The sequence below is a fragment of the Anser cygnoides genome, chromosome 2, assembly GCF_040182565.1.
Source record: "Anser cygnoides isolate HZ-2024a breed goose chromosome 2, Taihu_goose_T2T_genome, whole genome shotgun sequence".
NCBI lineage: Eukaryota > Metazoa > Chordata > Aves > Anseriformes > Anatidae > Anser > Anser cygnoides.
Window position 1 is genome coordinate 117,865,730 of NC_089874.1, and position 144,179 is coordinate 118,009,908.

The window sequence follows — 144,179 nt, forward strand, 5'->3', positions numbered from 1 at the left end:
GGATTCATTCTTAAACTGGAGCATAATTGGAGTATAATGTTTAAGATTTCGTCAGAGAACAGTGCATCTCAGTCAGAATGACTCAAACGTGGGGTTACTGATGAAAACTGCTGAAAAAGTTATTACAATGGGATACACATTTTCTATAGCTTATGTCCTGTTTTGGAGTTGTAGGGTCTTTTCATTTTATTTTCTTTAATAATAGAAGTCATCGTTACTTGTTGGGTTAGCTTACTACACTCAGTTAGCCTATCTCTTGATACCTCCTGATTCAAAGTCACAGTTCTGACCTAGTGATCAGGACAGATATTAGCAGAACAAAATAAAATAATGCAAGGCTTACACCAGGGGTCCTGACCTCTTCAAAAACTCAGAATTTAGACCAAAAAAAAATGTTGCCCTCAGTCTTGTCTCAACACCATTGCTCTTGGGCCCACAAAAGTTGTTACTTACAGATATTTAGGGAATTGCTAATAGCAGCTTCAAGAACGGCTTTTATAGTTTCCATATTAGAAAAAAAGTAGTCTTTCTTCTGCAGCTCCTCTTGCAATGTATGATTTTTTAAAAATCTGGAGCAGCAGAAGGAATAGCTGCTTTAGGAGAGCATAATGACTGCCAGTTAATAAAAACCTGATTATACCTGAGGTTCACGCAGAAAAAAATCACAACATTATGATAGGTAAGGGCACAAATGTTATTTTTTTCCTTAGCTTGAGCCTGCCTCACCTGTAATATTGAAATATCAGGACGTGGTAAGTGAAAACTGAAACTTCTGACCAGTTCTGGTCTCTCAGTGATGGACAGCTGTCAGTCACTCACTCACTGTCAGCCTTGCTCACTGAACAGCCTGAGAAGTGCGAGCTTTAAACGAACACACTTCTTCCAGAGTCGCTTGGACTTCCCTGTTGCTCTAAACCGTGCTCTCTGTGGGTCATTGGTTAGTTATCTGTCAAAAGATTTTCAAAATCATTGTTTAGTGTTACATTTCTAAATTAATTTATAGGAACCTCAGAAGTTATCTAGCTGCACAAATGCTAAATGGAAGCTGCTGGATCCTCAGAAATTCTGTAATTAATTTTGCTGCCTACATACAGCTTTAGAAAATAACCTATTAGAAACTAATTCTTTAAAAAATGTATTTACCAGAGATTGCTAGACTTTTATTGGATAGAAACGTTTGAAATTTTCCATACGGTAGGTTACCAATAATTATCTCTGCGCAGGTGCTTCCTTGAGCAGCAAGAGCAGCGTCTCGGAGCAGCCAGTTGCCCATCGTCAGGAGTGAGCTGCTCCAGCAGCCGCTGCGCAGCCCTGGTGAGCACTTCCAATTACACACTCGGGAGTTCCCACACCACACCGCACCGCTGATAAGTCTTTCGGGTGTCTCAAGCAATATATGTACCTCTCATATATATTATATCATATTTGCTTTTTTTTTTTTTTTTTTTTTTTTTGCCACTAGGAATATCATCAGAGCGCATGTAAAACCACACAAAAATACAAGGAGTATTGACTGGGGTGCCTTCCTATTCAAGTGGCCAGTTACCATATTGGAAAAGGAAGTAGGGTTTCATAGGACTTGTCCTTGGCAAAACTAGGTTTTCACCCCTAAAAAAATATTTATCCCGGTCTCTTGGGTGTTGAAAGTGGGCCAGTTGTCTATAATTTTGCATTTTCACTCTTAGCCTTTTTTTAGATATATACTTTGCCCATCTCTGGGATGTGATTTAGCAACTTCTGTTTTATCCAAGTTTCTAGGGAAGTTACTTAGGTTGTTCCTCCTAAGGCCTGCACTCTGTTCTCTGTATTTAATAAAATTTAAGTGTTTTGTTACACATTACCAAATAAGCATTTTGTGACTCTTTGAAACAAAACTTGAAACGTATTGCAGTAACAACAGGGTTCATTTGGAACAACCAGACCTTAAACATTTGGTGAGTGCTAGTTTTGTGGGAGAAAATATCTTTTCAGAGAGAAATGCTAACATGATTATTTGATGCAGGTCTTCTTTGGGTATTTCCAGGATCATATTCATCTTGAAAATGATTGATAAGGAAACTACTACAAGAGAAAACTCAAATACAACTATTTAACTAATACTGGTGAAACTGTGTGTTATCATGATAAATTGATAGAAAAGTGGTTGAGGTTTCCACAGAACATTTATGGGAGTATCACAGGCCCGATTCTTTACTCTGTAATTCCAACTTTATTAGATGGTTAAATAAATTATATTGGCTCCAAAGTAATGGAAGACACTTTCTAGGAGAAGTACTGCTGCAAAACTTTACAAAATACAGTTTATTTGTAAGGCAAATGAATCTGAGTAGTTAAAAGAGTTAAATGCAAGGAATTCAGCCTTGTTCTGTAATAGGCATGCAGTGCACATTAATATTGTCTCCTCGGTGTTTAGAACGTGCTCAGGTCTACAAGAAGAAATGAACACTTCTCGTGATTATACAGTTTACGGGCTGAAACCCAGAGACAAGGGGCTGTGGTACCTTCGAGACAAAGCTGCGTGTGTGTAAGAGCGGAGCAGGTCAGAGCCAAGCGAAGCACGCTGGCCACATCCAGACATGCGGCTGCAGGAAGGATGCAGGGGAGATGAGAGCTCAGCGGAGCAGAAAGCCATAAGGGCTATTTGCCCTTGATTATTTCAGAGGGACCGGGAAGTGTTATTAAAATATACATGTGTTATTAACGCGTTCCTCTGGCCATAGTGAAAGCAGTGATTATTTTAGGAGAGATTTGGTAGGTGAGTGGCTTAATGAACTGGAGAAAGGAGAATATTTTGCATAGAAAGTACTGTTAGCAGTAGAATGGAAAGGGTTGTGAGAACAGGGCAGGTTAGAGGCACTGACCAGTTCGGTGGAGGCAAAGTCAAGAAATCAAAGCTGATAAACCAGGGAGAGTTCCTCAGTGTGTTCAAAACAAGCACTGCAGTGATCACAGTGACAGGCAATTTCAGCTGATTGAAGAGAAGTAATATGAATAAATGAAAGATAGGAGGATTTCTGTAGCCAAAGTGAAAGACAACTGAGACAGAGAGAAATACTTTAGTTACAAACAGGAAGGATTGATTCTGATACTTCATAGGGAAAGAAATAATGCTTGCTAATTTCTCAGCTATATGGATAGAATTAGAAGACTGATGTACAGAAGGGGGAGGCATTCAATAGTCTCACAACCCAGCATTTTCAGTGACTTCCTGATCTTTTTCCCTCTTCACACCCTCTCCTCTTTCCTTCTTTGCCTACCTTGTCTTTTCCATCCCCACTAAAGGTACTACCTCATAGGAGTTTAAAGCATATTAAGTTCATAGTATAAGAGATGCAGAAATAAAAAAGGAAAAAAGCTAACAGTTTTATACATTTCTTGCACTCATCAAGAAGTTTATGGCAATACTGAGATTTTTACGACCTCAAGTTGCCCTAGTTGGGCTTTATGGACATTTCAAAAAGCAAAGTTAATTTAAGGTACAGTATGAGTAATCTATAGCCACATGAATCCCTTTGACTCAGACAACTACAGCAATTTATTTATTTCAGCAATTCAGTTTATTTTGAGCTTATGCTGATGTGTGTGTATTATAAAAGATAGCTTAGGGCTAAAATTATGCTTTATTTTGGTTGGCACATTGAAAGTTACCTCCCATATTTATCTCCCATTATCTCCTTAAATGAAAGTATCCTGGTAAACAGCATCACTGCCTGTCTTCGTGCCTGCTCTCAGTTTTTTTTCAGCTAATTGTCCTATGTCTGACTTCCAGGTAAAGCTGGCCATGAGAAGCAAAATCTGAAAGTGCTCTTACTTATGCACCTGAAAACATCAGCCTAACAATCACCTATCCTGGTCTTTTCTTGTAGAAAACAGGTCTGCTGACGACTTTGCCACTGGAATATTTATTATTTGGGGGGGGTCGGGGGGAAGGAGGGGGGAGGGAGGGACGGAGGGACAACAATCAGCCAAAGAAAAAAATAGTGGAATAGTTTTTATTTGATTTTTAGATGACTGTTTTCTGATTTAATGGATGCTGCTAGTTTTACACTTGTTTTCACCAGTTTGACTGTATTTTGCTGTATATCAAAAGCACACAGGGTTATGGCTAGACCTTTGTTATGTATCATATAAATCTATTTAAGTGAATAAATAAATAAACACTGCCACAATGGAGTAAGAGTGAAAGATTGCATTGATGCTATTAGGAATAAAAACGTTTTGGAAGTACCACTATCAAATCATCTGTGAAAATGCAATATAGGCACATGCACACACAGCACCTGCAGATTTTTTTCCTTCAGATAAATGTCAAAAATGCAGAAGTCCACTTTCATTTGAATAACTGACATGTTCTTCAAACCCACAGACTGCTTGGCAGATAGCAGTGCATCTTCCATTAATCCTTAAAAATTTAAATATCAGCTTATTTAGCATTCTGAAAGCACAGTAAAGAACAATATGAGTATTCAATGCCTAGATCGTATAAGGTTCTTCCTAGAAAAGACTGCTGTAAGAATAAGGCTAAATCAGTATCAGCTAAATCTGTGGTAGATAATGTAATTTATGTTGCTATGTATCATGTTAACGACTCCAAAACAATGTGCACATTATATTTTTTTCATTTGCAATTTAGGATTCTCAGCATAAGAGATGCAGAGACAAGGATAACCCATGTTTTCCATGAGAGATTCATGGAAACTGAAAAATAAGGTCTTTTAATAGTTCATGATAACTGTTTTTCTTGGCTTAAGTGTAGGTTTTAAAAAATGGTGCTCATTGTTTTGCTTGTAGTTCTTTCATGCATGGACAATCGTGCTGATGATGCATTTACTTCAAGTGAATTTTCCAATTGAAAAAGTGCTCTTGAGTAGTTTAAGTACTATGAATCACCAAAAACTCATCTAAGTCCCATAAAAGCGCTGGCTGCAAAAACCAGCCCTGAAAAGAAGACATATTGGGATTGTTCTGCATGATTCAGCTAAACAGAAATATATTTTGTCGACACAGAAGAATTTGAAGAATTTGACAGTTCTGTAAAAATGAAATTATAATCTGCTAGAAAGACAGAAATTAACTCTTCTGGAACCCCCTGGTTATATCCCTTGGTCATTCCTCACTGGTCTGAAGCAGAGATTCTGGATGTGAGAACTTCAGCCCTTGAAATGCAGCATTTGTGTGGGATATATTTCATTCCTCATGTCTTTCTCTACTTTTTAATTTGGTATGGTCTCTCTTCTTTTTTATTTTTCTTTGGCTTAGTCCGATTGTTGGAAGTCTTTTTTTTTTTTTTTTCTGTGATCATTGCCTGCACCATTTGGGCAACTAATATTTCTGAGACACTGTCTGGTTAGTATGAATGCAATTTATTTATTTCATATATGATAGTATTTCCACTGAAACAACTTGGAGTCATAGGTAGTTGTCAGGGAGACATTACCGATTTTCAAGTTATTATTCAATTCTTTTGTAATTTTTACTTAAGACTACCTTTGGAAGCGGATAACATTAGTTAGTAAATTATAGCACTCGAGCCTTTCAAAAACGTAAAATATTTATTAATAATTTCAAAATGTTAAGCTCTTGGCTTAGATTTTTTTTTAAAACTTATGTTTGAACTTATGTTTAAACTTATGCTTGAATGTTTAAACTTATGCTTAAAGTTGCAACTTTAAAAAAGCAATTTAAATATACCGAGAATTTTTTAGAACTTGGTGAAGCTTTCTGTCCCTTGGATAACACTGTGTTACCTCAGGTAAGCCACGCAAGTGCAGGGGCTTCCTCGTGTTTGGAGTTTCTGTCAGGGAAAGGCCCTGGGGCCTGCATCCAGTCACAGACTGCTGGGCCCATGAGGTGATCCTGTCAGGGCTGAGATGGTCGCGGTGGTCGCAGCACGTTTTCTGCTTGCCATCACTTATCCAGCTGTAGGCCCTTTAGTGCCAGTGCCTGGGATGGTGAATAAGTTTATATACATATATATAAACCCGTCCCTGGGGGTGTTCAAGGAAATGTTGGGCCTGGTGCTTAGGGACATGGTTTAGTGGGTGACATTGGTGGTAGGGTGATGGTTGGACCAGATAACCTTGAAGGTCTTTTCCAGCCTTAATGTTTCTATGATCACCTCCAACTTGCCATGGTGAGAGACAATGATTTTGCCCGCATGCATCCACAGCAACCACGTTCGTTTTAATTCTGTTTCCGAGGTAATTTGGATACCACATTAAGATGTCAGTGGAATTTGCATGAGGGGTGCCACAGGAGCTGCCTGGGCACCAGCCACCAGCCCCTTCCCTGAGCCACCTCTGTGACAAGACTGGTTGTGCTGATGCTTATGAAAATGAAGTGAAACAAAACAAAACAAAACAACTAGAAATTATGCACCTACAGCATGAGGTTTTGCCCTTTCTAACTCATCACCTCTGACACCCAGTAATGATGCGGCCAGAGCTAAGAGCAAGACTGTGGCAGTGACTGCAGGGTTTTGTCAGTGAGGGGAAAAGAGTTGTCTCAACCCAGTTCTGCAGGCTTGGTGTTCCTCAGGTCCTGAAGTGCAGTCCCACAGAAAGGAAGTGCTCAGTCCTGAAGCACTGGTGCCACTGCAGGGACTGGGAAAGTCCTCTTGTGCAGACATAGCCTCAGGCAATCACGAAGCCTCTGATAGCTGCCATCAGCTCCACTCCTGTTGCACTAAGCAGGGCAGGTGGCAGGAGCATCCCTGTACAACACAGTGCTCTGAGGGTTTTGATCCATGCTGTGCCATCACAGGGAGCCCAGGTGGGCCACAAAACCCACATGAGACAAGGAGCCTGAGCTCACCAACCATGCTGAGCCAGTGGCCACCCCAGCCTTGAAGAGAGGTTGAGTACCAGATGGTTCAGTGCAGAACTTTTCCACAGGAGTATTTTCAAGCCAGTGTTTGTTGTATCCAGGAAAGGCCTAGAGGAGGCTTTGGAACTGAAGAATGTGGAAATTTGGCTGGGTAGTTACAGTCCCAAATTCTGGGAGTTTGGTTACAATTCCTTGGGAATCTGGAGTAAGAGTGTCTGAAATGTCCTTCAAGGGTGAAAGAAACTTGAGAAAATTTAAACATTTATCCCATATTTTATTATTTGGTAAATAAGTCAGTTAGCCTTACTTTGAGTATTAACATTCTCATGCTGTTCTTTGAAATAAAACACTCTATGAAGGTGAAATGTAATTAAGTAGCTCACACCCTCTGATGAGCTATTAGAACAGTAACTGTAGAATAAGCAGGAATAAATAAATAGTCTTTTGGCCTCTGCAGCTTCTTGAGGAACATAGAAGATGTCTTCCTCTTCCCCACTAAAAAAAGTAAAAAAAAAAAAAAAAGTGTTGGGGGAAGATATGGAGGGGAGGAAAGCTATATGAACATGAATGTTTAGTACTCATTGAAGAGACACATAACAGAGGATGCATTTATATTACAAAGTGAAAATGATCAATGCTCAGTTCTAACTCAGCTTCATCATCTTGAAGACATGCCTCTGTTAAGTACAAGTTCTGTTTTAAATCAAGAACATTTGCTTTGATTTACAGTTAAAACAAATCAAGCTTCCATCCAGGTCTACAACCTGCCTCCCCCTTCCTCCTCTCCTCCTGCAAAGGCAAAAGAGTGATTTGGCACAACATTTGAAATATTGATCAAACAATTAAATGTTATTTTGGGAGAAAAAAAAAAAAAAGGTGAGAAAGGCCCATATGGATTGTTCTGCAAAACTCCTACAGTGGGGCGCACAGATTGTGCAACTTTGTGACAAGCTCACTTCCCTTTTCAACATAAAACAAAGAACTAAGTTTGCATTTCTAAAACGTTTCTCTTTGCAGTTTGCCTGTTAAGTTTGAATATTGGCACAGAATATTCAAACAGTATCAAACTAATGTTTTTGGAGAGATTTTTTGTTTGTTTGTTTGTTTGTTTTGTTATCCTTTGGTGGTTATTTGCACATCAAGAATTTTGAGGTCACTGTTAGGACTTTCTGAAAGTAGAATGGCCAAGAACTATTTTTTGTGCTGTCCAGTCACGTGCATATTCCCTCTTTCCTACTCTGCACAACTCTGATTACACTGTTTTCACAGCTGCCTCATCTGTCATCTCCCAACACCCTTCCTGAGGTTTCCACCCTGCTTATCATGACAGCATTGTGCTTCACAGGGCCAAAGAGGTGGGAGAAGCCAGGATGGGCGACATGAGGGCTGGAAGGAAGGGGAGGATGCCATGCAGCTGAGCCTCAGCACTGATACCTGACGTGCTCCTCTGGATGAGCAGGGGCTTCACGGTAAGCGTATGATGGACTGACATCTACATACAGGACTGTAGTTTTGTATTCCCAGTCTTCCTGCCTGAGACTTGGTTTGTCACCTGTTCACTGTCCTGCTTCACTGCTTTTCTTCTCCACTACACAGGCCTGTTCCCCAGCACCAAGTATGGGGAACAACTGGTCAGTTAGAGGGAGAACTGAAGCAGACTGTGAAACCCGACTCTGTGGTTGTTTGCAATCTGCAATTGTTTGTACTATGTTAGGGGCATGACTTTTCTTAAATTAAATCAAGATCTGAGAAGTGACGTACCCCAGAGATGACTTTGTAATTTCGAGTTTGTGGCTGTTTAAGTTGAGGAACAAAATTACCCCAGACTGCTTCAGGTTGTGGCTAACCAAAGCAGTGCTGACAAGTCAATGGTGGTGCTGTGGTTGTGGAGGCTGAGGCAAGTATGGCTGTAGTTTATCCAGAAGTGTTTGTCCACAATATTTTCTCTGAAATAAGAGCAGTCAGCACTGAAGGAGTGCTTCAAAGCTCTTCGGGAGCCACATGTAACACACATTACACAGGCCGTAAGAGTATGTCAGCTCAAAAGAGTACTGCAGAGAGGCTGACCACATCTCACCTTCCAAATAACCTAGAGGTGAAAACAAATAATGAAGCATGTAGCAGGTAAGTTACATGGGATAAGCCTGGAAATGATAAATACAAGATTTATCTTTAGAAAGCAGGGAAAGGAAGAGCCAGAGACTTATAGAACAAATAATCAAACTAGCTGCAAAGACAAATTGGGTTATTCAAGTATACAAATTGTACTAAACCAGCCTAATTTCCTGCTATGACGGGATAACAAGACTTGTGTATTAGGGAAGAAGGAATAGAGTCCATAAATCACAACTTTGGCGAAGCTTTTGTAATAGCTACATATGGAATCCCCTTGAGTATGTAAGGGAGATATGGTCTAGATAAGTCAGTTCTAAACCATTCTGAAACCTAAAGGGTATGGTTATTAATGGTTCACTGCCAAACTGGAGCCTGGTTCACAGGGGAATATCCCAGAGGTCTGCCACGGACCTGGCAATACTGAGTTGAATACTCATTCAGAATAAATTTCAGTAACAGCATTGCTGGTGAAATAAAGAGCATGCTTGCTAAATTTGCAGCAGACAGCATGCTGAGGGAGCTGCAAACACTTTGAAGGGCAGAATTAGGATCCAGACTGTACCTGACATCTTGGGGAAGGTGATAAGAAAAAAACTGCATAAGTTCATAAGGAAAAACCCTACTCTTATCAAGGAAAATTTGCACTCCGAAACCATAAAAATGGGAATGACTGACAAGGCATAAAAGCCACAGAGAAAATCTTGAATTTAAAGATGCATGTTGTGGGAAAAAGTTATATATTGTACTGGCCTGTATAAAATAAGGCACGTCGTCTACAACATAAATGAAGTTTTCTTCCTCTGCTCAGTACAGGTGTGGTGTCAGCAGGAGAATGGTGTCAAAGTGTTTTAAATACCCTTACAGAAAGATGCAGGTGAAGTGAGCTGGATCCAGCCATTTTCTTTTTCTCTCCTCTAGATTCAATGACAAAATTAAAGGAACTGGGCTTGTTCAATCTAAAGAGTAGAGAAATGAAAGCAGACAAATTAACCATCTTCAGAAACATAAATGGCAAAGAGGGCAGGAATAACTTCAAAGAGGACAAACAACCTGTCAACAAGTAGTAAAGAGTCTACAATGCATCATGAGACATTTACTTTCAGTATTGGGAAATGTCTGAGAGCTACAGCAATGAGACAATATTATACATTATCTAGGCAGATGCTGGCATCATCATTTTTAGGATCTGTTTAGAAAACATTGCTCAGGAAAGATATAATAGTAATAAGAATATAATAATAGATATAGCTGATGAGTGGATAGATGGCCTTTCCAAATCCCTTCCTGTTTGTGATGACTCTATAAACGTGTTGGATTAAATATCAGTGTAATAAAAGCAACTCAAAATAATCTTCAGCCAACAGATGTGATAATAAGATTTCAGTATCCCAATTTCAATGTTGTTCTTTCCTGCCCTCAGGAAAGCAGGGCGGGACTGGCCCTTGGCATAAGGGCCTGTCTAAACCATCAGATCGCTGAGACCAGCAAAACAGCACCGTCCTGCTCTGTGTCTTGCTTACTCCTCAAAAGTCAGGCTGGAGAGAGTGAGGTAGCTAGACTAAGTTCATGTTGGGGTGAAGGACCCTTTCCAGGAGCATCATCTCTATCCTCTGGAAGAAGAAGGATTGGCAACACCTTGGCTCCAATCCAGCACTACCCTGTTCTTTCCCCTTACTTTTTCTGAGGCAGGAGTAGAAATGTGCTTGTATTTTGCTCACCCTGTTGAGGAGCCTGTGCCATCCTTGCAGAAGAGAGATACCAATCCCAATAAACTTTCTGTGACTATCTCAACAGCACAAATTTTAGTAATTCTTTAGCTAAAGTCACCTTTGTCTGGGGAATACAGACATCTCAAGAGAGAATTTGAGGATGTATAATGAAGTCCTTGTGATCATCTGTTATAAGCCAACTGGATTGTGAATTGTAGATAATTGGATGCACTGATATAATGAGCTGAAGACCCATGTGACAATTAATAATTCTATCTAAATAAAGTTCTAATTCAATATTTTTGGTAATATAACACTAAATGTAATAGAAGAAAATAATATCTTCCCTCTCAGTTTTTCATAGATGAGTTAGAGTGCAAACTCCTGCCTGCATGCTTAACCTGACTTCTGCAGAACTGTTGGCAAGTATGTGATCGAAAGTGGATGGACAGGCACGGACTTACAAGGGACACTGACAGGTGTCAGTACAATAAGGTAAGCACATTCTTGTGCCCTGTAATATGTCAAGAGTCATATAACCATATAGCCCCTTTGCATTTCCCCTTTTGATCGGAGGTGCAAGTCTTCATACGTACAGTAAACTTACTTAAAGCCTAGCATCACTAAACAGTGATCCTAGCACCTCTCATCGCTAAATAAAGTGAAGGCTTTTCAATAGAGTTCTCTCCTCTCTTCTGTAGCCACAAACATGGTTCATGTTTGTAGTGCAGTAATATGGGACTCCTTGGGTCAGAGTATTGCAAAGAGGGATAAAAAAGGAATCCGAAGCTTGTGGTTCTAGTGGTTCCCTGGTGGAATCACAAGAAAAAGAGTTTGAAGCCTGAATAAATTTTAAGTTTTTGAAGTACCTACTTGGTGATTAAAGATTTCAGGTCTTCACTAAAGCTTTGGATAATATTTCTAACATCAAAACTCTCTGAGAAAGATGGATATGTAATGGATCAATAAGAGGAATGACTTTTGCATTGCCAACCTGTGCTTTACAGTCACATGTTAAAGATGAAGTGGAGATATTTTCTATCAATCCATTGCTTTTGAGAAATTGCTTGGCCTCCACTGAGTCACTTATCTTTGCAGCTGTCCTATCATTAATAATTATATGTAAATAATATAGATGCTTCTCTCATGCAAAAAGAACCCCAAGAGCACGTTAAGCCTCTCCAGTACTCAGTTCCCATCTTCTGTCATTTTATGTGCTGTATAAATAAATTCTGTTCCACATAAAGACAAGGTTGAACACATACAGTCCACGATTCAAAGATGATCTGAAGTGAATCCTTCGCACCCACGAGTCCAGCTCTTGAACAGTATTCCTTCCAGCAGACTCAGGTCACTTGCTGAATTACTAATAGCATGATATTATTTCTCCTGGCAGATCTGCACCTGGGCATGCTGGAAGGCAGGACACATCAGTGCTTGCTGCTGGTGCTTTCTGAATGGCCACAAGGAGCCCGTGGTAGCTGCGGTCCCACCAGACAGCATGGGAGGGGGACAGGGCAAGGAGGCAGCAGCAGGAGGTGAGTGGAGAGAGGAAGGGAAAAGGCTCACTGCTCCCCCACCTGCAATCCCTGCTGGGCTTTAATTTGCCCTCAGCCCTCAGGCACCCCAGATTTGCTCCTAGTTTGTAGAACCTCCTTGCTGCCTCTATCTGCAGGAGCCTTCAACCCCATTGCTCTTCTTCCATCCATCACCACCCCTCCTGCATCAGGCAGGCAGCAGGCACCCTGCGACTGCCTGCTCTGTGGGTGCCAATTAGCAGCCATCACTTTCCACCTATGCAAAAGGTAAGAGAAGGAGCAACACCACAGCTCTTCGCTGAGCACAAGTTCAAAGCTGTTCTTTCCAGGGAAACACTTAATGAATCAAAATCTCAAGCAGGAGAGACAAATTATAGCAGAATGAATCATATTGCTGTGAAATTGGTTCAAAATTGCAAAGAAAAACAACACAAAATACGAACACTCCTTCTTAATTCTAAAATAAGGGATTCATATTATGAAGGAAGTTTAAGGAGCTATTTAAAATAGGGCAAGGTTTTAAGTCACCTGTTACCATTGAGAGTTTGGTGACTCCACCTTCTGAACAGTTAACTCAAGTCCAGGAGAAGCGCGTCAGCGCCTGCATTAACAAGACCTTATTTAGATAAAACACAGTCTAACCACCACTACTTTGATCTCTTTTATATGTTTATTTAGACTTGAACTTGTGCTAAATGCAGAACTGGGAAAATTTTAAGTGCTGAGTCAAGTTCATAATGAGGAAACTAACAAAAGTTGTAAAGAGGAAGAGTTCTCTCTATTGTTCCTTTGCAGTAAAACTTTTCGTTGACTTACAGTAAAGACTAAATGATGTAAACGATAAAGAGTATGTAGCACTGCTGTTTTGTGGCATGGCTGGGTGGGGACAATGCAGCTGGTGCACAGAGACTTCTTCATCCTGCGGCTGCTTCCACCTCTGTCTTTCCTTGTGCACCGTTCTGGGGTGATGGTCCCTAAACAAAAGTGTCGGTTTCCACAGCAAGCTGGTGTCTGAGGAGCAAGGCATTTCACAAGGCGGTGGTGGTGCTCCAACTCTCTACTCTACACCCTGGGGACTGTTTTTTGTGGAGCAAAAGGAGTTGCCCTGTGCCCAGAGTAAGGGCTTTGCCCTGTGCACAGCAGCTCACCGTCCTAGCTGATATCTGGGTCCTCCTATTCTAGGAAGCCAAAGCAATATTGCTCTCCACTGGTCCTGAAACTAGTTTAGCTGCTAATGTAAGTAAGTTGGACAAGATCATTGTCTGTCCCATCAGGGACACTTTGGAAAGCCAGGCTGGGGTTCCTGAGCCGTGCTGGTGTTGTTCTGTCTCTGCTAGGAGCTCTCACTTTTCAGCACCAGCTGCAGCAGGGGCTGTGGCATGGTAGCGTCGCCGGAGTGGGCATCCACGCTCTGCAGGAGGCTTTTGGTCAGGGGATTTGTTGCTCAGCTTCTGCTCAGAGCAGGTGGGAGCTTTGTTCAGAGTGAGCTCCGCAATTGTCCACCATGAGCATCCCTAGATAATGGATTTGCTGTCATCAAACAACAGTGACCCTATCTCAGGAAAAACCTGCAGATCCCCCTAACACTTCAGGTCACTAAAGCCTGCAGTATTAAGTACGCCTTCATTTTCATGTATTACGTCTGCTGATCCTCACTGGTGGCAAGGAGGAGGTGAGAGCTTACTTACAAAACCTCTGGCCACACCCCGCTGGCACCGGCTCTGAGGCACAGAGCAAGGCCATCATCAGCTTCGGCTCTGTGCAATTCCCGAGTAACACAAAGGAGAATCCATCCATCCACCCACCAGCATCCAACAGCTGCATGCTAAGAGCAAGGGAGGTGAAATATTTCCCATGTTGTACCGGCGTCTTTCACTTGCCTGCTGGTGACACTGGGGAAGCAGCTAGATAGGTATTTCTGGGATGGTGATCCACAGTGAAATGATTAGCTGTCCGGGCATTTAAGTGGTCACAATTAGGCTTAGGCGTCCTGAGAACAACCCTTGGAGATAAATAATAGAAATTCACACCTACTACAGTTGGTCCTACAGTTTTTCAGCCTATTTGGAGGCAGGCTCAACGGGAGAGTGGGAAATTAGTGTGTAAATCTTCTTGAGAGCCTTGGGCAGTCAGCACTTGTCCTAAGGAGCTCTGGCAGTCGCTGTCTTGGCCTCACTCATTCAGTCTTTTAACCTGCTGTTCCCAGCATCACCTCCTTGAATAAAAATGTTCCTGCCTTGCAGTGCATGCTTCCCTGAGGGCTGCTCTTCTAAAGACCAGCAAATCTTACTTCCATCCTAACATGGATGCCTGTGAGTATGGCTTGGTACACCTAGAATATCAGTGGGAAATAAGTTCAAGACCGCAGTGGCTGGTTGAAGCACAAAAGATTTTAATCTCAATACCCTTACTGGAAATTACCATACGTAAGAATAACTTCTTTAATTCCCTCCATCATTTTTTTTTTTTCAGTGGAGTTTGAAGAGATGCATGAGAGCAGCTTGGACTCCAGAGAGGTTTCTTGCAGAGTTGAGGACTTAATTTGAGAATAATTTCCAGTAAGTCACCAGGAAAGATTATGAGCTGTGAGGTCTTGCAGGATATTAAGAATTATATCACTCCTTCCAAAGTTATAAGCAAATCCTATGTTGGTGTGATAAATAACCCCATGGTTAACAAAAGACAGGGAGCAACAAATGTCCTTGCAAACTAGAAGAGGTCTGTTTTCCAGACACTGAGGTAGTGAGAGCTACAGTTGTTGTTCTAATGCTGCTAATGGGCGACAGTATGCTAATTAGTCAGATTAACTAAGCGGGTGAGTCATGCACTAACCCTTCTTGAAAGAAAGTGCCCATTTTGAGATGCTAAATGAGAACATAAATGCAATCAGGCATACAATTCTTGAAAGATAAGACGAGTGCAGACCTGCTTGTTAATGTAGCCAGTGAAATTAATTCTGTTTTGAAGAGGGGTGCACTTTTTCATATTCAGGGTTCATTTTAATGGGAAAGGGTACAAAACCTTCAGATACATACAATGCATTTCACTCAGGTCTAAGTGTCTTTAATGACTTAACATTACAAAGATATTTCTGATATTCTTTGCTGTGTTTGCACCTTCAGAAAGTTTTTTTTTTTTTTAATTAGAGGCATTCAAATGTTTCAAATGAAGACAAAACTATAATATCTGAAAAAACACAAAGCCCTCTCAGCCATAATTGAGGCAAAAATCTTAAAAATGTTTATTGTGAATGCTCAAGACCTTATGCCGCATAAGTGCTGTCTCCCCACATTTGAAGAAGTGGCACTGATGTGTGCAGAGACTGAAGCCATGGTATGGTCACGGTGCTGGGGGCGAAAGGTGGTGACTGCCACCCCACAGGGAGGACTGGGTTGTCCTTCTGTGGAGGAGGTTGGTGCTGTTTTTTGGTGTGTGAGATCCATCCTTTCTTGGTGGCCACCGACTTCATGCATGTTAGCCTATTGTAAACTTTATCTTCATCACTCACAGAATCTCAGAATGGCTGAGGCTGGAAGGGACCCCTGGAGGTCACCTGGTCCACCCCCCTGCTCAGTCATGGCCACCCAGCGCAGGGTGCCCAGGCCCATGTCCAGAGTGGCTTTGGAAGATCTCCAAGGAGGGAGATCCACAGCCTCTCTGGGCAACCTGTGCCAGTGCTCCATCACCCTCACATAAAGCAGTGCTGACTGGTGTTCAGGGGGAGCCTCCTGTGGGCCAGTTTGTGCCCATGGCCTCTTGTCCTGGCACTGGGCACCACTGAACAGAGCCTGGCTCTGTCCTCTTGGCACCTCCCTTCAGGTATTTACAGACAGTGAAGAGATCCCCCTGAGCCTCCTCTTCTCCAGGCTGAGCAGTCCCAGCTCTCCCAGCCTCTCGTCATAGGAGAGGTGCTACCATCCCTTCATCATCTTCACGGCCATTCTCTGGACTCCCTCCAGTAGCCTAATGTCTTTCCTGTACTGGGGAACCCATAACTGGACACAATACTTCAGTGCTGAGTAGAGGTGAAGGGTCACCCCTCATGACCAGCTGGTGGAATTGTGCCTAATGCAGCCAAGAATACACTCATAATGGTGTAGGGATTAAGAAAACATAAATGCATGGTGGTTTTACTCGGGTGGGCAGCTGAGCTCTACCACAGCTGCTCTCTCACTCCCCCTCCTCAAAGGGAAAGGGGGAGAAAATACGATGAAGAGGGCTCAAGGGTTGAAATAAGGACGGGGAGACCACTCACCAATCATTGTGACTGGCAAAACAGACTCAGAGTAGGGAGACAGTAAGATTTATTGCCTATTACTAACAAGCTAGAGAAGTGAGAAACAAAGGAAAAAAACCAAACAAAAAAACACCTTCCCCACATCTGCCCTCTTGCATCTCCTCCACCCAAGCAGTGCAAGGGAACAGGGAATGGGGGCTGCGGTCAGTCCCTAACGGTTCGTCTCTGCCACTCCTTCATGGTCACTCCCTGCCCCTGCTCCACGCGGGATCCCTCCCACGGGATGCCGTCCTTCCCGAACTGAGCCTGCGGGGGCTGCCCACAGGCAGCAGCTCTTCAAGAACTGCTCCCACACGGCTCCGTGCCACGGGGTCCATCCCCCAGGAGCAAACTGCTCCAGCACGGGTCCCCCACGGGCGGCAGCTCCCCCCAGACCCCCTGCTCCTGCGTGGGCTCCTCTCCACGGGCTGCAGCTCCGGCCGGGGGCCTGCTCCTGCGGGGGCTCTCCATGGGCCGCAGCCTCCTCCAGGCCACATCCACCTGCTCCACCGGGGGCTCCTCCACGGGCTGCAGCGTGGAGATCTGCTCCATGTGGGACCCATGGGCTGTAGGGGAACAGCCTGCTCCACCAGGGGCCTCTTCACAGGCTGCAGGGGAACTGCTGCTGTGTGCTTGGAGCACCTCCTGCCCTCCTTCTGCACTGACCTTGGGGTCTGCAGGGCTGCTTCTCACTCGCCTCTCCCACCTGCTGTTGCACAGCAGTTTTTTTTTCCCCCTTTCTTAAATCTGCTCTCACAGAGGTGCAAACAACATTGCTTATTGGCTCGGCTCTGGCCAGCAGCAGGGCCCTTATCTAACATGGGGCAGCTTCTGGCTTCTTCTTGCAGAAGCCACCCCCACGGCCCCCCACTACCAAAACCTTGCCACGTAAACCCACTACAAAATGGTGCTAGCAGCCATCACACATTGTCGATGCTTGAACTAAACGTGGTATCCGGACAGAAATCTGTGTCAGTTTTCCAATCTTCTGACATGGAGACAGGAGGAAGCACCTGCATGCAAGCGCATGGGCCCAATTCTTAGCAGCTCTTCAGCCGTCACACCTGCAGTAGTCCTGGTTCCTGGTGGGGTTGGCAGATGGACACCTCTCAGGGTGAAAGCTGTGTCTCTGCATGGGCTGGGCAGTCAGACAGTGCTGTGAGCAATATTAACACTGCGCAGAAGCTCAGTGGGAGCAATGCCTGTGAGGTTTCTCTGGTCATCAGGACCCAAGAAGAAAATGCAGGCCTCACCACAGCTCCAATGTGCACTGAATTCACCAGCAAAATATTCTGTCTCATGGTTGTTTTTGATTGTGTTCTGTCACTCGTCATTTGCCAGAACCGGTCATTTTTCTTAAATATTTCCTGCACTTCTAGTCTGATTTCAAGACAGCTACTGGGCAGCAGGATTGCAGAAATGCTGGCTCCATCAGTCTTCTTTCTCTCCTAACCCCAAATATTCCCAGCGCCGTTGTAATGGCTACTGTTCCCATCCTAAAGGTGGCTGCACTTAGGTGACTGGTGAAGTGATCCCCATATATTTTTGCAATTCTCTGAAGTGCCTTGAGGCTTGCAAAAGGCACTATATAAATCAATTAATAACAATATCAGAGGTCAGTCAGCCAATAAGAATACAATTTAGTTTAATGAGAGATAAATAAGACAGACAGAGTGAGAGGGGAAAGGAGCTACAATGTTCTGTGCTCGGTGCCAGGCTCTAAATATGCTAGCTCCTCGCTTTATCACAGTGATCATCAGAAACACGAAAGATAATTGTGTCATTGCCATTTCTTAGTCCAGTGTAATATCTATTACTGGTTTTGATGTCTTACTCAGCTCTGTGCCAGTATGATTTTAGGAAGAGTGTACATTATTTTCATGAAAACAAATATGAGCATGAGGAAGCATTTTTCCCTTGCGTGCAATTCCTACTAAAGAATTTACATTCTTCTAATTTACTGGTTTACTGCACCACTTAGTGCACTCCTGAGATGTGCAGAATGTCCTCGCAGTTAAGAATGTGCAGATGAAATTTACCCTTTTTGCACTGAATCACTCACTCTTCCCTTGGAAGTCACCATGCTCTTTCCTCCCTCTAAATCTCCTTTAACCGTTCTAGTAAAAGACTAGATTATTCTGCACAGTCACAAAATGGATCCAAAACACTGGCTGACGGTTTATCTGGAATTTAAGACAGATATTTTTGCGACAAATCTGGTTTTAAGCAGGTGAGTGGAAAGACATCGCTTTACATTTGATTCTTCCTATTATATGGGACTGCAGATGTAGAAATAAAAATTCTCCACTGTAGCCCCAAACAAAAAGCTGGGCTGCACCATCCTCATCAAAAGTAGTGTTTGGTTGGACCAGATGATCTTGGAGGTCTTTTCCAACCTTAACGATGCTATGGTTCTGTGATTCTGTGCTTTGACAAGTTGTCAGAAGATGCAGAGGATGTGGGGAGATATTGCCTAATGGGCTAGGGGACGGGATAGAGGAGGCCTGTGTGGCAAGAAGTGGAGGTGTTTTATGTTCGTGCCCCACCAGGACACAAGCTGCAAAGCCTCTCGATGTATCCGTGTCCACATGGACCTGGTGGGACGTGCTGGATGATGCTGAAGAGCTGCTGGGGAGGTGGCAGCTCCTGCCCAGCCCCTGCACGTGCCCTTCTTGGGGGCACCCTGGGGCCGTGATGGGGCGGGAGCTGAGAAATGTTCCAAGGCTCGGTATTACAGAAACAGCCATTAGGAGCAGAGCATGAAAGGTGTGTCTAAAGCAGAATGAAGCAGAGAGTGAGCCCATAGCCGTAGGGCAAGGCTGACTTGGGCTAAAATTTGACACAGCTTCATGTGGTGTCATTACGTGCAGCCCTGCTCACCTGCCTGTTCGCAGAAACCTCTGCCTGTCGCTGCAGCTGCGCTCACTGCAGGTCTCTGGCAGCTATCACTACATCCCGCAGTAACGGGGGTCTTGTTCACACCTCAGGCCCCGTGGCCATGGTTAACGGAGGCAGAGAGCGGAAGAGATGTTCCTAAAGCTCTTTGGCAAAAGCCAAAGCCAAATGGAGCTGACCACATACATTAACACTTCCAAGGTTGCATGCCCAAAAATGCGACGTACGTTTTTAGTGTCTTTTCATGTGCCTCAAAATAACTGCCCATGCAAACATGGGGGGGGCCCGCTTCACACTTAATTAACCCTTACGCAAGCAGCTCAGATTTGGGTATAAAAGCATTGCTTCTGCAAGAGAAGCTGCTTTTTGTTATCTCTCCTCTATGCCCCCCTCCAAAAAAACAGCCCCTGGAAACTCTAACAAAAGATTAGCTCAAGCTGAGGCCAGGCTGTAATGTAAATAGCCAGACAGTGAACAGAATGGCTTCTTTTATCAGACTTAACATCCCAAAGCTCTACTGATTTCACTGTCATTATGGTAGTGATTAATTTGACCCAGAGTACTGCCACCCACTGCTAAAGCCTTCACTGCATCCCTGTTGATAGCTCTCATGACAGAGATTACAGTCTGCCACTGCGCTGTCCATAATTAGTACTTGTCAAAATGAGATTTGCCTATGGTAGCCCACTGCCCATGAGAAACCCATTCAAAATTAGAACACGCTTTGGAAAATAGAAGACAGTTCATCCTCTAATTGGAACCAATGAGTAGAGAATGAAGACTCTTTTTCTCATCTCTCAAGTGTTCTTCCAGATCTAAAACATGATTTTCTGAGTCCTCTCTGTAGCTGTCAGTACCTGTCCCCTGGCCCAGGGAACACCTCGAGCAGGGGTCACACCACGTGGGGCACTGGGATGAGCCACATTTTTCCAGGGAGTGGAGGAGGGAGGGGAGAGGGAAGCTGGGCGGTACCTGCCTGCCTTACATGCTAGCACAGGAACGTAAGGGTCACAGCGACTGGGATGTACACATCTGAGACTTCAACATTTCGGGCTGGACTAGACATGGAGTCTGATACACGATTCGCTACAACCTTTTGTTGTTATTATCCACTGTAAGAGGATGGGAAGTGCTGCAACCCTGAATGCAAAGAGTCTGTAACCACAGCCAGTATCGCTAAGGGCTGTGATAAAAGTCTTTTGTTATACTCTGAACTACAGGGATGGTGCATGGTATTTGCCAACACGAAACATGCACTGAGGCAGATGTATCTGGTCTTGCTACTGGCAGGTTGAGAAGTTCACACACGGTACAACAAGGGATGAACATAGAAAGGAAAACAGGAAAAAAAAAAAAGAGATGCAATTAAGAATAAATATGGTTTAGCATTTTGGTTAGATATAACTCCTTTTTTTCTCTAGTACAGTAACTCAGCAACTACAAGTACATGTAGGTGTACATGTACAAATGCACCCAGCTTGTATTGAGCTCTGTAGCTGACTGCAAGAAGGAAGGGCAGGGCCGGGCTTTGCTTTATCTGAAATAAAGCCATCCCTTGGAGAAGGACAGCTGCCTTTTCCTGCTGGACCGTGGGAAGGGAAAGGAGAGCAATGCAAGCATTGGCAGGGATATGTGAGAGGCTCTGCTGGCACCAGACACTGTTTCCTTCAAACAGCAATAGTTTACATTTGATGAGATTAATTTGGGATGGACACAGAAATGGTAAATGCTATCAGAATAAACAACCATATGTTGATCAACTGAGGTTGATGCCCAGTGATGTTTTTCACAGAACAAGCAGAACAACTGGTATTTTTGTGATCAGAAGCATAAATCCATACAGCTACAAGACTTGTTCTCACTCAAGACCCAACCTAAAAATAAAAAGAAGGAACCCAGAGAATGGCAGCTTTGTGCTTGCCAAAGTAGACCGCTGTTGGGAAAACTTTCTGTCTTTTCATTTCAGCATTGACAGTGCTCAGAAGCTCTTGAAACAGATGAGGAATATATCATGGCAAAAGTGAATCCTTGGAGAGTATTTCACAAGAGGTGGTGGTGTGCCAGACATACTTCTTCACAAATGTTTTTCATATTTTTTTCCACTAAAAGAAGCAGAAGAGCTCAAAAGACAGCAGTATTTTTTGCTAAGTGCTGGTATTTTTTGCTAAGTGCCCAGCCAGTGATGGAAGTGCCACACTTCCCTGCAGCAGGTGAATTAATCTTTGTGCAGCCCTGTACGTAAACACCATACATTAACCTTATCATGCTGGACTCTGTTCCTGAATCCTGCACAGCCAGATGATGGCTTTCACCCTCATCTCCAGCAGAGGTGCTGTTAAGAAGGGGATGTTCTTCAGTGCCACGATAACCATCTGATCAGCCCTGACCTGGGCGAGTTACAGGGAGGCTCACTGCTGAAGGCAAGAAAGACCTCACTGCAAGGCTGCAACCCATCGCAGCTCTGCACTGGCGGTTAGACAGAAACCTTCTGGCCAAAGCGGAGCTGAAGGTGTGGGCCAGCTGGAGATCATCTAAAAAGGGAAAAATCAGACTACTTGCAGATGTAAAATTCATAATCGGGGAGCAGAGACTGAATCGCAGAGAAAAGGAAAGTCTAGAGAAAAGCAAGGTCTGGTAGTCCTCAGGTTTGCAAAAAAAGCTGCTGCAAAGAGTTGGAATGTCTTTCCTCATCCACTGAGATAAAGTAGCTTTGAAAGTTGTGCCATTTGTGCAAGTTTTAGATGATTTAATTGTGAGCTTGATTTTTTTTGAAAATACTTGTCTTCTCTTTTAGTGTTTTCCTGGAATCATCTCTTTAAACTAATGAGACATTAAAGCCAGACATTAGGAAGCATTTTCTAACGATGACGCTGCCTGCATCCTGTCACACATCGCTACAGAGGCTGGCGAGTCAGCAAACGTCTGCCGGGGCTGCTCTGGGTGTCGCCGACCCCGCCGTGGCATGGGGAGACCTCGGTGAGCCCCAGCCGCTCCTTTCCCCATTGCTCCGGCAAGTCCGAAGATTTACTTCCAGCCTGAAGGTAATCACTCAGTCGTGATTCTGACCTACAGCTTAATGTGCCCCCTCGCTATAGTTACAGCCGTCCTCCTTCTGGTTATGCTCCCTGCTGTGACTAATGGGATCTCTGCAGTTAAGGAGGTGATTTTTAAAGAAAAAGATCCAAGTTGCAGTGCTGCTACCAAGTTTACAGCTTTAGCAAAAGCAGTGGCACAGTACTAACGACAGCAGTCCTGACTACGGCCTATGAATTTGACATTTGTAGGTGTACATTTATACACCTCTCTCCAGACCTACAGACCCCTAAATGCACAGGAAGCAAATGATCTTTTGTTACTGTTTATGCCATGGACAGTGAGTACCAGTTTAGGTATTTCCTATTCACAGTGAAATGTGCTTAAACTAGACATACTCCATTCAATATTCTTAATCAGCCAAAGTTTTTTTTTTTTTTTCTTTTTTTTTTTTCTTTTTTCTTTTTTCTTTTTTCTTTTTTTTTTTTTTTCTTTTTTTAAACTGAGTTGTTTTGCACAAATGCACACAAAAATGGAAAGCAGCTTGCAAAGAATCGTAAAATACCACAGGAGAGCCTGAGATACAAAGCCAGCTTTACAAACATGATTCTTCCAGTGCAGTTTTCTCAAAGACGTTTAAGGGTGCTATGAGGGACCATTTGTTAAAGACGAAACCATAAGGATTTTGAAGGTATTTTACAAAGTACATCTTACCTCAACCATTAATAAATATTCCTTTTGAAAACACGGCAATGATTGAAGAGTTTTCCAAACGGAAGAATATTTTTTTGGATTAAGTGATGATGCCACTTTAAATAAATCCAACTGATTTTCTCTGTGTGTATGTGTGTATGGATGCTATAGGAAAATAAAAATTTGGGAAAATTCTACCTTTGTTTAAATCTCCTTCCATTGTTTTTACTTTCTAAATGGGTTCCCTGTATCTGTTCACTTGTAAGGACAATTAAATTCAAATGCAACAGATCACAGAAGCAAATGCTACCTGACCAAGACTCTGACCAGAGCGACCACACTCCGGCAAGAAATTCAGTAGAAAATAGCTCAAGTTTTGCTTTTCTTTGCTCAGTAAAACTGCAGATGTCAGTTGGATGCTAATTGGAGTCATTGTAGAATCATGTTAGATGCCCTGTTCTCGTTCAATATCGTAGCAGGTAACGCAGTACCTGTGTTCTTCAGGAAGGGATCAATGACACAAAGGTACTTCTCTGCTGCAGGGAGAAAACAGACAATTAGAAAATCACTATTTGTATTCAATTTCTGTTTACACTGGTTGACCACATCCCTTGTAACTGCACATTTCTCTCTAGCTTCAGAAATACACAAATATATCAGCACCAGAAGTCTCCTCTCGTTTTACTTTGCAATTCAGGGATGCTTTATTAATCAGCGCAAGATGCATTCATTGAACTGGATTAATCCTGCATAAGTAATTTTGAAATTTCCTGCTGAAGTTATTTTTCATTTCTGGGAACAAATCATTTATTTGGATTTTCATATATCAGGATCACAGAGATTTGCCACAGTCAGATTTTAATTTTAGTTACATCTGAGCTGGCTTATATATTAGGGCATATAGTTTTGCATGAGAGCATCTTCTAAAATCTGTAATTGGTGTGGAACAGTGACATGCACAGAATACATCTGACAAGGTTCAGAGAGTTAGGTTCAGTTTCGCTGATCAACATCTATGCTGCAGATTAACTGAATCTTTTATGGCATTACAACCCCTCCAGAATTCATTAGTGTACTTTCCCTTCCCGCTAACCACTCTGACCTCCAGTGCTGCCATCGCTCCTTCCCCAGTCTGAATGTGTGGGACTGGAACGCTGACGCTTTCCTGCTGCTGCACTGCCGACAGAAATGAGGACGAGTGTCTCACACTGCTCAGGAGTTCATGAAAATTACCATCTTGCTGTCTTCAGCAGTCACCTCTTTGTGATTTCTGCCTCCTTTGTCTGTACCTGGAAAGCTCAGTGTAAATAGGAAGCTGAAACACTGTCTGTGCCTTAGAAACAAGGCAACTGTGGTATTCTATTGGTGAGTGATTACAATATAATATAAAGAGGTACATATAATGAGGTTTGGCATGGATTTTTCTCATTATTGCCTCCCAAATGCAGTTTAACATAATATATCATTGTATTAAAAGCATGAAGGAGGACAAACGTGAAGGAAAGCAATGCCAGCTTTTGGGAGGTGGGGGGCACAGTGCCTTTGAAGACAATGCTATCAGCACTGAAAGGCATATTTCTGAATCTCTGCCCTCCTTAAGGGTAGGTGCATGGATTTCGAGTCAGCAGCAACCTGACCTTCTGACGCTTCTTGGGCTGTGGATGGGAGCAGCGCTCAGAGCCGGGCACAGGGAGACAGCTCCATTCACTAGTTTATGGTTTAGAAAAACCCAGCTCCACAAAAGTACTTAGGCAAGTTTGCTGTGCTGAGGAGGAAGAGGAGAAGATTAACGCTTGGCAAAAGTAGCGACAGAGCAGGAGGAGCACAAGAGGAGCAACCCAGGTGTTTAACTCCCAGAGAAGACTCTCAGCTATGAACCAGAAATAGAAAAGATGTTCCTCTCCAGCCCGGCTGAGACCCGGACTTGAGACACATCTGCTCTTCTTGTGTCTTACTGCCAGAGGGAGCTCTCCTGCCTTGCCACAGATGCTGGCTTTAGCTGGGTGCTCATCTCACCCTGGGCACCACAGACTCAGGGCACTCCACAAGAACTTCCCACTTCTCCTCTTCCACACTCATTTTCTAACTTTCATTCTGACCTCTTCTTTCTCACCTCATTCCCTCCCTTTCTAAATTATATCTCTGCCTGGTGGTTCTACCTTCTTCCTTTCATTTTTTTCCCACATTACTTTAAAACATAAGCATTGATCTTTTTTCCTTCTTAAATTAATTAAAGAAAGGCCCATTCGCTGTGCTGCCTTACTGTAGCTGCTGCTGGCTTGCCCCTCCCTTCCCTGTAAGAGATCCGAACAGGACTGATCCCCTCTCTTCCGTGCAGACACTTCAAACTCCTTTGTTATGCCCCCAGCCATGCCCCAGCACATCTTACCTGCTACAAGCAAGGGGGTCAGGACTGCCTTTGTGTTTGCTCAGTGTACCTGCTTGGTTTGCACAGGAAGGCCACAGTCCATGGCAAAGATACATGCATACAGCACAGCTGATAATGTTCCACTTGCTGCTAAATGCCTTTACCTTTGCCTTCTCCACCATGACTAGCATTATCCCCCCCAAAAGTATGACTGCGTTCGACCAGGCAGCGTCCTTTCCGCGGGCAGAGCAGTGCAAGTGGCGCTTTCCACAGGTGCACAGCAACACCTGCAGCCCCGAGGTCCGCCCCTGCCCGCGCTCAGGGGAGGATGCTGCTCCACTACATCGTCAGTGCGCCCCTGCATCGACAAGCACGGAGTAGTGACACCTGGAGCACAACGAGGCTGTTATGTACGGCCACAGAACAAAGGAAGTTTACACGTCTACATGATAAAAAAAGTTCCAAAGAATTTAATGTAGATATTATTTATACATACACTTTATAAGTAGGAATATGGCAGACAGTTGAATTAGTACATAAAGTTTTATTTAAAGTTTTCCCCCTACGAGCAAGCTTCATTTACACAGCCTAATACTGTACAAAATTTACATTCTTTGTGTGACTTATTCAGTTTGCACTTTCCTTGGTCATGCCTTCCTGAAAGATAGAAAGATTTACATACAGTTCTCATAAATCTTTAAATTATCTTGGTAAAAAAAAGAACCACTTAAAAGGACAACAAATATCCTTTAAAAATGGTACGTTTTAGTAGAGACGAGTGACAGTCAGTGTTCAATGGCAGACCTTATCCTGATCTTAAATGTCAGTCGAAGTTTCCTCATTTAGTATCTTAACAGTTTCCTTTTTATATATATTTATATTTATATACTTTCAACAGGAAAAAAAAAGTCATGATTGCACCAAATATATTTTACAAGGGATCCCTTGGATCTGAACAATATAAATAAATACAAAACCAACTAAGATTGCACTATATAGTAGAAATGGATTGAGATTTCAGGATATACACTCCACCTTTATGAGTTCCTTAGTGATGCTCACTGGAAAACTCCCCAACGACACATTCAAATATTAGCATCTTCAGATGATTATTTTTTTTTAAAACAATTTTTTTCCACGCGTGCAGCTACCCCATCAATTGGTTTATTGCATTTGTATGGTATCAGTCTTTACTGCATTACTCCGATTTTATAACTGTGTAATTCTGCTGCAAGCACAGGAGTTGTACTGCAATAAAATTGGACTGATGCCAGGGAGAAACAGTCCCATGGTATTTGCTCTCCATTATTTATATTGCTCTCAAGCTTCAATATATAGTGTAATTTTGAGTACATTCGTCCTCTTTCTATTTTGCAAAGCAAATAATGAATTCTTCCTCCCATCTATTGCCTCTGCAGTAGAAACCAACCTCCAGCAGTCTTCTGCTCCTTGCTTAATGCACTAGCATTAAGTCCTATCATAAAAGATATGCGCAAGCTTGAAAATGCAGGATCTGATTCTGCTGTGCCTTTTATCTGGTGCAGCCAGTTACAACTAAGCAAATTAAAGGCCTGACTCTTAGCTGACATAAGCCAGAAGTACACTGAAGCTCATTGGCTTCAATGGAGCAATGACTCCAGCAAAAAAGATGATCCTGAGGGTAATGAATGCAGCACAAGTAAACCACAATAGAAGAATTCTGCATATACTTTGCTGGAGTGTAGATGACTATGTTAAATACAAGGTGGTGATGAATCAGGCTTCAGATTTTGTCACTGCTTCTGCAGTGCCAGCACAGAAAGACGTAAGCTTAAAACATGGACAGCCTGATTTGTGCAAGCAACTACGAGTTCATAAAGCGAATCCTAAACGCAACCGGACCCACGTGGTAGCATTCTGAACTCACTTTGCATTGTGTAAATAATTACACAAGCTGTAAGGCAGTGGAAAGTCTAGCCTCATATTACTTTGGATCAGTATTAAAAATCTTTCACACTACTTTTTAAGATCAATCACACAGGAGTACTTTAACTACTTAACAGTGTCTCTCCAAAATTGTGTGCAATCATTTAAGAGTCCAAAGTAATAGATTTACAGTTAAGTGCAGCCTTCTTGTCTTTGGAAGCAACTAGCACATATGCCTCTACCTAACAGGTGAGTGAAAAGTAAGGAAGGGTTCTGGTGCTTCATTAAGTCGTCATAGAAACAACTTACTGTAGGAACCCAGAATTTACGGTGTAGGACCAAATTTTGGTGAAACTACTCTGACGTTACACAAGTGTGACTAGAAGAATTTGATCCTAATCCCTAAACTGCTATTGCAAGAAGTGCTCTGTAAAACACGGATTTCTTTGTAGTCCACTCTTTGCTACACTTACATGTGGGGGACTTTGAAGGCAGAGTGTATTAGATGCCAAGCTGTGCAAAAACTGAACGGTATTTCTTTACCTTTTATAATCTTCTGATCCTGGGTTGCTTGCAGAGCATGTGAAGTAGCTGTAGGTTAGGATTACAGAGGAGGAGACAATTCTGCAACGCAGAGTGAGCTTTTCACTATCTGAATTCTGAAGCATTCATGACAACAACATCCTCATGACTTCAACACAGATCACATGCAGGTAGATACAATGCACAATACTGATCTTGTCTCTTCAGGCTGTGTTTGAACAGGTAGCCTTCATTTTTCTGAAGTTAAATTTGATGTGAGGAATCTTTCTGCAGCAGGAAAAAGTTAAAATCAGTCTGAAATGGCAGTCTGTCAGCATGTAATATTCGGTGTGTTTTAGCTACTTGCTTCATAAGACACCGGCATCTATCTGAGATGGGACAACACTTCGTTTTTGTTCTCTTTTACTTTGCTCCTAAAGCATAAGTATGGGATAAGGGGTCAATTATGGTAGCTTTGTGTTAACAGGAATCCTGTTCTAATAAAATATTTACGTCACCCGTCATTATTTTCCCAAATGCAATCAGTGTTCATGTCAGTGCTACTTGACTATCACTTGTTGTACGGTACGCAGGCTGGCAGTATGACAGTTGAACAAGCAGGACCTGCAAGTGGCTCAGCAACATCTCCTTCTAGTTCTGTCCAAGTCCCTTTCTCAGGACTATAGCAAATAGTGGAAGATTTGTAGGCCCCCTGTAACAAAAATAAAATAAGTCATGTTAAAATTGGCCAAAGTGAAGCCCAAGTCACCCATCAGCACTGAAGATGAAAAGCCACTTCTTTTCACAAGTAACCCCTGGCTTTGGGCCCTGATTTAACAGCCCTTAAAGAGGTTTGATTTTTGTATGGGTAGAGCACCCAGCCTCTGCAAATCAGGCTCCTTTACAAAGCGCCTGATAAGCAAAGCTATGGGCATACAGTACCATCAATCACTTCTGCCAAATTGCATCTAATTTATATATTACCCCTTAACGGTGAGTACAATCTGATAATAATTCATCTAAATAGAAAAGCACAAAGGTAAAAAAAATACTACGTGTTCTCCACAAGTTGAAAACCAAACCAAAGCCTGCCCCTACATCTACTTCATCCCTTACTACTTCATCCTCTGTCCCATCTGAGTAATGTACACAGTGGCTGCAAGAGCTCAGAAGGAATGGAAGGGTCACTGCAGAGAGCAGGTACGCACCATACTCCAGCTGTAGCCTCCTACAAGGTAAATACTGTCATCAAGGACTGCGCAGCCAGGGCCACTGCGACCCTCCAAAATAGGAGTCTGGAGGATATTCCACTGGTCGCCTTTTGGATCGTAGCATTCCACCAGCATTACGTCGAGATGAGAGAAACCTGGTTAATGGCATTGAGAAAGGAGAACGTGCATTATGGCATACCATTTCATGATATTTCATGATTTGTTTTACAGTTAAATTTATTAACTTACAGTAAAAATTACATTATTACAATTATAACACCATTGTTAAAGTTTCTTCTAGAAAATATTACTGTATACGCCATCTTCTGTAATGTTAATATCCCATTATTTCAGTTCAAATAAATCTATTAAAAGTTTTTACCATTAGTTCTACAGTCCTCTACGAATCACAAATACAAGTCCATATAAAAGTTGAACAGATCAGACAGTAACAGTCAGTAATACCCTAACAATGAAGAAAGCAGGTTCAAGCTACATTCCTCATATATCAGTGCTCATACGAGTTTGAACATTTAGGAACAGGCTGTCCTGGCAGTCTTTCTCAAAGGTCAGCAGATCTCATCTATTCAAAAATCAACAGATTAAATCTCATTCAGAAATCAATGTCTCCCAAGTCGAGGTGGAGTTTAGACAGCTGGTGCCACTTGGTTCCAGAGGGACACGGTGCTTAGCATGACGTATGTGATGTTCAAGACCAATCTCAGTTTTCAAGCTGTTTTAAGGTGTACCCTAAGCACGCAACTGTGATGTGACAACATCCTTATGGCAACAGAAATGTAATCAAAAGAACAGTGGTGACAATATTCCCCATCTGAGAGAGAAAATGGCTCCAAGCAACAGCTGCTTTGTAATTGCCAACGGGCAGATACGTCTCGAGTCCCTCAAATTGTGACACTCAGTAACAAATAAGTGAGCTCGATACAGACACAGAACTGCGAGTCCTAGTTCCTGCTCAAGTATTTAGACATTTCTGTATCTCAAACTACCTTCATTATCAGAGCACTGCAAGAAGATTATGGCTTTCTTAATCTGCTCAGATGCTTTACTTGACATTAGTGTCTTCTTCGTTAAGGTCAAAATGGAAAAGAGAAGTTTGATTTTCTGCAAAAGGGCATTTGGTGATATTGGTACTTTGAAATGAAGCTGCTTGTAAGAGTATTATTTATGATGGGAATGAATAGCTGTGATGAAATAATTTTTCGTTGCTGGAAAGTTTTCAAGGGGCCATAGAGAGGCCACTGCTGCACGCCCAGAATCTGTCAACGAGCTCTGTAATAAACTGCAGTGTACACATGACTAGTTGTGTTGCAGCAAATGCACTGCTGACACTGGCATACAGATCCAGCTTCACAAACGAGTGTTTGGCCATGGAGCTATCAGAAAGGCCTGCTATTCCCACCTGGTGGAGAATTTACTACTTCATCTGCACTTGAGTCCCCCTCTCTGCTCACTTAACTTGCATTTCCTGTCCTTGCTTCACGTTACAGAAGGAACTAGCTTCCCAAACAGCCCTTCTTCCAGAGAACAGAAGACTTTCCAGAAGTCTAGATGTCAAATACCTCTCACAACAGCACGCACTTCAAAGGCATGTAGGGCAGCAGTTACAGAGGAAACAATGCAATGCTTATTAGAAGTCCCTTCTTTCCCAGAGGATGTTAGGTGAAACTGGGTGAAGAAAGGAGAATGCAGGATGGAAGCAATTCAAGCCTACACAAACCGAGGCATGTGCTTTACCTATCAGAGAGCTGTGATGTGTTAAATTTGTTACTTTAGTAGGAGAAGAAGCCAACACCATGGTGCTCTGCAACCTCTACAAAATTTGCAGATGTGCTGTCAGCAGCTTTTACCCTCTTCTCTGTTTGAAGTCCAGTCCAGAACACCCATCACAACTGGGTGTGGGGAATGGAGGCACAGCAGCCCAGCTGAGAGGGTTTATGCCCCAGTACTATTTAACAGGGCAACTTGACATCTGAGATGTTGTCCTTTATAAGCACCGTGGACACTCAGATCTTCAAAGGCAGAACAAGATTTCAGAGTTTCATTAGGATTTGGGTGCCAGATTCATTCAGACACATGGCATGATATCACTGGCAGTTAACATCGCTCTTCCTTTTGCATTACAATTTTCTCTTTTGTTGTTGTGAGTGTGAGGCTCTTTTGCCTTTCTTTTTTTTTTTTTTTTTTAAAAAAAAAGAATATAATGAATATAAAGAAAAAAAAAGAATATAACCTGTCAAATATTGTCAGAGGACAAAGAAGCAGGAGCTGTGCTTGTTGCCTAACTGGCTGGATTAAACAGAATCTCTTTACTTTAGCAGGAATAGCAACAGCACGTAAGTATTAAGACAAAAATACCAGGTGCCTAAGCAGTAGTTATTTTAATATGAGACCTTTTCAGAAGATGAAAATAAGAGACCTTTAAAAAGAATTATAATTAACAAGTTATACTTAATACTAAAAAGGGATCTAAAAGGCCTAGTCCTAATATTTAATGGCTGTTTTTTTTTTTTTTTTTAATATATTTCATTAAATAGGGAGCTTGTTTTTGTGCATTGCTCTGAATAAAGCTCTCTCTAACTGCACATTTTGGAAAATGATTTACAGAGGAAAATATTGCTGGTACTTTCGGGTCAAAGAATAATCTGTTTGTTTCATTGAATTCTTGGTAATGACAAATTGTCCATGCCTTTGAGTAATGGAAGCTCCCATTTTTATTATCTAAAGCATTCATTACTCATATATTTAATGTACTGTTATAATTTTAAAATAATTTGCATAAAATGTTTTTAAAATTGCTGGCTCAAGTGTCCTGTTAAATTGTGTTGCCTGGTTTTTAATGTATTTAACAATGACTGTCTAACAAAAATATTCTTTATCAGGAGACGGGGGACACTAAAATGCTTTTTTGCTATTAAAAATGTGACCTTTCAAATGGTTTCCTCCAATTGCATACAGTCGATCATTCATTACAGCCAAAGTGTGGATTGCTCGCTTTGTGTTCATGTCCTGTTTTCGGGCCCAGACGTCCATCACAGGGTCATAGCAGTACAGCCAGGGAACATACTCTCCATTATGAACACCTCCTGCAAAGTAAATGTACCTCTGTTAATTAATGTAAATAAAGACACTGCCCTCCAGCAGGAATTTAGCTCCATGTTGTTTTTTTGTTTTAAATATATATTCAATGTATAGTAGGAATTATAAGGTACTGGCCTGAAATGTATATCTTGCCATTGTGAACGGCTCCTGCATGGGCTGCCAAAGGTTGTGGTAAGGAAGACACGTAACGCCATTCATTTGTCTCCAGGTTATAGCATTCCACACTGGACAAATAGCCAGTTTCATTTCTTCCACCAATTACATATAAGTTCTTGTCCAGGCGGCAGGCATAGAAACTTGCTCTCCTGAAGGACAGGGCGAAAGAAAACAAAACAAGCCAACAACAAACAATTAGCCACTTCAACCATTTTTTTTAATCCAGCTGACTCCCTAAACTAAGATGGCTGCTACTGCACATGCTACTTCAGACAGAAGTCTCCAGAAGCTTCACAAGCTTACATCTATCCTAAAGACTGTGTCTACTTTGCTAATCAAATACTTGTTCTACATCAAATGAATACTTCATTTTTGGTGTCAGAACAATTAAGCACACATAAGTTTGACAGAAAATATCTGTTTTCAAAGCTGTTTGTTGCTTTTTCACACCCGTGAAAGATAAAAAGGTGCTCATTAATGTTTGGGGTATTACCTTGTAAGGGATATAACAACTCAGTAAGACAAAGTGAAAAATGAGGTAGATAATGTAACAATAATAAATTATCTTGACATTCACTTTCTTTATGGTCCTTCAAGGGTCATTGTTCCCAATTTACTAAGAGAACCACATCATCAAAATTTTTCTTCAATTATCATTTTTTTCTTCTTTCTGCAGTACTGCAAATAGAACAACTTTCCTTAAGCTAGGCACAATATTACATTTCTGCCCTTTAACTCAAAAAAAAAAAAAAAGTCTAGCTGCATTCAGCTAACTGTGGAAAGTTTGAGCCACCTGTTTGTTTTCACATGCAACTCAGGTATGTGGGGAAATTATTACTTTTTCTGGTAAAGACTACTAGACACACAACAGCTTGTCTTCCTTGTGACTCCAAAATTACTGTGTCTGTTACTGAAGTAAAAGCAGAGCAGAAAATGATTTTGAGAGACACTACTTGGTGTAATCCATGGTTAGGGAGTGCTCCCATGATTATTCAGTGGTAGGAAGATTTCCTAGGGTAGAGGCCTTTAATATTAAGTTGCAATGTTATGAGAAGGAAGACTGAAAAAGAGCACAGCTAAATGAAGCTGTACAAAATGTTGAGTGACAAAAATTAGAATGGAATCATAGAATCATCTGTGTTGGAAAAGACCCTTAAGATCACCAAGTCCAACCCTCAACTAACATAACCAAGTCCACCACTAAACCATGTCCCTAAGCGTCACATCCACATGCCTCTTAAATACCTCCAGAGATGGCGTCTCCCACTTCCCTGGGCAGCCTGTTCCAGTGCCTAACCACCCTTTCTGTGAAGAAATTCTTCCTGATATCCAGTGTAACTCCCCACTCCCAGCACAACTTGAGGCTGTTTCTTCATGTCCTATCACTTGTCACCTGAGAAAATAGACCAAAGCCCACCTCACTGCAACCTCCTTGTAGAGAGTGATGGGGCCTTCCCTCAGCCTCCTCTCCAGACTAAACAACCCCAGTTCTCTCAGTCACTCCTCGTAAGTCTTGTTTTCCAGTCCCTTCACCAGCTTTGTTGCTCTTCTCTGAATGCCTTCCAGCAACTCAGTATCCGTCTTGTAGTGAGGGGCCCGAAACTGAACACAATATTCAAGGTGCAAAATGGTTGATCCCAAACCTAAAATACTTTCCTGGGCAAAACGTGATTTGTGTGTGAGCCCAGAGCCTAGCAGGCAGGTCAGGCATTACTAGGTCTGACACCTCACAAGCCCACCTCTGTAGCTAACACAGTGTTCTCTAGTTCCTGCTCAGACACCCAAATTTGAACTGGGGAACCACTGCGTATCGCACCAGCCATCTCCTGAATCACACTGGGTAAATCTCAGGGTCTTTATGGTCACCTGCACTGTCAAGGGCTTGAATGGGCAGAATGCTCAAGGCATTGAGGATGAGCAGTGGATGTACAGAGCACAACGCCCAGCAATGAACAACTCCTGCACGTCCCAACTCCTCCACAGGCTTCTCTACAGTTGTACCATGGCTGGGTCAGCTAATGAAGCCTGTATGCAGTACCTCCAATGTGCCACCTAGCAAGGCATGCATTCAGGAGCATTTCCATCAGTGAAAGCATGAATAGGATCTCTCTCCTTTACCCAGCTGACCATTTTTGCAAAATTTGTTTCATGTAAACACTTTTGATGGATTTCCCAGTTTGTTAAATGCGTCTGAGACTGGCTGATCGTTTATAAGTTGGAGGAGAGATCAGGCAGACAGGAATCATAGAATCAATTAGGTTGGAAAAGATCTGTAAGATCATCCAGCCCAACCGTTAACCTAGCACTGCCAAATCTACCAATAAACCATGCCCCTAAGCACCACACCTACACATCTTTTGAATACTTCCAGGGATGGTGACTCAATCTTTTCCCTGGACAGCCTATTCCAGTGCTTCACACCCCTTTATGCGGAGAAATTTTTCCTAATATCCAACCTAAACCTCCTCTGGTGCAACTTGAGGCTATTTCCTTTTGTCCTATCGCTTGTTGCTCAGGAGAAGAGACTGTCCCCCACCCCACTACACCCTCTTTTGTTGAAGTTGTAGAGAGCAATAAGGTCTTCCCTGAGCCTCCTTTTCTCCAGACTAAACAACCCCAGCTCCCTCAGCTGCTCCTCATGAGACTTGTTCTCTTAGACCCTTCACCAGCTTCACAGCCCTTCTTCAAACATGCTCCAGGGCCTTGATGTCCTTCTTGTACTGAGGGGCCCAAAACTGAACACAGTACTCAAGGTGAGGCCTCACCAGAGCAGAGTACAGGGGGACGATCACCTCCCTGGTCCTGCTGGCTACACTATTCCTGATACAAGCCAGGATGATGTTGGCTTTCTTGGCCACCTGGGCACACTGCTGGCTATCGACCAACATCCCCAGGTCCCTTTCCACCGGGCAGCTTTCCAGCCACTCTTCCCCCAGCCTGCAGCATTGCATGGGGTTGTTGTGCCCCAGGTGCAGGACCCAGTATTTAGCCTTGATGAACCTCATACAGTTGGCCTCAGCCCATCAGTCCAGCCTGTCCAGATCCCTCTGCAGAGCCCTCCTGCCCTCAAGCAGATCAACACTTGTGCCTAACTTGGTGTCATCAGTGAACATACCGATGGGGCACTCGATCCCTTAGTCCAGATCACTGCTGAAGATATTGAAGAGAACTGGCCCCAGTACTGAGCCCTGGGGGATACCACTGGTGACCAGCCTCCACCTGGATTTAACTCCATTCACCATGACTCTTTGGGCCTGGCTACCCAGCCAGTTTTTAGATCCAGCAAACCTGTCCAAGCAATGAGCAGCCAGTTTCTCCAGGAAAATGCTGTGGGAAACAGTGTCAAAAGCTTTACTAAAGTCTATGAATATACATCCATGGGAACAGCAAGCTGGCTGGGCGTTCAAGGAGCAGATCTGATGCGATGCTGCCTATTTCTGGCCTTATTTCTAGGTTCAGTGCATACCTGAAAGTGCCCTGGCTGGTGAGGAGCTGCATTACTGAGCACCTCCTGTATTTTTGCTTTCACCTTGGCTGCATAATGACAATGTGGATGGAACAGGATGGCAGACCTTATTGAGCAGGAATGGAAACACTGCCCCAGGAACAAGGCTACAGAAATAAAAGATGAAAACAGGAGGACAGGAACACTGCTAAATGCCTCCAACTAAACTGACAAATTAAATAAGATCATTTAATTTATCTGTCAATGGGTAGATAGAAGCTGATGACATATATTGCTCTGCATGGTCGGGCAGCAAATTGTGCATCTATGTTTTTAGCCCGATTTTCTATGGAAACAAAGCTTATTTGATTACACTGTATGTGCATCCATGTCTGTCTGAGTGTTGTTCCCTCAACAAAAACCTGCTGGCTGATTTCACTCTAATTTGACGGCGGGTAAATGTGTTAGAGGCAAACAAGTGCCTATATGCTTCCTGAGAGTACATGACAGGCAAAATAGCTTACATTTGCCCACAAAAGGAGGAAAAGCTGCAGAGGTCACATCAGAGAGCCTGCACATGCTGAGGAATGCTCAGACACAGCTCATATCTCCTTTGACCCTCCTATGCCCAGCACAAACCTGCAGGGTGCCTGGCAGTGATAGTTGGGCTGCTCATGTGTCCACTTGTCTGTCCTCACCCACCTCCTCTGGCAAACCCGTGAGCAAACTGCTCTCAGCACAACTATTCGGTCTTTCCTCAACGCTGCTGACCAGTGAACACCTCACTAGGAGCCCCTTCTTTTCCCAACCTGCAGCACAGCAGTTTAGCAGCTTTACTGAGCTGTGTGCAACATGGAATAGGAGATATTTGCTGCCAGTTTTGAGGGTTTCAAATTTTAACAGCTCTTGACGTATTTTAGTCAGATTTCCAGTAATAAACCTAACAAAATGTGCAAAAAAAAAAAAAAAAAGGAATTTTCAAAACCAAACTCTACTGTATTAAAAAGATATATATTATTCTGTATGAATAGCAATTTCTCTCTTTTAATTCATTTTTTAGTCAAGTTTAATAAACAGAGATAGGTACAATTGACAGGCATTGCTATTTTAACTATGACTTTGTTAACATCACTCTGTATGTGTACTCCTGGTTTCATCCACACAGTGTCACTATAAGGAGCAAAAATGAAAGCGTCAGCATGCTTCACTCTTCTGCTTGGACGTGACTCTTTACCCAGTAGCTCCTGCCACAAATATTTTAAGGTTTTTGGGTTTTAGCTTTTCAGTGATACAGAGTGTGAGGGATGTGCTGTTAAGTGAAAACCTTTTAAATTGCTGTAAAATATGATTCAGATTAAAATATAACAGTCCTCACATGGCAACTTTTCCCACAGAACTGGGAAGAGACTATCCATTCTAATTAGATAGCTGGAATGCACCTTAGGAAGTGAATATAGACAGTAAGACAATTACTTTGGGATTTTCTTCAGAGCATGTAAGTATTTGACATTTACTGGTCTCTGAAATACTTTTCCTTCACCACCCCTCACTCAATAATCAACCTAACTAACTCTCTCATAAGTAAACAAAAAGGGAATCATTTCTAACATTTCTTTCTAATTTCCACAGAAAATGATTTTTTGCCCTGAAACATGAAATACCAGTCTTAGTTTTAAAACTATGAATGCTATGAGTGATCATCATGGTGTCTGGACCTTATTACAGTGGTCACTGTTAGAGTGTTCATTTTGCTTTAAAAAATCCTAAAGTCATCTTAATAAACGTTAATGTTATTATTAAATAATAAAGGCTAAAATAAAATATGAAATTGTTTTATTTTTTTTTAATTTTTTTTTATTTTTTCCCCGTGGCTTCTTTTATCAGTTCAATCAGCTTCAATAAAGAAGGTGGCCTGCTCAGATCCACTTGTGTTTCCTCATGCCCTGATGCAATGCAGTATTTTTTGCAGGTCTTTAAATAAAACCCTTTAAATTGGAATGTAAGAAAAAACAGAAACTTAAAAATGTTCTGCACCCCTTGTCCAGCTGTGGGCTGACCCGTTGTGATGGGACAGTACTGGATGAAGGTGTCTAGCTACAGCTCAATCCAGAAGTTCAGGTATGTCTGCTACAGGGATCAATCATTTAGCAGAGATGTTAGTCTAACTGAGCTGCTTTCCAAAAACCATCCCACTGTTAACAGCAACAGCACTGTTGCATGGTTAGGCTGGTAAATATTTCAATAGCTGGTAAATCATTTGCTGCTTCTCTCAACAACACACACCTGAAAACAGTACAAACTTGTCAAAGGCGACTATTTTTGAGATGTGCTTCAAATCAAAAGAAACCAAATTTGGCTTTAAAGAAAAATACGCTGACGGCTCTGAATCCATAATGGGATTAGTCTTTTCTTTATAGCTCAAACAGTAAAATCAATCAGATATGGATTTTAGCCTATGAGATAAAAGTTTACTCATCAAATATTTCATACAGATTTTCAACTTGAGGATATACTGCCTGTGAATGAGACCCACATTTACCTGACAGTCATTTCAAAGGAGCTATTATAGTCTATCCAGCCAATTATTCTCAGACTAAAATTCCTAAGTGGGTTTTGACTTGATGGACCATAATGACTCAGAAGAACCCATTAAACAGTCTGTCTTGTCAATGGTGCCTGCATTATACCAGCAGATACAGGGCGTGACCCTGTACTCCTGGGGGGGGGAAGTAGCCTATTGACTTTAATGGAAACTTTGACTAAAGAGCTGGGAAAAGAGACTGCATAAAAGCTCCCTCTTGTTTGTATGATCTTCTTAAAACTGCCTGGGCCAAACCGTACCTCTAAAGGCTGCAACAATGCTAAGGAAGTCATTAGGGATGAGCAAATAAACCTTTAAAAACATTTCAGGATTTTGAAAATCCCTGTTTTCCAACAACAGCCTCTATGCTTAGGAAAAATATTTTATAGAAAAATAATGGGCAAGTCTATGAGCTATGTATCCTGAACAAAAAAAGAGGTGACAACTTATGTTGCCATAGTAGAGCCCCTAGCTGAAGGAACTATGTACGAGTGGACCATTATAATGAAATAAAACTGTAATGTGCCAAGATGTTAATACATTACAGTTTATTGTTGGGCAGCTGCTAAGCAATCATAAAGCTCAGCAGACTTTCTAACTCTCGGCTGAAGGTGGCAGCTTCCACCAGAAACAAGCTGTATTCAGCACCTGGGATTATAAACTGTATTTTCCAGTACAACACAACTGGCCACTGCAGAGGTGAAAAAAATCCTACCGTCTGCTTTCTCCAACCCTCAACCACCTACTTGTGCCTTCTGAGCTTTGTCAGCCAAACAAACCCAACTGTTCATCCAGCCACACGTGCCCCTTGAGAGTTTTGCTTGCAGATAATCATAGAGCCTAATCAAGACACAGATCAAGTTCCAGAAGAGCTTCAGCCTCCATAAAACCACTGGTCAGGTCCCCTGGTTCACTGGTAAAGACCTGCATAGCAATATGCAATCTTACCCGTACCTCCTGCTCTCCCTGTGCCAATGGCTGGGCTGGCAGTGACTCAGTTTGGGGAGCTGAACCAGAGGGGAAGGTCCTCTGTGTTGTAAGGTAAATGGCCTGGCTGTGGGGTCGCCCCACGGTGCTGGCAGTAGGGAGGGAATAGGCTGAGGGCTGCCAAAGCACAGCTACCTCAATAGCAAGAGCTTGCTGTTGGCCTAGCCCTGCTATCGACTAAAAAAGTAAGAAGTATTTTAATGCAGAATTTTTAAAGGATGATGCTATTAATAAAAGCAGACTATAATGAACTGTGATTGTCTTTTCTGTCTCAGTTTATATGGCTAATTTTATCAGTTCACTCAGCTCCAACAAGGCACTGACTCATATCTGTCCCACTTGGGCTTCTCCACGCACTGGTACAATGCAGCACTTGGTGATGAGCATTGTGCACGGGTCTGCACATGGACCTAGGTCAATCAAACTGGATCCTGGAAACAGGCCTTTCAAAAACTCTACAGACTGATATTTTACCTCTGAAAATTTGAAAAAACAGTCACATTTCCATGCACCTCCTAACACACATCTCATTCACAGGGTCGCACTGAGTTCAATACATTTATGACTGCCAGACACCCGAATACTGTAGGCAGATGACAAAAAAAAGGACAATGCTGGCAGAAAAGGGCATCAGGAGAGTGTCTCAGGGAAGCAGTGTCAGATCTCTTGTACGCTGGATCCATGAAAAGATGGATGCTGAACTGAAGGATGGACAGTCGTTTGAGCATTTTTTCATAAAAATAACATGACTTTGTATCTTCTGCCTGTGAGACTCTTCCTATGAATCAGATCATTCAGTTCAGGTCTGGGGGACTTTTTTCCTATCAGGGTAGGACTTGGGATCCTGAGTTAAGTTTATGCCATCTTTACAGGTCATTGCTCAAGTTCACATGCAGCTCTGCTCTTTGATACACAGCAGGATTAAAACGTGTGCTACTCTAATTCGCATTGGCTGACAGCAACTTCATTCAAAGACCACCTAGGATTATGAGTCCTCTGACAAGATAAGTCATGTTGAGGGGAGCTTTTCATGGCTGGTGTGGTGAAACAGGTTGGAGTCAACGCGTGGAGGTTTCAGTTCTCTGTAAGATACCTGACTATAATTACTGCCTGTTTACTGCAAACTCATCATGACGCTTCAGTGTAACATGACAGGATACTATGGAGACTTCAAAAAATCCTTCAAACCGCGCTCAGGCAACCAGTAATTGCACAAAGTCCATAGTTATTTTGCATGAGTTAGCACTGCAGGGTTTGGCATGTGGAGTTTTGAATTTGGAATGCTTAAAAAAATTAGGAGACAAACGGGAAGCAACTCCATGCTGCAGTTTTATCTCAGTATTTGCAATGCTTCTGTAGGCCTTCTTACTCCCAGAACTAAGCCAAACTTCTGTTGTTCCTAGGATGATAAAACATATATTGAAAAACATGTAGTAGGTTTTTACCTCTCTTGCATGGGTGGAAGTTGTATCCAGCTGTTAAACCTGGGATCGTATCGGCTAACAAAGTTTGTACTGTGTTTCCCTGTAAAGATAGATTATTTTGACACTCAGCTGTTTGTTTCATGTATTTAACATCATGATTGTAATATATATTGCATATATTTCACAAGTTGACAGCTTTTATGAAGGGTTCCCCCTTTTACAACAATGTATGTTTACGCTACGTGTACAGTAATAATTCAGCAAATGGGGCACTACAAGGTTTGAATTAGCAATTGTTAGCAGTAAAAACAGATAGAGATTATTCTTGCTCTCTGTAATAAGATCTTGAAAATGTGTATTTAAATTTACTTATAGATGCTGTGGAACTTTCACAGCCACAATAAATCACAGCACTAAACAAAATTACTGCCCCAAACAGGGCATCCCCACAGTATTTTTATGGCTAGAGCATTTTCTGTCACATAAAAAAAATCATAGGAGAACATGTGCATTTCTTTCTCTTCACTTCACCTCTAGATGAACACGGTAAAAAACATTGTGCAAATAATCAGAAGCTGCATAAGCCATCAGCATGGGGTATGCAGTGTTTGCACTAGATGGCTTATTCTACCATATACTTTCAGTGCAAGTTAGGAGGAGTTACAGATGTGCATCGAAGGGGGAATACACTCTTAGGAGTCTTATTCCAAGTGTGTTAGCTAAAATACGAAACATGAGCAACATACACCAGCTAACTAGCTTATCCATGCTGTCAAGCCCAGGAACTGTATTCATGTCTTCACGATATTAAGATTTCATCTTATTTTACATGCAGATTGACATCAAAGCAAGAAAACTGAAGCAAGAGAGTGTACGGCAATTTCCTGTAACACCTGAGACTTCAACAGATGAGGACCTCGGAAAAAGAAACCTTTGTTTATGTAAGTGTGACTAAAAAATTGAATTAGAGGCTTCAAAGGACAGCAGAATAACCCAACTGCATATGTCACAGTTCTACAGATGGTCACTGGGTATTCTACAAGGTGAATATTTTTGCATCGGAAAAGCCTCTGTTGGATTGGCTCGCTTTGCTTGTTTCATTCTACACTTACTTCAGCATGTATAAATAGACCATCAAGACTGGACAGAAGAAAAAAAAGGATACAACTAGAATTTGTATTCATAAAAATTTAAGATCATGCTCTACAAGAAAGCAGAGAAAGAAACTGTTGACCACTCTGTCTGGAAGCAAACTCATTCTCTTGCCATGTATAAGCATGTTCCAAATCCAGTGTGGTGCCTAATGAGGACCAAACTCTCTGCATGATCAGCACTGCTCAAACACATCTCAAGACACAGGGTGAGAGCCCCAAACGCTAAGAGCAACTGGGCATTTTGCACTGGGTTTAGAGAAGCTCGACTTTGCTCTTGGTCCCTGTCTGAATTCCTTTAATCTATAATGGCAATTTAGAAGAACTGGCATTGGTAGGTAGAAATTCAATACATAGTAAAACAGCAGGCAACTGACTGGCTCTGGGTATCACTGTTTAGAACATTTATTAATCTATTTCAGCTGTAAAAATCAGTTTACAAAACAATGTAAGTATTAATCAAAAGTTTGAACTTCTGTGAGATGGTTTTAATGCTGCTATATCTACTGCATCTTCAGAGTTACTCGGGGCTTCAGAGCTCATTGGTTACATGGCAGCTTGTTCACTGGTGTCTCACAAACTTCTAATTTGGGGACCATGGTGACCCAACACAGTATGTGTAATACACATCTTTGCTACAAATATGTATATAGAAGACCGTACAGCATGGGGTAGAAGGTGAAGATGTTAGTGGGAAGAGAGTGGGAATACAGGATACAGATCTGGTGACTTCACAGGAAGGGAGATGAAATCAAACTAGAACAGGCACAAAGAAGAGCTGCTAGGATGATGGGAAGAACAAAAAGTTTGTCTTATTGCAGGAGACAAAGAACTTGGGTTGTTGCACCCAGCAAAACAAAAGCTGAAAGGGGACAGAAATTGTGCGTATAATACATGAAAGGAAGAAATATCCAGGAGGGAAAAAACTATTAAGCTAAAGGCCAGCTTTGGCATGAGAACAAGGTGATTTAGACAGTCAAAGAATACATTTTACTGGAAATTAGAATAAGGCTCCTAGTCACTGGGAGCAATTGGATTCTGTAACAGCTTTCCAACAGGAGTAGAGGGGGCTAAAAATCCAACTGCTTTTCAAATGGAGCTTAGAAAATTTACAAAATGGGACTATATGATGCCTGTGATGGCAGGGAAAGGACCTGATTACCTCCTTAAGCTGCCTGGTATAACTGGTTTTATTCCAATCTCATTTTGGAATTCAGTTTAAAAGACAACTGTATCTATTATTTTGCCTTGCTCATCAGTCAGGAAGGTTGCACATGTTATAAAGCACTTGTCAGAATGTAGGAAATGTGAGAAGCAAACAAAAATCAGGATTAGCAAATCAAGATAATGGGAGAAAAGGAAGCAGATGTTGCTCTGCTCTCTACAAGAAGGTCTCTGCACCCATGCCAAAAAGGTGAAGGGCTCTGAAGGTTATGAAAGTTTGTCCTAAATCCATGCCAGTGTTCTGCGACATGCTCTCATCAATATTTACTCATTCAGAGATCCCTTGTGACTGGAAAGGAAAAGTCATATGAGGATGTTAAAAATGAGAAAAAATGTCTCCCATGCTCTCTAGGTTGTCAGGAAGTCAAAGGAGCAGCACGGAGTGTGCCTGGGCACACCTTGTGGTCGACTCGGCTTCTTGAGAATCAGCACAATCCCTAAAGAAATGCGTAATGCACTTTCCATTGCCCCCACCTCAAAGATAATCCTTTTCACTGAAAAAAAAAAAAAACCAAACCAAAACACTTGGCACATTCTCATTCAAGTTGAAATCTTTGAAATGTGTTTGCAAAACAGCTCCAGTTAGGTCCATCTGAAGCCTCTTCTCTACTACAAGGACAGCAGGCAAGGGCCTTTACAGAAATATAAGTGTGTATGTGTGAGTTGCTTCCATGTAGCTGCAGATTTAGAGCAAATCAGTTTCAAGAGAGAACTATTCCAGCACAGAATGTAGTTTGTGATTTTCAGGTCCACTTTTTATGACAAGTAGGATCCATTTCACCTGGGGTAAATCTCTGAAGTGATCGGTATCAGTAATGCTCCTACCTCTTTCATTCATATCTTCTCTACAGACAAACCCCAGCTCTCTGGTATTCACAGATCAAGGAAGCTGTTGGGTGTCTGGTGCAAACGTCTTCAGCTCAGGAGTTGATCTAGGCAGCCTCAGAATTAAAGCCCAGTCCATCTCACAAACTGTTGTGCTCAAGTCCTGTGTTATTCAGAGAGTATTCACCCCTTACGTCTCTCCGTTAACTTGTGACTCAGTTTCCACATCTCTCAATTGTGGATAATTATATTTCTTTTTTCCTTCATCCTTCATGTGACATGGCTATTTAATTATAAACCGTCTGGAACAAGGTCTGCCTCTTATTTATGCGCCTACCACCAAGCACAACAGGGGCCCTCAGCTGCTGGCTGCGGCTGATACTACTACTGCTAATTGTCATTAATGATACCATGCTACCTCCTGCTTAATATAAAGGAGGTTCAAAAAACAGAACTGAAGGGCTCTTCTCCTAAGACATTTAGTGATATTTTTAACCACACCGGAAATATGCTTATAGGGTGGACTGGATTGTTTGTCTCAGGTTTTAGGAAGTGAACAGATGTAACAATTTTCTATAATTTGGTTTAGTGCAGATGCTGAAATGGGGCATTCACAATAAAATATATGCAGTATATGTAATTTCAGCTGGATCCTCTGGTGTTTTAAAGTAAAAATGTGTACCTGCAAGCTGTTTTATGGTTTCTCAGTCATAATTATCTCTGTTACACAGACTGCTACAACTACAACTCTTTCTTCGTGTGCAAGCTTTTTAACAATGTCTTGACAATTTTGTGAATTTTGCAAGGCATGGTATTCTCCTTTTGCTTTGCTCAGAAGCCTGTTAAATTGTTTAATTTCTCTTTGCGGTAAATTTATGAAGTAATCAAATCAAAGAAGGTAGCAGCAGATAATCTATATGAGAAGCTCTTGCACAAGACTAAAAAAAGGACCAGTTTAAGAATCTCAGTCTAGATAATTAACACATTAACAACTTTAGCTGCGAGTATCTGGTTTGAAAATAGAAAGGAAGCATTCATCTACTGCAATTGCATTATTATATTATGACTGGAAGGAGACTGGAAATGAAGGTTAAAATTTTTAACAGCTGCTGCCTGATGCATGCACTTGAAAGAGTCTGTTCTGCTGCCTGTGGCATTTCTCAAGGGATGTAGGAGCTGATGAATGACGGAGATGTTAATGCCGAAGTACCAGATATTTATTACATCAATATCTAAAAGTAGCCTTTGGTAGTTCAACAATTAGGGTACAGGTCCTCAAAATCACTTACTAACGACCACATCAGCTGACCTAACAGACAGACACAGGAAGGAAGATGCTGCCCACGCCTTTAAATATTCTATACATACCATTAGGGTTCCATTGGTCTTCTCCTCCAAGCACAAACAAGAAGTTTTCCACTTCCACAACACAATGATGGGCACTGTTGTATGGCATAACTGCAAGCAAAGCAAGAATTCTTTATCAGCTCAGGGCTCCAATTCCATAAAAAAATTTCAAAGGTACAGAACACAACACTGGCACTAAATCTGTACAAAATAAGGGGGGAATGCATGACCCCACGCACGTATACCCAGTGAATTAACAGCAGAAAAAGCCACTTAACTAGTAATTTCACATTATTTGACCTTGCAGGTAATCAAGGAAAAATCTGGAATTCTGGCAACTGGCATATATGTTGCTCTAAAAAGAACTTGTAAAAATGGGTGAAGTTGTCTCATATTTTCTTGAGAATAAGCAGATGCTAGGGATCCTAGTATGCTAGGAAACATTAAAAAAAACCTCAGCCCAGCTTTGTTCTGTTGGTAATGTTTCCACAAGAAGAGTCAGTGTGTTCAGTAGCTTTCTATTACACAGCAATGAACAAGCTGCATTTCCATACAGTTTTAAGTTTTTAAATTAAGGTCCTGCTGATTTAATGCCTTTTCCAAATGTATACGCTTAATTTCCTGTACAATGTCATTAGCAGCACAATCACACATTTTCTATTCATCTAATCAGGAAATCCTTTGTTAACAAAGATCAAAAGTGTGGCATTAGGTTTGCAATATCCTTTTTTTTTTGGGAGGTGTTGGGATTACTATAGACCAACCACAGTTGCAATAATCTATTCTTTTTAATTTACATTTTCCACTGCAAGTATTAAAACACAAAAACAAGGGCTTTTGTATACAGAGTATGCAGTTACTATTGTGCTGTGCCATACAGCACCGTTGTGATGTTATATGGTAAATGTAAACTTACACAGCATTAGTTATCATACCACATACAGTAGTTTTGGCCCAGTGACACCAGTAGGAAAAATGATGTCCTTGTTCAGCTCATCATATGGGCACCTTAAATCTAGGTGAGGACAAATGGGGAGGTGATGTGCATGTACAGGCAGGGAACTTATTGCTTGACACGGATCAACAGAGCACTTAGGAAACCAGTGCAGTGGGAAATCAATATGACTCAGGGCCAGCTCTTACTTTGTGCTCTTTTGCCAATGCCAAAAAAAAAAAAAAACAAAAAAAAGAAAAAAAAGGCAGCCTATCTCACACTTGGATTATTTTGGGTGATATATCTCTCATTTCATTTGTTTTATTATCTTTTATTTTTCTCAGAATGCAGTTGTGCAGTATAGCATATGCAAATAATAATAAGAAGAAATACGCATAGCTTTGTTATTTGGGACACATTTTCTTAAAGATCAAGTGGGCTCATTTAAGCTTCCTACTGAAGTTTTTGCCAAGGCAATGATGAATAAGTAAGGTTCGCTTTTAGTAAAGGTCGAATATCATTTTCATAGTCTGTGCTCTTACAAGTCACGTAAGTGAAGCAATTCTTAAATTGAGCAGCCAGGTACGGTGGAAGTTCATTAATTACAGTTATTTGTTACTGGTAAACTTTACATAACTGGGAAGTAATCCTATACTAGGCAATGCATAAGAATTTACAATACCTGCAGATTCCTACAATGGGATGAAAGAATGAATAAGATTATTACCTTTCTAGCTCCCACACAACATTTCTCTCGTTCTTTAATCTCAAACATTTTCCCATCTTGAAATCTCTCTCGAACACTGAATTTGCATTGATTTTGTGGAAGCTTGGACTATAGAATAAATGTGGGTCTTCCACAAGAAATGTGCTGTCGTCCTTTGATGCCTTCTTGGACCCCTCCTCTCAAGAAGAGGTTCCCCGGGATCAGTCTGCAGCATCTTCAGTTCTTACCTAATCCAATGCTGTATTACATTTTCAAATCAGGTCCAAGACAGGGGTTGAACTAGCAGCCAGGCTCTTCCTTTTAGTCAATTTGAAGAGACAACTTTTATCAAAGACCCTGCACAGACAGCACACATCCATATTTTTCACATGTTGTGTCTCCATTTTTTGCAGATACTTTTATTTATTTTCCATAGTGACACAAACAGGGCCAGCAGAGGAAGAAATTATATTTTAAGCTTTTCTGCTGTTCCCATGCATATAAACTATGCAATAAGACTCTCACACTTATGATGATAATTAAACCTCAAAAACTAAGGGCTTAATCCCGGCTCCTACTTAACTTGATGGCAATGTTCCCACTGATATGGGTTGAGGCCCAAATGACCTGAACCACCCCCTGTACCTCAAAGGGAAGCTAAACGGAAGCTTGCCCAAGGCAGGATGGTAGTATTTAGGCCTGAGATGAAGGGTGACTGTAATAAAATCCTGCAGACCTTTATCATGACCTCTGCTTCTTACAGAGTTTTGGGCAAAACTCTGTTCTCAGTCTCATGAATCTGCCCACTGCCAACGGGTTGGAGGGAGCTGGGCAAAGCAAAGAGGACGGAGCAATGCTGTGAGCACCTAGCAGGGAGTTTCTGCTTTGAAATGGTGAAATCATCAACGTCACAGCCTTTCCCCTTGATCATTTTCAGGGTCCCTCACAATCATGAATTACACACAGCAATCAAAACTATGGGAGTGAACAAGACTGCTATAAAATGAAAGTGCCTGAAAACTTCTGTTGTAAGTCATAATTCCCTATTAACACACATCTGTACAGGACCCACCTTTTCATAGCTACAGTCAAAATTACATGGCAATGAGCATGCTAAATTCAGCTTCTCCTAGTGACAATCTTCACAAACTCCCTGGGCTTGCCAGGGTGTAACGGGCAGAATTTGGCCCATCACGCACGCTGGCCAGATTGCTTCTTCCATTAATTTTATATGAGCCTTTGTCTGCTATTTTGCTTTAATCATGTGAAAATCACATCCTCTCATTTTTCGATTCCCAGCCAGTGGAACACCTGCCTGCCCCGCAAAAAGGGTATTTGAAGAGAAGTTTGTACGCCACGCTCAGACACAGCCCAGTGTGAGTTTTTAGCGTGTCAGTCAGTGAGTTAGAGGGAAAGGGTAAGGAGAAGCTAATCAGGATGAAATGAGATTAAAGGCTGTCTAATTTTACAGCAACTGTGATCCATCAGCCACTGTGAAAGTGACAGTGGAAATGAATGATGGAGACAGACAGGTGGGGCTGTACATTTCACTGATTTATCCTCAAATGCACTGGGCCTTATTTTATTGAGTGAACATGACCGCATTTATCATGACTGTCATCTAAACCCACTTCCCTCCATTTAAAAAGGTCACTTTACTAGGAGGGAGTAGGATAGAGGCACTTTCAAAACAGATTTAAAATTTAATAACACATGTTTATAAAACCCTGTGCAAGAATTCTCAACTTTATTAAAGACCGATTTAAAAGGAAGAAGAGAAGACTATTAAACAGGGGAAAAGATGAAAAAGAGACATGGTCATCTGAGAAACATGCTTAGCCACCAAGGTGATAGACGCCAGAGAACTCCTTGAGACAGACAGACACACACGGATTAGCAGGAGCAGGCAGAAACCACCTCTCCTAAACCCCTGCCCCTCACACACCTTCCCAAGCTGGACGCCTGCAGTTGGCAAACTTGTGCTTTCCTGGACCAGGAGTAGAAATAAGTCCAAGCAGTCCCAGAAAAGACACCATCCCCACCAGCCCCCTTCTCACAGCAGCACTCTGCACAGAAGGATGGCCTTCCCAGGCAAAAACTGCTTGCATATGCCAAACCTTAGTTAATAAAAGGCACCAGATAATGTCCTGGGACCTACTTTCAAAAACAGAGTCTACAGCTTATAGCCCAACGCTCATGAAAGAAAACCCTCTCAGCCATAACAGCTGTGGGGTCAGCCAGATGCAATGATGCTCCAAAGGCACCTCCAGCTTCTGAGTGGCGAGGACAGTGACATACCTCACTTAGCTAACAAACAATAACGTGCACTGTTTGCCTTATCCATTTTTATTTAGTTTCTGCCAACAATTGCACGTTTAGGAAATGGCACCTGTTTGTTCTCCGTACATTACCCAAGGGGTCACTGATTGCCTCGTCTCCCTACAATTCACCTTCTCCCGTCTATCCTCACTGTAACACTAACTAGCAGGGAAGAAGAGAGTACAGCATTTCTTGAGACAGAAAGAAGGATTAGCTCTGGTCCCAGGAGATCTGAAAGTTGTGATACGGTCCGCAGCCATTCCCCTGCTCTGCTAAAAACTCCTTTCAGAAACTGTATTTGATTCTGCTGTTCAAAGTTTAAAAAAAAAATAAATGCATAGATTTTTCCCTGCCCTCAAATGTTCAGCTGCTTGGGATACAGGGGGTACTGTGATGAAAGCCAGGAAATCTCTTTCTAAACTACTGCAAAGCTGAGTATAGCTCCTTCAAGACTCAGCACACACCAAGAAGTCACGCTTACCATCTCTAATGACCTGTGCAGATGACACAAGAGAAGTGTGTTTCCAGGACCAGGATGTCATTACCAGAAGATATAAGGAAACAATAATGACCTTCCACAATATTAGCTGCCTAACTTGTTGGCAACATAATATTCAACTACTACTGCTTAAAAACTGGGTATTTCACAGCTCTCCAGCGGGCAGGGTAACATGAGAAGATGTTTCATTCCGTACAGAAGGCACCTACAAACCCGCTTTGGGAGACTGATTTCCTCAGGGCAGAGACATTTCATTTCCAACTGTCTCCCCAAAATGTTAGCCAGAGTACAGTTTGTCCAATTAATAGCTGTAAGCAGAGTATCAGATATTGTTTGCCTTGTCTTTGGTTCATAAATCATTTGCACAAAGACTATACATTTACTACTGCATGTTACTTGTTATTACTCACCAAGGAGGTTATATAAATAAATGCTAGAATTCCTCTGAGAATTGCTCACTTCAATTGTTAGTTATTTAATAACTGTGGGGAAAGACTGACCACAGTAAGTATGAAATTCTAGCCTCAGTGAACTGCTTTTAAAGGTATCAGGTTTTCACCCACTGGTATTTTCTGCTCAACATATAATGAAAAAAATATTAAAAGAGGAGAATAATCAAGAGTAAATGGCAAATACCTCTGTTAATGTACCTGTGGTCAAATTGCAGTCTGCCATCTTGAATTCAAGCAAATAGTTGTAAGTATTTCTTCCAGTAACACACCAGTGCCAACACTGATTCTGAGCTTAACTCAGTGGAGGAAGCCTGGGACAATCCAACAGCTGCCACCAAAAGCAGAAATCCTAAGATCATCAGGATCAGGAAGCACTGTGCCTCAAAGTCACTTTCTAGGGAAACTAACATGAATAGCTATAGTCCAGCCATACCACAGAGAGCTCCATCAGTTCAGCTAGACACTTCACAACCTCTGCATACCCATGCCAGTTCTGCACCAACTGCATTCAAACCATCATAGGTAAGATGGGCAGAGACCAGTTCATCTAGGATACAACCCCTACTTCAACTGAGGCAGCAAGTAAGCACAGGTAAAATGCCACCCAAACCTACCTTCACTTCAAGATAACCTAAGCATGAAGAAAAAGTTATCTGAGTAGGTGGGAGTCCTTGGAACCATTCTCAACATAGCGAATGATATTTCATATTAACAAAGATATTTCATATTATAAAGTTATTCCACATTAATGAAAGCAATTTTCACTCAAATTTCAGGTTGTTATTTTGACACTTTCTTTGGAATAACACTAGCCAGGCTTCTTCAGTGGGGTTCTCAGTTCAATGGTTTTAACAGAGTAAATTTTTCTTAAGTGAGCATCTAAAATAAGATACTTAAATTCACGCTGAAGCACCAGATCAAGCAAACATAGCATCAGGAATAGCTGGCATGCACAGCTCCCAACAAAACAGATTGTTTTCAAGTTACCTGGATGCAAGTTCTGGGCTTCCTACTTCTGCTGGGAAGTAGACAGAACTGTCTACTTCCATTGGGTGAAATTCACCCTACAGCAAAAAGGTTTACTGGGTTTTCAAATGCACATATATTTGATTGTTTGGAAGATCAAGTTTTATCCATATATTTTGAAAGCTATTTGTATTTCATTTGAATAATAAAGCTGCCTACTCGGATCAACACTGTCTGGAGAAAGTAGGAAAATACTGCACTTCCACCTTAGTAACTGTTCCTGTACCAAAGTCCTGACCCAATCCTCGCTCTGCAGCGTTTCCCAAACGCCTGCAGAGGCAGTGCCCCTCTGCTCCCTCTGGAATGAAGTACCTCCCTGCAGCTGAACTGCCGATGCAGCATCCGAGAAGCATACGTAAACCAATACACCACACTTCTTGTCATGAAGTGGAGCGGTGGGATATAACGTACAGTCCTGCGGGAACGTTAAAAATGACAGTTTTAGGAACCATGAGCGGTTCCCCTTGCTTTGTTATCCCCTATTTACGCACCGACCTGCTGAAGGCTGTCTGTGGCCACCCAGGTCCCCTCACTGACTCAGGCAGCCTGGCGGCAGGCTGTTTATCACGCGACACTTTTTGTCCACCGCGATGAGTTATGCAATGTTACCTCAGTGACGGTTGTTCCCCAATAGAATATGCTGTATACTTACTCAGGCCTGGATTTATGGTCTCTGAAGTAGAGCCCAACATATATTACCGGGGAATGACATCTCGTCACATCGTAATAGTCTCATGATGAAACATTCATGTGTGACATTTCGCACAACAAAATCTCCTCATGGAGGAAATGATGAATAGTCCCTGATGGGATAAAACCACAGCAGAATTGCCAGAAAGCTCCAGAAAGAAATACTGTTTTGTCCCACTGGAAGCTTTCAGATCCTCCATGATAGCTGCTCAAGGACATGCACTCACTTTTCTAGCAGTGCCTCAGGAAGAAAGATCTTGACCAGGAGTGGTAGCTTAATGCCCAACTGCTTGTGTCCACTTGCACCTGTTCATGACTCAATTTCTATCTGACCTTGAGATACGTACAGTATTTCCGATCCCATTCTTCACTATCAACACTTTTTCTAAAAGAACTTACACGTTCTTCTTTCTGCTAGATCTTGAAGTTACTCTAAGAGAAGAGGACATGGGAGAGGGGCATGCTGCTCTTTTATCATATTAGCACTGCGTTTTCCATACACTTTATTTCACTCATCATAGTTAAAACCGAAATCTTCAGAACAGCACTGCTAAGAATTTCGGGAAGTCAGATACCTACAGTTATCTGAAGCAAAGTCTGAAATTCTCAACTTCCCGCATGCCCAAGCACTGTATGCAGAAGCGGAACCATCTACATAGCTTCATTTGAGTATCTAGGCTGCCTAAAAACAGTTCAGGAATCCCTGCCAGCAGCCCACAGGAATGCTTTGAGTTCATCTTTAATGGGCAGGCCACTCGGACAACATACTGTCAGGGAGCTGAGGGCATCAACTGGACTTACTGACCCTAAACAGCCTGGGGTCTCCACCAGTATGGCTGCCCACGGGTGGAGGTGCCCCGTTTCAACTCAGGTCTGGGCACCCAGATCTGACCTGAGCCTCGCAGTCACTGTGCTTGCTTCCAGTCTCCTAGATGGACCTCAGACCTATGCTGTAGGTAGCCCGTGTCCTGGATGGAGCCTGTGTAGGTACGTGGTAGCCTGTTTCCAGCCCCATGTGTAGCCTTGTCTCCTGGGTGGACTTTGGGCTCATGTTATGTCCTGTCCTCGTGAAGCCGCCAGCCCTCGCTGCACCCCGGCACATACTCCCTAAGCAGAAGTCTTTCAGTCTGAGCAAGGACTGCAGCACAGACCTTCTCCTGATTCTGCACATCCCTACTCACACCATTAGAAAAAAAGGCCTGGAAGAACATAACATTCTCATCACTATCAAAATCAGGTTCAAACACCAGGAAATGAGGGTCTTACTTTTGACACTTTTTCATGTCACACAGAAATAAATATAATTTTTAATATTCTTCTTGCTCAGGATGGATAAAGAGCCCACTCTAAATTGTACTAAATACACAATAACATACAGGAATTGAACCACATTTGGGGAACAGGAAAAAACTTTTATCCAACAGAAAAAAGAAAATGTTGCTCTCCTAGACCTCTCCCCCCAGATGGGGTCCAAAGGATGGCAAAATGGCAGACCCATGGACAATTCAGAGAAAGAAATTTGATGTGGGTAGCAAACACAGATAAAATTGGCTGAGTCCACTTATTTTGTAAAATAGAAGAAGAAATGAGAATGTATATCTGAAAAAATCCATGAACAGATTTGGACTAAATTTATATTAACCTTATTTTGCTTTCTATAATAACAGCACTGTTTAACATTTTCAGAAAAACTGCTATAAAAATGTGTTGTGATGCCTAATCATGAAAATTAGAAAATTCATTGCATATAAGCATTCATTCCAGAAATTGTGCTCTGTCACCTCAAAGACTCTGTATGGATTTAGAAAGCTTCCAGTCAGGAAACAAGCAAAACAAGGTTTCTTAAAATTAAATACCAAGGCTGAATATCACAGCACAAGTAGCTGCTATTTAAATCAAGTGGTGTCAAAATTCATGGACTGAACCATGTTCACATAGAATCACCAATAATTCACAAATCACACACTAGTGCATGGTCACGGACTGTTGACAAATAGGATAAAAGGTTAGGTTAATTTAAATCACTGACCATGCTGGGACTGCAGGATTGGACACACACGGTATAGTAAATTAAAGTCATTTGCTGTGATTAATCACAAATACTTGAAAAATACACAGCTAAGGATCCTCATGTGGCTTACATGCCTTGTTGAAGAAGCTCATTTTGCAAACTTGTTCATAAAACTATGATTTTAGTCAGTCTGGCGAAGGGAAGCAAGGACTGAGACACAGAGACTACAGGAATGAAACCAGGACTCACTTGATGGTAACCATAGCTTGGACTAGGTGCTGGCAGAGACTGAGATGAAACTCAAGAAATGAATGAAATTGAAAAGAACAGAAAGGGAAGGGAGAAGTCAGGTTGGAGGGGATGTGGCAAAAGGGACCAAGAACAAAAGAAGAGATGGCATATCTGCAAACACAGCTGCACGTACTGATGCAGAGTCCCCGATCCTGGACTCCTGACCCTCCTCTGCTGTCAGCAACTCTTGGTGAAAACTTGTGTTGTTTGCACTCTCTGGTTCCCAGGGCATATAGCACCCACTGTCATTGGTAACAGCCTCAAAACAGAAATCAGAGATGTGTACAGCAAATCTACAAAACCAGTCTATAGGATGCACCTGTTTCTTAGCATACCTTGAAAAGGCAATTTCACCTTCAGGTCTATATGAATGATGAGGAGATGTGAGACAGTCAAGTTACAGACTACCACTATAAGAGGCTGCAGTGCACATTTCCTCCAGTACCTATTTATTTATGCTGATACAGTCCTTTTACAGCTAACTGTGATACTTCCCAATTGCCCATCTTGCCGAAGGTTCAGTCCACAAACACCAGAGACCTGCAGAAGCTGCCACCACAAGAAACATTCCAGTCCTCTCTTGTCCCCAGGCCCCACGTACTGCACCACTCCTCATGATGGTTAATGCGTGTATGCAGCTAAGCAGTAAACAAGAAGGCAACCACATCGTTTTATTAGGGTGCATTGAGTTTAACCCAGATCTGTTTGCCAATAAGCTTCCCTGCCTGGACTGACGAACTGGACAAGGGGGCGACGGAGCAGGAGTGAGGCCATGAGAAGAAGGGAAGGACAGAAGTATGTGAAACTACAGCCTCAGCACACAATACCAAACCTTTCAAATGGACCTCATCCAGCGTTGTTGTGGTCCTGCCCCTCTCACAGCCCAGTCAATCTAAGGCTTTCTTCATGCCAGCACAGTTTCTCCTCGGCGCCCCTCAGTGAGCCCTTTCAAAGCAATAATCTGGTAGAAAAATATCCCAGAAAACAAGAGAGTATATTTTCATTTTGCTTTACTGCCCTAAGCAGGCTCACCCAGGAGTCGAACAAGTTCCAGCACTGACATGGAGGAGACAGGATCATGGGATGGGGTTTGAGTGCAAAGAAACTTGAAACAGCAACAGCTTTATCTATCATATAACCACAGCCCCCATGCAAGGGATGGGGCTGCCCTATGAATGAACCAGGTAATGCTGAAAAAGACTTCTGACTAAAAGATGGTGCTTCACTTCTGAAGGGATGGGACCCTGTCCCTGCCTTTGCCACACATTCTTACTGAGGTGGTAGACAAGTCCCTTAAGTGGACTTTTCCCACAGCAACCTGCTTCCCCTTTTCTGAAAACACACACTATGTGAGTCTGATCCTTGTGTCTGATATGCTGGGGCAGTCTGTGAAGTAGGTGGGAGAAGCAACTGGGAAAGCAAGGTCTGAGGAGGTCTTGAAATGGGCCCCCAAACTAGTGGATACCTTTGAATTGGACGTCAGTGCACCTCTGCTCCTTATCTGCAAAATGGGAACAGCGACAGACTATACAAAGAGGATGATGCCAAAATAGAGTAATGAGTGCCAGTGAAGCAGTCAAACCCTGTTGTTGTGAACACTGGGAAGGAAACCTTGGGAAAAAATCTGTCTTCAGAAGAAGGTTTTAGTTGCATGTGATAGACTGGATCTACTTGCTGGACAACAGAGAAGAAACACTGTGAGCAGAAACTCAGCACGGTCCCTTCTGTGCACTGACACGTGACCAAGAATACTCTGTGTTATCAGCAGAGATTGTATCTTAATGCTTATGCAAACAGAGGCTGAATTCAGGTTGCAGAAGCTGCTTAATTCTCACATTTCCTAACTCCAGAGGGCTTGATGTCACCAGCTTTCTAATGTTCTTTTCAAGCGACCTGTGCTCAGCGCAAGTCATTTGTGTGTGATACACCCTTGGTTTGACAGACAGCTGACTCCTTCTGTATCCTGCAGCTGCTCCAGCTTTTCTGGGTATCCACCTAAGCGCCTACCTAGTTCATGGCAAGAGTTGCTGGAGCCCTCCTCCTCCTATCACGTTTCTTTCTTGCCTCCCTTCAGGCCGGTAGTTGTATGCTAAGCCACTAGATGGTGTGCACTGTTCTCGCCTTCCCCCTCCCCCTGGGAAAGCATTTCCATCGTATTTTGGCTTTAGGTTTTATAGCCAACCAAAAACAAAGAGGTGAAACACAGCACAAAAAAAGACATAGCCAGCTTCCTCCCAAGCAGTTAACTTCTGTTTGTTCCTCGTGTTCATTGTGAAAGGGAAGAAATCAAATGGAGTACAGACAAAAAAGCAAATGCTTTACGCATCGATCCTGATAGATGCTGAGCCCCTCCGCTGCCACTGGCTGCAATGGGCACTGGGAGTGCTCAGCAGCACTCAGGCTTTGGCACAGTTATCAGTCATACCTGCTTTGCCTCATCTTGTCTCAGCTCCCCGAACCCAGACTGCATGAGAATCAGTCAGCGATTTCTCTGGCAGTCCACACACATCTGCTTTTCTACTCCACACACCAGTCCCAGTGAAATATAGCAGGCACAGTTCCCTTCCCTGCCAATACACCGCCAAATATCTCTCCCTCTCTCTCTCTCTTTTAATAATGATCTGGAAGCCGGGTAAAACAACATGCTTGCTTTTGACAAAGAGAGTGCTTCCTCATTATAAGAGTAAGGAAGGGGAAAGAGGCTGTAAAGGAGACTGTGAGACAAAAAATTAACCTGCTGAATTGCTGGGGAAAAAAAAAACACAAAACCCAACCCTCCCAGATAGTCACTCCTTTCCAATGAAACATGGACCTGTCCTCCAGGTTAATCCGAAACTGGATTGCATAAAGGTAGCCATATTACACCTCTCTTCTCACCTCCCTTAAGAACATTTTTGCTAAGGCACTCAAAAGCTGAAGTGTGCCCATTCCATAAGGAATGTAGAAAAGGAACGGTATTTTCTTGTGCACGCACTGAAAATGCAGGTATCCTGGATCCCACATCCAGCACCATGTCCCGTACCAGCCCTGCAAGCTCCTGCAGATTCCTCTCCTACATGGTCAAGAGAAGAGGAACAAAAAGCCACAATCATTTTGAAGTCAGCCTTTTCTTTTTCTTCCTCTTCCCACTCAGCAGAGGAAGGCTACATGTACCAGAGGGTGGGTACTGGGGATCCCTACCACAGTGCTGCAATAGGGACAGGGGTAAGCACACCCTCAGTTCTTCTCTTTACCCCTGTGATAAGATAACTTGCATTTTGCAGCCTGGCACAGCTGGCCCTGTGCTGGCCCAGATCCATGCTAGTGTCTCAAAAGCAATCTTGAAAGAGCCACACATAGGTGTACACCCACGTGGCAACACAGCACTTTAAGGGCAGGATTGCACCTTAGCTGTGTACTGGGATACGCGCATGAGCAGATTTGTGCTGTCCAACAGCATGTCCTCTTCCACATGCCCTGCAGGTGAAAACTCAACTCAAGCTTCATCCCTGATGAATTTGGATTTTCACAAAGCGAAACAGATGAAAAATGGGGCAGAAGAAGAAACACAAAGGAAATACAATAAAAAAGTGCGCTTGAGTTCTCTTATTTTAATTCATTGCAAAAACACTGACAAAATGCACATGCATCATTATCAGATATTAAAGCAGACTGACCCTGAGAAGTCTGCAGTTCTCCCATTAATTACTAAAAATAGAATATAATCCCAAATACTGTGCATATGTTCACATGGACATTGGTCCATATCTGGCTAAAATAAATATTTTTTACAAAAAATATGTTACAACTGACACAAATGGTTTTGATTCATCTTACAGAGTATAAAGAGATGATCAGTGCAACTGCTTTGGTTTAGCATAATGCTTGTGAAAGTCAGCACTTATCAGCTGAACTGCAGTAATTGCTTCTAGACTCTAACAATTAGAAAAAGACACTAGCTTAAACTACCTTAAAGCTCTGATTAGATTGTTTAAAAGAGCACATTTTACCTTACATTTGTAACCACCTAGGAGCATGACCACTAACAGGTATTGTGGCTCAACTAGTGGCTGCTACCTTGAAGAAAAACAGGTGAGCAGGATCTCCTGCAATCCTTTGACCATAAAAAAATTACAAAGGATTTAGACTTAGAAAAAATCCACAGATAACAAACAAGCAGTAATAGCAAATACTTTGAAAACAAGCTAGTGAAATCAGCCTATTCCTCATGCTAGTGTACATCATTTGTACAATGCAAAACCACTGGAATTTTACACTGACTACCCATATCTCAAGAAACAATTACAAAAAATGTGAGCAATTACAAAAGCCCGTTTGGGACACTTGCTGAGATCAATGTCACTGGAGGTTCAAAAATACATTTATTCCTATTGCACTACCTAGGGTGTATATAGGTTTGATAAAGATGATTAATACTCATTTTTGCAAAAATTTTGTCTTCAAATCACATTTCAAATCTTGTGGGCTTAATTATTTGCTCTTTACTCTATGGTACAAGTGCTGATAACTCAGAACATTTTCAAAAATTACAATCCAGACCACTAAATGCAGGACACTACAGATGCTTGATACCTCTTCAATTTACTTTCAATTTACTTTTAATTTTCAACCATAAGATCAAAACCTCTCATTTCAAAAACAATCAGTTGAATTGCAAAGCTTTTTCTTAATACACTAAATGTGCAAGATCAGAGATAAAATTGTTGGCAATGCTGCTAATTTAACTCAGCTGCAACTTCCTTTAAATAATCAGAATTAGGCTCTCAGGTTTTATTTAGACTCATGACAAAGGGCAGTATTATTGTTGCTCTGTGAGGGTATGCTCCCAGGGTAGAACTGTGAGTACCAAAATTGTAATGGTATAGCTTATCTGAAGAAATTCTGTGGCACTGACTTAGCTCTAACTAGTGTACTCTCAGGTGGTTCTTTGTTTTAAGGTCCCAGTCAGTCCAGGTCCTGAGTTTAATTAATACATACTGTAACCATAGGTGGCAAAAAACAACACACTACAAAGGCATATAGAAACAATCAACAGATGGGCAAATTAAGTATTTCTTTCTAGATTTTTAATATCTGTCTGTGGGTTGTTCCAGAGGATGATCGCAAATCAAGTATGTTTCATCCACAGATTTCACTCAGCAGTATGAATTTGGTGCATACAGTTTACTTTTCTTACTTTTAGAAGCTCAGGCTCTCCCGTGCTTGTGCTTTTTTTCACTTGCATGTTATTTTTGCAGCAGACTCTACTACCTACCCTGAGCAATTCCAGCTGGGGACTCAGAAGGTGGCTCTGGGATCTGCCCTCCTTGGGGCAGCATGAAACCAGCCAAGGACTAGTATATCATACCTCCACGTTTGATGGAGCACAGAAATATCGTGTGCTCATCAGTCTTCCAGTACTTTGGTGCTATCTTTACAGCCTTCTTTCTTCAAAGAGGAAGAGACTTTCTGCACCTGTGCCAGTGATGGGGTCCCAGCCCAGCAGCAGGCATGGGAGCACCCATGGGCAGCCCCAGGACCCTGCTCCTTCCTCGCTGCTGGCATACCCCACAGAGCATCGTCTTCCACCCGAGCCTTCTCGTGAGTGCCAAGGAGGAATTCAGAGCTCTGGGGAGTGCATTTTGTGTACTGCAAAAAGGTAATTAGTGACTTCAGAAGCAGAAGCAAATAACTGTGGTGCTATGTGGTTAAATGGCCAGTCCTGAAGGATTTTTTTGTGTGTGTGAAAATCAATAGAAGCTGATAGATCAATAGAAGTTTTCTGTATAAAAATGTTTTCTCATGAAACAGCAAGTTTAGCATTATTCAAACAAATTATTCTGTTATTTAAAGATGTATCTTCATTTCTGTCGAACACTGCTGTTTTGTGCCTGTGTAAAACTAGAGTACTTTTCTCTAAGGAACCAGTTATTTTCTCTGAGCATAATGAATTGTTTTCTAATATTAAAAATTTCAAATGAAAGCCCTCAGGTGGCCGCAGTTGTTTCAGGAAGGCACTAGTGGTGTTTTACCCAGGGGGGAAACCCTTTCCATGGCAGCCCTTCCTCTGTGAGAAGAGGCCAGGCTGTTAAAATGAAGCAGTTGGGGTGAAGCTGAATCTTTCCTCCAGGAAAAGGGCTTTATTGCTGTTGTAAATCTTTGCAGTTAAGAAAAATCAAACTTCTCAGTGCTTTAAATGATTATTTCCCTGTGTGTGTGCTGGAGACTGCCCATGAGCTGGTAGGAGAACAGTGGCTCCAAATTTTCTGTGTGAAACTGGCCCTGGTGCAGAAAGCCCCTGAAACAAGACCTAAGCTGGAGGCTTGAGCACTATATAAACCTTTATATGGGACACCTCTGCCCTGGACATGTCTTCCTTTCTTGGAGATGAAGTTACTGGGAGCCAGTAAATGCACAGCTGATCCCAGCAGCTGTGATTCTGCTGAATAAAACAGAGTTTAAATGAGCTTGTGCAGACATCAGTGGTCCTTCAGCTGAGAGATGAGGGCTGTACGGGGACTGGCCAGAAGGCTGGGCTGTGGACACAGCTCCGTACTCCTGTCTGCCACAGCTCTTAAAACAATATTAGTCTTCTGGAGATAGTAGATAGATAATCTCTGTCCTATGATAATGCGCAGTCGTATAGAGATGTTTACAGTCGGTACTTAGTAAAGTACTTAAGCATGTATTTAAACACACTGCTGAACATCAGTGTGATTAATACTTTGCTGAATTAGAGATATGACACGAATACATTTTTCTGCTGTTGTAATTTTTCATTATATATGCTCATAAGCTGGTCATAAGGATTTTCTTTCAGTTTTGCATCCAGCAAATGAGTTAATTTGGGAGTCAAATTGTGCCTTAGTTATGCCTGCACAATGCCCTTCACATGCATGAGGGCAGAAAACCGCTCCATGACCTTTAATTGGACTTTTCTGTTACTCTTTAACGATTCATCTACAAAAAAAAAAAAAATCTGGTTCTTTCTCATCTGGCAACTGTTCGGTATTCCTTTAATATTACTGCAATCAGAAAAGTATATTTTTACATATGGTGTATGTTCTTGTTAAGGCTGTGCACATACAGCAGCTATAACTCCTGACCAGTGAGCAAGCAGCTGCTGGTGAGTAAAGATTAGACCAATACGCTCTGTTTTTATGTGTATAAGACTGGGGGGAGAAATGTGGCTAGTACATCACTTATCATGGTAATTCAATTAAAATCTATTTTAATGATTTCTATTAACATCATTTGCCGAGCCTCCCCACCTGAAAGTGAAGAGATGAAGTGCAGCTCTTTTTCACTTCATCCTTTCCTGCTTAACCCAAGGAAGAGTATTTACCATCTCCTAGTTTCAACTTTTGGAGTCAAACCTTCTGTGTTTTTTGTTTTAAGTTGAAACTGAAAGCACTGGCCTACCAATTTACATTAACATGCTGGTTATTGTCATCACTGCAAAACAGTTGCTTCGCTCACGTTTATGTAGCTTTTAAACACAGGAAACCAAGCTTGATTTATTTAATCGTCTTGGCTCCTGCCACATGCCATGCTACGGACAAGGCCACCCCATGTCAGGCTCTTTCCACTCGCCTCCCTAAGTAGGCCGCGCACCCACAAACACTCTCGTTACACGACGTACTGCATTCAACACCCTGCCTTGGTGCCCTATAAATACAGACTTCTCAGGGAGACTGTGACAGCAGCCTCCCACCCTGTCACACACAGACTTAAGATGTCTCCTGAAAGCAGTGAAATGTCCTAGGGCAGCCCTAGAGGAGACCCAGGCAGAGGGTAGGTATGAGCACCCCCCAACAGCAGAGCCCAAGGTCCTAAGCCGAGGCCCCTGAGAAGTCAACCCAGCGATTCTCCAGGGCAGCTCTTGAGGGAACTGAAGCCACAACAAACTTTTATTTTTTTTTTTTTTTATTTTTTTACCCCTGGGGGTGATCTATTCACTAGCAGATGAGGCACAGCTATGGGGCAATGCAGGGTAGCTCATACTACACCTGCCCTTGTTGCTCCTGCGCAGCGCATACTGGAGGGCATCACTTGTCTAGGTAGTCAGAAAGGTGTAGTTTAAAAACATTAATTCATTTTCCCCAAAAGGTTGAGGCCAGGCCAGGATTTGCACCTTTCCCAGTGCTCAGTCTGGTTTTAAGCAATGGGATTTCCACCATTTCCCGTGGGGGATTATTCCACAACCTAATAGATCTCAATGTCAGGAAGTTTTTTCCTGATACTCAGCCATAATTCATATCCATGAATTATGAGCTACTGTCGACATCACACCCATTGAGGCATTCCTAGAGCCTGCTTCATTTAAAATTATATGCTCTAGTTATGCAGGGTTTCTGTGTACTAGGGCAAAATGCTTTTTCTGCAGGTTAATTCATTACTATTCAATTTGTTAACACTTTTTTTGCTCAGTGTGAACAGTCATTTTGCAGCTGCGTACCCTATAGTAGCACAATCTCCATTTGGAATAGAATCACAATATATAAACATGACAAAACAACATACCAAAAACCATCTCTGTAAAGACATATTAGTCTGTTCCTGCAGATACTTACTCCAGCATTCAGTTAAATGAAAGCAGTAGCTCATACAACACCTGGTACGAGACAGAAAGCTTAGAAAAAAACCCTCACAAGTCCATAATAAATTTTATTTCTGTCCTTAACAGAGGAAAGGTACAGGGGTGGGGAAGGGAGGAGGGAAGGGAGGAGGGATGAGGAAGGGAAGGAAGAAAGGAACTTAATCCAGCTGTGAAAAAAATAGAGGAAAATTGAAAAGAGAATGACTTCCTACAAACAGTAAGCCACCACAATGCAACTGGAACATACAACAGTGAAAACAATAACATTGAGGATGCAAAATGTGCACCTCTTCCCATTAATACCAGTTATGAAACTGAGAAAGCTAAGGCAGGTTTCTGAAATCTGTATTGCAAAAAAATGTGTACAAAACTTCTTGGAAGGACTCTGCCGTTTCTTTTAGGAACATTTGAAAGGAGAAAATTTGTATAGCATGTATCTATTTCTCAGAAAGTCAGAGGATTTCTATGTGAATTGTTTATGATTATATTTTGCCCAGCAAGTGGTGCTTTTGCCATCCTGTTTGCAACCCATTTGTACATAAATAAAATGTCACATTAGATACCAGAAAAGGGATTGCTTTCTAAAGTAAGCAAATAGGAACATACCAGAGTTCATTTTCATCTCCATACATGCCTAGCTCCCATTAATGCTACATAAATCCCAGTGCAACTAGATGAGAATAAACTCATAAATTTTACCTGAAATCATCTAAGAAACAGAAAGCCATGTTTGCAGTGAGCTCTAAATTCACACAATGCCACACAATTTTGCATGGTAGCTGTTCCAGATATCTCATTTTTTAGAGACAGTGGCCTAATAGCTTTAAGGGACATACATAGTGCTTGTGAGAACATTTCTGGTGATAGTTCCTCACAGTACAAATTATGTGACCTTACTGAAATCTTTATCTAGCCAAATGGGGCACTCTCTTTGGACAGAGGACAGGACTGCATAGCTTCCAGTCTCTACTCTACCTGGACCACGGCATGTGCATCTACAGCAGACACAAAATGCCCACAGGCTAAGATAACTTGAAATGCTGCAGATCCTTAGGACTGCATTAAGCCCAGGTAACCATGCTGTGCTGCCCACCTGGGTTTACTGGTAAAGGCATGGTAACTTGTTATTTGTATCTGTGTTTCTGGTCTCCAGCTAGCTTTGCACAAACTGTGGTCAAAGCTCTCTCTGGTGGGGCTGTGAAATACCCATTGGGACATATTTGAGGGACTGAAGTTAAAAAAATTGTGCTGTCTTGGGCAAAGTAGGAACTTGAACCTCAGTTGGCTGCCTCTACCCTGCCCCACAAGAAGTGTTGATGTGAGACAGGACATTCTGATACAATTCTGGTTTTGCAAATAAATAAAGGAAGGAATTTGTTCTCATTTTACTTTGGAGCTCGTCGTAGAAGTTGCTGCAAAATGGAACTGTCATCCTCAAGCCATCTGTAAAGATGAGTAACTCAAGTTGAAAGATGAGGTAGAAAAAGCTAAGTTCTGTGATCCAGGAGAAAGGTTTTGAGTCAAAGGTTTTGATTTACTTGCAAGGATAAAGTAGGGAGCAGCATCTCCAGGTATCAGCAGCTTTCTTTGTAAGACATCCCCACAGAAGCTTGACATCAGCATCTACTGTGGAAATGGCACAGATCATTTGATAATTCATGTTGTCTTACACCTGCCACCTTCTAACTTCGAGACACACACCTCATCTCTGCACTGTCTCAGTCCCCTGCCTAAGGATGTTTTGGAACAGGGTTGTGTCCTGTTCTTCTGTCCCAGTCAGGTTTTCAACCACAAATGGTCCTGCCTGAGCACAAGCAGCGAACAGGACATTCAGGTCACACTTCTGGACCCTGCCTGAAAGTAACTGCTGGTGGAGTTTCTGAGGATGAAGATGAGTAGATTCGGGCATGCTTGTGTATACAAAAGAAAATAAACATCTTGGAAGGCATCTTTGTATATGCAAAAGAAAATGAAGTATTTCATATATCCATGTTTCCAGAAAGGTAGGTGTTTAGAAATCTGTAATAGAGTGCAGAAAGCAGCCAACAGAAGCTGAAAGACTGTTGAGAGCTTTAGCACAGACTTAATCTGGTCTAAATAAGACTTGATAATCTTAATAAGACTAGCTGTTTCAAAGATATTTTGTAGAAAAATATATAGTGTCTAGGAATATAGGAAGAGAAAGATATCCACTGCCTATGATATACCAGATACACCACGCCTACAAATAAGGGGGATATGCAGAAAAATCTGCTTTATGAATAAGCAGAAAGACATACTTTAAATTTTACAAAAAAAAAAAAAAAAGTGAATAATTTATATTAGCCCTTCATTCCCTGAGGGTTTCAGCTAAAAGAAGGCAAAATGAAGTTAACAGATTGCTTGGTCAAGCCAAGCACAGAAAACGGAAGTTATCACAAGATACACAGTCAAAAAAACACCTGTGTAAAAAGCAGAAGCTAACAACATTGTAATAAAAAAGAAAAATACACAGAAAAAGGGTTAACATTTCTTGAAAGTTATGTCAAATGGTACTGCACAAGAAAATAATATTTAACAAATGCAGCATTCATTGTGAGAACACACTACATTTTCACTCATTCTTAAAGCTCTGTCTTGCTCTTAGATACGCAGGCATGCATCATTAATGGCACTTGCATGGTTGAATTCCCATGCATCATCCTCAGAACAGGAATTGCGGCTAACCTCTAGTATGTCACATGCAAAATATATTCTTTACTAAATTTCTGCTTCTTACCACTATGCTCTCACTTCTCCGTACGTGAAAATCATATGTCTTATTGGCAGTGCGTCTGATCACATTGAATAAATCTCCTAAATCCAGGCTTAAAGTTGGATAGTTGTACCAGTCAGTCAACTTTGTGACCTTATTTCCTGTTTTTTAACTTTTTAAAAGGGGATAAATATAGGGACAGAAAATACAGATGGCATTTATGTTTAAAATTAGCTTTTAATGCAATCAGTGCATCTAAAAAGTAGAATAAATATGAGCATGTGCATATGTGTATACGTACTTGCACAGCTTCTACACATACCTGCCATGTTTATTAAATCTGTCTAGTAGGTAATAGCAAGACTTCTTCTGCCTTAGTAATATGCTAATGCTTGCTCAAGCTTTTCAATGCAGTGCTGAAACCATCCTTGACACAGCACTAAGGAGAAGCTGCAGCATTCCAGACTGCTGGATAAATGGAGTGAGAGGGGGGAAATTTATTAGGGCTGCCAAGAACTGTTCATCAAGACACATTTTTGATTAACATAAGTGTGTACTATTTTCACAGGTGACAAAAAAGGGTGAACAGATTGTAACTGGCATATGTCAAGAGATTTAACCAGTCCATCTGACTCAACTCACTTTTTGCAAATACCACTTCTTTTACTCAGTTTGCCTATTGATTAGAGGCAAATTGAAGGAGGAAACTCCTGCTTCTAACACACTAACCTTCTTTTAAAAAGTAAAACCTCTACAGTGGATGAATTTCATACTTAAAAGAAGTAAACATTTCCAAAGCCAAAATATGTGCTAGGCATTTAGTAGTACATAAACTGGCATTTATGCTTTTGAAAATGTCTCCCAAGAACCTCTGATGTACGCATATAAATCATACTGTCTGTCTTGTAGTTAACCAACTTGGAAAAGAAAATACTGAGGAGTTTTTAGGGAAAACTGGTTAAAGCACTCAAACCCAGGAAGGACTAAGGAACTCAGCGATGCCAAAGCCGTTTCAGGAAACCAGCGGAGCAAAGGTTTTGTTATGAACTTGCCCAGGAAGGACAGAGCATCATTCTGTATAGGAATAGCTGACACAACCAGGTGTTACAGAATTGCCAGAGGAAGCAGGAAAGAAGAAAATACCGCCTATCCCTGCAGAAATGGTTGGGATGGGAAGGGAGTGACCCAGGTTTTCTGATGCTAGTACATGAATCAAACCATTTTACCTTTCTTTCATGTGACTTCTGTGTGGGTAGAATGTGTAAGAAATAATGCTTGTGCAGCTCTGAAAGGTTTTGTAGAAGAACCAGCACGTGTAAGTGCTGTTTGACATTCAAAATGTTGTTACTGAAGATGAAGGACTGTTGTCCAGGAGGTTGCACTGTCACAGAACGCATTCAAGGGAAATTTGAAATGTCCAAATGACAGAAGCAAAAATAATGTATGCAGGTAAGACTACCTGAAGCGGGGACTGCCTCGTGTAAAAATGAACACAGCTAACCTGGTGAAGGAAGATGGACCACCTTTGTGAGGGCAGCGTGCATGAAAAGGTTACTGGCTACTTGTTAAGATCAGTCAGAGGAAGACAAAGCAACTGACAACTCCTTGATACTGCGTGGTTGCTGCTGGCATGGAAAGAGGTGGAGAAGGAAACTGAAGTGCTTGATTCACTGTTTGTCCTTACATATTGACCAAACACAGCAGACTGAAATAAACCTAGTAAAGAGCAGGGAGTTCACAAAATTCAAGATGATTAAAATAAGATTACGGGATAACTAGGACAGGAAGTAACCAGAAGTGAGTGCTGGTTATTTTGACAAAACTCTTCAGTTTGGTGACCTTCAAGACATTTCCCTGTCTTTCCTAACCAAATATGTCACCTATGTTATTCTTTTAATTGGACAATGACAAATGGCTTTTACATTAGTTTAAAATCCAAATCTAATGCACTACCTAAGCATAACTACATTATCGCCTATAAATATATTTACCATTATTTTAATGCTTATTGAATCCTCTTCATGGTTTACACAGATGATGTGGTTATCTAGGGAGGTTAAGGAATGTTACAATTAGCATCTTCTTAAAAAATAAAGTACTGATATGGAAGAAAGAACTACTGCAGCTTCACATGATGAACGTGCCATGTAAGAGTTCAGTAACATTTCCAAGCGTTTTACCCCTTTGTGCTTTACATAGAAAAAAAGTTCTGCATTGAGAGGAAGATTCACTGTATACCTAAAAATCTGTAAGAGACAATTTCTCTCCTACTTAACACTTATAATCAGACAGATGGATACATTGCGATGGAAAAAATACCAAAAAGAAAAAAAAAAAAACCAACCCCAAACTAAAACAACGACTGCATCATTTTTATATATTTCTTTCATTCTCTGTTCAGGTAGCAAGAAATCTAATTCCAGTTGGATCAGTCTCTTGTGATATTTTTTTCTTTCATTTAATATATTTTTAAATGCTCAGAGGCATTATGACAGAAAAGCATGTATTTTTTGCCCTGGTTTATACCCATCATCTTTACCATTACAACAAGACAAAAGCATTAAAGTAAAATTAATCATGTCAGAAGATTTTAGCAAAAAACAAGGGAGACCATGCATAAAGCATCGCTTTGTCTAGTGTGAAGTCACGCTCTGATTAAAAACATATAATGAAAGTGAAAGTAATACATCATTGCCTTAGCAGTAGGGTTTTTGGGAGAGCTATGCAATTCTGAGCACAAAAAATCTTTATAGGCTCTGAATTTCGAAACTTGCAAAGATTATAGAATAATTCTAACAAACATTGTTTCACTTCTTTCAAGTTTAATTAATCTTAAACATTGTAGGTAAGGCAAACAACCAAAGGAGCTCCATGATTAAACAAGGATTACTATCAGAACTGTAGCTCAAAATTAAGAGAGAAGTAGCAGTAGCTGGTTCTGGCCAGGGAGGGACGAGGTTGTGACACGGGGACCCCCAAACAGTTCCAAATCCAGTAAGTAGTTATGAGGACTGCGAAACATCATGGAATAATGAAAATCCCTTAACAGAGCAGAACTTTCACTGTTAATAAGGACCCATCAGCTTCAGTTTGTGTCACTGCCAGTAGCAGCCTGGCGCTGTTATGTGACATAGGTAGCACCCAGTTAAAAAATGAACCTGGGGTTGTGTATGTGTAAGCAAGACTGAAGAGAAATCACGCAGTAAAGAGCTGTTCACTCTACTTGGCCATACAGTCTATAAAATTCTCTACTTTGCTCAGGCATGACTGTACAGTAAGAAATGTTTCAACTTGTACAGCGATGTGCACTTTATGAATCTTAGGTTAGGACTGTAACCCCATCAAATAAAATTAGGCTTGTGAAATGCCACTTGCTTTCTCCTTTTTTTTTTTTCTTTACTCTGTCTCTATCCTTTGTTGCCAACATAGAAAAAATAACTCCATGAGAAACACCAGACAGGAAAAATACACAGTAATACTAGACTGTGAAAAATCTACTGATCCCTTGAGCCATAGCATTCTTGCCTATAGATGATGACATTAAAAAATTGGAAATGGGTGCGTGCTTCCCCTCCTCTTCTGGATCTATGAACAAGGCAAGTTGTTTTCCTGATTCCTTTAGAATTACTCCCATTAGTATTGATGCATTTGGTGCTTTGGGTAGCCAGGCAGAGAGAGGTGGGCAGTATCCCCTGCCAATAGATCTAGTCTCGTAGTGGGAACAAAATGAGATTGCTACTCTCCTGAGCTGTCATACTCAATAGCTTGTGCTGTTCCACCTGCAATCGTCTTCACGGCTCCAAGTACAGAGCCACGGCTTACATGGAGGCAGTAGCTCTGGTGGCTGATGTTCTCGTGTTCCCTGTGCATCGCACAAGAGAGGACACAGAGCCCTAAGCAAATGAGCCACTTTCATTTCAACAGCCACCATCCACACAGAGAAGAAAGGAAAAAACACAATAGGCAAGCAGCTCTCTTTCACACTAGTTTGCAGACCTTGCTGAGTAACTTCTGGAGCTCCTCTCAGTGGAGAGTGACAAGAGGAGCCGAATCTCCTCCTCAGTGGCTCTGCTCCTTCACCCAGGACTAAGTTTGCGAGCTTTTTTCCCGCTTTCACTACCCCCAAATGCCACTGGCACAGAGAGCAGAACATGAGTAATGCAGATGGAAGCCGAAACATTTGCTAGTACAGGAGGAAATGAAATACACCTCAGGTGATAATGAGATAGGAACACCCTGCAGCACCAGACTGTAAGGACTTCTTTTCATCACAGAGCCTCGCCAGCAGGACATGGCTTTTACACGGCTTTCCCTGTTCACCAGGAGGAAACTCCTCACTTACCATGATGAGTGGGGAGTGATCTGTAACCTCAGGACCAACAGCACTAAACAAGTGAAAAACAAACAGAAAAAAACTCTCCCTCCCTCACTGCTGACTGTAGGATAGAAACAGATCAATTACTTTCCAAAACTGTTCACTGGGACAGAGCTAACAGTCAAAGGATAAACGGTGGACATAAATGTACTTCTTCCTAAATTGCAAACAAGTACATCAAAACCAAAGATAGCACAATGTCCCCAAATTCCCACATATCAACTAAATGTCATAGTATGCAGATTTAATACCAGGAGTGCACTGTACTATTACCAGGCTATACTGTGACTAGGTTGTAGTCGTCCCTAAAACAGCTCTATCACAGTTCATATCTTTAAATCCAAGCACTCCTACACTACAGAGTCATTCAATGTCTTATGGAAAGGACAGGACAAAAGTTCTATGCCAACTAATCCCCACTTCCCATCCTCCTTTATGGTAAATTAGAAAATAAAGCAGGAGAATACAAAATCTGCATACCTGAAACTCTTAATTCATCTTAAAAACAAAACAAAACAACAAAAAAACTATTACTATTTGTCAAATAGCAGTATTTTCCAGCAAATCATGCTTGTTAACATTGTGTTAACATTGAGTCTTTTTCACTGTGAGAAGACGTGCATTCTCCTCAGTGTATCTACAATCCTAGCCCAGGCCAATAGGGCATCCCTTCCTAGATTTTTTTGTAAAAACATAATTGTTTGTGTCACAAGAGGGCTGTGTATTTTACAGTCATTGTCTCAGCCAAGACTGAAACAGATCCAGGGCTGAGCAACAAGTGCTTGAACACAAGCTAGCTAGGACTGCAGCAGATGCAGTACCTTTTAATAACAGCACAGAAAGTATCGTACAAAAAAACAGGATGGAAAGAGAATTGTTGTTTACTATCTGTTACAGTAAACCAGGAAAGACTGCGTTATTTTAATAAAATTATACAAAATGGTTCACAAACACCTTTTAACACCTCCATAAATGGTTGTGTTATTCAAATACTAGCTATGAATTCAAGTCAGTATTTTTAATCACAACATTTAGATATCATGCTTCCAGGTACGTTTTCCCACAGTTTTGGAGATAGCATCACATTGTAAGTAACCAAGAACTGAATAAATTTCATTCTCACAAAATCTTACATATCTGTAGATACCTAATTCAGAATAAAGTCATTTCTTTAATTCAGTGGAGGGCTCAGGTCTTGAAGCAAGAGTTCCATTTCTCCTATCAGGGTGAGCCACTGTATTAGACACAACAAATTCAAAACTACAAAACACTTTGGTCCTACATAGTATCACTGATTTTTCACTGACCATTTTTAGAATTTTCTTACACTAGTTACATAGTTAAGTATCCTATTTCATGATTCTGAAAAATATGAAGTGTAGCATATCCCATAGTATAGATGCTGTAGACTTTTCTAATAGTTCATACAAACTTTTATAATCGCCTTTCTTACATAATGCCCTCAACTATTAATCCAGGCATCTAAATCAAGGAAGTCTTTATGTTGAAGCATTTTCAGAAAGGCTCCTAAATTTTCCGTGGGAGAAGGGAATTTGCAGAGGCATATTTCAAGTCCTGCATCACACCAGTCTTTTTAATTCTTTTTCATCCTAACCTGTGCATATAACGTAAAGGTGGATGCATCCTGTTAAAACGTTTGAGATAAGTGATGAAGAACAGAATTCTGTAAAAGGTATTTTATTGGGAAAAAAAAGGAGGTCTATCAGAAAATCCAGGTTTTACCAGTTGTCCAGTTTTAGAAGTATGGCTTTGATTTATGGATCAAAATTGCTCATTTATTATTTTATCTATACTGCTTTGGGCAATTTTGACAGTTAAAATTTAGTTTTATTGACCAAGGCAGCCAGCTTAGCCACAAGGGGACTAATGCACACATAGCCTGCTGCACTCAAGAAGCTATGATTTGATTCCATGACCAAGTTAGACTGGGAATCGCAACCAACACAACACTAAGTTCCAAATCTCAGTGCTCAAGGCAAAATACTTGCTCTAAAACACAACCAGCCTGTAAAAGAAGGTGGGAAGGAATTTTGTGATAAAAGCCTCCATGCACTGTTTCCTGTAGCTGACATATTCCAGCAATGCTTCTGTCAGTAGTGGATTCAAAGCAGCAGAGAAGAAACCTTTCTTTAATGACTGTGGACAACAGATAAAGCTGGAAGAAGGAAATGAAGATGCAGAGGAGAATTGAAGATGTGCTCTATCTAGTATGATGGCTTACCACAGATCTGACAGAGAAAACGGTCCAAGAATTGTCTTTTTTTTTCCTAAACTAGATTTTATTCACATATACATAAATATGCATGTATTCATGTTGCAGGATGAAAGACTTACAAGTTTACTTAAAAAACTTACTGGAATGATTTTAAGCCAATGTTAATTTAGGCCTATCCTATTATAAAATTAGCATCTTCTGCAATCTCAATTTATTGCTCCATTGTGAAGCCCCTTGTGATACATAAACAAATCTCTGAAGAGAAACAAATCAATAAAGTGTCTAATTTGATTAACCATGTTTTTAAATTCATCAAGACAACTGCACAAAAATAAACCACTTACTTGTCAGTATTTTCCACGTCTTCTTTTCATCATCATAATACTGAACCAAATTGCTGGGTAGCCGGTCAGGTCCGGGAGGCAATCCTCCAACCAATAACAGCATTTTCTTATTGGAACGAATTCTTCACCCAAAACAAGAGGAAAGATGAACAACCACATTACTGAAGAGTATTTTTAGTGGCAACAAAATCATAACCATCAAAAGAATGTTCACTGCTTGCAGTTTTCTATTTCATTTTTTGTGTTTCTTTCCCCAATCGTATCTTAACAATTTTTTGAACCAAGCAGAAAAATGATCAGAAAAGCTGCATATCTCTCTACTCACGGAATAATAAGCTTCCTTTATGCAATTTGTTAGAGGTTCATTCTAGAACGACCTTTTTCTTATATTATCCCTTTAAATCATCACTCTTTACAGCTGAATACACATGAAATGCTCTGGAGTTGTACTAAGGTTAAGCATTAAAGTTGCATGTCAAAAATCGTATTAGTCAAAATCATTATTATAAGCCATTCTACACTCAAAGAACCTTGAAAAAATTAAGGTTATGCAGAGAGTTTGTGAGCCAACTCTTTAATCACACGCTGAACTTCAGATACGTAGTTTAGCACAATTAGCAGCACTGGGCTAACGGTTATGGGTTAAATGCTCCTTACAAGCACTTTTGTTTGTTTAATTTAGTCCAGGCTCTTGCTTTCTCTCTCCCCCACCTCTCCCCCCCTTTCCCGTGCTCTCCCCCTGTGCACCACTGGCTATAGCAACACCAATTGGTAAAAATGAGACTGTGATGTTGTTGTGAGCCTCCCCAGAGTGGAGCCCTGCCAATGCTTGCCACTGATCCAGCGGCATGAACCTGCTCAACTGTGCAAAGTCACTCTAATTCCCTCCCTCTGTTTTTCTACCTTCTCCCCCAGGGGGCAACCACTGAAAGGAGTGACTACCCACCCATCAAGAGCTGGCAATTCGCTGCTATTAACCGTGACCGTGATTCCCAATCTGCCTGGCAGTTCTTAAGAACAGGACTGCAATGTCTCATATGCAGTAAAAGCGGTTATCTGCACCCTGGCCTCCAACACTCTACCTGATGAATGTGCGATTTCTTTGCAACATTAAGGGATTGAGCACAATTGGAAGCAAAAAGGGGAGGGCAGGCCCAGACCCCCGGATGAGTCCCGGTGCTTTAATAGTCACTTCACATACAATTGAACTTCCGTCAGTAATACTAAGCTCCAGAGTGGTAACACTGAAATAAAGGTCTACGCTCAAAGCGTTCCTGCTGTGTAGGAAGGTGTCGTAGCCTGGAAAATTTGCACCAGTATGAATGAACGTGCAGGAGGACCGTGCATTTGCTGGAAAGCACCCTTGCCAAACACCAATGTTTTCCCAGTCAGAGCAACATCATGATCTGTACCTCAGTCTGTAGGAAACCCTGCTGGTCAAAAAAAGCCGGAGAAGGCCACTGAGCAGAGCCATGAGCACAGCCTTGTGAGGTGCCTGGGCGCTGCAGTCTCAGCAGCACACTCGGGAGAGGATGCTCGGCCGCTGAGACATGCCAGCGGCTCAGCGCCACTTACTGCCGAGAAAGAGCGCCGGCAACAGACTAATCCACATCTGTACAAGCACCAAAACGAACTGAGTTGTGCTTTAGAGGCGCACAGCCACCCAAAATGAACTTAATTCAGGAAGGGAGCACGCAGCTCAATACCTGACCCAGACGATGCTGAGGAATGAAACCTTTCAAATGGCTCTGCAAAGGACAGCGACAGACTGCAGCTCCATCTATCACAAGGGTGGCCAGGGAATTCTCTGGCAGACGGCCTTGTTTGTTTTTAAACGAATTTAGGACTCGCGGAAGGTCCCGAACCGACGGCGGGGGAAGCGGCGGGCCTCGCGTGGCGGGCGGGCGTCACGCCGCACGGGCAGTGGCACTGCAGTGCTCTCCCACGCTGTCCCCGCGCCTCGCCCCCAGCTTGTGGGGAGCCCCTGCAGCCCTTCAGCCTTCCTGACAAGCCAGCCTCTGACCTCGGTACTAAAGCTGCTACTTGCTGTCAGATGATGACTGTTACCTGCCCACCAGACTATGTCTGGGTATGGGATCGGGAGCCGTCTCGCGATCGCTGTCAGCACGGACTCGATGCGGTGAGACCAAGCTCTGGGGAAAGCTTTCACAAACACTGCCAGCCTCTTGAAACGTTCAATCTCCCCAGTAAAGTTTTTAATGAGAGAGCATTTGATAAAAACTACGCAACGCAGGAGCATGATAAACTATTTTTGGTACGAGTTAGGGATGACTGCACATGTAACAAGTGGCGGAGCAAACCAGGGCCATAACTCAGTTATGCATGGCCATCCCTAACGATAGAGAATAAATTGTTTATTCCAACCCCCTTGTGTTGTACGTTATATCACAATCAACTCCCTGTGTATTGTAAAATCCAGAATGCCCTTGCAAGGTTTACTTGATAAAGGAGTTTATTTTGATTTTCATCTTTCATCTGTGAAACTCCCTTCTAACTCCAAAGCACTGTGAAAAACCAATGAATGGCCAAGGCTCAATAGTTAAGGTGAAGAATGAAATGTCAGATGTAACTCTGAGTTTCCAGACTTTGGCAGCTGCAACTATCCTTAACATTACTTCCTCAGCTAAACAATCTGAGAATCTGCTATGCCCTGAGAAGGACTAGCACTGCTATATGGGAACGTTTAGAAATATTTAATATTTTTTCAGTATTTTACACGGGAAGTAGCATGAACAGAAGTCCTTAATTAAAGTTTAATATGAAATTAATAGCTAGCATAGTCTCTACCAAAAGCACCGGGAATTCTCACATTACGAACAAGAGATGAGTTGTCTCACTGAGAAACGTACAGTATCTGACTAATCTACACTGAGAGTTTTTCCAGTGAGCCACGTAAAGATAATACGGTGACAAGATATGCATGTTTTAAATTGATGTATTTCCTTGGAGACAATTCTGCTTTTTAAGTTTTGGTGTGAATCCCCACACTTTAGGTTTTGAAATAAAAATTTCTCTACTCTATTACATTGCATTGCATCTGTGTTTGATATCACACTGAGCAGTCCTGTTAAATCTTAATATACATCTTAACACATATATTAAAATATGAAAGACATGGAAAAGATCACTGCTTATATGCAGAAGCCTTTTCTAAACATTAATAAAAAATGTAATTCAGTGAAACACTAAGATAAATTCAGAACTAGAAAATACGTGTAAGGTAAAGTTTCTCCCTTCCTGCATTATTACATATTTGCTATTTGGATACCTCGATATTACCCCGTCAAACACTTGGCGTTGTATCTGAAACAGTCTCTTTTCATAGTCCTTACTTCACAGCGTAATACGCTGCCCGGTCACATACTGCGGTTCACAGTGTCCCTAGCAAGGCTATTATGATCATCTTGTGTTCAATTAACAGTAGCAGGTCTCAGTCAGGGAAGGCTAAAATAACGTTAACCATGAACAGGAAGGCTGATGTCACACAAAAAGCTGAGAAAAACTTACCAATGTCTTATCCCCAAAGTATTTCTTCTACCAAGAATGCAAAACTCTAGTTCTCATTGAGGTACACACACGTTATTATTCTGCACGCACTTTGCAGTTTTTGTTCTGCAAAGATTTTAGAACACTTAATTCACCTTAATTAAGTTTCTGGGTACCCCATGCGGTATGAAATTTGTTTACTTACAGGGCTGTAAAACAAAATATATTTTAAAGTCAACATTTTCCAACTTGTATGGTTTCATTAAAGCACACAAACCTAGGAATCTGAGAACTCAGATAAGTGACTTTGCTGTCAGAGATGTTGAATACCCATCAACATACCTAAATGCTGCTGATTTCCAAGGTCACAGGAGATGTGCATCAGCTCTAAAATTCAGGTCACTTATTCTACAGTCTAAACTAACTGCAAATACACTGGACAAAATGCTGAGCCCAAGGGAATTTATCATCTTATGAAGAATCAGTAGAAAAGACAGTGACAGATCTCAATAATCCTGACAGCCTTGTCCACCCAAAGCTCTTTTGCAACCTTGATAGCTTCATGTTAATGGAGAACGCATTAATGGGAAATATTCTTCTTGTACATTGTTTTTCTTTATTAGCATATCCATCAATCTTGCACTGCTGGGTTTTCCTCATCTAGGCACTTAGTAGAAGTTCATTCTGCAAAGGCAGGCAACAAAACAAGCCCCACCCATGACAGCTTTGCTCCAGATTCTTTCAGTTTTTTAAACAATGCAGCAAAGTTCCCCTTTCTGCATTGGTGCCTGCACAGAGAATAGAACACAAGAGAATAAAATGAAGAATGGCAATCTGTGGTCCTTCATTCCTTCTGTGTAGTGCTACATCAGAAAGAAAACCGCATCTTAGACATAAAGGTGATACTGGTAATCCATGAAAAAAATGAAGACTATTCCAAGTCTAATTTCCTCTTAACTCAGGACTGCAGTCAAATAGCTGGACTTGCTCTTTGAATATAGACTGTCATCATGGCTTGAGCCAGGTGGCTCTTTGGACCAGGAAACTCGCATACATGGGTTGCCTCGCTCCTGTTTGAGCTCTGATCTTTCATGCAGCAGAGCCAAACCAAACTTCAGATGTTTTCTCGTTGAACTGGGACTCGAGTGCAACTGCCAAAAGACCAGCTCAGATTCAGCAAGACCACATGAATGGGTGGTGAATTTAAAGCACACCCACAAATCTCAGCAGGCCAAAGGATTTGAGAAACTGGAGGATAACACATTGTGATACTGTCAAAACAAGTAGCAAGAACCTCAGGAAAACTGGCCTGTGTTAGTATGCAGAAACAAAGTATTGCAGTAACGTTTGGACAACATAATAAACAGAAATAAACAGTCCTTAGCATTTCAGTTACTGACCTTTTGTGTGTTAACACTAAAGGCTTAATATAACCTTCAGAAACCAGGATGGTCCTCTGCAAAATTTTTCTTCCAAAAAGGCCTTTGAAGGAGTTTTGTGTCCAACAAAAATATAATGGAGAAGCCAGTCGCTGTCTGCAAATCTGAACTGATGATGCAGACATGCATTTACCCGTGACTGAAGAAACTGTTTTGCCATCACAGAACATGTTATGAGATCTTTAGCAATTATCTTCCTCACTCCTGGGTAGGCATTTCAGTACAACAACAGCATCTTATGAAAACTGCTTCTTTCAATGGATTTTGGCTTCCGCAGTTGACTGCAAAGATAGCCATGATTAGCAACACATGTTTAATAGACAGAAAATATCATTATCCAGGAGTTTAACTACGAACTTGATGAAAGCCGTAAGACAGAATGCAAGCTTTATTTTGGACAGAGACATTTTGTGAGGCTTTGTTAGCATGTCAGTGAATTAACAAACATTGCAATCTGTAGGTGAGTAGGCATCCAGAATCTTTTCCCAACCCCACAGCACTGCCAGGGCAAGGACCTAAGCTTCCACAGTCATCAGACCAAGTCTTGCAGCCATGGAGTTCTGCTGCAACTCTGACCCACGGGGAATATCCTTCTTCTTGTGGGCAATGGACAGACCTAAAAGAACATCTGTTTTGTCAGGACCTAAAGGATGCTGAGGATTACCTAGGTCTCTTTGCAAATTATGACCAAGAAATTATTTAACTCTTAGGTTCAAAATATTTTCACAAACACATTGAACATAAGTTTCTTCATTAATTGATTTTTCTTACTCTTCTAAGGCACATCTATTGCTAAAGCCCACCCAAAGGAAAAAACACTCTATTAATATCATACCTAAAAGCCAGTCTGACTGTTCACTTTAGTGCCATGAAGATTCTTGTTTTCATCTTTTCATTCTCTTTATAATCCTGCTTAACAGAAAACCCAGAGTACACGTTTTCATTGCAGCAAAGCTTGCAGCGACATCCAATAAGCATTATTTGGTGATGCCCAACACCCACCTGCTCTGCTGCCTGTTTTCTATATATTGCAAAGCCCTGCTGACTGACAACAGACCAAATTTTAGGATCATAAATACTAAGCTGGGATGCGGACATAGATGTCTTATTTTTTTCCTATGAATATACTCAAATGATTTTTATTATTATTATTATTATTATTATTATTTTATTATTATTATTATTATTTTCTACTGCATTTTATTTATTAAAAAAAACCAAACTGCATGAGAAAGAAGGAGAGTCACTGGTAGCTCCAAAAGCATTTTTTTTTGTCTCCACCTAAAAAGCAAAAGTCTACACGTAAGTGAATCTTATGTCTGACAAGCCATATTGAACTGCTGAAAAGTTACATGACAAGTTAAGGTTTGCTTTAAATGCCTTTATATCTATAGTTGCTAGGCATTTTTCCATTCCTTGCACTAAAATAACTTACAAGGTGTTTGGAGCTCTGAATACCTGATTTTTCTTTATCAATCGAATCCTATTGCTGCTACTAATTTAGAATGGTCTCTAAGCACATCTCAAAGAGTTAGGGTAATTTTTTTAGCTGGAAAATATTTGAAATGAATGTCTCCTCCTTTTGGAGTAAGATCTTCTGATCCACTAGCTGTCTTAAGGGTGGGCCAGTTTCCTGGAAGAGTGGCATCTATCATCAGCGTTTCTTTGGGAGGAACCCAGAGGAATGTCCTTTTCATCTCTGTCTCCCTGTATCACCAGCCTATTCTTTATGTTGACAGGAGACTGGTACCGCTTCCTCAGAAAGGTTCGCAGCAGCTTTCCCATAAGGAGTTTTGCCAAGGTCGCTGTATCCCTACACGACACCATTGTTCCTTACAGCTTGAGACAGGCTTTAATGGATGCATCGTCTGTGTGATAAGCTTATCTCCCTGAACATTTCCTTTATCAAATGTATCACTCCCTTTGCATCACGGTTAGGTTGCAACCAACTCTCTTTGTGTGGAAGTTTCTTGTGAACCCTTGTTCCAGCATTGCAATTACAGGCCTAATTGCCTTCTACGCCTCCTATAAGGACAACATCCACACACATAGATCCGCTGAACACATCTTTAAATTCACCAAGAGCCGAATGCTGAAGCTAACCTTACTAGCAACTCAGCGAATATCTGAAGCATTACAAGGGACCTAAATCACAGTAATTTTAATAGCAAATCTTTTACTGGCACTTGAGTCACAAAGTCTCCCATGTCATGAATTGTATTGGCAAAACTATGCAAACAACTGATTTACCATACTCTTGGCAGTTCTGAAGAATCTTGAAAAAATTCCCTTCATTCTGAGTATTTTAAAAAATAAAACCAAAGAAACTTTTGAAATTTGATTTCCCCTCCTCCTCCTATTTTTTTTTTGTTGTGGACAGAGATGGTAAAATCGAAATGTTTATAGAACGCTTCAGGGTGGTCAAGCGCATTTTTCTCTTGAAAAATTTCAATCAGCTCTTTTTACTGACATGCAACTTCACACGACCATGAAAAGTCAGGACGTCCCTTTTTTGTCTGATTCTGTATTGGATGTCTATGGCTACAGGAGGTCTCCGCATCAGAGGTTGTGTTCTCCCCAGCTGAGCCTCCTTTTCTTTAGGAAGCTGAGGAGAAGCAGCAGAACCTGCTGCTGCCTCACATGACTATGATGGGTTACCTTTTCCTTTTTTTTTTTTTTTTTTTTTTCTTCCTGAAAAAAAAGCAGCAGTCAGGGGAAGATGAGAAGAACCCACTGTGGCATCAACCTCTATTTGCTTCCAGCTTCAGTGCAAACCGTCTGTTTCCACTGAACTTGGCAGCTGATAGTATTTGCTCAAAGTTCATTGTCTGCTTTCCAAGAATACAGCAAGAAGTGTTGACTACTAATGGCAATAGGCATGACGGTCTTTAAAGAAAATTTCAGGAAGCCAGCAAATATGAAAAATGATGCCAGAAAGGGTCTAGTAATGAATTTCTACTTCCCATATTCTCTAATTTCTTTAGATGGTAGTTTGGTAAACCTGTAATTCCAGGCAGGATCTTCTTCAACAACATCAACAACAGAAAGGGAAGCTTACAGAGCAGTGGAGGCCAACCAAAAACTTTTATTTAGGATGCCAGTTAACTCTGATGTTTAATCTTTTCAGGCCATACTTTGCAAAAGTATAACAACTTACTTTGCTAGCTATGAAACTGCTTTAATTTTTAAAACATAAGAATAGTGTGAAAAAATAAAATGCTGTTTCTACAGATTATGAGCATTTTTTTTTCCATAAGGTGTGTTTAACAGAACTGTTTTTTTTTTTTTTTTTTCTGGAAAAATACTTTGCCTTGATTTTGTGCTCTGTGTTTGCTCTCCTTGTTTCCCTTGCCCTCAAGGCTTGTTGTACTTTCTCTTTTTAGTGTAAACTGAAATAATTACACCGTTCCACCTCTGCTTCATTTACTGGTCAGTAGCTACAGACTCAGAACCTCAGTATTCTCCCACTCTAGGGAGAAACTACAGTAATCCAAGGCAACAAAATGCCTTCAAAGACTGATTGCAGACAGGGTCTGCATGACCCTCTCCTCTCTCTCTCCCCTCTCCATGTGAGGGGAATGTGTGTCAGGAAAAGAGGACAGAAAAGCTTCAAGACAGGACATGCAGGCATCTGAAAAAAAGGTGTGTGGGATGTTCACCTTGATCCTAATTTGTAAGTGGTACAACCAAATCACACTACAAGGGCTTTGATAGGGAATGCCCGTATTTAGGAGTCTCTACACCATTTGTGGCTCATGTTCTCCCTGTCACAACAGTTCTGGACTGCGCTGCCAAAGCTTGGGCAAGAACAGCACAGGACCTTGCGAGATATAACTCCACTCTTTCAGGGATCCATAGGATTTGTGAATGAGCTGCACAGAGTGCTGCAGATCATGGAAAGGGGCATTATTTATTTATCTACTTATTTATTTATTAAGTACAGGAAGCTCCCTTTTTCTCCATCACTTTATCCCCAGTTTGAGTGGTTTAGTGGCTTGAGTGTTTTTTTTTTTTTTTTTTTTTTCCTACATTAACTTCATTTTCCCTCTAAAACAAGGGGGCTTGGAAGATTTCCCCTGACTTTTCCAGTGAATTATTATCCCTCTCGGAAAAAGTTTAGACAGGCAGATATGTCTATATGCATGTGTCAATACATACAGAAAAGGGTGCAAATAGCACCAGGCTGGGATTTCCATCTTCTACTGCTCTGCCTTCAGATTTCTGTCAGGTGAATTTTAATAAACGCAGCCTGTGCCTGCATTTCTGTCCCCCCCTGCAAGAAACAAATGCAGGCAGCACTCCTGCAGGAGGATCCCAAGGAGAAGGACAGCAGCCAGAAAGGGGGAGGAAGCCGCAAGGAGCAAGGTGAAGGAAAGCCAAGGAGCAGCACAGCCCAACCAGCTGCAGCAGGAGAGCTGAGCGGAGAGGTGTGGAGCAGACAGCATCAGTCTGTGAGAAGTAGGAAGCCTGGTGTAAGGCACACTGAGGGGCTGGGGACGATGGCAGCAGAGGATTTGAGAGATGGGGCAGGAGGAGGTGAAGCTCAGGTAGGATGGATATGGGAGGTGTCCTACCTGGCAGAGCGGCGTGGGAGCAAGGAGGAGCCTATGAGGGGGACTGGTAAGGGAAAATGAGTAGTTTGGAGGTTCGAGAGACTTGGAAGCAGTTCCTTTAAAATAGGAACTGAAATCCTGGTGCAGAAAAGAGAGATGGGGAAAGATATAGAGATATTGGGACCATGTGTTGCCCATGGAGATAAATCAGTGTGGAGTGGCTGGCAGTTTACAAACTCCAGCCAGGTACCTCTGACCAGAACATGGGCGCACATGACACTTGGCACCCCTTCTTCATCTACAGCTGCTGGAAAGACAATTGCCCATAAGAGAGACCATTAAATCCTCTTTATAAATTACCTTTCTCCTAACAAGTACTGTAACTGGGCCAAGAAAGTGGCTCTCCCCAATGCTACCGTAGCTCTTGAGGATTACACATGCCATTAGGAAGGTTCCAAAGGACTGACCCACAGCAGTGGTCCTCCCTTCTCCTGGATATTCAGACATCTCTCCACTTGCACTTCAGCGCTAGCCTAGCTGCAAAGGCAAATAAATGCACGTAAGGCAAGTAAGGCAAGTAGGTGAGACTAACTAGGATTAAACTGACTACAGTTCTGTGGTTCACTTCCCTGCAGCCTCTAATGTGTCAGTCTCCTTTCTGCAGCTCAGCTGAGAGAGTCCTGGCACAGGAACAATTTACTGATATTAATTCAGGCACATAAGACCTGATCCAAAGCCCACTGAAATAAACCCGAGCCTCACGTTCACTTCATTCACACTGTAATGCAAACGTTAGTAATTCAAGTACATTTTAAGGTGTGGTTTTTATCCGGACATTAATTTGGAGTCTGAAATATTTCTCATTTGCAATAAACCACGAGAACAAATATTAGTTAAAAATTCAAATATTGGCATTGGGATCACAAAGGGTCAGGTGGCTAGTTACTAGAATACATGACAATGTATTTCAGGGAAACAAACAAGCAATTTTTATTTATTTATTTTTTTTACAACCATCAAACGTACTCAATGAGATCCTATGAAAATCTTAGCAGGAAAAGAAGTCAAATTGAACTATAAAATACGCAGACAATAGTGCGTTCAAGAAGGAAATTATTTAGTTGCCAAGAGACAACCAGTTTGTTCAGATTTTTAATCTCCCCTCTGTAGAAAGTAAAACAGACTGGGTATATGCGTCTTCTGCATAAATGCTAGTGTCTCATGCTGTTCTTTACTTTACATTTTCCCTCTTCATCAACAGTGACCACCTTTCTACTGAGTGAAAACTGGTCACACTGTCTTCATCCCCTGTCAGTTTAATTTCCCTGACATTTTCACTAATATGACAAAATACAAAACAGTCTGGATGACACCCTCTCTCTGCTGAAATTAAAAGAAAAATACAAACCACTACAATCAGCTTCGGTAGGATCAGAATTCACACTTTTAATCTCTTGAAGGTCTAGTAACTCAGGGAACAAAAGTATAGAAAAACAGCTGGGTCTGTACATTCTGGGACTTCACTGAACCCAGAAAACAGACAGCATGGTCAGGCTTAGCCTTCTTATCCCTTTGTCTTTTTATTTTCCTCCTTTCTCTTTCACTCTCTAATTCCATATTTCCTGCCTATGACTTTTTCCATCTCAGGTCAGTTGGTTTATCCCCATCCATTTTTCCTCCCCCACATCTGAAATAGGTTTTCCAGAAACTAAAATGCTCAGCTGTTATTGACAACAGCTGCTGTTTCTGCCAAGAATTAGTTGCTTTTTTTTCCTGTTTTTTTTTTTTTTCCCTTTTGTTTCAACCACTCTCTTTTTTATTTGCCTTTTTTTTTTTTCTCCCCGTCCCCAGTTCCCTGTTTTCCTGTTTGGTTTGCTATTCTTTCTCCCTTCCCAGCTGTACTTCTCTCCCTTCTTCCCTCCCTCATTTGTACTTTCTTGCTTCCTTTATTTAGGACCTGTTTCTCCCCTGAGGTGTCTTAATTCCTTTCTTTTTCTGTATTTTTCCCCCCTCCTGGTTTTACTTTCACCACTCTCCTCTGCCTTCAGCTACCTGATCTAGCTATACAGACATCTCTCTGCTGCTCTTCCTGGAAATCCATACAGAAGCTAACCTGCCCAAATTCCTATTGATTTCAATAGGAGTTGTGTGTGTTCTGCGACTGATAAACAACTCCTGGGCTATAACAGGCTGCCTCTTCCCTCCCAGAGTACCTTATTGTGTCTGTCTGAAACAGAAAAAATGTAAATAGTTACAAGCAAGTAAAACCATAATATCATCACAATGTTCTATAAGAAAGCAACAATGTTTATGTAAAACATTTAATGATAAGCTCTGTAATTTAAATATTTTTCTATAATTCTCCATTTTCTGTCTACAGCTATATTATGCATTAGCACAAATAAAATTAAAAGTAAAAACTAGACACTTCACACCAGAGATGTGTTTTTAACCATTTTCATTGTTGCAAGTAAACATTGAAGCAATAGTAATTCTCATTAGCTCACTCATCTTTAAAAGTGAAATTATTTCCAGCAACATTGTAATGCTCTAACCCAGAACTTTTTAAAAATTGAAAACATATAGACTGTATTATACAAAATGTATTGTATTACACGATAAACCACAGAGACATTTTAATCAACTCAATATTCCAGTGAAGTCCTGAGAGTCAAATAAATAACCAGAAGACGAACGTTCTCTCTAAATGCCTTTTCTTCTCAGAACTACAGAAAACACATCACAGCACAGTTACCCGTGTCTTTCAGGCTTAGCCAAAACCGTTTCAGTCCTATGTTCATGGTCACCATAATGGGCCCAATCTGTTCTATGCTGAAGTCAACTGGAATTTCTTCAACTGATCTTAGAACTGAGTATGCCTCAGGAAGCTTTTGCAGCAGCTTACATGCTGAGGCCTATTTTAGGTGGAAATCACAGAAGCCAGAAAGTTCCAGCATAAACCCGAGAAGGGGAGAGCAAAGTCAACAGAATTACTAACTTGCTTAGAGTTAAATGCCAGATGTAACTGAAATACCCATCTCCCATGAGGAAGTCCTAAACTCAAGACTGTACGGCAAGGTTCAGAAGTTGGGAATGTTATTCTCAAGTTTTTAAGACAACAATCTTTTAGTTGCTGTTATTTGAAAAAATAGTTTTTACAAAATTGTATGGGAGCATTCAAGCATTTACCTTCACTCAGGAATTTTCAGAAAAAATCTGCTCTCCCTGCAGGTAAATACCACTTTCTCTTTTTGACAGAGTCCCACAAATGTAGCACAAAAGACAAACCAGACACTGGTCCCAGCCCAGGCATTCCTAGCACTGCAGGATCTGCACTTGTAACACAAACTTTATGAATAACTCTGCTCACAGCACACAGATGGGATTATGATCCAAAATTGCTGTCCATAGTTCTTCAGCCCTGGCAACAGCAAAAACTTGTGTTTGTCAGGAAAGTGAGCACGTGATTTAGCACATAAAGAACAAGCTTAAAGGAAAAAAATAGTGCTATTCCTGTTTAGATTTCAGAGGAGAATCACCTTGCATCAAGCTTCCCATTACACTCATTGTGTTTAAGAAATGTAAGTAGGCTAAATTCCAAAGTACCCCAAAATGGTAGTGGATTTGTACACAGGTACACTTTTTTTTTTTTAAGTAGCACATTGAAAAAAAAAATAATATAGTTTTTAAAAGGCAGAAAAGTTATTAGCAAATTCTCATTCTGAGTGCAATTCTCCTAATTTCTTCTATACGCTGTCAGCAGGTGACTACAGCTGTGCCGCTTGCACTTCTCACTAACACATACTGTACTATGCAGCATATATTATACTGCACAAGAGGAACAATTTATCTCTTTCTAAAGATATGTGAACCTTTTGTGAATGACCTTTCATTAAACTTCATAAAACAAAATTCTAAATTACCAAGGTCATCATTGCTCACAGAACAGGTAATCTAAGTTAAAAGTCCTTCTCTGTGTAATAATTTTTATCTACTCACACAAGTACTTAACTGTTCAGTTACTTTTAAGATTTGCTTCTACAAATTAGTAACTCAAGAACCTCTTTGCGGATTTTCTTTCTTAAAATAAAATTTTATCAAATGTCAACCTGTCAGAATTGCAGCTTTAAAGACACCATGGGTAACGTGAAACACAATTTGGGAAATTTCTATAGTCCTGGGTATGCTTTTTTGTTTTTACATTCATGCTTAAGAAGGCAATTGTACACTTAGGCAGCCCGACTAAATCTTAAAATAATTAAGATTCAAAATGGGCCTTCGTGACTTTTATAAATTCCCAGGACCTCAAATTAAAATATACCAATTATATTTTGTATCACTGAGTATTTCAACATCTCCAACATATTAACATTTTGAGTAAGTTCTAATGACTGTTTACAAAGTACAGAAGTCTGCATGCTTTCCCTTCAATTTCAACAACACCAAAGAACTCAATCACCAGAAGCCAGTGACAACGCTGCCATTGAACGCATGCTAAAGTTGCAAAGATGATGGTGTGTTACCACCTATCACTGTTAAGGGTCTCTTGAAATACTATTATCCGCACGTACATGCAGACCTGTGACAAAAATAATGGTGGTATTTGGACTCTCCCATAAGCCATTAAGTAAATGCAACTTTGAATCTAATCTAGGTCTCAAGTACGCTCCTTTTATGTGTGCTCCCGCTTACGAAAAGCCAGCTTCCAGCACCAGGAGTATCAGATTCTTGCAGCATCCATGACACTTGTAAGCATTCAGTGGTCAGAACACCACTACATATCCTTCAAATGACATGGACCAGTGAAGCTGGAAGGTATCTTCACTGAACCAAGCAGGCTGGTATCTCAGCAATCCACCAGGACAGGAGCCCCGGCACGCCCCAGGTGGCGTGCAGAATCTTGACTAACAAGTCGGTGGCGGGTTTTGCATTTTTAAAGTCGATGGTTTTGAATATTGAAATGCAGAGGGTACACGCCAGCTGTAACAGCAGCGTCTCAGCAACACTTCACCTTGCGAAACGCTGGTGTTTGTTTTTTATTGTGGGGTTTAGGAGTGAGAATTGGTTAGAGAGCAAGGTGATAAGCATGACAAAACACTAACAGAGCCAGCTAGCTAGAGATAATAAAAGAAGGCAGAGCATTTCTGAAGTTAAATCATCAGGGTACCTCTTACGTGAGGATACAAAGAATCCTCTGCCTTAATGCTAAGGGAGCACATTGTTAAATATTTTAGATAATATATTTTCTTGCAACTGTTAAGTCATTAAGAGTAGCCACCTCTTAGTTAAAAGGCTGAATATCACATTCAAAGTGTGCGTTGATTTCTGCGCTACTGTGACACTGTACTTGGAAGATGGTATTATCTTTCCATTTCTGAATGAAATGAAGTATAAACATATTTTAAACGGAGGAAAAAAAAATCCTCTTTCGTTTCGGGTGTATTTACTATTCATTGAACTCTATGCTGTGCTTTCAGTTCCCAACACCAACCTCATCTTGCCAATCTCTGACATCATGATTCATCACCTTATTAAGTGAAAACAACTGGCAGGCCGTGGCCATCCGGACTATGAAGTCACAAGTTTCCCCGCACAACGGGGACATCACCTGAACACCGGCAATAAGGGGGCGTGCGCGGATAACGCAGTTATTTATGTACGTGTGTATACAGACAAGCATTAACTGGATTTAGGACAGGGGTGTTGTAGGTTAGAACGCCCTGGAGATGCAACTCCTTGTTAAAAATTTGGGGTGGGGGGGGTGATAAATCAGCATGTGAGGGCTCGTTACAGCAGGCCCCCACCTCCCTCTCGCCCTCCAGCCCCAGGGTCGGGGCAGCCGGGGCCCTCCTAACCCCGCGGCCCCTCGGCAGGCCCGGCCCGGCCCCGCCACACGCCCCGGGGGTGCCGCGGGTGTCGGCAGAGCCCCCCCCGTCCCCCGTCCCCTCGTGTCGCCCCTCACCTGCTGGCCAGGCTCTGCCGGCAGTGCTGCCTGAAGGGCATCAGGTGGTAGTTCATGGCGTCCAGCAGCAGCTTCTGGCAGACGGGGTCGGTGCGCATGAAGTCCACCGACTGGACCCGCTCCACCAGCTCCGGCGCGGGGATGAGGGCGAAGCGGAGGCGCTTCATCAGGTCCGGGGCGTACTGCATGCGGGTCTCCCGGTCGTGCTCCAGCCACAGCACGGACATCTGGAAGAGCGCCAGCTCCGACTCGACGGGGGGCAGCGAGTCGAGCAGGGCGCGCATCTCCTCGAAGTTGAGCAGCAGCACGTCCTCCACCAGGTACTTGTTGGCCAGCTTCTTGGTCTCCTCCAGGCCGTGCAGGGCGGCGATCTTGCACACCTGCTTGTAGTTCTGCACCGAGATCTGGTCGTTGAGGAACTGCACGCACAGCTTGGTGACCTGCGGGATGTGCAGGATCTTGCTGACCGACAGCACCTCCTCCACCGTGTCCAGCGACAGGGTCACGTTGGCCGTGTACAGGTACTCCAGCACCAGCCGCAGCCCGATGGACGAGCAGCCCTGCAGCACCAGGTTGTTGATGGCCCGCGGGCTGGCCAGCAGCTTGTCCTCGGGGGAGGACGACGGGGTGCCGGGCTCCTCCTGCGGCTGCGGCGGCGGCTCCTTCGGCGGCCCCCCGAGCCCGTCCTGGGCGCCGGGCCCCAGCCCCAGGGCGTGCGGGTGGCCGCCGGTCCCGCCGCCGCTGGAGAAGAGGGATCGGAAGTACTGGGAGCAGGAGGCCAGCACGGCCTTGTGGCAGTGGAACTGCTGGCCCTGGGCCGTCAGGGTCACGTCGCAGAAGAGCTGCTTCCTCCACAGCAGGTTGAGGCCGTGCAGCAGGTTGTCGCTGTGGCTGGGGTCGAAGGTGGAGGTCCTGTCCCCGGATCTGGACATGGCGAGCGGCCTCCGGCACACCTGCCTTTTAAACCCTCCTCCAACCTGGGCAGAGGGGTGGGGAGGGGGGTCGGGGTGGGGTGTTGGGGGGGGGGGGGGGGGGAGGACGGGACGACACACGACACAACAATAAACACACAGCTTTAGAGGCCTGCAGGACACATGGAGGCTGGCTGGGCACGCCTGGAGGGGCAGGACGATCCCCTGCCGGCCGAGCAGCCCCCGCTGGGCGGCGACCCCCGGCTACGGGCTGGCTCGGGGGGGCGGGGGGGGATACAACTTGAGAGGGCCAGAGGGGATTTATTTGGGGGCTTCCTCCCCACGCACACACCACCACCCCTTTCTTCTCCCGCCTCGGTGCAAAGCGGGCTGCTCTCCAGGGGAGCAGCGAGGCAGCCGGGGACGTTTGCAAAGCTGACCCCCCCCCAAAAAAAAAAAAAAGCCACAAGGAAACCAACCCCAAACCCGAGCAATCAACACACACCAAATAACCCCCCGAACTCCTCGGCACGCCCGGAGAAACTACCAAGTGGCTGAAACTCCGCCGGGAAGGCGGACGGCCCCCTGCCTCCCCGCCCGCGGCCCCCCACCCCCGGCTTTGGCAACTCCGGGCGCCGGGACCCGCTCCACCCCCGGGCCGGGGGCACGGAGCTGAGCCCCCCACACCTCCCCTCCTCCGCCCCGGCAGGGAGGCTTTGCGATACTTCGCGCCCCGGAGGAGGAGGAGGAGGAAGAGGAGAAGGAGGAGGCAGCCCCCACCCGGGCCCGGCTGTCCTGCCCGGCCCGGCCTCGCCGCAGACGGCGCCGCCGCCGTAACTCCGGTAACTGCGTGAAGTTCAAGTTGGGGGAAGGACCGGGGGGGGCCCTGCCCGGCGGCCCCGCTTCGGCCGGGAGCCCCCCTCCTGCCCCTGCTCCGGGCCCGGGGAGGGGAAGGGAAGGGACGGCAGGGGAGGGGAGGGGAAGGGGCCGGCGGGGCCGCACCTGCGGGGGCTGCGCAGCCACCGACCCGCGCTGGCCGCATCCCGCCCCGGGGAGCGCCGCCGCTGCTCTTCCTCCTCCTCCTCCTCCTCCTCCTTCCTCCTCCTCCTCCTCCTCCTCCTCCTCAGCGGGATCCCGCCGAGCCCCGCTCCTGCCATTGCAGCGCGCTCCGTCGCTCCTCGCCAGCGCCGGGCCGCCGCCGCCTGCCCTGGCCCCCCCGCCCCATTTATCGGCGCTGCCGGGGGCTCCCTCCGGCCGCTCCCCTGCCCCGGCGCCGCTCAGCCCCGCTCCCCGCGGCCGGGAGAAGAGAAAACCTCCCGGAGCCTCCCCCTTTAAGCGGACCCGGTCAATCCCCCCCCCTCCCCACCGCACACACACACACACACATACATACATGCACACAGATACACATACACACACACACTCACACTCCTCCTCTTTCTCCCTCCCCTTCTTTCTTCCTCGTTTTTGCCCGTTTCTCGCAATTGGGAGTTTATTCTGGCAACGCGTTTGTTACACAACTGCCCCCCCCCCCCCCCGCTCACACTTCCAGCACACACACACACACCCCGCTCCTCTCCCCCGACAACAAACAAATCGGGAGACACAAGAAAATGCACGGAGACGGTCAGACACAAGGCCGGAAACTTACCTGCTCCACAACCAGGCTGCCAAAGTAAAGGTTCACTTAAGCTCCCCCCCAAAAAAATCAATTGTCCTTCCTTTTTAAAGGTTTGCTCGGTCCTTCAAAAAAAAAAAAAAAAAAGGAGAGAAAAGAAAGAAAGAAAAAAAAAAACCTTCTGGTTCCCAACTCGGAGCAGTCACTCTTTACAATTTATTTTGTCGTACATCATTTGATCACCATGAATTAGCAACAGCAAGAAAATGTACGAGAGAGAGAGAAGGAGAGAGAGAGAAAGAGAGAGAGAGAGAGAGCGCAGAGCTTTCTGCAAGAGAAGAAGAAGAAAAAATGTACGTGTGACAAATTATGCTACCAAGAAACAACACATCATTATCCTTGGGCCTGGGGCTCAGTGAGTCGTAACGAGAGTAATAGGAAATCCACGGTTGGGGAGAGAAACGGTCGTGCATGGCCAGTGGAGAGAGACCATACAGGGGGATGGATGCTGGAGAGACTCGCAAAATTATGGCTCAAGGCTATTGTAAAAATTGTCGAGCGTAAATGACTGCGATTTCAAACATCTTTGGAAGAAAGAAGGGGAAAAAGCGAGCCCCCCCCCCCCCCCCTCCTCTCTGCCTCCCTCCCTCTCGCTCTCCCTCTCTCTTCTCTCTCTCTATAAAGAACCGTCAAGTTTTAGTGCGCATTGCTAATTAGTCAATTTCTCTCTGCCTTCACAGGCTGGCGACTTTGCTGCTGAGCTGAAACTGCTAATTTCTGTGACCAGCTTTTTTCTTAGCTGTGATCTGGATGAATGAGTAGCTGTCTCACAGAGATGACAAAAATAAACTCTAATCCCCCCAAAAATTTCCACTACATCTTTCTCATGCATAGATTTATGATCTTCAAGCGCCCTGTGCAATATGCAAACTTTTTGTGGGTGAGTGTGTGTGTGTGTGCTGCTGGGGGGGTAGTCTGTTGTATTCAGGTTACACAGGATTTGTTTTGTGTCTCTGCTCTCCCCCCCCCTCCCGGGATGCGATGGAGATAATGTCTGGTTTCAGTACCCGATATATTGTCGCCCCCCCGCCCCCCCCCCCCCCCCCCGTTGTATTTACATTACTGCTCCGACAGGATGCATCCTCCTTCCTTGCAACTGTGATGAGGCTGGAGGGGTGGAGGGGAGAGAAAGAAAGTGAGGCTACTAAATGGTGTTAGTGGTAAAATGTTCCCTTTACATTTGTTCCCCTGCACTGTTCAAGATTTATGATCTTGTTTGAAGGCATATTTTCTCTATCGTTTTGTCTGGTTAGACAACCGTCTCTGAACTTCACTGTCAGCTCTTCAACAGATAAGGGTTCAGAAGTCACATTTTTTTTATTGGAAGATTAGCATATTGTCAGATTTGTCTTTCAGTTTCGAGACTTTGCAGTGCAGAAGCCTGAATCAAATGGCAGGAAAGCAGCTGCTATTTCACAAACATAACCTTTCAACTTTCTGCCAGATCTGATACCCTAGAAACGTGCACAGCCCATGCTTTGGGGCTTTGTTTTGTCTTTGGTTTTTGCTTCATAGTTGTAACAAGCAGAGGGAATCTCATGGTAGGCACTTTGAACTTTTGCTTTCCACCAAAGGGTGTTTTGGTAGAGGACGTGTTCTCCACACTTTGTCTGATGATATATTGGACCCTCACAAATATAGCTCTGATCTTCTGTTGACAAACCTCCAGTGGTCAAAAAAAGAAAAAGAAAGGTGGGATGTATGCCCTTGAATGAAATGCACGTGAAAGAAGGCTGGAGTGAACACTTACGCAAAGTTTTACCTGATGTGAAATCCACAAGCCCCATCCCATTTCCCGGATAATACTCAGGCTCTTGCTATTAAATTACACACCAGGAGTGCGTGACTTTGAATGCCAGGTCTCATGGTCTTTCTCTTTTACTTGGCCAAGGATGCCAGCACATTTACAAAGTCAGAGTCAGATTGCTCAGGAATGCAAAGGACTGAAACTGAAAGGCATCAAGGCAGTTTTCGTTTTTATTTATTTTCTGCTGACCTTAAAAAAGAAGTTCTGCCATACCCTTCCTTTTTGCTTCACCAGATAGCTCCCCTCCTCCTCCCTTGTAGGTCATTTCTTTCTGCAAGACATTTCCAATAGAAATTAGACAGTTGGTGTTTTAGGGCATGGTATTTTTTCCCAAAAGAATGACACCATCATATGCTTTGTCTAAAACCATTTTCTTTGTTTTGTTCTTGTTGAGCCTCCCCTTCCTCCCAGCCGTACCCTGTTGGCCACCCAGATTTTGGCCCCATTCAGGTGAACGAATTACAAGATGCCTCTTTTTTTAATAGTGTTTTCACTGGTGTTTTCAGTCATGTTAGGTGTCTCCCAACTGTGGTAGATGAGAAGAACAATTTTTACGTTATGCTTTTGCTGCTGAACTTTACTGCTGTAATGGTTGTAAATAATCCCCAAGGGGTTTTGTATCAGTTTCCACTGAGTGATATGTCACACACTCTTACACCATCGTAAGCCGCCAAAATATGTCTGTGTCAATGTGTAGCAAGTTTCTGGGACTAGCATACTGGTCTTACTTATGGATATGATTTGTGGTCATTTACAAATTACAGATTTTTAACTTTCTGCCACGAAGCTTTCTGAATTATACTACATTGGGTAAACATTTCCAAAAGTCCAGAGTTTGTTATTTTCAAAATGGACTTGGGCACTTTTGAAGGGAGGCTTCAGAACTTCTAACTCACTTGGGTGCTCACATTATATCTGCAAGGTAGAAGATTAAAGTTTACCTCTTCCAGGCAGCAGCTGTCAGCAGAAAATTCTGTGTGTTTTCCTTCTTCTCTGATTACTCCCAGACCTGTGCCATGTAAAATGATTTTTTTTTTTTTTTTTTCCTATGGACCTAAACTAGATGTATTTGCCATTTGGTTTAAACGGGGACTTTATGTCTCTAGCTTATAAGCCTGAGGGTGTCACAGACTTGAGGGAAAATGCTGGGAGTAAAGAGCATCTCCCTTGAGGCACAGAACTCTTGCTAACTCCTGAGCCTTCCCTGTCATACTATAGGGCTCTATCCCTAAGCAGGATTCCCTCATAATGGAGGACAGTATCCCATGCTTTCATGTTTTGGAGACCAGATGTTGGTAACTGTTGTGCCTTGTCTTCCCTCAACTCATCTCCTCTCTACCCTGCAGACTCCTCAGGTTACTGAAGCCTCATTGCATAGAGTTGTAGTAGAGAGGTCAGTACTGCAAAGGGAACTAAATCACATCTTGTGTTTCAAGGAAGAGGTCCTCATGCAAGAGGTCCTCCTATATTTTTCATCAAGAAAATGTAAGGCTTTGTCTTTTAAATCCCAGGGAACAAACAGTAAATAAGCAAGGAAAATGCTTTTCAGTAAAACTAATTATATTAAAAAAAAAAAAAAGGAAGTTTTGAATCTCTCTGTGTTACCTGTGCTTGAAATATGAAACATACCTCTGTACAACTGATATTTGGGGGGATTTTTTTAAATATTTTATTGTTGCAATACGCATTGAGATTGATACCCCAGCCTAGCTCCAAAATCAACAAGTTATAGAATCATAGAATCACAGAATATCCCGAGTCGGAAGGGACCCATTAGGATCATCGAGTCCAACTCCTGGCACCACACAGGTCTACCCAAAATTTTAGACCATGTGACTAAGTGCACAGTCCAAATGCTTCTTAAACTCCAACAGGCTTGGTGCAGTGACTACTTCCCCGGGGAGCCTGTTCCAGTGTGCAACAACGCTCTCTGTGAAAAACCTCTTCTTGATGTCTAGCCTAAACATCCCCTGCCTCAGCTTCACACCATTCCCGCAGGTCCTATCACTGGTGACTAAGGAGAATAGATCTGTGCACAGGATCTTAATTATTAAGAGCAAAAATAGATGTCAGATCCGAACACCTGCCCCTCTGTCACTGAGGCTGCTGTCAGAAACAGAGTTTCAGCTGGCTTCACTCTTTGAGGCATAGAAGTCACCATTCTGCACATCTTCTGGCCTGCTGAACCCCCTCAACAGCTTGCATTTCTGGCACTATTACATTTCAAATAATGGGAAAGACATGACTGGTTGATAGTGCTCACCAGAATCAGCCACACGGGGATGGTGTCTCTACCCACAGGAAAAGAAAATTATTCTGGGGACCTTCCAGAGAGGTAAAGATGACAAATAAATTGCACTGTCATTGTTGTACAACATGCCATACAAGTTGTTAGGACATCTCTGGGTGTGTAGGTCCCTACTGTCATACAAGAATTTTACAAGTAGATGAGCAACACTAGATGAGCAATAGATGAGTATTGGATGCTATCAATAATGTTGCTACTCATGCAAATGTTGTTATATAATCCACTGTGGAGTTTCTGATGTGGAAGTTCATAAGGTTGTCCTTCTGAAGGTAGAGCTGGTATCACTTCCCATGTATAGACAAACTTCTTTAATCCATTGCCAGGTAGTGTGTTTAGGAACAGGACAGGAGGGGAAGATTGCAGGAGGTTGCGGTGAGGTTAGAGCCCATGAATCTGGACTTCTGGATTCTCACTACTGAACGGTGATTGTACCTGTACCTGTTTGCACATTTTGGGGTTTGGACCTGGGAATCATCCATTGCTTACTGGTGTCTTCTTCTTCCTGGAGGAGATCAGTTCCCTGGAAACCAAGGAGCTGTGAGGACTTGCAAGGAGCCGCGAGGGAGACAGTCCTGAAATCAGAAGTTATCTTGGGTCTAGTAATATAGATGTAGCAACCTTGACCCAGGTGCAGCCTTTAATATCTCCATGCTTCAGTTAACAAATGCTAAAAGGGGTTTTCATTAGTGCAGTCCAAGGCTCTCCCAGCTTGTGGTCCATCTCCCCACTGAGCGCATCTGCCCAGCTCCACCCCCGGCTGGGAATTTCTGAATGTTTCCCATTACGCTTGCTATGCCAATGTCTGCTGCAATGGTGTGGCTCTAGAGTCTGGTACAACTGGCACCAGAGGTGTCACAGGCATCCTGATAACCTGTGTTGTGCCCTGGGTTATCGATGCTTGCCTAGTGCTTTGAGATTCCTCCAGGAATGCTGGCTGGTTTTATTTATGCACATAGCCATATCCTGAAGGATTGTTTCCATGCCTGAACGTATGCAGAGCAGAAATTTTTCTGCAACTTAGTGTCATAATACCATTAGGTATTCAGACTTCCGCCCTGCTTACCCAAAGTTCTGGCGGTGGTGGAGTGGGAGATGCTAAACTGGACCTCACATGAGTGATCTGAAGAGTGCTGAAAGGCAAACTGTTCTTCTTCCTCTCCCAATCCCCAGAAAGGCAACAGGGTGAACCACATAAAAAGATAAAGTCATTCAATGCAATGCTGTGCAATCAAGATGACATGAATAAAATTTGTAGAAAACCGGTAGCTTCTGAAAAATCAGAATATAAGGTATTGCCTCTGAAAGAATTATTAAAATAACTTGGGGGGGTGTAGAACTCAGAACTGTTAAAAGAAGCAGCTAAGCTTGGGAAAATTGCAATCTAAAAGCAAGGTGGATTAAGCAAATCCGTCTGTACAGAACCGTGCTACAACTAGGAACCCTTTAACCATCACTCGGAAGAGCTTATGCTCTGGGACTTGATATTCAGACACACAATACGAGCTTTAGAGATTGTGTCTGCACCATAGTCCAAATTAAAGGATACCCTCTTGTGCTTAAGTCCAATTCTGTTCAGGAAAGCATTTAAGCATTTCTCAAAGTGTATTCTTAAGTGTGCTCTTGAAAGGGAGTGTTCTCCTGACATGGGACACGTGTCTGCATTCACCACTCAGTTTGGCTGAGTTTTCCCAGCTTGGTGCACACAGGACTCACTGCAAAACAAGGAGGAGGACACGGTGGTGGTAAGTGGCACTGCAACCTCTCCAAAGTCGTGGTCAGGCTTTGTAAGGAGCAGCCTCCATGTGGGACAGTGCTCCTTCTCAGTCGCTTGGTTTCTTGAGGCAGCATATTGAGAAACAATGGCAAGTTTCAGACCAACAGGAACTATCTGGATTGCAGTGGCAAGATTTAGAACATGTTTTTGTACTGATCTAATACATAATCCATAGGTTTAACGTGGCTCTCACAAGCCCCAAAGGAGCACTAACCATTTTTAGGGAAAGAAGAGTTGCAAAGAATTTTTAATTCCCTTTCAAGCAAAGTCTGCTGACAAAGACTTTTGTCCTCCATCACAACTAAGTACTCAGAGGACAGAAACCTTTCCCATAGTACTCCCTTTCCACTGCCCCAAGATAGTTTCCTCCCTTTGGATGTAGCAGAGAGGACCCGTTGGATGTTGACTCCCAATGAATTAAAATAAAATGGAGCTTTAACTTTGACTACCCAGACATTTCTCCATTAGCATGATTTTGGGGGCAAAGATGGACAAAAGTATAAAAAAGAAAAGGAAATGCAAGTTAAGTTTTATGGTCTCCCCTTGCTTTACACCATCTTTCTAAGATAACAGAGCACCTCCTGACCTGGCTGATGCCCACAGGGCTCTGCCTAAATAGTGTGATCTTGTTCTGCTGCAGAGGGGAAGAAGGAGAGCTCTCCCCATGCAGATGATGTATCATCACTTTCTCAGTAACCAGAGCTGTTAACCATTGTGAAAAGAGTCAATATTGTTTTCTCCCTGTGGTCTTTCTCCCCTGTATTCCAAAATGTATTTTTAGAGTCAGAAACTGCTTACTCAAGTTAGCTAGTTTGCTGAGAGAACAAAACAAAACAGAACCTAGAGACAGAGCTACACGAGATTAAAACCAGGTAATCTTTAACTTCATGTGGCCGGTGAAGGTCAAGCATTATTCCCCTAACTGACGGTGACCCTCACGAGTTGGGCACTGTGTTTTCGGTGAGCTCCAGCAATGGCTCAGACCTAGCCCAACTATCTACCCAGGCAAACAAGGACCTCTGTCTTCTCTCCACTAGGTCCAACTGCGGAATAGCAAACTGGGGTAGGCACAGAACTGAAAATATATATTTTTTCATCAGGCTTGGGAAAGATAAAACTTTGGTACCAGATACTTTGCCTAGGGAGAAAATGGGAGCAGGAACATAATCCCTTTACTTTGCTGGAGTGTTTCTCTGCTTCTCAGCAAAATGGACAGTTGTGCCCAGCTTCCTGGTTCGAATCTGGCCCAGGCAGTAGCAACCAAAAAGAAGTCATCACGGAATGGCTGGCAAGGCCCTGCGTGTCCCCAGCCAGCTGTTTCAGTCCAGCATCTAGTTCACATAATAAAAACGTCCTTGTATTTGGCTCTGAGTGACATTGTCTTGGAATACGAGCAGATCATCTGTGGTCTGCTTTGGCATGGAAGAAATACCAGCCATTCACAGCTGGAAATTGTTCCCCCTCACCTTTTCAAATATTTCCATGGTGACAAATGGGGAATGTGAGGAAGTCGATACTAGCTCTATTTCTGTTATACTAGAGGTTTAAGAGGAGACTTTAGTCTTTGCTGTTATCAACAATCAAACTTATTCACGAGCTGTATATGGGAGGTAAAAAAAAGTAAGTATGAGGGTAGGTATCATTAATTCTAAGAAATGGAGATGAAATAGAATAAAGCGATGCTTGGTGTCAGAGCCCAGTCACCAGAACTTCATCTCTCTTTTTTTTTTCTTTGGCTCAAGTTGCCTTGGTGATTTTCAGGTACCTATTGCTCATGAGATAACATCTTCCTGAATGCCCAGTGCTTCCAATTCATTTACACCAAGGTATAAATAAACATCCCAAATATCCTCGGGCTGAGAAGTGACACTGGAGAGAAATGAAAAAGGGGCTCCATTTTAACTTCATTCAAGGACTGCTCATCAGCAGACAAAGGTTCATTGCTGATGTAAAGGGATGGTCCTAGTGGACTCAGTGCTCGCTCACACAAGCTATGAATCTGGCCAATAGTCTTTTACCGATGATAAAACAGGGAGACAGGCAAAATGAAAAACATCCCTCTACTGAGAAATTTCATTTTTTAAAATTAGACATATTTTAGTTACGAAAGACTGTGAAAGTGTTCAAAATAATGAAACTTTAGGATTTCTGTTCTCCTTATCTCAAGAATAGCTGTGATGATTTAAAACGGATATGATTAAAAGAAAATTTATATATTGCACCTTGACTTTGGTTTCAGACCTGAATGGATTTTAACTGCCAGGTGACAAGCCCTTTAAAATGGGATTAACAATGGAAATTCTGGCTTTTTAAGCTACCATGGTGATACTATTACATCTGGGCTTCTTCACAGCCCTTGGTCCACCGTCAGGAACTGCCAGTGACAGACACCAAGACTGAAGCTACGGCAGTGACCCGAGTTATTTTGGAAGTTACAGCTCAACATATAAGATTTCATGCAGTAGCTCTGATGACAAAAAAATGAATTTACCACATGGAATCTCACAACATATTGTGCGGTAACTCAGAAAATAACTTGGGTTACCATAGCACATATATATATAATACACATTAACAGCATTTATAGACACTGATCTATTAAGTCATTTTCCTACACTACCTTCAGACCTTTTGTATGAAGCAGAAAAACCATCATTAAAGCTATGGTTTGCCAGACAATTACTTTGTCAAATCTCAAGAAATTGCATAATAAATTGTATACATGCATCAAACATGAACGGCAGAAGGGTATAACAAGCAGTATATTTCCAGTCCACTTGTTCTTTCATCTAAACAGTAGCTTTTGTTTTGAAGAGTAATCCTATATCCTTTTCAAGGCATAAAACGTGCATATACATTTATCTATCAAACTAAGTAGAAATAATTGAAACACTTAATATGCACGGTAATAAAGAAACGCACGAACAACTTCATTATTAATGTCTATTGATTATTTATGTTTTCAAATAGGCAAATGTAGCTACTAATATTTTATTATGTTAGTCTATATGTGCATTTTGGCTTTACCTGGTTATTGGCAAATTTACTGTCCACGTTATGGCGGATTTTTATTGCTGTACACTCATTTGCTATGCGCATAACTGGGGTCAGTTTACGAACTGACTAGTGTTTACTCAATTTGATTACTATGTAACATTTCTGAGACTATTCCCCCTTTGGAAAATTAACTGTACAAGGAAGCCTAGTAAATCTTTACTTAAAAATTCCAAACTTTAGATTGATTTCAGCAGTGGGTCTGTATTGATTTAAAAAGCTTTGCGTTCCTAACTAAAAACTAATCTTTATTTCACCCTTTAGTGACTGCAGTCATAAATATGTTCACTCGCACTGGAGTTTAGTGGATTAATGGTTATTGGAGATTGTGGCTTCCAACTGAGGTTGGTAAACCTTAACCTTTGGAGGACAACATGAAGGCATTTACCCCTTGTCATCTGTAATAGCTAGGTCCATTTCTGACAGTTACCTGAGTGTTAAAGAGGAGGCAGAGCAGGGGATAGGAAATAAAGCACCAGCGGCTCACTTTAGCTATTAATCACCTATTAGACAGAGTTCTGTATCTGGACCTGACTCATTTTCTGATGCAAAGACATTGAAATGAGACAAAATTTGTTTAATTTGCGATACTAGGACTCTAAAATTTCCAAGCACGAGAATTAGTCATGCCTCAAAATTAAAAGGCAGAAGTATTCTGCTCCCTGTTCTCTTATTTCACAGTGTTTGTGTGAGATGCTTTCTGTGACTCAGTACAGATTTTTCTCACTGTCTCTGACAGAGAATTTTTGAAGGCAGCTGGCAGGAAACATTACATTATATTCCACTACAACGACTTATCATTTATTACCCAAAACATAATTATACCAATTGTTATAAAAACCATAATTGCATTAATGTCTTAAAGTAAGGTTTATTCTGGAATGTCATGTTCTGAAATAGATGTCAATTAGCACTTAAGTTATGAACAATCCATCCCTACCAAACTTTAATTCACTCAAGTCAGCTTAAGTTACTCAAGAAAGTAATGTGAGGGTAGAAATTATTCCCACATGTAAGGACTGAAAGATCTGCCCTAACTTTTCATTAAAGAGAATAATGATTATTGAGAACATAAAAAAATTATTTCATTAGCCATACAGGGAAGGTTTCACTGGAACACGAAATATACAAAACGGTAGATGTCAAGTGATTATATTAACAGACACAATTCAATATCCATTGTTCCAGAAAATATACTGAGCTTAAAGGAGAGATTTCTCCTGCAAGAAATATTGACTGGAGCCTGCCTAAATTCAAGGGAGAAATTTATTTTTCGTAAGCAGGTACCATCTTGTGGCAGTCACTTCTGTAGTTATTCCCATTTGAGATCATAAGGGGTAATTGTGTCAGAAAGGGTACCAGCACAGTGCACCTGATTTTTGGCAATTGATTTTATTTTAAAACCTGTCTTTCTATTTTTATTAATACTCTATCTTTGCAAATCAAATTCCTGGGAAGGGAGATTGCTTTTGTAATAACATAGAATCACAGTTGCTGGCAGCTGTTTCAGATGATTCTAGGCAATTTACGTCCCTTGAGACATTTCCCCAACGTCAAGGTAATCAGGGCCAGTGGGATATAATCTGGGAACAATTCTAACAACAGATTTCCCATCCTGGACCAAAAAACACAGTCCCGAGAGATATGCAGATCGCTCGCTGTGCCTTGACATTCACTCCTAACACTTACCTGCAAATTTTGCATCCGTTTTGTTTATCAAGGTAAAAGCATTGATTCAAACATTTAAACAAAGGTAACAAGTTGTAGGAACACAGAACATCTGCTAGGTAGAATGTTGCCCTTATTTTGCAACGTCACTTATTTTACCTTTCCCTTGTTCCTTTAATTCTCTCTGACTCATCCCCCAGTTTCAGACTGCAACAGATTTCATCCAAGAAGGTCAATAAAGCGCAGCTGCACCCCACTGTTTGATGTCCTCACTGAAGAGGGAAACTGGATTTGTGGGGTCTTCTACAAGCTTGTGCTAATGGCAACAACCACTGGGGTTTTGCAAAGATAACCTCGACTTTAATAACAAAGCACCAGCTTTCTTAAATCTATCAGTTTCTGTTCTATCTATCTTTGATGATCTGAACTGAAGTTTATTTCTCCTCCCTTAGCAAAGCAAGCCTTAAAATTGTGATCTAGGTGGAGAGAGTAGAAAGAATACAGAATACTGCCACTGCAGGAGGCTGAGGGACAAAAATCTGCCTTTACCTCCCCACTTAGCATACATAGAGAATATACACAAGATGGTGGCAGTTAAGAGTACCCTCAAAACTTTAGCTTGTTAACAGTCCCTAAAAACTTTCTGCAGTATAAATAAGGTTGTGATAATTGCAGATAATCTTTTGATTGCAGCTGGAGACAAGCAGGAAAATTTCCTGCTCATGACAAAATGCTAAGACTGATCTCTTCAGTTTACATTTTCAGCTCTTTCTGATTGCATGTTTTTGATGCAATGAGTATGAAACCGGTCTTTTTGGCCCAGCATGAAATGAAAAAAACATGTACTGCCATGCACAAGAGAGGTCCTGTGCCTCTCTCTACAGCACCAGCTGTAGAGATCTTTCTGGGGTTTGGGAGATACCTTCATCTGCCTGCGTGGGACTGTCAACCTGAAGAAGAGAAGGAAAAACAAGTCTGCCTCTGACTGCCTGTCCCTATGGCAGAGCAGAGCTGGTGTTCAGCTAAGCCACCACTGGAGGGTTAGTGTCCGCTGGAGAACTTAGCGCCACAGGGGGCAATGGTGACAAGAGACCATCCAACTCTTTTTCTACTCATTCAGTTTTGAAAAACAGACACTGGATGAGGAGATCACCTCTAAATGCTTCTAAATGCTACCAGGTCAGTGGGATGAGGAAGTGTGATGGATCAGTGGGATAATGGCTCAAACCAGGGGAAATAGGAGTTTGGAGCTGATGTTTTCTGACTAGGAAATGAGTTTATGTAGCTGGTACGTTTTTGTGAAGGGAACATGTCCAGAGAGCATCACAGACATCACTGAGTGTGGGGGGAAATACCTTGGGGAACCTTTGTTAAACCTGTGGAAGCTCATCACTCACTGACACCTAGCTGAGCTCAAACTAGGTCCACCTGGAGTAAGACTGCTGTTCTCCTCTGAGAATGCCAAGCTGCTTAGAACATTATAGGAAAAATATAAAGAAATTAGAAATGACCACATCATTTCACACAGCAGTAAATATGTCATAAGGATTTTTTATCACACAGACTTGATGCACATTGGGCAGTAAGAAAATAGATTTGATCAACAGGAATAGATGCTTTAAAGCTAATATGATCTACTGAGTCACAAATCCTCTTTTTCATAATGCTTAAATACGGATTTACATGATGGACCATAACAACTCCAAATGCACCATTTATGTTTATCATGTAAATAATGATGAGTTTTCAAATGAGAATGCAGATCAAAATAGCACACTAGTTATTCAAATGGCTTCTTGGTTCAGAAATTCACTTTTTGAATAGTTCAAAAGTATGAACTATTTAGACTGTGATCTTACATTACTGAGACCCAGGTGACTAATGTGTACATGTGAGTGGTCCTGCTAAACTCAGTAGTTTTACTCAACTGTACAAAGTTACTTATGGCTGTATGTACCTGCAGAAGGGATGTCAAAGTCAGTAAACTTCTCAGGACAGTTTATTTTTATCTTGTCAACTTCCAAAAATTCTGTGAGCTGATGGTAAGATCCTAGTATTCACTAGGTGCTATTTAACATTCGCTATTTGCTGCTAGGGAAATAATTCCTGTGAGCAAATCATGTGCAATGTGATCATTAGTTTCTTGGTTTTCCTACCTTTTAATTCTTCCACAATGCAGTACTTTACAAACAGTCAAGAAACCTCGCCAGGATCCTATTTAAATGTGTGTACTTTCAGAAATGCTATGCTACCCTCTCTCAGCTTGCCTTTGCATGCCTCAGCCCCATAATCGCCCTCCAGCTTGTGTGTACATGTACAAATGTGGGATTCTATGGGAGTCATGGCAGCTCCTGCATTTGGCATTTACATCTTTAATAGTTAAACAGTAAATTGTTCTCCGGATTGTCCAGTGTTGCTGAAAAACAGACACATTTTCACCTTTGGTACTGGGATCTCAGCCAAGGATGCCTTCTGTAGTTCTCCAGAGCTTAAAACCAGTCTTGTGCAAAAGGCCAGTACAAGGGTCTTATAAGTGAAGTCACTTAAGTACCTACCCTGGCCCCCCCAAATCTGTCCTGATTGCTGTAGTTTGTGGCAGACAAGCTTTGGACTGCCTCTGAGTAGAAAGGTGAGGTCTAAAAATAACCGAGACCCACGTGTTCAGGGAAAAATAAAAAGCCCAAAGGTTATTCGGCATTATTTTGTCTTGTTCTGTATGCATCTCCCCCTATACAGACAGAGTCCATCCCCTTCTACTTCCTCTGAGTTAATTATAACTTGCATTGAGTAGTGTCATGGAGAGAGACATAAAAAGCAGCAACACTAATAGTACTCAAGGGGAATTTAGCAGCTCTACAGCAGAACAAAAATCTCCCAGCAAAGAGTTGTGGCAATAAATGAGCCAGTTTGATACCAGTCAAAGTCCACATGCAGATAGATTTATTTGCTCTATATTGGCCATGCTTTTCCAGCTTCATGAGATATGGATATTTCTGCAGGAAGAATTCCACTTTTAGATTGAGAGGTAGAATGTCCCTGCAACATAAAGCATTCACTGGCCGCTGCACCGGTACAGTGACACTGGAGTTCAAAAAAGCTTTCGCAAATCCCCAAGAGGGGAAAAAAAAAAAAAAAAGAAAAAAAAAAAAAAGGACTGGGATTTGGGCACTGCTTGAAAGGAAATATTTGGACTTAAATTTCAGGAGGAGGGTGAGGGGTGGTTCTCACCATCTCTGCTCCTGCCTGAGCCAAGTCAGAGCCAGCCAGAGGCAACCAATGTTTGAGTGATGTGATGCGAGGGCTTCCCTGGCCTGGATGCTCCTGAGCTGTGCAGGTGAGCCGGGAGCATGGGCAGAGTGCAGCATGGAGATGATACAAGGCACAGTGCAAAACACATCTCTAGTGCCTGTGTTTAGCTGCTTGCTTTTAGTCTATTTATGCTGGATTAGGTGTCAGGCAAATTGTCAAGGTCAGTAGTGCCTTACTCTAAGCAGCAGCTAGAAGGGACTACATGATGCTGCTCACAACTGGAATCCCAACCAGCTCTTCTGCTTTCTTCTTCTTGATTACCACTAGCTTGTCCAAAGCATTGTATTCTTCTGTTTGAAATTCATCTTCAGCCCTCACTTCCTTCTCCCTGTCCCTCTCTGATGACCTCTCTGTCTCTTCTCAGTGAATACTTACCAGCTTTCTCATATATGGTCTCAGCATCCTTCTGTTCTTCTCATAGATTCCACCTTATAGGAGGAAAACAGATGTTTTTCAGCAAGAGAGCCAACACAATAGCAGAGCTATAGCAAGAGCTCTCTTGTCTTGCTTAACTACATTTTACTTCAGAGTTTTCCTTTATGATGGCTAAAATCCTGTTTGTAAAGCGTGATGATCTTTGAACAATTTACTGATCTCCTCAGTAAATTGTGAGAAAAAAAATGAACCTAGTTCTATGGACACCATCCTAGTTCAGAACCTAAGCCTCAAGAGGTATCTCTTTCCTAGAGGGTGTCTTCACATAAAGAAGTGCTTGAACTCATGCCTAAACCAATGGCCTGGATAAGACACAACTTGCTATACATGGAAAAAAAGACAGATCTGAATCTGTACTTTACAGTCATCCTCTAACACCAAAACAGGCTTTAGTAATTAATTCCTGAAGGTCGGAGAAGGTAAGAATGACCGGAATATGTAGCCTCCATTTTTTTTCAGGATGCTTGTTTTTTGATACCTGCTGCTTGAGTAGCGCAGTTGAAGAAGGGGTCCTCTATCTCAAGAAGCTGTAAGTCTTTCCTTTAGACTAGAGCAAAGGCTACAGAAAGCCGTGCAAGCCAGCGATTTGTAGGTAAGCTGATGTCATATATATGTATTTCCCTTCTTCTGAGAAAAAAAATAAATAAATCTTTTGGTACTTGTAGGGCCAATTCCAGCAGCGATGAAGACATCCAAACGGTCCCTACAAGTTTTGTAGACACTCCATAGACTTTCCTGTGGACGGCATAGACAGATTTGTACAACAAAGTGTTGAAATAGTGAAGGTAAGGTGAAAACAGAGGGAGAAAAAATGTCCTAAGTGTTGATTAAACCCCAAAGTGCACAAGAATTTACCGTGACTTCCCATTCCTATCTTTCAAGTTAAATTGACCTTGTTGTCTACCACTGGTTTTTCTTCAAAGGTTTATGGAAAATAAACAGACTTCCTCTGAAATTGCATTGAACAAGCACCAGACAGAGAATTCCCTTCCCCCATCACCTTTCTGCACCATTTCAAAGACTTACTTAATGATTTACATTGTTCAAAGAGTCACTCAAGCAGGCAAAGTGGAATTCCACCTGATCGGTAACATAGGGTACTTCCTATCTGAGCTGGCATATGAACTGCTTCTCAGCTCTCCTAGTACATGAAGAGCTATATGGGAACTGCTGAAGTGACAATAGATTTTAAGAGCAATAATCTATTTTTGTGTGTGTGTGTGACTGTGAGAAAAAAGATGGAGAATGCCATGAAGGTAGGGGGTGAAATGAGCGTAAGCACACCAGGACATTACCCAACCTCAACTGCACAAGTTACATTGTCCCCATTATCAGACAAAAAGCCTCACAAGAGACAGAGATCAAAGGGTTAGCTTTTCAGTGATCTTGTCATGAGGCTTCTTAAATGATAATGTAAAGGTTTTAAAAAACATTTACCGTAATTTCTGCTAAGTGTCACAGCCTAGTGAACCATTAAAAGTGAGGCAGCTCACTGAACCGCGCTGGAGTGAACAGATGGAATTCCACCCTCCCTCTGCTCAAGAGCCTCCACGAACAATGCAAAGTCTTCTTGCAAATCTCCTCCTCTGAGCTCATTACCCAGGGCAAATATGTGGCAGGTTCTACCGTCACAAAGGCTGGGGCTTGCTCTTCTTTGCAAGCAGGCTGTGTGGTAGGATTTGGAAAAAAAAAATAAATTACCCTGGTTTCTACACTCGTGCAATCCTTTCTTTGTTCCTCACTTACTACGGATGCTTGGAGAAAAAGAGGGACACCCTGATTTGAACTTTCTAGGATTTTATGGATCACCAACAGGCTCATTTTCTCCAGACTTCATTTAAAAATATATATATAATGTCTATTTTCTTTGGAAACAGATGTTGTGTCTCCATAGTTCCGAATGTTCCAGAGACAAGGATGTTGCCCCCTCTGTTTCTGCTTTTGCACTCATTCCTGCTCCTTTACATCCTCCTCGCAGCTTCCATGCCTGTGCAACAAGTAAACCTGCACAGGTACGCATGATCTTGTACTCTTCCCCTCTCATTTTTTTATGGGCTCATGGAAATTTGGATCACTATTGCAGGGCTGAAATTTCCATGGAGTTTTGTGGGTTTTTCAAACACAGTTTGAACCAGCTTAACCAGGTCAACTTGCAGTAAAGGGTAGTAGGGGGCCTGTGAACTCCAGAGGGCCGTGTGAACCGGTGATGCAGTAGCTGTGGGGAAAGGCAGGCTGTGGGGACAGCTGGGGGATGACTGGCACATGCCAAAATGCTTGAGGGGCGAGGATTCATACAATAAACTCCAGTTTCACTCAGGATCATCCTCTACCTCCAAGGTGTCTCAATGGTGAGTGAAAGGTGGCACACAAAGGATTGATGTTGCTCATATCTGGATGCTTTTAACAACCCAGCCCATAATTACAAGGTCCCCATCTACAATTTGGATGACTTGTTAAGCTTAATTTGAACTGGGTTCATTTCCAGAACACATAACTGGAAAAAAAAAATCATCTGCTTTTCATCTTTATCTTTTAAGCCAAACCCATATTTTCTGCCATTCAGTGGGTTAACCGCCTGCTTCGTCTCTGACCTGTTCCATGTTTACTCATTCATAAAACTCTGTTGAATATGATATTGCTGCTAATTCCCACTGAACCATGGAAGCATGGTCCAGAAACCTGCCATGCCCCTCCTCAGTCTGTTGCATTTGGTCTTTGTGGAAATCTGGGCATGGGGCTAGCCGTGAGATTCAGCCATTAGAGGTTCCTCAGACCACAAAACCCAGAAAACAGCTGTCTTCAGTATTCATCTGCACATGGTTTCTCTGTTTTACAGGGAGGTTCACCCATTTGAGAGCTGGTGTGTCTCCCAAAGAGCCCTTTCTCTTTTTTCAGTGGTCGTGTATTCTGAAGATGTCTGGTGAAAATGGAGCACAAAATCTACAGCTGAAGAAAAGAATTCACTTAAATTGTTTCCTGTCTAGGTTCTGAGACTGTGAGCCTTTGGTGCAGCACAGGAAAATTCACCTTTTAACCTTCAGTTTAAGCATGCTGGAAAATTAGAAGAGTTGTCTTGGAACTTGGGTGCTAGACATGAGGCCTGCTTTGAAATTTGGGATAAGAAGAAGCAAGCTGGGATCGTGGGCTTTCCATCTTACAAGGTTGAAAGGAAATAAGTAATTCCAGACATTCTGGACACCAGCAAAGGCTGGAGCCTGTCTTTGTTGGTGACATGGTGTCATATCTGGCTGGTGATCTGGGCTGAGAAGTGCAGAGATGTGGGGAAGGAAGGGACAAGGCTCTGGCACCTCCTTTGCTGGGGAAAGCAGCAATCTCCATCACAGGCTCTGTACAGCAGCAGGAGACACTGCCAACTGTACAACACGTCCCCATGAGGGGATGAAGTGCTGCTCAGCCAGGCATGACCAGCCCTCTCTCTGCCCAGCTGGGCTCTCTGCTGACTGCAGCACGCTCTCACCAAGGACATCATCCTCTTTCTCCCCAAGAAAGAAGAAGCACATTCCCCTTCTGCTGTCTGTCCACCTCTCGGCAGAGATTCTTATGAGGCAATGTCTTCGGTTTCCTTCCTAAGGTGAGATTTAGCCAGGCAGCTCTGGCCCTTGTTCTGCTAGGTGAGCAGGAAAAAAAAAAAAAAAAAAAAAAAAAAAGGTCCTCTCTGATGTCACACATTTGCACTCTGGAGAAGATACCAAGATTTTGTTCAGAAGAGGCAGCTGAAAACATAGGTAAATCACAAAGTACTGAGGTAGCTTACTGGGAGAAGTCACTGCCTCATTCATCTGGAAGTTGTGGCCATCCCAGCTGAGGCAGAGTACCTGTCTATGTGTGTGGGAGGTTGTTCCCTGAGAAATAAAATGGATGTGCTTGAACCACCTCTCTGAACATTTGACCGTGCCCTTGGATTAATTCGAATGGATCAAGATGTATGGATTCATCTTGAATCTTCCAGGTTGTCATGGCAAGTGAAAATAATCACCTCATTGCCAGCCTAGACCCTGTAATGACTCTTATGTGGCCTCTTCTAAATGGTTTTCAGCATCACAAGAGACGCATTAGACCCTTACTGTACAGGAGTTGTTATCCCGCTTTCCAGCAACCATCAGATTCCTTTAGGGCCCACTCCTTGAAGAGCCCCAACTTGTATCATGCCTCTGCTGAAGCCATGGGAATTGCAACCTGAACACTGGTCCTTTAATTTGTGGAAATAAATATGAACAAGTGCTCCATGTTTCATTATCATCTTTCTTTTTTTTTTTTTTTCTTGCTCTTCTTCTTTTTTACCATTTACATTGCATGCATACACTTGAGCAACTTGGCTTCAGTCTTGATTGAAATATTGAAATATTTAATGGATATTATTCATTGTTGGTATTCTATTGATGTTGTTCTCATTCATTTTAAAACTGCCAAACCTTCCCATTTTTCAAGGATGCCTGGCCTTTTAAATAAGGGAAGCACTTTGATACCTTTATTGCATTTTTTGAGGCCACATTAGCTTGTTTTTGCTATCGTTTTTACTTTGATTCTAATAAACTGAATAGAAATAGCAGTCTCTCCATTTCTTAAATACTGCATGCTTTTCCATTATTGTCCACAAACAGTTGATTCCAATCAACTTTCTTCAACTCATTCCGTCCTCAAAATTACTGTACTTTTATAACCATTCACAAATATTTTCAGAAGTGTTTCCAATTTGATGATATTATAACCTAGCCCTAAGGGTTTATTATCTTCTATATTATTCATTTCACCTAGTTTCATTTCCTTGGACTAAGTCCAAAATAGCCCCTGGTCTTGTTGATTGCTCCTCAAACCGAAAAAACAGTTTGGTACCACACTCAGAAAGACGCATCCATCCTTAATGACTCCACTACTGCTATGCCCATCAATGTCAGCATAATTGAAATTACACTATAGTCACTGCCTCTGCCTTTTTGCAGCTTACCCCTTATCTATGTAAGCATTTCCTGATCTACTACCTTGTTTTAACCATTTCCCAGGTGCATGCTGGTTTTCTTCTTGGATTGTTTCATACCTTTAAGAGGTCCTTATTCATGCTTCACATTTGTCAGTTATTTGACAAACTGAATGAAAAAGAAATAGCATTTATAAGGAGCATGTTGCCTATTTTTGGATTTCCCTTCAATGCAGGAGTAGGGCATGTCTTAGAACATTTGCCAACTATGCCAAGAATAGTTGCTCAGAGGCAAAAGAAAGTACAGAAAGTAGAGGGAAAACACTCTCCTGATATTTAAGCTATATATATTCTCTTCTACATGCAGTTTTTCTTGGGAAATTCTGGTGGTAAAATAAAGCAGAACATTTAGGATGCTTCAAATAATACATCTCTCCTCCTGGTGAGCAAACCATGAGGGGGCTTCCTGACCCTAGCAATGTTGCAGTGCCAGCAGAGAGAAACTACTCTTCCATTGCTTAGGCATACGCTGAGTCTTTGAGAGCCTAATTTGGCTTTTTATATAAGCAGGTCTTCCTTAAACAGAATTTCAAGCTAGCAATGAGCCCTTTACACTGTAATTCTGGGGAAGGTAGAGCCTTTTCCCTCATTTATTAAAATATAAATAAATTTTACTCTTATGTGGCATGCTGAGACATTGGATTATTGAGATGGGTGTGTAGAATAGCTTACTTCCAAAACTGCATAATCTCAGTGATGATATTACTAAAGCGTGTGAAATTTTAAAGGGCAGCTGGTGCTGCTAGGACTCACTTTTGAAACATTCACAGGCCTTGAGGTCCCCTCAGCACAAATCTTATCAGTGGGTATCTAGGGGTCCCACAGGCTGCTGTTCTAAAATGCAAGCCTCACTGTTGAGGATACACGTAAGATAAATACCAAATGATGTTTAAGGATTGAGAAACATCACCACACATTGCTCACCATGAGCAGAAAGGGTCTGGTCTAACACTAAAACAGCCAGCTGACTGCCATCTTAATGCATCAAAACCATGGCCATGGGATGAATGCACCCACTCATCCAAGTAGGGGTCCCAATTCTGCAAGGTGCTGAGTCCTCCGAGCCCTTCACTCACTCTGAAATGGAGCCAGGCAGTACCTTTCAGAGCCGAGCCAATGCAGCTAACATAATTTCTTTTGTCTGGGTACCCCAACTTAAACTTGGACATTACACCTGGCAGGTCTTTCCAGTGAGCAGATGATGCCAGGGAGATTTCTCACTGTCTCAGCACCTCGGGAAGTAGCTTGTGAAGGAATTACAATGCCCGTCCATTTTTCATGTGCCTGCCAGCTTAACATTGTACCTAACCTCACATTCAGGAATTGCCCATTCTGTGGTGCGTGTCTACTGTTTATTTCTGTGTCTGTCAGAGACCTAGGGTTAAAACTATTGGAGGTCCAGATGACATCTGGCTTCTCAGCTCCTCCAGAATATTGGCTGCAGTGTTTATCAGTGCATTATTCATCAAAACTGATGATGCAAAGTACAACATGCTGTCTGCAGCTCAGTGTAAGAGTGGAAAGAAGTTGGCAGAAATGCCTGGTGTTCTGTGAGCAGCATGTAATCAATAGTCTGGGTGCTTGTTCACTTTATGTTGATGACTATTCCCTCTGGTACGTCTTTGTATATTTTTGGGTTCTCTGTATTACCAGCTGTGCGATTTTTCTTTTCTCTTTTCTTGATACCAGTCTTGATAGAACAGAAGGGGCAACCTTTTGTGCAGTAGGTGTCAAATCAAATAAACTATTTGCACAAAGCCTGCAAATGAGAGTCAGAGAAAAAAGATTTAGTTGAGAATTTCCATGACAGACTGATATATTTCTTCTTTTTCTTCTCTCTCTCTTTTTTTTTTTTTTTTTTAAGGAAAAGAAAAGAGATGAAAAGTGGTAAAAACTGCTTTAACTGTCATTAAGATTTCAAATGAAATTCTGCTCTCTAGGTAATGTAAATTGAGCAGGACTCCAGAGACTCCAGAGAAGTTACTCCCACTTACACCAGTGTAACAGAGCAGAATGTGAATGCTTATCTTTAATGCAAGAACTTGCAAAACAATAATCAGATTCTCAGCTGGGGTAAGTTGGCAGGTTTCCATTAAAGTCAATGGACCTAGCCTGATTTACACCAGCTGACGATCTGCCCCACTATCTGCCATACTATACACACACACAAAAAAACACATATAGAGTAAGTCACTGCTTATTTATTTTCAGTGTTAGACCTACATGTGAATTTGGTGCTATAAGAGGTGAAGAACAGTGCTTGGTTATTCTTATTAAAAAGGCATATTACAGATAAGAACTGCATTATTTTTCTTACAGATCTTCCTTTAGCCTGTAAGTATTGATCTGCAAAATCTTACTATTCCTGTCCAATGACAAAAATATAAAGAATAATGGAACTAAAAAAAGCTGTTTCATTTGTGACCCAAAGCAAAATAGCAACCTTTGGAATTCATATAATGGCTTTTCTTAGAAGGACTGAGAGATGTTTGTTTATTTGTTTGTTTGTTTGTTTAAGGAGCTCATGAATGCACTGGCTGGAGGTGGATAAAGCTGTGGATCACTATGCAACCGTGGCAGAGGGGGGCTGCTCTTCACCACTTATCTGCCATTGTTCTGAAACCACTGAAGGCTAAACCATGTGTGGAATATATATGACCATTACTATGTATGAACGGTGGGACACTCCTATCCTGCCCTTCAGCTTATATACTATATTTTTGATATTTGAAAAAGATCACTGGAAAAGAGTGTGTTGATGTGGATGTCTAGATAAACTTAGATCTGAAAGGATGGGCAGCTTTCTTGCTTCTTCAACAGAGATCTCCTGTTGTGCTTTTAAGACTGATAAAAGTGCTGTGGGTTGTCTAAAAAATAATAAATTAGAGGGCCAATCACTTACAGACTTGAGAACACTTGACTCGGCAATATTACTGGACTTGAAGTTGAAGAGACATTCATGAAGCTGTGTGGACTCAGTAGGTACCATCTATAGCTCTTCTGCCACAGCATGTGCTCTTCCTGCCTGAGACACATAAGAGATAATAGTTTCAAACCTATTGTCATGGCTAAGTAACCTTCCAAGACCCACTAGGGTCATAAATACAAGCCTTAAGGGCTCATGTGGAGAAGGTGTGAGGAATCTCAGAATCTCAGAGGGTCTGTCTTGTACTTACTCTGTCTTGGGCACTTTTCAGTACCTGCAGAATCCCCAGTTTTTGGACAAAATCAGATAGAGAAAGTGATTAGATAAGAAAGGCCCCTCTGCTAAGAAGGAAGGGAATGGATTTTGTACTTTTAAGGATTGTGAATGTTAGGTCAAAAGACAAACTGTCCTTGAGGATGTGCAAAACTGAGGGAACATGGGTTATGCTGGAGTTGGTATCACTGCCTTGGCTCAATTCCATGTGCTTTCTGCAGTATGTGGAGTATGTCCTGGAAGCATAATCTTTCCTAGAGGAGAGTTCTGATTAGCTCGTCAGACTGACCTGCTCATCTTATTTGTCTCAGTTCAGTAGGCATGCTGCTAAGCTCAGGCTTTTTGGATTTCTCTGAGTCATGGGGTGCTCTGGCACAGCAGATCTTCTAGGCTGGGAGTTAAAGAAGTGACAATGCTAGAGGCAAGTGATTTTCGAGAACCATGGTTGAGAGGAGGAAATAAAGAGTGAAAGTGGGTCACTACTGCTATACACTGGTGTTCAGATCTGATTTTGATCACAGCCTGTTACCAAATTGTGCCACATTTAACCTCAATCCTCAGGAGACTATGGTACCAGAAGATCTTGCTGTGGGCAAGAGGAAGGAAACGGCGTTATTGTGGTTAGTCATCAAACATTCAGCAAGACAGAATTTTATTGCAGTGACTGTTTTGCCTGGATGCAGACAGCAGGATTTGGACTGGAACAGCAGAAGAATTTGCTAACAGTCACATAACAGGTCAGGAGTTGGGTCAGGCCAAGGACGAAGAACATGTGAAGTGGCGTACCATCCCGTAATCATTAAACATTTTGTCACCCCTTGCTCCTGTACTTCTCATACTTACAAAGTTTGAGCACACCTTCAAAAAAAAAAATCAGACCACAGGAAGCCCATCCTGAATCTTGCAGCCTGTAATTAATGTTATATGCTTGCATAGTCCAGTGACTTTCTCCTCACCATGCTGCTCTCTGCCCTTCAGTGAACCCCTAGACCTCTGTGATATGATGCTGCTTCTTTCTTGGACACATGTACATTAGAGATGTTAAAAATAGGAACATCTAAAATATCATTTGCTTCCAAGCTGGCAACAGAGTCATGCAGGGATGCTTATGTGTTCAAAATACTTCTTATTTCAAACCAAAATGAAAATTTCCAAACTAGAGTGTGGGATTAGGTTATTTTGTTTCTTGCAGAAGAGAAATTCTGGAAAAGTTCTGGTTTGGCAAAGTACTTTGCAGGTGTTTCACCTAGTAGACTGAGAAAATATAGGGAATTGGGTAGCTTTGTGAGGCTGTGGGCTCTCACATTCAGAAAAAAAAGCAGAAAGGCTAGTGAAGACCACTGGGGCACAATTCATGGGAGGATGCCATGTCATGGAAGTAATATATTCCCACAGAAACCTGCTCTGGCAGAGAATGTTGGTCAGGTTCATTTCAATATACCTTCTTCCAGTGCTCTTGGTGACAAATAAGACTCCACCATTAGCAGCCAATTGGACCATCATACTGCAGTGTCAATTTGGCTGGATGGCCCCTCCAGCCCAGTGTGGAGAGCCAAGACTCCTTTTTATCAGGCCTCTCCTTTTCGTGCATGGCTTGCATAGCCCACCAGAGCAACACCCAACGCCTGGCATCCCTCTTGCATCCCATGGGAAGTTGGAGCTTCCTTGGTGTCATGGTGCACCGAGGATTACCAAGTAATCTCCCATCCAAGCACGGACTGGGCCCCCCTGCTTGGCTGCTGAGCCTGCCCAGGGCAGCGGGACAAACTGGCACCGTGCTGCAGCCTGCACCGTGGGCTGGGGCCATCTACACCTCCCAGCAGCTGCACCAGAGTGTCTGCCAGGAGCAAGTGCCACTGCCTGCCTCAGGTTTTGAAGGCTTTTCTTTGCAACAGTACAGCTGGAAACAGGCTCAGAAGAATGACTGAAACATTTGTCTTCATACCTCTGACATTCTGCCTAAAGCTTTGTACTTCCCCAAAGGGTTTCTCTGCACCACACACAAGAAAATGTTTTCTCTACTTCACAGGTTCCCAGATTTAAGTTAAGTTAGAATATCAGGCTGGTGCTTTGTACTGGAGATGGAAGTACAGACTGTCTCACAAACCTGCTCACATACATGCGCACATGTATATAGGCACACAAGTCACCCAAGTCAATAATATCTTGAATGAATAATAGGGTCACTGCTCTCATTTCAGAGGACTGGTGAAAGTTGGAGAACAGGTAGTCAGAGAAAGGATATTTCTTTCCATACAGTTCCTGTTTCAGATGAAATCTGAGATAAATTTAGGGTAAACACTAGAGGAAATAGAAAACCTTTTAGCTTTATGGGACTCTTTTACTGTCCGCTTCTATCTTGGACCCCCCACCTGAGCTAGCTTTTACTATACTCTGTCCTTTAAGCAAAATACCAGTCTTGAGATATTCCAGTTTTCTCTTGGTGTCACTTGCAGTCTGCACTCTATCCATAGCCTGTTACCACCACCCTATTCATTTCTGCCCACTTAGCAGCCCCACTTGCTCCAGCATGCTGCTCCACGTGACGTCTGTAACATAGGTGAGGGATGCCTGCTCTTCCCACCAAATTTCCTCACAAAGCTGACCACCACATAGCAATGGAGAGGTGTGTGATGCCCATGATCTTCTGTCAAATCTTACAGTGCTATAGGTAAAGAGACTACTGTTAATTTCAAAGTGGGAAAGTGACTCAATGAATTGAATATACATGGAACAAGGCCCTCAAAAATTGGCCATTTGAGTATATTTTAACTAATATAATATATTTTTAAAAAATTCTTATAAAAGACCAAATAGTATTAAGTGACTGTTAGCATTAGTGTGACTTACTATCCATAACAACATGAGTATTCTGGAGCCTAAAGCCAGGTCATTCCAGGTTGGTGACATGTTAAAAAGACTTTTAAGAAAATGAAGTCATAGATAGAATTTTGCTGCAGGACCAAGATTTTTTGAAGGGAGTAGAGATTTCAAGTGATTCAGGTTTGGGAAGTTCAGAGCATCTATTCAGTAAAACAAAACCAAAAATAAAACAGGCTAACTTAAGACTCTAAATAATCTCACTACTACTTCAGAAAATATTACTCTATTTTTCCCTAAGAGGGAGGACATAGGTTCCATACTTACCTGTGACATTTTCAGGAACTTTGTGTATGATTAAATAAGCTTATAAGAATATTTCTTGTGTAGGAGAGCAATAAGAATAATTCACTCATCAAAACAAAAGCAACCAAACAACAAAAAACAACAATAAAGCCATTTCAAAAGCTTCCACTTTCAGTGACATAGCCCTAGAATGAATCAGCATTAACAATGAAGAAACATGAGATCTTTTTTTCTTTTTTTTTCTTTCTTTCTTTCTTTCTTTCTTTCTTTCTTTCTTTCTTTCTTTCTTTCTTTCTTTCTTTGTTTCTTTCTTTCTTTCTTTGTCTGTCTGTCTGTCTCTTCCTTCCTTCCTTCCTTCCTTCCTTCCTTCCTTCCTTCCTTCCTTCCTTCCCTCCTCTCTTTCTTATACCAATCAGTTTGGATTATGCACTTTCTTAAAGAAAGTATCTGCACATCAGTTATCCAGGCAGTTTTGAATGGCATAATCTCATTTTGTGACCAGGATGTGAAATCCAAATGTCATCCAATTCCAGCAGTAAATGACATTCAGGTGCCTTGTGCTAGATATTGTGCATTATCAAAATCTTCCCAGCTTTTCTGTTGTTTTTAAACACAAAAATATGTAATACAAAGCCGCTATAAATGTTTATTTTATAGAATCACCAGAGAGATAGATGGGATTGGTTTTATCAGAGACTGGGGAAAGATGAAGGTATTTTTAATATACTTCAAAATATAAACATCATGTTGGGCTCTAAGTTTTGCAGGTATAATATTTCACGTGTACATTTTGACACATGCACTCAGGTATTTTCACCTGCAGATCTGTAGACACAGTTCAGTATGGGCACTACAGGCACAGTGGAAAACTTATCCCTAAAATATTGATTACTTTCCTGGTTGTTAAATCATTATTAAAGCAGGTTGAAAACTCGTTTGCAGTCTCTTCTAATACTAGTACTGTCACAAACGACATCACTTTTTAACAAGATGGATGTTTCCAATGTTGAGCTCAGAAATGCCAAGTGGAATTAGCAACGTTAAAAAAAATGCATTTCACTGTTTATTCATGGTGACAAGTGCTTCTTGCAATGTACTTTCATGCTGCTGGCCTCCGTAATGTGGCTGCGGTTTTCTTTTAACTCGCAAACACAGGGCAGCTCCAAAGAGGACAGGTAGAAGAAAGCCTGGCAGGGCACAGAGCAGTGGAGCATGCCCAGGTCTGGGCTCCACCCTCCCCATCACTACAGTCCAGCGATCTGTGTCCTTCTGAATGCTCCCTACACTTTGGCCACCGGAATTGCAATAAAAAATATTTGCAAAGTATTGTTTGCAAAGCATGAAGGATTTCGTGCTGAGATGGTGTTGGGCAGAAACCTTAAAGTCTTTTAAAAGTATTAGTGTGGGCCAGGTGCATACATTGAGAAGCCTCTCCTCTGCTGTTAAGAAAGAAAAAAAAAAACAAATAGATGCAAGCTTTGCATAGGAGATGATTTGCTGAAATGGAATCAGATGGTCATACGCCCCTTCAAGACACTGGAGTGAGGCAGTGAGCTGTTATTCCCCAGCTGTGGTGTCCTGACAATGAGGCTGCAACACTTCTGTTTTGGGCAAAGTGATTTCCTTGGAAAATATTTTAGAATCTTAAAAAAACCTTTATGCCTGCTTAATGGAGCTAAATTTGTCATCCTTGTGTTGTCTGTTTCATCTTGAGTGTTGTTATTGTCTCTCATGACAATAAATATTTTGACTGTGTCTATATAGGGGGGGATCCTATTCCAAGGCCGTGCATGGTGTTATGCTTGTTTTGCTCTCCCTGCTCCTTTGGTAACCCAAATGAGGTGCAGGCAATTGTTTGTTCTGTTGAGTGATGAGCACAAGGGATGTCTAATAACAGCTGCCTGCCCTTGAGAAAACAAGTGGAGAGGGACAGAGGCAGTCTTTGAACTTTGCTCAAACCCATCTTGCGAAGCATCCCCCTAAGGAACCAGTGAGAAATATAGAATAACACACATGCATAGCATATTGTTATTTGGTGTAAAGCACCACAAAATTCTGAGGAATACATTAAATACAAAAGACTCCTTCTCTGGGAATGATTCTACATGCAGAATTCCTGCGATCTTTCAGTGTTGCCTTTTGGGCCAATTCTCCTCAGCCAGCACTGGCCTTAAAATGCCTTCCAATGTGCTTGCAGCAGGAAAAGCATTTGTAGGACATGGCAACCAGCTGTTAGTCAGAAATGTGCACCATAGACTCCCGCACTGCCCCTGAAATGCACATTTTTAGGGCCATCTTGAAGTGATGTTTTCTTCTTCATTTGACCCTTTGCTTTTATTGTCCTGGGAGGCAGCTACATCTCTGTTTAGTGTTCTGTGCTTTATCTAAGGTTTTAGGGAAAGAATCACAGAAGAAATGCAGTGAAAATATCAAATAATATGAAAAAGAGCAGAAGCCAAATGAATACAAGCAAAGTGCTTTTAAGAAGGACTTTTTCTCATGGATGACGACGAAGAGGTGAGAGACGATGCCTTGGAGCATGTATTGTTGCTCTTTATGTGTTGCAGTGGGAAATCAAATTTACAAGAACAGTAGGAAGGGTAGAAACAGTGAAACTCCAAGCAACATTAGTATATGCAGCTGAGCCACAGCACCCAAGAGACCAGAATCTGGGTCACATCCTTGTCTTACCTTACAACATGACAAAATGGCCTCTGAGGAGCACAGCCAATGACCAAAATGCAAGGAGAGGGAAGTCTGGATACCCAAAAGCCTAAGGAACAGGACTACAGTTTCTGTCTATATAAAGGGTACTTGAAACCTAAAGAGGCAAAACGTGTCAGGAAGGAAACATCCAGACCCCTCCCGTGCCCAGTATAACACATTTATTTTCATCTATTTTTTTTCCCTGTGACATCATGCAGTATGAAGAACACTAACTGGATCTGTTGCATGTTTTTGATATATGCAACCACACAATATAATGAACCCACGAGAGTGAGTTATCGCCTGACCCAACTCCGTTGGGAAGCTCTGCTCATGCAGCAGCCAGCAGGTGAAGTTGGGGTCTGTGGCTCCCCACGGTGCTCCCATTCTGCCCCTCGGCCACACGCTTCAGCCCCATGTCACTCACTCTGCTCACTGGAGGAGCTGCAGTGGAGGAGAAAGTGTATGAGAGATATCAGCCAGATCCTGTTGGCACCATATTGCCCCTTATCTGTGCCTCTCCTCCACCCCACTTCAGGTGATTTCTTTTCCAATATACTCATTCTACTTTCCCTACCCATTTTTTGTCTGCCCTCCTGTTGCTATTTTTCTCTTTCTTTTTGCTATTTTTTGGCTTTTTGACTTACATTGGGTATGAAGCTTTATGCATGCCTTATCGGACTTGTTGGTGTAAAGAGCATATCTGCATTTTGCTAAAGCATGTGCTGAGACACGGAGGCCATACTTAAACTGCCTTTAATGGTTGTGTTCAATTCAGCTTGCATTTCAAATGGCATAGAGGAGTTGTGTCCATACAGCATTAGGGGACAGAGCACACATGGGGAGTACAATACTACATGATTTTCAAAGATGCCTGCACCTACCCTAAACTTCCACAGGAACTGGAATTGCTCAGCACAGCTGGAAGAAGAAAGATGGTGATGCTGTAATAAAGTCTCTGAAAAAGACAGGATAGTAACTCTGAATTTCTAAGCAATTTTTCCTCATAAACACCTTTCCTCCCTGACCAGTGCAGTGAACACCATGGCTTCCTGAGCATAGCTAGGTTGGACAATCCCCATTGTCCCAAACAAAGCCTACAAAAAAGGAGCAAAACCTATAAGCACATATATGTATTGCTAAATAATCTATAAACTGGCCTGTTTTTACAATTCAGCTTTATAGCTAATTAAGTTAGCAAGAATAAAATGTCAGGGTTGCACAAGGCTTCCTGCCTCCCAAAGTTTCCCTGCTTTGTGCAAGGCGTCCCCTGCTCCCATTGCCGCCTGACCTCAGGGTGACACACTTCACAAGCTGCTCTTGCTGCAGTGCGGGAGCAGCTCTGTGATTTTCCAGCAGCGTTTCCAGCTGAAGCTACTGCCAGAGCTCCATCTCCATCCCCTGTTAAAGGCATGAGAGAACAGAGGAAATTTTATTCAGCATACCTCGGCTGCTGCCATCACCCTGTGTACCCCACTGTACAAACCTCTGGTGTCCTCTCTCTGTTCTCTCTATACAGGGACCAGTTCCACTCCTTCATCCCTTCTGATACTCCCCCATACCAGTTCTTTCCTCAATATGCTTTTTCTGCACTCATAGTTACAAAAAGTTCTCACCTGCATTTCCATAAAACATCTTACTTGTTCCCTCTCCTCCATGCCTCTTTATCTTAACCTCATGTAGAAAACCAATGGACCTGCCACCTACTGCTTTGCTTCCTGCAGACGCCTTCAGCTCTCTTCATTTAGACACCTCCAGTGTTTCTCTTACCACTGAATCTCCAGATCTTTTTGCCACGCTTCTTCCTAAGGTACATATTAATGTTTTTCTACCACTCATGTCTCCTTGCTGTCTCACCACCCACTGGCTCAGGCAGCTCGGGCAACACACTCCCAACAGTGGGCTGTGTCTTGCTGTTGTGTCCCTGGATAACCACGTGCACTGTTAATGAACACTCAGGGAATTACATAGCAAGGTATATTTCAGGTTTCCCACTGAAATGTTACACAGCTTCACCTAAGACATAAACTATCCTATGGAAGCTGAGAGATCTAGACATCACATGTAATGCCTAGAAATAATTGAGCCTAGAAGATTGCTGTGATTCTGGTTCAAGCTTCCATTGAAGAATTCTGGACAAATTGTGATTGCCCTCACCAGGCATGTCTGGAAAACTCTGCCTAGGACAACTCTCAAGCAAGTCATGTCTTGTTTAGTTTGTCACACCCTACAGAGTGAGGTCAGCTTCACAGGGTCTCTGCTCTCTAGGTTGGTGTTTGGAAATAATTCTTCTCTCATTTTCCTTCTTTTCTGCCTGTTTGATGCTTGCAGAAAGACACAATAGCTGTGTTCTGTCCTGGCAGTGGTGCTAGAGAGGGTTAATTTTGCACTGCCCATGATAGATAGACTTCTGCTGACACATTGCTGGGATTTGTCACAAGCCAAAATATGATTGTATTCATCAGTTTAAGGCCCTGAAGAAGTGTAACTCTCATCTCTGTGCTTAGGACTGCATTAGTTTCTATGCTACAAATCTTGTTTTCACAGATTAAGAACATCCACTGAAAGTTCTGTATGCACGACTGAAGTTATTTAAAAACTATGTTTTACAGGAAATGTGAGGATAGACTGGAAAAATGCAAAGCAACACATGAGAGAGAATAACGACAGTCAAAAAGAATACATTAATAAAGCAGTCTCCTAGAAAAATGAAAGGTCTTCCTTAGGCTTAGAAAGAAACCCAGAATAATCTATTGACAAAGACCAGGTGGGGCTGCCTAGTCCCTATTCCCTTTTGTATCATTGCACCCAGAGAGATGCCATGGATTTAGAGTGGGGTGAACAAGTGGAGCAAATGAAATGCAGCTCGCTATAACCCTTCATTTGGTTCTGTACCTGGACTTCCAGATGAAAATCTTGCCTGGAAGCGAAACAGCTCCAGGCTGTGTTATGAGTCTCTGGATACTCTCTGTGACTTCTACTGCACAACTAAACAGAGACCAGGACAACTGTGCGGCAGCTTCTCTTATGAGCTGCTGGGGAAAGGGGCTGTAAACTGAGGGCAAACCTTGCCCTAATAATTTTAACGGCTGGCATTTAAAGCACAATATAAATTTAAAGCAAACAATATGAGCTAAACCAATACAATATAATCTGTGATTTGTAAGTGCTGTTGATAGTTACTCTTTTTGTGCAGCTACTGTAAAATGACAGCCAGCCCAGGCTATGTTAATGCCAAAAGATGGGTTTGTGTTCTGAGCTCTGCTATGCCTGAGCTAATCTTCTGGGTAGGAAAAACATAAATACTACAAGTATCCAAGAATAAGTAACGCTTGTAAGTTTTCAGCAAGGAGATAATGAGACAAGTTCACCAGTCTTGCTGATCCAGACACGGCGATGACTCCTGGCAGACACAAAGATGAGATATAAGCAGCAGGTCGCAACTTTTAAGCTAACAGGTCAGAAAATTGGGTTTCAGGAGGGCAAAGTTGAGTTTTCAGGTATCCAGTTATCTGCCCCAGAATAACTTAGGCTGTCCTGAGCCACAGGGAAGATTCAAGTCACATTTTGAGCCTCCCCAGGCTCCTTCCTGCAAGGGGTACCAGTGGGGGTGAGGAAGGCTCATTCTGGGAAGTCATCAGGTCTTCTTTTCCTCCGACATGCATTAGGACTACCAGAGGAATTCCTGATCTCCTTTGCTTTCTGGAACTAAACCTGAGGCTTGTAATCCTTGCTAGGCAACAGTCATGGGCTGCGGTGATCTCAATAGGTACCCACAAAGTGTTAAAAGAAAATGTTGAAGTCCATATTCTGCTTAAGTTGTTCCACAAGGGAGATACATCAGTGTCTGACCGTTGTCTGACACTTTGGGCCCCAAGGGAAGAAATATTGTCTTGGCTCACCATGTGGACCCTTTGATCAGTCCTGTGAACATGTAAGTAGATGGGGGAGATAATTATGGGGTTAGGAAGAAGCTGCATATGTGGCATGGGGTTTGGTAGAAGGGGCAGAAGAATGGGACCTGCCTGCACAGAGACGTGCTGACACCAGCCACAGAGGTGTGCATGTCCACAGCTGGGGCTAGAGGAGCAGTTAAGCAGCTGTGCATCTTCCTCACTTTGGTTTTGTCTGTCTTCCATGAGCCATTGCTTCTCTTACAAGTATATGGAGGCCTGCGCTGGGATGGGAGCTTAGAGGAATTCGGCTTTCAAAGAGGCTGAAGGACATTTCAGGTCTCAGGGCACTGAAAGGCCATGTCAGAGGATGGAGAAGAAGACAGAGCCTCTCTCATCTCGTCCATGAGCTCAAGCTTGGCCCTTGGTGGCAGGCACTAATTGCTATTTCTGTATGACGGGCACCTGTAACGCTGCTTAGTGGGCTCCGGCCAGCCCTGACAGCCAGAAATCTGCAGTCAGATGAAACTCTCATTAAAATCCCTGGAGGCTGGTGGGGTCTGCTGGGGTGCTGGGAGCAGATGTGCCCCGGGGCCTGGCCCAGACCTCCAGGGTGGTGTGTGAGACCCTGCCTCCACTCACGTCGCACCCATGGCAGCACCCTTCACAGCCACTCAGGACAACTAAACCTGACACCAGCCTGTCCAGCTCCCACCGGATCACAAGCACCAAAAAGCTCCCTCGCTTCCGCTGGAAAGGGATTTTCCAGCCCTGGGGCACGGTGTCTGCTGCAGTAAGCTCCCAGGTGACAGCAGACCCGAAGTGGTGATGCTGTGAGGTGGGGAGGAAGGAACTCTGCAGAAATGAAGCGCTTGGCTGGCCTGGCTGCTGGGGCACGACTGCTCAGCAGACAAATGGGAAAACATGGACCGGTCTTTAAGATAGCTACACTTGGTAAGGTCAGATAGGACAGCAGGGACTGCCTCTGGTTTCGGGTCACACCACCCTACTGCTGGTAATTTCATGGGTTAAAAAATGTCAGCTGAGACAGTCTTGTAATTTGGGTAGAAAGAAAGCACGCAGGTTAATTTTTATTATTATTATTTCCTGGGACATGGTAACAGGCAGGACACAATAGGTTGGCATGAGATGTCAGCCTTTAAATTCACATGGCTTTGTCCTTAAACAGTAAAGATTTTTTTCTATCACTACTGACACCTCGATATATAGCAAAGGACACCCTGAAATGGTCATTACTATTTCAAATGAACGCATGTCAGTACACCACATTGTCAAAAGGAATTATACACAAAACAGGGCTCTTGAAAGCTGAACTTCCCACAGTTGTGGGATTTTCTGCAGCTGAGGAGCTGGTAGCAATAGGAAATAACTCTGTTCAATGTTTTACATGGGCATGTTTGAATTACACATAGAACAGGAGCCTTCCATTGTTCACCTCGCTAGTGCGAGTATATAATTTTCCTGCTGTCTTTTTCCCCCTTTTGTTCTTTTCAGCTGTTTTGTGATTAACACTGTCTGGGGAAGAATTTCAGTATTTTCTGTGGTTTAGCAGGATGTGAGTGAGGTGGTGCTGCTGCATGAATCTTTTAAAAGCAGCCTAAGAAATATTTAAGACCTTAGTCTAGGAGGAACAGCTCTCCCAGGCATAATTTTTGGTGCTGGTTGCAGCAGGGAGCGTATGCTGTGAGGAAAGTATTATTTTTCTAAATGGAAGGTGTCAGATGGTCACGCAATGTGACTGCATGTTCGAGATCACTGCCTCCCATCTGCAATTTGTGACGTGTGAAAGATTCTGCCCAAATGTGCTCACCAACTGGAAACCCTCGGCACTTTTTTTTTCTTATCAGGAGAGACCAAGATAACCAATGGTTTTACAGATCAGGGATCCTATCAAATTAATATCATTCTAGGATAAAATCTGCTTTAAATACAACCACTAAACTCCAGCAAAGTTAACTAGTACATACAAGTTCATTCAACTGATTAAAAATCCCTACTAGTAAAACAAGAAAATATACATGGAATTTTTTCAAGGAAAGTATTCTGCTCCTGTCTTTTAACCAAAGGCTTGGTATAAAACATGACAGTCTTTTCCGGCACTAATTAATGCCACCTAATTATAACACATACTAGGCTCATGCCAGGCATTAATATACTGGAGATAGTTTCTCCTTGTCCAACTTTCCACTGCATCAAGCGAGGTGCTTGTTTTTTGCATCTTTCCGTCAGTTAAATGGATGCCACTGTGGCTGGGACAGAGGCTTAGCAAAGATTATTTTCCTCCAGAGGAGAATTTGCAGCTTCCAAGAGGGGTAGGTGGTCTGGACAGGGGTGGTCTGCAATGCGCCCCTGCTCTCTGTCCAGCAAGTAAAGCACATCTGAGGTGCTATGAGCCAGTGGGTTGAACACCATCCATGCCTTTGGTGGGGGACAGGTGATGCCTGACCCCTCAGACCACAGGGTGCGTGCTGCAAGGTTCAGGGGATGGAGGGAACTGTGTAGCAAGGACAACCTGATGTCCAGTGTCCTGGCTGAGACAGGAGAGAACACAGGGCTCCAAGGGGATAGTCAGGCTACTCCAACCTTTGGACGTCCTTGCTGGGTCTGTCCAAAGAGCAGTTACCACTGAGCAGTGTATGCTAACAAACCCTTATGATCCTTGCCTGGTATAGGGCTGTGGTGTGGCTCACCTAAGTGCTTAAAAATCCCAGAGTGCTCCAAACAGGAGTACTTTGTGGGTTCAGGGTATGAATATAAATCTCACCCAGGCACTGGAGTATCCTTCAGTGTTTGCAGCTACCAGAGGAGATTCCTTTCCTATGAGTTAGTTTTTGATGATTTATAAGTTCATTGCATTTAATTTCCCTTTTTGGTTAAGACAGGAGGTAATACAGAAGGTATCTCTGCCAACACCCCAAAAATAGAAGATGTACTCATGACTCAGCACTGAGTGCTTGTTCGAGGAGGGGCTGCTGACCAAGTCTGTGTGATCAGTGCAGTTACAGATGTGGCTGCAGCCGTTTGCACACAGCAGAGCTAGCTGCAACCTAGCTGTACGCACAGAGTGGAACTGGAGAAGGAGACACACACAAGCTGATTAAAACCTTTCCAGGAGGCTAGGAGCTTGCCCGTATGTCAACGACTTAGTCAAGGTTATTAGCAACTGTTATTGGTTCAGGCGTTAATTTGATTACAGGTACCTCTACTGTCTCCTATTACCACAGAGACAGACTTTAGGGACCTGTTCTTATAAAAAAAGTCAGTGAATTTGGTGCAGGTGAGAAGCCTTTGAGTAACAACTCTTCATCTGGTGAAAGGCTATACCAGAAGCAGTGGCAAATCCTGGTCTGCATTGCCTCTCTGGTGGGCCGTCAAGCCTATTTGGAAAAGAGGGAAGATTTTGTCTCACTTCTACATCTTTCCACTAGGAGAAATACCAAGTGCTAGCTACTGGTGGGTGTGTGTCTTTATTCAAGGGCTGGAGTGGAAGGTCTCCTGGGTCAGGCCGTCTCTCCTTGTGTGAAGCCATGCCAGATATACCCACGGAGCTCAAGCTGGCCCTGCTTGCCCTCGTTGAGCACTAAGACGGTGGCCTTCCTTCCGTGATTCAGAACCACCTTCCAGAGGCCAGCAACCCTCATGATCAGACTGTGCTATGCCTACAGACTCCTTTAGATTAAACGTCTCTTCACCCCCATGTTTTTTTTTTTCTTGCTTTGTGGATACACACACACACAGAAAACATATCTCTTCAGAGGCTTTGGTTTTTACGCAAACAAATACTTTCTGGTCTCCTGTTCAAAAAGATCTTAATTCCCCTGATCAGCCTCACAATCCTTTTCTGCACCTGCCCAGTCCATGCTCCTTTTCTGGGATTCAATCACCTCACTATTTCAGATGCTTTCAGATGACCTTTGTCTAGCACAGTGGTACGAATATTTCCCTATCTGTGCCACAGCTGGCTGACCTGATATGTTCCAGGCTGCCTGGCTTTAGCATTTTGTTTTTTCATAGTCACCCTCTGGTGTACTGGTACGTTCAGGTCCTTCTCTTACCAAGTTATCTGTAATCAATAAGCTCCCAGTTCACTATAAAAGAAACAAACACCAAGACTTTTCTAACCAAGACAAGTGAAGAGGTTGCTAAGGGCACTTAAAAATGAATCTGAAATAGAGCCAGTTTTCTAAGTTATTCAGGCATGCAAGAAGATTAAATCCTTATAGTCTTTCTGTGTACACCTTCCCGCTTTTAGCTTGAAGCCTGCCTCATCCAAGCTCGCTTCTTCTTGTCAGTCCATGATCACCAGGGCCCTGGGTGGTTTGCTATTAGGAGGACTTGCAATGTAACAGCTCCAAGAGGAGGTCTCTGTCTGAAACAGCTCAGCACTCATTTAGTAAATCAATACCTCACCTAAAGCCTTCCATCTATCTTCTTTCTCTGTTCTCATCCCACAGGAAGTGATGGCAGCTTTCTGGTCACATTTATTCTTACTTTCCCCATAATTACTTTATCTTTCCCCTCGTCTCCCCACTGTAGCAGGCAGCTCACAGTTGATGCTGGTGGTTTCTCTCTGGCAGCCATGGGGTTGCCACATCCCTTGGAGATGCTGACCTGAGGGATGTCAAGTGAGGGAGCAGGGCAAGCCATGCAAGGGCTGGGGCGGACCCCTGTTCAGTTGGCAACCCAGAAAGGTAGATTCAGCACCATTATAATTGAATTGAGTAGCTTAGGTCCAAGGCAACAAATATTTTGTTTTGCTGCCTTTTGCTAAGATACTACTGTTTTTATATTGTTTTATGGGGTGATTTAGTAGAGAATTCTGAAAACTCTGAAAAGCTATCCCTTTAAAGGCACATTTAGATATAGAAATCAGTGAATTTTTTTGAACCTTTATGTGATTTTTTTGACCTTTGGTATGGTTTCTCATAAAAGATTCTGGATCTGTGATTTACCTTACACTTGCATTTTAATTATATAGCAATTTATATGCTCTTTACACGAGTGTGAACAACCTTTCCTTGTCTCAACACATCTGTGTTTTCAACTTTAGATCCACATTACCCTGACTGCTACAAAGTCTTTTCATACACGTTCATAGAAAAAGAGAAAAGGTATAATACATACTCCTTTCTTAACCTTTGTTTCAGATTTCTAAATTAGGACTGTGAGAAAATCTTTTTTTTTTTTTTAATTTTATTTTATTTTATTTTTCCTGACTGAGCAGAAAAACTTGTTTCCAATTTACTAGCAACAGTGACAATAAAACCAGGATGTTTTTTATATTGTTTGCACCTCTTTAATTTCCTTTTATATTTCCTTTCCTATTTTTATGTAAGTTTGCATTTATGAAAGAAAATTTTTAAAGGAAATAAAAAAAAATTACTGGATTTCACACACACACACACACGATATGGAAAGGCTGAGCTGCTCCTTAACAGTTATCTTTTTAGCAAAAAAACATTAAACTTATTTTAAAAACCCTCTCATTCACTATTTTCCAATTCTAGAGACATTTATCAAAATTTTGATCAGAAAAAGAGACAAGGGAAGGACAAATATTAAATTCAAGGAACTCAGTTTTTGGTGGGGCAATCTAAACTGATCACAAATTTAGGTAAACATGTAAGAATATTATTTAAAAGATGAAAACTATTCATAAAGATATTTTAAATGAAATGCTTTATGTTATAAATGACATTTTTTTCTTTGTTATTCCCTAAATTAAAAAAGCCTTGTAGAAACTGATGAAGTTTTGTAGACTAAAAGCCAATTAAAAGGTTAAGAAAAACATGAGGTGTTTGTAATTTGTTTAGCCTGTGAAAAGGTGCATGGGGAAGGCTTACTGAAAATGACAAAAATGCATTGAGTATGTTTTGACAAAGTTTGGTGGTAGGCAAGTCAAAAGGAAAGAGGAAAATAACATGTATTTCTGTGGCTAGAGTGTGGTGAAACATTTTCCAATACACAAAGACCATTCTATAGGATTTTTTTTTTTCAAGTCTGAAACAAAAGAGCAGTAGTTTTAAAAGCCCTAATAAACCCCCCTAAGCAATAGCCCAACGCTAAGAGTTGGTTATTTACTCTAGCCCAAAACACGGTGAACTGAACTGAAAAGTGACCAGAACATCCCCAAATGTTACGTGCGTGAAACAGGAAGCTTGGTGGGGAGGGTTTTGAAAGAAGATTTTGTATTGTTCAGAGGGTCACCCAAGCATGGCAAGGCTGGAATTCCATCTGTTCAGCTCCGCTCAATGAACTGGGTCACTTTCAATGGTTCACTAAGTCCTGACTATCTAAAAAGTACAGTTGTTATGCTTTTAAAATCTTGAGCTGCATGGCAAGATCGCTTTAGTCTTTTTTTTGTGTGTGTGTTTTTTTTTTTTTTTTTTACTCTCTCTCTTCCTTGAGTTTAACACCTCGGAAAGAGGGTTAAAAGTAATTCACAACCTAGAAGATGGGTCATGTGTCATATATAATGTTTGGGTTTCTGGAAAAGACATGTGGGTAAGTCTGCTCATTAATAAAAAGTCTTGTTTCAAAACAATCCTTTGTAGGTTTTTCTTTCCTGAAGAACCTACCTCTAATGCTGGGAAAAGACTGGACTTTTTTTTTTTTTTTATTCCTCATGGAGGTCTCTTTTCATTTTGGAAACTGATCTCTGACTACAGAGAAAAAAAAAAAAAAGCAGGTGTGGATAACCTTTTTGCACAGGTGTTTCTGGTTGTTGTAAGAACTGCTACAAGAGCAGTGGAAAGACAAGGAAAAACAATACCTTCAGAAGTCTAAAAAACAGTTTGCTGTAGAGTGAAAAGACAGGTGAGAAAATGGTGTTGCATGGTCTCTGGATATTCAAGCTTTCATGGGAGGAATTTTGTAGCAACTAACTTAGACTGCCTTTGACAAGCAAATCTTGTGTACTGTGTCCAAGCTGGGCTCATGAAAAGAGAAGGAAATATATATCTCCATTTGCATAAATATGGATTTTCCTCCATGAGCACTAGGGCTTAAGAAGGTGATCTCTACTCCAAAATAAAGAATTCACTTCTTATTCCTATATTTAGTTATATTTTATCCCTACGTACCACACTGGTCATACTGGTGCAAATCTACATTCGTTTTTTTTTTTTTTTTTTTTTTTTTTAATCAAAAACAAAAACAAACAACTTTACAACTTCTTTTTTCCCCTGTTCAAAGGGGTTAGCAGTAGTTAGCTACCTTCCAAAGGTGATTTGTATTGTTATAAAGAATATAATGTCACCAAAACCAGAAGAGTTAAAGCACGAGAACAGCTCACCAACGAAACTATATGGACCTCTAAACAGAATCAACTGAAATCAGCACTTTGGAATTTAATGTGAAGAACACATTATGGAGCCTGCAATTAAAGACTTTTTCCCCCTAGATGGTCACATAAATAAATGAACCATTCAAAGTGAATCAGTTCACTGAGGAGCAGGAAAGTGCACAGCATCAGCTTTCTGATCACCTCCTGACACGAGTACTATAACTTCCACCCCCTGACCTCTTCCATACCCAAATCCCACCTCTCTAGTCCATTTGGGTCACTGACGGATAAGTACCCGGGATGAAACTCCTTGTGGAGATATTTAAAATGCTAAACACTAAAGGCACCTATTGAGTCACTGCAGATGTTGTATATTTAAACTTCTTTCTTCCCACCCGGCTGGTGAAACTGAGGTTCAGATTTTGTGCAGAGCAACAGTACAAAATGATGGTACTTCCCACCCTGGCATGGACAGGTTGGTGGAGAAGATGACGTCTCACAGGTTTGGTAGGAAGAGGAGGTCTGTTCAAAGTGGAGAGAGTCCTGAACTTGCAGCAGACTGAAGGTGCAGTATTTTGGTTTGGGTTTTCCTACACAGAAAAAAAAATCAGACTTTTTAATGGTGGAGGAAAGAATCCAGACTGCAAACCGTTTGGGTTCTCACTACTAAAACATTTGGATTTCTAGTTTTCTTTTTGAAAGAAAAGAAAAAAAAATCTATAAAATATATCAAAAACAACAAAACATACACCAATATCTACTCTTATTTATTCATTTATTTTTATAAATCAAAGAGCTTTGTTGGCAGATTCTCACGTGATTCTCTTACAAATGTTCATTTCCATTTCATGACTGACTGTGTTCAGTTTTCCCTCTTACATTCTTGCAAAAATTTCCTCAGTGTCTGACCCACTTCTCTCCCACATAACAAGGAGCAGAAAAAGAATGTAGGGAGTTTTTCAGTTTACAGTATACTTTGAAATCAGATCTTTGGATGTGTCCCAAGAAGTGACCACTAAATCTGTTCATGGACTTTATTCTGTATTCCTTCCTGTGTCAAAACTAAGCTTCTATCACTGCCCCACCATTTCAGCTTTTTCCCCATCTCTCTAGTTCTTCCGTGGTTGCAGATGATGAGATGAGCCCTGTGGCTCGGGATACTGCATCAGCACACCGCCCTGCTGTTCAGCCTTTCATTTAACAACTGCGGTAAGGATGCAAGTCTGAGGTCTGGGTAGTGAGCAGGTTGTCATGATTTTGTTCTAACATTATTTCTCTTATTGAAGAGGTGCAGCCTATTTCCCTCATTTTGCATGTGCAGTCAACCTAATCACTGGGGGGGGGAGGGGGTGTGACAGGATATAAGGCTGCCCTACCCCTTATATTTGCTGAGCTGTAGGAATCATCCAAAATTCTAGGGCTACTCCAAGATTCAGAGTATTAGAAAGGCAGAGGAAATACAGATTTTCTTCAGAGCTGCCATAGGTAAGACACAGATATAGCTTATCCCCAAGGTAATGGAAAAAAAAGAGAGAAAAAAAAATGGGGGTGACAATATGTCAGTTCCTGCAAGATGCTAAGTGTCATCAGCTCTCCTGGCCTTCATAGCAGGTGATGACGTTATACATTTTTCAGAAGGCACTGCTGAAGCTGTGGGAACATGTCCCATAACCATACTTTAGTGCTCACCCCTTTGGATGCCATAGCCCTCGTACTATTGTCTCTACGTGCCCACTATTATACCCATTTCTGCTTCATAGAAGCCAATGCACTGAAATATAGGGAGTAAATAAAAAATAGCCACACTAACAAAAACAGGCTCTTATTTGGGTCTCTTGTTAGGGTTTGCAAGTAGGCGCTGGAGGTGGAGATCACGTGGCCAATGTTTAATTTCTACCCTGAGGACATTTAAAGTTGGGAGAGGGGGTAATGAAGTCCAGCCCAAGTTTTCACTTCAGAGATCTTAATAAGTTACACTGGGGACAGGATGTACAGTGCCTTTGCCATATACTTTGCTGCTGGAGTCAGATACCAGGGGCTGAGGCACTCTCAGAGGGACACTACTTTTGAAAATAAAACACTGTGTGATCTACTCTCACTTAACCCGGATCTGCATTGTCTTGCACTTTACTATTGCTTATGTCTTTGTGCAAGAAGACCAAAGCACATGTTGGACAGTCCCCCTGAACTGGGAATGTCCTGAATCCACAAGTAGTAAAGATGTGGAGAAAATGCTTCTGTGAATCAACAGTGAGAGAACCCATGATTTTAAACACCAATCATCTCACCAAATTACAGATTTAACTCTTTATTTGACCCAGTGGTTATTATGAGATAGAAAGAACTTCATGAATGGCATGCTTATTTATTTATTTATTTATTTATCTATTTATGTATTTATTTATTTTTAAGGAAGAATCAGATGAGCAAAAGAATAGAAAGAAGAACACTATAAATGATGCCAGTACTTCCTTCTGAGTCATTGACAGCTCCAAAGGATATGATGTCAATTGCTTATTATCAAAGGTATAGCAGATAAGGAACAAGATGAAGTAACAATCCACATCTTCTCTGTTCTATCAAATCACACAAGAAAACAGGACAACCAGTCCTTTAAACATCTTTCTATATATAAGATGTAGGGGGGAAAAGACTATATTGGAGAAGCAAACGTCAGTCTGATTGACATTAACAGGAAGTCTCTGGCTGGCAGAACTAAAATGTCCTTGGATTTTTTTTAAAGCGTAGATGACAATTTCATAAGTTTCAGAAAAATACAAAACCCACATATGTTGCATCCAACATAGGAAAAGTTATATTGGAGCTCATCTAACAAAAGAAGAGAAATTTATGTATGAAGTAATTTAAAAATTTATGTATGAAGTCATTTATGTCTGACAGCCACTCAGGATTGTAAATTGGCTGTGTTTGTTATGATGTGAAAACAGAATACAGCCTGAACCCCCAATACATCTATCTGGTGCTTTAGAAGGGCTGTATTTTACATAGCTTAAAATATCTGAGTCACATAATGTAAGCAGAAAAATATGAATGATAACTGTAGATTGCTTGAGAAATAGTTACGTCCCCAAATTCACATAAGTATAGAAGCAAGGCTGCATGAGTTAAGAAAGCATGGAAACATATACACTTATAAATACCAAAGGGGAAAAAAAAGAGTTAAATGAATGGGACCCCAATAGCAATGAACATATATTAAAAGCAAGGAAAAACAGAAAGCTGAATTATAAAGCTAGTGGACATGCAGAAGAAATTTACAGTAAGAGAGTTAAAGGAAAAATAATAATAGGTTCTTTTTAGGCTTTGAAGAATAAAAAGAGTCCTAGCTGAAGGGTGCTGTTAAAGAAGAAGAAGAATGAAATAGAGTAAACGTTTATTAACAAAAGCATTCAAGAAATTTCTCTCTTCTGCTTTTGAGGAAAATATTAGCTATACATTTAGATGGTACGAAACTGCTGATTAAATATTTCCCAGCATTCCCAACAGTATGTAAGGCTGGCGTTAAGCTGACTAAGGTTAGATATTTAAAATCATCACGTCAAATACATGTTTTAATTAGAGCTATCCAAGGAGCTCTTTAAATTGCTAACATTGCCTTTCAATATTTTTTAAAACAATCTGGATGTTGCAGAGGAGGAACAGAAAGTCAGCTTTGCGCCATTATTAAAACAAGAATAAATATGATGGTCCAATTTGATCCAGGCCTCTTAGTCTGATGTCAGTCCAGAGTTTTGAAATGGGATCATTGGTAGAAGATCTGATAATAGAGAATATAATGTAATTAGTGAAAAATAATATGGTGTTATAGAAAACAAGTATTGCAAATCTAACTTCCTAACATTTTAATGAAATTATTAATTTGGTTGATACCTATACTGATAGAGTATACTTTTTTTTTGGTAAAGTATTTTACATTGTACTTCAAAGTACTTTGATTAAAATACTACAACAATACAAAAACAATATGGCCCACATTATATACATTAAAATCTGTTAAATGATATGCCTCAAAATGTAATTATAAAGACCAATTGCCACTGACTGTGTTTGTTGCTAGTGGGGTTCTGCAGGGATTGGTTCTTGGCTGTATATCATTTAACATTATCAGTGACATGGAAGAAAACATAAAATCATTATGATAAAGTTTGTAGATGACATGACATTTCGGGCCATGTTAAATAATGAACTGGAGAGATCTCTGCAACAGAAGGGTCTGATTACTAGGACAATGGGCACAAAAAGTATAATTTCAGTTTGTGCAGTATATGGGGGAAAATATTTGAAAAAGAGGAGACATCTTCATAACGAAGACATTTAAAAGGATGTTCAACTGAGCATGAGCTCCAGTCTGACCCTGCATCTGATGCGATCTCTGAGTGTATAAACAGGAGACTATGTAGTAACAGAGAGATTTGGTTATGTCAGTGCTGTCATGATCCTGTATCTTGTTTTTGTACCCACAGTTCAGACAGGTTGATACCAAGCTGTAAGTGGACTACAAAAGAGTGTCAAAGATAATCACATTAGTATTACATTAGTAATAAATAAAACAGCGTAATAAATAATAAAATTAATTATTTAATTAAAAAAAAAAAAAAGCTTAAGGAGCTGTATTTAATTCCCTTGTTAGGATGTAGGATACATTTCCAGACGGAAAACTGATGCTAGATGTGTCCTCTGTCTTCTGGTCAGAAATGCAATAGGCACCGAGCTACAGCCTTAACATTTATGAAATTAAACTGTGAATGGATGACTTTGCAGTAATGATCAGTTTGGTCAGTCTATACCCCTCCCACTCTCACCCAGAAAAAAAAACAACAACAAGAACAACAACAACAAAAACAAACAGAAAAAAAACCACACCGTTTTTCCTGCCTTCTTGATGTTGAATGCTATTAATTTTGCTGTCTAGAGCAACAGATTCATTGCAAAGCTATGTCCAGTGGTAAAGGTAGAAGAGACATTCTATTCAGGAACTGAAGGTTTAACAAGTCCAGCTAACAAGCCCATTATTTCTGTTTCCTAGGCAGGCTACTGTAGATCTTACTCTGCCTGGGAGCTGGATAAAAACAGCTAGTTAATGTACTAAAGGTCAAAATTTCAGAAGTGCTCTACAAATGCATTACAACCAACTATTAATAATTCTCTCTTTTTTTAAGGGGTCTGGTCATGTCCAAGGGAATGCCAGCTACATTTTTCTTAATGTATGAGCACAAGTTACACATAACAACCTAACAACACAATACTGCCTCTTTAATGCTAATCTATTCCTTGCAATCTACTAGATACATGTAGAATCATTGGTGTGTATCAAGAGAGCAAAATCAGATTCTGAAAATATCTGAAAGGATGCACTAGAGTGTACATAATAATGTATTTTAATCTGCCAGGCCTTAAAATTAATCATGAATTCCCACAGAGATTTTAATAATTTTGAGATGATGGTTTTTTTTCTTTCTTTTTTTTTTTTTTTCATATAGTGATATTCTTGGACAGAGTTCTTGAAATGCTACATGGAAATGGATGGGGGAGGGAAAAATGGGGGCCATTTTTCAATTACCAGGTTAGCTAAGATATAGATACAAGAGCTACTGTTTAATTGGTTGTTTTATTCTTTTTCTTCCACCTAATAGATAATCAGTAAGGTACCTCAAACACAAACTTTTATCACGTCATAAAGTTGGCATACAGCATAAAGTTTATCTCTTTGGGCACGTACTTAAGGGAACAATTCTCATCAGCAAATGCATGCACTAAAGCACTTGAAACTTCCTGGCAAAGTTTGCAAGCTCCAGTGTCTGGGTGATGAGGTTGATAGGGGTTCCACATTCCAGGGCTTCCCCTTGAGTTGTTAGCAGGCATGGGATCACACACATTAGGATCTGATCTTATGGTTTGTCCTAAACAATTTTTGTCTTTTTACAGAAAATTATATGTCATGGATCTTCATGGCTTTAAATCACCCAGAGCAATAGTTTCAGCCTGAATACCTATAGCTACCAACATACTTTACCAGATCCACTTTTCACGGTCACAACAGAAGCATTATAGCTTCACCCAAACCAAGATATTTTGTGTTCTGTTAAGTGTTTTGATGGGTGGCCATACGTAAAGTATGATAAACAGCATATGACTTCCAGAAGGCCCATGCTTGTCAGGGCCAAAAGGAAAGTATTGTTCCAAAGCACACTACTGAACCCCCTCAAATAAAGGTATTTTTAATACCTTGTATTAACGTATGAATGTGTAATTCAACCAAGAGCTAAACGGTTGCTCTGCACCCCTGTTAGTGTTCCTTGGGAGATATTCATGTCATAAGAGATTGAGCAATACGAGCAAAATACACTTACCCTTTCTGAAAAACAACCTTGTATTTTTTTAATTAAAGCATATTACTTATGTTCCACCATTTGTATGAATTTTGCACAGCTGTTTGCACTAATATGTGTTAAAATGGGTAATTACCACAGCAATCTTGGTATGATACAACACTCTTGCTCCGTCATAAATATATAGCCTTGCTTCTATGTCTCTCTTACCCAAAGATATACCTGATTTTGTGCTGTATGCTTGCTTGTATGCTCCTTCCTACTGGTTGATACCAACAAATATGTCAGAGTCCAAATATTTGACACATTCCCGGGTCTTGTATGAGTAGCTTCCAGGCTATGTGTTTTGTCTCCCTGTTTTAATGGTTAGGAGAAGCAAGAGGCAAACAGAATAGTGATGTTTATGATGAGAGGGTAGATGAAGGGGTCGAGGAAAGCTGGGAATAGCTGAAGTGTGTCTGACACAGCAGTTTCTCTTCTGTATCACTATTTTATTTTTATGAGGCTGCAGCAAATTGATAGCTTCTGATACCATAGTCAATAAAACGTTGTGTAAATTCCAGCGATGGGCTGGAAAAAGATTGAATTAAAAGGGAAGTATTGGGTCACATCCATATTTCAAGTCATTTCTGTGCTGCGTTATCCTAGCACCTGGGGGAAGCAGTTTCTTCACAACTAACCACCCAATTAGCACCTGCTGAGCACCCGGTGCTTGATTTTCTTCTAACTGCCCCCCTCTTCCTATGCAAACCAATTTCCTAACAGTTTGCATTTCATCCCATAGGAGAACTGTTTCTTAGAAACTTTGGAGAAGTCAAAAAAATGGGCTTTAGAAAGAAAATTATTCTGAAACCTTCTCGATACTGGACACCATTTTTTATAAACATGATGTGGCTGTCAACAGTTATTGACCCAGTTGTATTACTGCTTCTGCCAGGAAGAAGTTTTCTACACAATTTACAGGATCACAGGATAAATCAGAAGGGACCTCAGCACATCTCTAGTCCAACCTTCTCCAACCTGGCTATGTCATGAGTTTTTCTGGTGTGGTCTTGAAGAGCTCCAAGGATGGTAACTGGACAGCCTCTATGGGCAGCCTGTGCCACTGCCTCACACTATTCCCAGGAAAAGTTTTCTCCTTATATCCAAAGTGAACATGTCTTGTTTCAACTTATACCTGTTGTTTCCAGTCCACTATTTTGCCATGATCACTTTTACCTCAAGTCTTGCCAAAGGTTTGTTGCCTCTTTATGCCATTATCAAGAGCTCTGACCACACCTCAGACGTTATTAGCTTTGTTAATTTAAACCATCTGTTGCTACTGTGTGGAGACCAAGGAGGGCTCCAACAGTGCCACTTCAGCCATGCCTGTACCAGTGACTAAAACAGAGCCAGGGTGTTGGCTCAAGCATTATCCACTCCTGTCCACACTTTTTCTTGCTCTCTGGCATGAGAGCAGTGTCAGCTAGTGCTGTCCCACATAGCCCCCCAGCTCCCGAAGTGTCATCATGAGCCGGAGACCATTCCTCGTGGTAACTACATTGTCCTGGGTGGACAAGGGAACAGAAAGAGCTCAGGCATGCAGGTGTGAGCTATGTGATGCTGGATGGCCTAGGACTGGAGAACAGTCCATGGCATATCTTATTTAGAATACAATTTTTGAGCTCCTACTGAGTCCCAGCTGCCTCCTTTATATTGTCCAAACAGCTCTTAAGGCTTTCTTCTGCCTTTTACTGTTATAAACCAACCCTACACCTTACTGTGCATCAAGTTCAACAATGACAAATGCGGCCCCAGAGCAAATAACATGGAGTTGAGCTTGAGGGGTACAGAATAGTTGTTATATGGCCCTCAGAAACACTCTGGGGACATTCACTAACTCCAACATAATCTCTGCTGTCTCTAAGATCTGTACATTCTCTAGCAACCTCTCATGAGAGGGTTGCTCCTATTTGCTTACAGGAGATTTGGTAGAATATGAAAGTTGCTAGAGCACAAAGACACACTCATGCATCATCAGCCAGCTGTAAACATGAGTGATGAGTTTTTTTTTCTCTTCAAATCAAATAGAATGGAACATACACAATTAAAAATAACAACAAAGAAACAAAACAAAATAAAACCCACAAAACAACAAGCCAGACAAAAAAACCAATCTCTTCATGCTTGAGGATTGTACTGAAGAATTCCAGAGGTGACTTTTTCTGCCATCTTATTAACCACTCCATAAACCTACTACTACTGCCTGTCTTTCCATAGTTTTGTAAGAAAAAGAACAAGAGCAATAAAAATCATAAGAATTTTTCATTAAAAGAAAAAAAAAAAGAAAAAAGAAAAATGAATGTTAAATGCAATACAGAGGAGGTAGGGTCATTATAATGGTATTACATATATGCATATACATTCCGTATATATGTGCATAATGGTGCAGTGCACAACTAAAGGAAGTCACTCCCTAGTTACTCAAATAACTCCAACACCAACATTACTCTCTGCTCCTCACCTGAATAACCCTAGTGCATGCTCGGTGTGGTTTGTCGAGAAGCAAGTGTGTCTGGTTTTGATTCATGATTCACAACACCTGTTTAAAAAAGGTGAAAAGTGAGGAAGAGGGTAAACATTAGAGGCACTTTGCAGAAGGAGAAAGCTGAAACATGTTTTTTGAAACTATGGCCCAGGGTGAGATGATCTAAAGGTCATTTTATTTTTGAAATATAAGGGAACACTATGACTTTTCCAAGGCTACAGAGATGTGAGAACAGAATGGCCTGACTCCTTCCACAGAATCAGAGACAGAAATCGCTTGGAAGATGGATAGACCATATGGGCAGATGGGTGAAATCCAAGTCTTGGACCTAAAATTCTTTCTCCCATTCACTGAATACTGAAGCAGACTAGGAGTGCAGGAGTCACTTGCACTGCTTTCCCAACAGACATCTCTGGACACCTCTCCAGAGACATGCAAGTTGATTAAGATGAGGCTTTGTGTACTACCTCTGCATTGCAGTTCATTCAATTCTATATGATTTGGATAGAAAAATATTTGCATCCTTCAGCTGATTTGTAAAAGGCATTAATGTTCATCATTACATTAATTGGATAGACTAAGATGAGAATAAAATATATTTAGAGCTTCTCCTGCAAGTGATGGTGCTCATAATACTAAAATACATTTTATACTTTGTGCAACATCTTTTATGGAGATGGCCTCCAAAACATTTACAAACAAAAAGAAACAAATATGACACTGCTTACCATTGAAATGCAACCTACAGCTGGATGTAAGTATTCAGCAGCGCACAGCAGAAGAGAAGTTTATGGCAGCACATAAAGAAGAATTTTGCACCTACCAGAAACTTCAAGGGGAATTTAGCTAAGCAAAATGAAATTCCCTAACTCAGCACCTGGAAAGGACAACCTGCTTATGTACTTTTCCTTCTGGAAAAATGTCTCATTTCTGGCTCTTCGCACTCAGCCTTTTAGACCATGCTGACTCACTGTGAGCAGTGGAACCTGGAGAAGATAATACGGTTGAAACCAATGGGAATCAGTAGAATTTTCTCTGAATAACAGATGAGATTTACTAGAGAAGTACTTAAATTCTGAAGAACTGAAAAGCTAACCTATCGAACCAAGCAGCATTCATATTGCACAATTCTAATATAATATAGAGTGATGTAAACGTCCTCTGGAAAAAGACATCACTGTGTCAGATTGCACATCGGAGTAGCATTAAGAAACCCATATACAACTACCTTACTCTTGCTATGATGCCACAGTTGCCTTTTTTTTTTTTTTTTTGTACTTGTGAGCAGGATAGGTGCACTAACGCCCCCACAATCCTGTCCTAACCCAGCAGTCATTATTGCTGTTTGTAACAGACCCATGCAGCGCTACTGGGAGCACCAAGAATGTCTGATGCACTACAGGGGGTCCTGCAGGTGGGCAGGCAGCGTGACGGATAATGTTGGTGTTATAGCAGCACTTGTTATTACAAAGCTTTAGAAGGCAACTAGAATGGAGGGACTGCCATGCCGCTGATGCTGCAATGTGATCACTGGTGATGAACAGGGAGCTCACTGTAAAATACTTGAAATATTAACAAAACAAAATAAACTGTATAATTATTCTTAAGACGTAAGCAATTTCTTAAATAACGACTGAGTATAGTTTACAACTCTTTTATTAATACATATTTAGTAATTAAACCTTTTGAAATTAATGTGATATTTACCGAATTGTTAAGATTTTGTCTTTTTAATTAAATACCTCTTTAACCAAAATATCCAAGTGAAACAGACAACACTGTGCAACTCACTTAAAAACCTTAGATATTCATCAGTGAGCTCAGGTATCTAAAGCTGGTAAACTGCTTGTTTTTGTACCCCACATGAATGCCCTGCCACTATTACCAAGAAGAAAACATAAAAGTCAGAAAGAGTGGCTGTGAGAGAAGAAAAGTTGACAGAAATTTCCAAGACTCTTTTCCAAAGTAATCCATGAATAAAGGTCACATCAGACAGTGTTTAGTATTGCTACTTTGCAATTTAATACATTATTTATTGCTTGATAAAAGTGAGAGGCCTAACTTCTCTATTACCTGGCCTTTTGCATTCACACCTTCAATGTCATATTCACATAGTTTTTCTAAGTTGTTTGTTTTAACAGGGAACACTAGTTTTCTTTCCCCCTTTCACCCCCTCTTCTCTTTTTGGCCTCCCAGGACTCTCTTTTCTCAAACTTCTCCCCTTTCGGAGGGGGGAGATGTTAACTCAGCAGAGGACTGTGGAAAGCTGAGAGCACATTGCTGGGGAAATGGCTACAGCTTTATCTTTTTTACATTAGGACTCAAATTCTGCCTGTGAAGACATGAAGGTGCAAAGTGCCAGACAGACAGGCAGTGAAGTCCCAGCCACAGGGAGCCATCAGTGATTTCAAAGGGCTGGTTTAGTACCATTCCCCAGACCTACCTAAAGCAGGGAGATATATTCGGAAGACACACAGCTGCTGTAACTTGGGGCTGAAAGTCTCCTGTGGGCCTTTTTGCAGCCATTTTGGTGGGGATGCAGATGCCTGCAGACCAGCTGATGTACTGTGAGGTCTCCACCAAAAGATTAAGAATTGAGGCCGCTTCATCAGGACATGTCCTGTACTTCCTGTGGCTACGTGTGTGTGTCCATGAGCTGCTATCCCAAGCCCATGGAGGGTCATGTTCCTCTTTCAGCCTCATTTGGGCTTGAAGGACCCTTGTGGTTCTGCTAAGCCCAGAGAGAAACCTGAGGAGCTGCAGTGTTCAGGTAACATCTGAGACCTATGTGAGCAAAGTCATACATGACCAGAATAAGAGCATCCTACAAAAGCAAACAAGATATTGGTTTGGTATTTTATGTGGGTGAGTCATCTTGGCACCACAGTATTTGCCCTCCTTCCTGCCAACAGCTAAGCTCTGCTTGGAAAAAGAAAGTCCTGGGGCTCCCAAGGGGCAGTGGTAGGGGAGAGCCACAGATAAACAACAATTTGCTCCTTGCTTCCCCTCCCCTCGGCTTTATCCTGCAGTGAGTTAATAAGAGGAGCAGGTGATCAGCAGATGATAGGATGGTTTCCAGACTAATTGTCGGGAAAGCGAAGAGCTCAGCCCAAAGCTCCAATACACCAGTTTCAGCATGTCTTGCTGCCACCATCAGTGCTACCAGTTCTCTAGGTTGGAAGAGACCTCAAGATCATCGAGTCCAACCTCCGACCTAACACTAAGTACTCCACTAAACCATATCCCTAAGCTCTACATCTAAACGTCTTTTAAAGACCTCCAGGGATGGTGACTCCACCACCTCCCTGGGCAGCCCGTTCCAATGCTTAATAACCCGTTCGGTAAAGAAGTACTTCCTAACATCCAACCTAAAACTCCCCTGTCGCAACTTTAGCCCATTCCCCCTCATCCTGTCACTAGGCACGTGGGAGAATAGACCAACCCCCACCTCTCTACAGCCTCCTTTCAGGTAACTGTAGAGAGCGATGAGGTCGCCCCTGAGCCTCCTCTTCTCCAGGCTGAACAAGCCCAGCTCCCTCAGCCGCTCCTCGTAAGACTTGTTCTCCAGACCCCTCACAAGCTTGGTCGCCCTTCTCTGGACTCGCTCAAGCACGTCCATGTCCTTCCTGTAGCGAGGGGCCCAAAACTGAACACAGTACTCGAGGTGCGGCCTCACCAGAGCCGAGTACAGGGGCACAATCACTTCCCTAGCCCTGCTGGCCACACTGCTTCTTATACAGGCCAGGATGCCGTTGGCCTTCTTGGCCACCTGAGCACACTGCTGGCTCATATTCAGCCGACTATCCACCAATACTCCCAGGTCCTTCTCGGCCAGGCAGCTTTCCAGCCACTCATCTCCCAGCCTGTAGCTATGCTTGGGGTTGTTGCAGCCCAGGTGCAGGACCCGGCACTTGGCCTTGTTGAACTTCATGCAGTTGACCTCAGCCCATCGCTCCAGCCTATCCAGATCCTCCTGCAGAGCCTTCCTGCCCTCGAGCAGATCGACACACGCACTTAGCTTGGTGTCATCTGCAAACTTACTGAGGGTGCACTGGACGCCCTCATCCAGATCATCAATAAAAGGAGAACAGCAGCTAGTCCTGCTAGTTCCTTAGCTTCAGAGGTATCCTTCACCCCATTCATAGCTAAGAAATGTTGCATTTTTGCCTGGTGGGCATATCCTGGATCTGCAGAAGAGGTGCAAGTAGCCCTTGTGTTATAAAATTCTGCTGTGCTCCAGGGCACTGAGAGAGGGCCTATGCTGTTCACATGCTCTCTGAAGCTCATTACAGAGACAGGCACGAACATCTTTGTTTGCTGACAGAGATGCATGCTGAAACTCAGGAAAGTGGACTTTCTCTTTTGCCTGGTGTCCTTCACTGGCTGAGGTTGGGGAAAGTGGGGCAGCTCCCCAGTGAGAGAGCCCCTGCAGCCTCCTGTCCTTAACATGGAGAAAACAGCACTGCCCAGCTGCGTTCTCCTGCTGAATGCTACACAGGGATGGGTTAGGAGAGGCTTGGCTCCTTGCTACATACTGTAGTGTTGTCCTTCCCTGTTGGCAAGGATCCGGTGTACATCTGAAACAGGAGAAGTGAAAAGTAGCAGAAACACAAATGTTTGCATCTTCTGTGTGTGTTGGCAGATACCTCTAATGCGTTGAACCTCTTGGTTATATTCTAAGTCCTGAATAAGTCAGTCTTTAAATTGACTGTTCTTTGTGGTTTTTTTTTGTTTGTTTTTTTTTTTTTTTTTTTTTTTTTTTTTTTTTAACTAGGGGTGCTCTGAGGTGCATCCCTTCTCTTCTCCAGGATTTCATTTTTCCTCATGGAGTTTAATTCCTACTTCCTTGTGCTGTGAACAAGGGATCTTCATCTTGTAAGCATTTTATTATTTGTTACAAAATTATTAGTTGGACAAATTTCAGCAGCATTAAAAATTTAGGATTCTCAGGATATTCAGACTTTATTATCAGTTTTTAACAAAGCATAATGATCAGACAGTTCAGTTGGTGCATTTTTACTATCGAATTGTATTCTTCATTCAAATCAAGCTAAAATGTTTTTTAAGAATTTCTTCCAGCAACTTTCCTAAGTAGTCTGAATACTTTTTAATCAACATCCACGTAA

General features: G+C 42.0%; 1 protein-coding gene across 2 annotated transcripts; it reads right to left on the reverse strand.

Moving 5' to 3' along the window:
* Positions 1-25,895: 25,895 nt before the first annotated feature.
* KLHL14 (kelch like family member 14) lies at positions 25,896-90,679 on the reverse strand. 2 transcript variants are annotated; one of them, XM_048049372.2, is made up of 9 exons: positions 90,569-90,679; positions 88,007-88,983; positions 72,546-72,667; positions 45,372-45,461; positions 40,825-40,903; positions 32,325-32,515; positions 32,036-32,194; positions 29,088-29,245; positions 25,896-28,591 (listed from the first exon to the last, which is right to left on the reverse strand). In XM_048049372.2, the coding sequence occupies exons 2-9, from the start codon at positions 88,936-88,938 to the stop codon at positions 28,451-28,453; spliced, it is 1,872 nt and encodes a 623-aa protein (XP_047905329.2). In that variant the 5' UTR covers positions 88,939-88,983; positions 90,569-90,679; the 3' UTR covers positions 25,896-28,450. The 2 variants fall into 2 exon arrangements, with proteins under 2 accessions (XP_047905329.2, XP_047905328.2); XM_048049371.2 differs by lacking the exon at positions 90,569-90,679 and adding an exon at positions 89,920-90,018.
* Between the last annotated feature and the right edge of the window lie 53,500 nt (positions 90,680-144,179).

Coding starts and splice junctions, on each gene's coding strand:
- KLHL14 (XM_048049372.2), bottom strand. CDS start 88,938: ATGTCCAGATCCGGGGACAGGACCTCCACCTTCGACCCCAGCCACAGC. Junction 40,904..45,371: donor AGACCAATGGAACCCTAATG/GTATGTATAGAA, acceptor CTATCTTTACAG/GGAAACACAGTACAAACTTT. Junction 28,592..29,087: donor GAGGCTACAGCTGGAGTATG/GTGCGTACCTGC, acceptor TTTTTGTTACAG/GGGGCCTACAAATCTTCCAC.